Consider the following 144,179-nt stretch of genomic DNA (forward strand, 5'->3'; position numbering starts at 1 on the left):
TACCTATATGAGCTGTAACACTTACCACAAAGGTTTGCAGCTTCATTCCTGAGGGTGGTAAGACCTGGAACCCACCAGGAGAAATGAACAATTCCACGCGCGCCACCTTAAGAGGTGTAATACTCGCTGTGAGGGTTTGCAGCTTTACTCCTGAAATCAGGAGGCCGCGAACCCACATGAAGGAAAAACTCCAGACAATTCTGACGTATGAAGGAACAAACTCCAGACACATCTTCGTTAAGAATTACAGCACTGTGAGGGCCTGCGGCTTTGTTGTTGAAGTTAGGGAAACCAAGAACCCGCCAATTCTGGACACACCATTGCACCAGGCATGGCTATTGTTCGAAGTCACAGTTCTAGAATAATTTTTATGCAGTGTAATTGCAGTAAATAACTGATACAGGCACTCAAGCTTGTTTACACCTTGTGCCTGTCTTTCCAGCTTCTTGTTCCCCCTTCCGTTTGTTTTATTTTAGCGAGACAGGGTTTTGCTCTGTTGCCCAGGCTGGAGTGCAGTGGCACGATTTTGGCTCACTAAGCTCTGCCTCCAGGGTTCAAGCGATTCTCCTGCCTCAGCCTCCTGAGTAGCTGGGATTATAGACACCTGTCATGGCTGGCAATTTTTTGTATTTTTAGTAGTGATGGGTTTTACCATGTTCAGCTGGACTGGAACTCTAGGCCGCAGGTGATCCGCTGGTCTTGGCCTCCCAGTGTAGGGATTATAGGTGTGAGCCGCACTGCGTGGCCCCCATGTACTTTATACTCAAGGCCACTGAGTTACTTGAATTCTTGGAACATGATTTCTCATGCTTTTCCGTATGTGAGGTTTTACTTCTGAAATGTTCTTCACGCCTATCTGTCTGGACAACTGTACTTTCTTAAACTCCGGTGTTGCTCCTCTGGAAAGTCATCCTGACACCCCAGGCTGGGTTCAGTGCCCCTTCCCTGTGCCTCTGTGAGCATCTGTAGCACAGAATGCACACATGGTTACAATTTTTTTTTTCTTTTTTGAGACGGAGTCTTGCTCTTGTCACCCAGGCTGGCTTGCATATGGCATGTATCGGTTTACTACAACCTCCACCTCCTAGGTTCAAGCGATTCTTCTGTTGGAGCTTCCCAAGTAGCTGGGATTACATGTAGCTGCCACCGTGCCTGGCTAATTTTTGTATTTTTGGTGGAGACAGGGTTTCACCATGTTGGCCAGGCTGCTCTCGAACTCCTGATCTCAGGTCATCCACCCGCCTCGGCCTTCCAAAGTGCTGGGATTACGGGCATGAGCCACCGCACCCGACCATAGTTATAATTTAGTATGCTAAGCGTTCCCTATCCCCAAGAAGCAGAAGTTTCCGAAAAACAGGGACTGTGTATTCTCTACATCCTGAATACAAGATTTGGCACAACAGAATCTCCACACACATTTGCAAGTTTGTAAAGACATTTCTTTAGTTTAATGTCACTGAGTTCTATGTCTCATAGATAAAGGAGAAGTTTCTAAGAGAACAGGGAAGTTTTCACAGAAGCGGCAGAATTTGAAATGTTCCTTAGTTTTAATGGATGGAGAGGGTTTCAGAGGTGGAGAAGAACATTTTGGGTAGAAGTAACACCCATAGAGAGTGGCAGCGTGGTACTCTGATAGCTGAAGCATCTAGTGTTATTGCAGTGAAGGATTCATGAGCAGGTGCAATCAGAGGCAGGCCGTTTTGTAGGGGCTTGACTAGCATCTTAAGGTATTGGGGCTTCATTTTGCAGGGCAGTGACACTATAAAGAACCACATTTTCAAGGGTTACTTTGGAAGCAGTGTATAGGGTATATTGGGGGTCAGGAAAGAAGACGACTGGATATGTAGAACCATCTCTTGACTCTTGGAACAATCCACACAGAAGGCAATAGTGAAAGTGAGAACATGTAAAAAGAACATAGAAGCTGGGTGTGGTGGCTCACGCCTGTAATCCCAGCACTCTGGGAGGCTGAGGTGGGCGGATTATGAGGTCACGAGTTCAAGACCAGCCTGGCCAGTATGGTGAAACCCTGTCTCTACTAAAAATACAAAAGTTAGCTGGGAATGGTGGTGCATGCCTGTAGTCCTAGCTACTCAAGAGGCTGAGGGAGGAGAATTGCTTGAACCCAGGAGGCGGAGGTTGCAGTGAACCGAGGTCGTGCCATTGACTCCAGCGTGGGCGACAGAGTGAGACTTCATAAAAACAAAACAAAACAAAACAAAAAAACTTTGGGAGGCTGAGGCGGGCAGATTACCTGAGGTCAGGAGTTTGAGACCAGTCTGGCCAACATGGTGAAACACTGTCACTACTTAAAAAAATACAAAAATTAGCTGGGCATGGTGGTGAGTGCCTGTAATCCCAGCTACTTGGGAGGCTGATGCAGAAGAATTGCCTGAACCCTGGAGGTGGAGGTTGCAGTGAACCAATATCGCGCCATTGCACTCCAGCCTGGGTGATGGAGCGAAACTCTGTCTTAAAACAAACAAACAAACAAAAAAACCAGAAGAACATATAGGGCATTGTAACTAAATGTGGGAAATGAGAAAGAGAAGATAATTGAAGATGATGCCCAGATTTTTTTCCTAGTGTCTGGAAAAGGGGAACGAACAGACATTGAAGGGAAGGTTAAGTGCAGTTTAGACATACTGAGTTTGAGATATATGTAGGTGGAGATCTCTAGCAGGCAGTGAGCAATATGAACCTGGAGTTCAGATCAGAACTGGCACACTTGGGGATCTTTTACCTATGAAGGATCTTCAAAGAATGAGGCCCAGAGAGATGAGAAGCCCAAGAGTAGATCCATATATAATGCTTTAAACCCAGGACAAGAAGAAAAAGTAGAGTCTGCAAGGGAGACAGAGATAGACGAAGAAACCAGAGTTAGAAAAGGGGAAGTGGCAGACAGTGCAAAGAAGGTCCTAAGAATGGGGTGAGGAATCAGTTTCAGCCAGGAACAGAAGCTGATGGGAATGAGGAGTGGGGAAGGGGCCAGTGGATTCGATCATTGAGAGGCCATTGAGAAAATGTTTCGGTCTATAGTTATGGTTTTGAAGCCAACTTTCAAGGATTGAGCTGGGATAAAGAGGAAGTAGAGGCAGAGAGTATAGAGTCCAAGAGATTTCCTAAAGAGAAGAAAGAGAGAGATAAAATAGTAGCCAAGAGTTGAGATAAGACATTTATATGATTTGGGATTTGTGTAGATAAATGGGTGGGGGTGGGGGTGGGGTGGGAATGGGGTTGGGATAAGCCAAGACTGCAAAGCTCTCAGAGGATATGGGAGAAGGTAGGGTTGAGAGTATGTAAGGAGGGGGTTTGCCTTTAGTAGGGGGAACTGCACTTCTTTTCTCTGGGATGGGAAATAGAGGAGGGATATTTATCTTTTGCCATTATGGGGAACAACTATAGCGTCACACAGGCCATGTTTGGGCTGTACTCAGAGACAAAACATCAGACTAGATGATGAGCCACTTGACATGGTATGGCAATTATAATTTTCAAACTGCCTGTTTTAGAAGTCATATTTAAAAGAGGAAATGTGAGTATGTTAGTCTCTTCAATAACCTACTTGTCTGTATGACCAAGACATGTTAAACTGCTAAGTGGTAAAGATCAAATGTTTGTTCATGGTTTTCTAAAGAGTGGGAAATCAAGCAGATGATATTTATCGAATGCTTGCTTATCTATTAATAACCAGTTTTTTAAATGTCTCCAAACATTGGGGGTAGTGAAAATGAATAGTAATTTCAGTGCAATGTAGGCACAACCTCTGTATGCCTTTTATTTTATTTTAGATGGGGGTTTCACTCTGTCACCCAGACTGGAGTTCAGTGGTGTAATCATAGCTCACTGCAGCCTTTACTTCCTGGGCTCAAGCAATCCTCCTGCCTCAGCCTCCAGAGTAGCTGGGACTACAGGTGCATGCCACTATGCCCAGTTAATTTTTAAATTTTTTGTAGAGATGTTGCCCAGGCTGGTCTTGAACTCCTGTCTTCCTGTGATTCTACCACCTTGGCCTCCCAAAGTGCTGGGATCACAGGTGTGAGCCACCAGGCCTGGCTTCTATATGTACTTTTTATTTGGAATAAGTACTTTGTAAAATAGAAGAACATTTCACAAGCAGTTTCAAAAATAGGCCCATAACTGTGTATATAAATATCTACTTGCTCATATAATTAAGCCTGCAGCAAATACATGCCCATGAAAATATTTGTATTAAATTGTTAGAAACTTATAAATAATTAAAAAATTTATTCATCAAAATTCTGCTAAATGCAGTTCATGCTTTTATGACAAAAAAAGAATCTCAAGAATTGATCTTTGAACCAAGTCTCTATATAAGGAGCTGTTGAAATGAGGTTTTTCATTGCTACGCTTGCTTGGTTTAAGGTAGTTTTAATACTCTTGAGTCTGCCCTAGAAAATGTTTTATTAAAATATTTGGGTGACCTATTATATTTTTGACTGAGAATGCCAAGATGTGGATGAAAAAAGTCTAAGGGCAAACAAGGCTGTGGCAGGTGGTTGCGTATTCTTGAGTTGTTTTCATGTCTTGGTGGGAAGTGAACCGCTCTTCCCCACACACCCTTTGCCTCTTTTCCTTCTGCCCCTGTGCAGACTGTTGATGATGTTCTCTAAGGACAGGCTGGGGAGTTGAGGGTGCTTCTCAGAAGGAAGGCTGCTTTGATCTCTGCTAGACGGACAAGTGACCCTGATCTCTTAGGTCATGTCTTTCTTTGAGGATCCCCAGTTCATATTGGTGTTTGGACAAGGAAGAAACGCTGTCCCTGCACTCCCAACTGTGGGGGCCTTGGCTGCATGGCCCAATTCATCAAGATTCCAACACACCCTACTGAAGAGGAAGCCTTACATGTCTGAACTTTGGTTTAGGCAACTAAGAATCAAAGATTTTTTTTTTGAACCATTTGCCTTTTTATAAAACACCTCAAGAAAAGTACTTTTAATCCTGGAGCTCTAATAAACTTAAGAAAATTTATTTTTTTGATGAGGAACTACCTTGATGCCTAAAACAGAGGATACAAGTAACCCTCCCTCCCTAAATATTGTTGTTTAATCTATTTAATAATTTTGAGTTATTTGGAAATAAAGCAAAATGTAAGCAAAAGTAGGAGAGAAAGGAAAAAAATACATATATTTGCTTTATGGTTTACAGACAGTAAGATATGGAAATTATTGCTTGGGCATCTATAATTATTAATAAAAATTCTAGGAAATCTATGTAAAAAAAATAGCATACATGGCTGGGTGTGGTGGCTCATGCCTGTAATCTCAACACTTTGGGAGGCCAAGGTGGGTGGATCACCTGAGGTCAGGAGTTAGAGACCAGCATGGCCAACATTGTGAAACCCTGTCTGTACTAAAAAGACAACAAAATTAGCCAGGCATGGTGGTGCATGCCTGTAATACCAGCTGCTGGGGAGGCTGAGGCAGGAAAATTGCTTGAATCCAGGAGGCGGAGGTTGCAGTGAGCCAAGATTGTGGCACTACACTCCAGCCTGGGTGATAGAGTGAGACTCGTCTCAAAACAAACAAACAACAAACAAACAAAACAAAACAAAAAACCCAGGAAGCTAAGGAGGAGGAGAATTTCACTTCTGAGGAATTCTGAAGAGCAGACATCTTAATGATGTGTCATTTATGTTTCAAAAAGAAAAATGGTGTGTCACTCAAATTTATCCCTCTTGTTTCTATTTTCTATAAGAATTGATACTGAAACTAAGTCAGGAGCAGGGGGCTTACCATTATTTTCTGAAGATCCCCAGACCTGGGCTCTGTTTCCTTTATCTTTTTTTGGCCCTCTGAATCCTGCAGGCAACTCAGACCACTAAGCCCTTTCTCTGCATTCCCGTGTACAGGGAGGTAAGATCTTAATTACAAACCACACATTCATATATTCTGACAGAGTATGGTTGCTAGTAATCTAAATCCTAGTGGTTTATTTCACACTGGAAGTTCTAATGGCTTTGGGGAGTAGATTCTTGGTATTTTGATTTTTTTTTTTTTTTGTTTAACTGTTTATGTATGTGTGTTCCCATGTATCTATTTGACCATATGGTTCCCTTAAATACTTAGTGATTGTTTGTCATCCTCAGATAAAACCCCAGCACTTTAGCATGCCAAGAATCCTGTTTCCCTTATTCTTTGTCTGGCTGACACTTCCTTTCTTTTTTTTTTTTTTTTTTTTTTGAGACGGAGTCTCGCTCTGTCGCCCAGGCTGGAGTCCTGTGGCACAATATCAGCTCACTGCAAGCTCCGCCTTCCGGGTTCACGCCATTCTCCTGCCTCAGCCTCCCGAGTAACTGGGACTATAGGCGCCTGCCACCACCCCCAGCTAATTTTTTTGTATTTTTAGTACAGATGGGGTTTCACCATGTTAGACAGGATGGTCTTGATCTCCTGACCTTGTGATCCGCCTGCCTCGGCCTCCCAAAGTGCTGGGATTACAGGTGTGAGCCACCGCGCCTGGCTGATACTTCCTCTTTTTATAGGTTCAGCTCAGCATTCATCATTTACAGGAAATGTCTGAGGCCCCAGAATGTATACAGGGCTCTCATCTCTCCTCCTGAATCACTTAGCATATTATAATAAAATTATTCACTGATTCATGGGTTCCGCAAATATTTATTGAGCACCTACATTTACTAACCTAGCACTATAAGCTCCACCTGGTCAGGCTTCTCTGCTAAAAAAAGACCTCCATAAATATTTGTTCAACTAAAATAGATATCTATTATTTTTAGTTTTAGGGGAAAGGCTTCATTGGTTGCGATGAATGTAATTGCTGTTAGAGAGGCAGTGTGATGTGAAAGAGAGAGAAAAAAAGACCTTACTGGAGTTACAATCAGAATAACTTGTTATAGGTGCTGGCTAAGAGCCTACCTTTCACAGTCAAAATACCTAGGTTGAAATCCTGGCTCTTCTGTTTGCTGGCTTTGTGGCATCCAGCAAATTATCCACTCTTCTTGTGTCTCATACGTAAGATGGAGGTCATGACAATACCTAATCTACAAGGTTATTGAGAGAATTATATGAGGAAGAGAGTATGCTGTAAATTTTGCAGTGGGGTTTCTGCCATGTTGGCCAGGCTGACTCCTGATCTCAAGTGATCTGCCTGCCTCTGCCTCCCAAAGTGCTGGGATTACAGGCGTGAGCCACCACACCCAGCCTCATGGTTTTCTGTTCCTGTGTTAGTTTACTGAGGATGATGGCTTTCAGCTTCATCCATGTCCCTGCAAAGGACATGATCTCATTCCTTTTTATGGCTGCACAGTTGAGAATTTGCATTTCTAACAAGCTCTCATGTGATGCTAATGCTGCTGATCTAGAAACCTCATCCTTTGAGAACCACTGATCTAGAAAGATTGTTTTACTCGGAGAGTAAATTACTTTGCTATGCTTCAGAAAATAGGAATTGGGACTTAAGACTTGAATTTTGCCTCTTAGATTATAGTTCTGGTGCCTAAGCACATTTAATACTATTTTTTAACAATGATGGGCACTAATGTGTTTCTATGGGCTTTGCATTGTTGAGGTCTGCCACAACTGTAGTAACAATTTAACCCTATCCTGGGACCCCTATAAAGATTACCCTGAGAGCCAATAAGATTTTATTTATTTATTTTTTTGAGACAGAGTCTTGCTCTGTCGGCCAGGCTAGAGTGCAGTGGCACAATCTTGGCTCACTGGAACCTCCATTTCCTGGATTTAAGCAATTCTCTTGCCTCATCCTCCCAAGTAGCTGGGATTACAGGCACATGCCACCACGCCTGGCTAATTTTTCTATTTTTAGTAGAGACGAGGTTTCACCATGTTGGCCAGGCTGGTCTTGAACTCCTGACCTCAGGTAATCCGCCCACCTTGGCCTCCCAAAGTGCTGGGATTACAGGCATGAGCCACTGCACCTGACTGAGCCAATGAGATTTTATTTCTTGACTAGACATCTCCCTTCTCCCTTACGATGAAGGTAGAAAAGAGAGGAAAATATTTTAGTAAGAATCATCAGGCATTGTTTACATAGTGAACCCGTGGCTCATGTATTGGTAGCTTTTGCCATAAGAAATAATATACTAATATAATGGATTCTCTTCACAGACTTAACGGGAAGGTTGGTACAGACACACTTGAAAGATAGGCATGGTTTATATGACTCCTCAAGGGTTTACTTAAAGAAAATCATTACAAAAAAGTGTGTGTGTGGTTCAAAGTTGTCCCTAATTGAAGCAAACATTAGGAAGATGCAATATCAAAATATACTGAACTGGGCCAGGCGCAGTGGCTTACGCCTGTAATCCCAGCACTTTGGGGGGCCGAGGCGGGCAGATCACGAGGTCAGGATCCAGATCACTGGATCTCCCTAGGTGTATTGGTATTCTAGCTCTTTGGAGTGGAGAGATGTTGGCACCACTTTCTGGAAGATCAGTTGTTCTATGTCAGCCTGGTACTCTTAGGCTGAGCAGCCTCTTCAGTTTAAAGGAGAAAAGTAAAATACCATGAAACAAAATCATACTTTCCTGTCTGGGAAGCGGATCAACTCTCTATGTCCAGTTTATGGCCCCTTCTTCACTATAGGATGGTGTACTATATTCTGGAGTAGGTTCAAAAGTGCTTCTTGTCCTCAGGATATTTATCATTTTAAGAGAGATGAGGATTTATGTAAATAATTATACTAAAGGCAGAACAGAAAAATTGACATATCAACCATACTACCAATATGAAGAAGGAATGCAGAGGAAACAATAATACATTCTGCTTGAGGAAGTTGGAGATGGCTTAAGGAGGCTGTGGCATGTGGGCTGAGACTTTAAGAAAATTTCAGGCCAGGCGCCCTGGCTCACGCCTGTAATCCCAGCACTTTGGGAGGCTGAGGTGGGCGGATCACAAGGCCAGGAGATCAAGACCATTCTGGCTAACATGGTGAAACTGTGTCTCTACTAAAAATACAAAAATTTAGCCAGGCATGGTGGCGGGCGCCTGTAGTCCCAGCTACTCGGGAGGCTAAGGCAGGAGAACGGTGTGAACCTGGGAGGCGGAGCTTGCAGTGAGCCGAGATCACGCCACTGCACTCCAGCCTGGGCGATAGAGCGAGACTCCATTTAAAAAAAAGAAAAAGATTTCATAGCTGGGCATGGTGGTGCACACCTGTAATCTCAGTTACTCAGGAGGCTGAAGTGAGAGGATTGCCTGATGCCAGGAATTCAAGACCAGCCTGGGCAGCATCACAAGACTCCCTCCCCTACTTCAACTCTAAAAAAGTTGAAAAAAAATTAGCCAAGCATAGTGGTGTGCACCTGTAGTCCCAGCTACCTGGGAGGCTGAGGCGGAAGAATTGCTTGAGCCCTGAAATTCGAGGCTGCAGTAAGCTATGATCACACCACTGTACTGCAGCTTGGGCAATAGAGTGAGACCTCGTCTCTTAAAAAAAAAAAAAAAAGGATTTCAGTAGATGGAGGCCTGTTAATGAGTTTATAGCGATGTACTTACTATATTGAACCTAAATCTAAAGTTTCCACTTGGTGAACCTCACGTACATTGTAAGGGTTATTTCCCCTGAAGTAAGTGGTATGTAATGCAGAAAAATAGAAATGAACTTTACCAAAGGAAATGTGTGTTACGTTTTGTTACATGAAAGGTCAATGTTTGCTTAGATATTGTTTTAAATTTCTCTGCCCTGATTGCCTCAAGACCCAGTGAGATTTTGGTTGTTGACCAGATGCCTGGTTTTTCTGTTGGCCTTGCCTACACAATTCTAAAATGGAATTCAAGGCTGTCTATAGTTTAAAGACTGATTACTTCAACTTTAGAGAACATTGCTGTGAATTATCTTTTTTACGACTTGCAGAGCCCTATAGATTATTTACAATAAGAAAGTTGGATAAGATACAGAAAAGACCGAATTGCCTTTTAAATCTAAATTTAAATTTGACGGAACCCAAGCTTGCTCCTTTGCTCTGTGTTATCACATCTGCTTTGGGACCCACTAGATTGTCATTTTCTTGACTGTCCCACTTCCTCAACTGTTCTGTTTCCCCACCGTCAGCAGTTTTCTGGCATCATTTCCTTAAAAGCCAGCTTAGACTTGTAACCTATCCCTTGGAGCACTCTCTCACCATTTTATTTTACTTTCCATCCATTACACTCACCCACCAAGTCCTTAACCCTAGATCAACCCAACTTCTGACTAGACAGCTGTGATGGCTAATACCGAGTGGCAACTTGATTGGATTGAAGGATACAAGGTATTGATCCTGGGTGTGTCTGTGAGGGTGCTGCCAAAAAAGATTAACATATGAGTCAGTGGGCTGGGAAAGGCAGACCCACCTGTAATCTGGGTGGGCACAATCTAATCAGCTACCAGCTCTGCTAGAATGTAAACCAAGCAAAAAAATGTGCAAAGAGAGACTGGCCTAGACTCTCGGACTACACCTTTCTCCCCTGCTGGATGCTTTCTGCCCTCTAACATCAGACTCCAAGTTCTTCAGTTTTGGAACTCAGATTGGCTCTCCTTGCTCCTCAGCCTGCAGACGGCCTATTGTGGGACCTTTTGATTGTGTGAGTTAATACTTAATAAACTGCTTTGTAGATACGTATCCATTCCATTAGTTCTGTCCCTCTAGAGAACCCTGACTAATACAACAGCTTTATCCCTTTACTTTATACATGTGTTTCCTTGTTTAGGTGTGTTTCTTGTAAGACATTTATAGCTGCATTTTGCTTTGTTTTTATTCCAATCTGAGAATAACAGCTTCTTAAATTGGTGAGTTTAACTTGTTTATATTTATCGTGATTACTGATTTATTTGGGTATATTTATATCAACATTTGAAAGAAATTTTATGTTTTTTCTTTGTGCTTTTCTTTTACTATTTTAGCATCACTTTTAAAAAAGAAATATTTCTTTTCTTTGTTTTAAAAATTTACGTTTTTTTCTTATTCTTTATTTGTTACCTTAAAAGTTTTAACATGCTGGCCGGGTGCGGTGGCTCACACCTGTAATCCCAGCACTTTGGGAGGCCAAGATGGGCAGATCACCTGAGGTCAGCTGATCAAGACCAGCCTAATCAATATGATGAAACCCTGTCTCTATTAAAAATACAAAAATTAGCTGGGTGTGATGGCATGCTCCTGTAATCCTAGCTACTAAGAAGGCTGAGACAGGAGAATCGCTTGAACTCAGGAAGTGGAGGTTGCAGCGAGCTGAGATAACGCCATTGCACTCCAGCCTGGACAACAAGAGCAAAACTCCATCTCAAAAAAAAAAAAAAAAAAAAAAATTAACATACTTACTTAACATGCCTATTTAACTAACATTAATAAATATTTCTATTCTCCCTCAGAACAATATAAACACTATGGAATAGTTGAGCTCTGACATCCCTATCCTGTATTTCATATTGTTGCTTTCCAGAATTTTAGTTCCATCTTGTTTTTAATCCCTCCAATTACTACTATTTGAACAAAAATTTAATTTTATATATACATATAGAAAAGTACACAAATCATAAGTACACACTTGAAACATTTTCAAAAAGGAAATATAACCCAGGTAACAACCACTCAGATGGAGAAAGAGAATATATTACTAGCACCCCAGAAGCCCCACAAAGCGGTTCTCAGTCACCACCCCTCTCAAAAGTAATCTTGATCCTAACGTCTGTGATCATGGATTAGTTTTGCCTGTTTTGAACTTTATATGGACTCTTTTGTCTGGCTTCTTTCCATTAACACTGTTTTCGAGAGATTAATCTGTGTCTTTAGGTGTAGCAGTAGTTTGTTTATTCCCATTGCCTTAAATTATTCCATTGTATGAATATATATATAATTTATTTATTCATTCTGCTATTGATGGACAGTTAAGTTGGTTTTAGTTTGTCTATTAGGAATAGTCTATTATGAATATCTTGTCTTTTGTACTGTTTCTGGGCACATGCTCTTAGGTACATGTTCGTATGTACCCATTTCTGTTGTGTATATCTAGGAATGGAATTGCTGAGTCATTAGACACACAATTTACATTTTCACCAATAGTGTATGAGAGTTTTGTGAAGTGCCTGTCCAAATTCTTTCTGTGGTTTGTACTTGTTTATCATTAGATCATTTTTAGATAAGATTACTTTTTACTGTGGAATCTTGTGTGTCTGGGGTTGTGAATATATACTCTGGAGTGTTTTGTGGATGTGTATTAAGTTCTGCACTTACTTCTGCTGGGACTCTAAGTGTACAGTTTTTGGCTTGGGATTCTAGCACATAAGGGTGGTACAAATTTGTACCTCACACCTGGAAGGGACACGTGCTTAATGCATCAATTTCTCACTGGGTGAGTTTTCCACCTTTATCCAAAGATTGAGGCAGATAGCACATCTTCTTCTGCTTCTTTGTGATGGTGGCCAGAGATTTTCTAGATTAGTACTGTCCAGTAGAACTTTCTGTGCTGATGGAAGTGTTCTATATGTATGCTGTCCAACATGGTAGCTACTGGTACTCAGTAACCCACATGTGGTTATTGAATACTTGAAATGTGTGACTGAATAATTGAATTTACATTTTGTTGAATTTTATTTTATTTTATTTTATTTTATTTTTTTGGGATAGAGTCTCGCTCTGTTGCCCAGGGAGGAGTGCAGTGGTGTGATCTTGGCTCACTGCAACCTCCACCTCCTGGGTTCAAGCAATTCTCCTGCCTCAGCCTCCTGAGTAGCTGGGACTACAGGTGCTCACCACCATGCCTGGCTAATTTTTTGTATTTTTAGTAGAGACGGGGTTTCACCATATTGGTCAGGCTGATCTCGAACTCCTGACCTCGTGATCTGCCCGCCTCGGCCCCCCAAAGTCCTGGGATTACAGGCGTGAGCCACCGCGCCCGGCCCAGATCTCAGTCTTATTTCTTTTCTCACTCTATATATCTTCCCAGGGTGATTTCATTCCAATTTATGGCTTCAGGTATATTTTATGAGCTGATGACTCCTAAGTTTGTTGTCATTTTTGAAGCATTAACTGTCTTCTCTGTGTTTCCTCTTCCTCATTAGTTTAGCCCTCATCTCTGCAAAAACAAAAAGTAGAAACGAAAAATACAAAGCAGCAAGTTTTTCTAGGCTCATAAGTTTTTTTTCAAGTTTCAGTTATTGATTAATTAAAGTGTAATCTTCAACACATTATATCAACGTGATTTTATATATTTAGAGGAGAAATACTTCCTGGTTAAGTGGAAAATTGTGTGGATGGCTTCTGGAAAACCTTCATTCTAAAGCAGCTTTATAGTGAAACATTTCACTTAGAAATCTGGACCTTCTTTCTTCAGTTTGCTGTAATCCACATGCACTGAGTAGAACTTATATTGATTCTTGGGACCCAGTTTGTTCCAGGGCCCTGGGTTATTCTTTCTGTCCCAACTAACATCTGGATTGAACAATGCCAGACACAAGAGATAACACTGCTGCTCCAGGACCTCCAGCTCCAATAAATACAAAGAGGGGCATCAAGCTTGGCTGCTTCTTGGAATAACTGAGGATCTAGCAGAGCAAGTTTGCGGCAGAGGCCCTCGACTAGAAATGAGAGAACCAACCTAACTACCAGGCCCTGGGCTAAGTAGTATTTGGCTCATAAGTTTTGAGAGCAAGCTCTAAAACTCCAGTGAACAGTTAGCTGCATGCTGTATTTAGGCAGACCCTTGACCCAGTCCTTCCCTAATTTGTCTTCAAAATAATTGTGGGGGCACTGAAGAATTGTGGGACACTGGCATGAAGAAGAATCTTAGAGATATTCTTTGATCTAGTTCAATTAATTAATCAATCAATTAACTGACAAAAATTGTATACATTGATGGTGTATAACACGATGTTTTGATATATGTATACATTGTGGAATGGCAAAAGCAGGATAATTGACATATAAATTACCTCACATACTTATCTTTTTTTTTTTTTTTTATGATGAGAACTTTGGTCTGTTTTTCTGGTGAATAATATGTAGTAGGACTGGTACCAGAACCAGGTCATCCAGAGATGTTCTGTCTGCTGCCATCAACTCAGGGCCTCAGAAGGTGGTACTCCTTCCCTAAAGGTGAATTATTTTAACTAAAAAACACAAAGAGAAATCCTTATTTCTAGATGAAATAAGAACCAACAGGAAATTCCAGGAGATTTCAGTTATATCAGTTGTTACAGTTGCTATATAGTGATATAACATCTGTTACAATGAAAACAGCAAGTATATATTTAATATACTTTTACAAAGTCCCCATATTTTCTTTTCTTTTCTTTCTTTCTTTTTGTTTTTGGAGGGTAGCAAGGTTTATTGTAAAGAGCAAAAGAACAAAGCTTCCACAGCGTGGAAGGGGACCCAAGCGGGTTGCAGCTGCTGGCCGGGGTGACCAGCTTTCATTCCCTTATTGGCCCCTCCCATGTTCTGTTTTTGTCCTATCAGAGTGCCCTTTTTTCAATCCTCCCCGTGATTGGCTACTTTTAGGATCCTGCTGATTGGTGCATTTTACAGACCACTGTTGGTGCATTTTACAGAGCGCTGATTGGTGTGTTTTGCAGAGTGCTGATTGGTGCATTTTACAATCCTCTTACTAGCTACAGAGTACTGATTGGTGCATTTTACAATCCTAGCTACAGATTGCTGATTGGTGTGTTTTACAATCCTCTTGTAAGACAGAAGAGTTCTCCAAGTCCCCACTTGACCAAAGAAGTCCTGCTGGCTTCACGTCTCAATCCCCCCTCTAAACAGGACATCCCAGCTGAAAAGTCCCCATATATTCTTTTAGTAATCATTTTAATGTGTGTGTGAGAAAAGGACACTATTAAAAGAAACTTTTCAACTTTTCTAATTCTGTGTCTACTTTTAGCCAATATTTGTGAGCATCAATCATATCCTTCCTCAGTAATTATATTTTATTGTTTCCTCCCAGGTCATGTGAAAGACTGTGTATAATTCAGAAGAGATATTTCTACGGTGAAAAAAATACCCCATATTTAAATCAATTCAAGTTTCTTCTTGACATCTAGGCTGTATCTAGGACACATCTGGACATCTGGAAACATCCAAATTTGACTGACTTTTCCAGTTTTCAGCAGAACATTTAGTAAATAAAAGAATAAGAATTTTGTACTAATCATATTTTTTTTAAAAATGTCCACAGCACTTCAGTGGGGCTGGTATCCTCATGGCCTGGCCTTTATTTCTTGCCACATGTCAGACTTACCCATGTTGGTGGAGGAGGCTGACATTCAAAGGGTGTGGTTTTTGAGGTTGCCACATGCCTTGCCATGACTTAAAATATCTCTGTCTGACTGCCAGATGGCCTGGGGAAGCACCAAACACAGGATCCACTGACCTCAGAACTTGGTGCTTTAGGAATGGAGCCTCTTTCAAGGTCCTTCTTAAATTTCTGTTTCTAAATATCTGAAGCACATCAAGCCTTAAACTGAGATTTTGAGCTGCTTCTCCTCGCTTTACTGAAAGCAGAGGGTGAGAATTAATTTCGGGCACAGATAGTAAATGCTGACTTTTCATTGTTCCCTTGAGAACACTTTACTCTCCAAGAGAAAGTCTCCCTTCTTCAGCCCAAATCTTGTGGAAACTGTGCACATGAGGTGTGGAGAAATCCCATGGGAAAACTGGGAGTCTACAAACAGGCCTAGTCTTTGAGGATGCTCAGCAGGGGTGGAGGAAGAAGCCTCAGGTATCTCTTCAGGGCCAATTCCCTACTGGATATAGATATACAAAATGTAATTTACTTCCAGTTATTGAATGATAATGTCTTGAAACATTAGAAAAACAGTCATCTTGAAGGAAAAGGCAAAGAAGATTATTTGGAGAGGAGTAGACTTTTTTCTGTTTGTAGAGTGGAAAAGTGAGATAAATTGGTTTGAAAAGAGAAAAGTAAATACATTGCAAGGGAGACTTTATTCATTAAACATTTGTTGAGCATCTATTAAGTGCCAGAGATAGTTCTAGTCTCTGGAGATATAATAGTTAGTGGACTAGACGAACGTGTTCTTTGGCCTTATGGACTTCTCAGTCAAGTGAAAGGACATGGAGGGGCCCTAACCCAGTGAATGTGTGCAGCGAGGGATCAGAGGAGATTTCTCTGAAGGAGTGATATTTAAACCAAGACCTGAATAGGGTTAGATGGACAAAGCCCCCAGTTTAAGTTTGGCTTCATTTTCAATGATCCCATTACAAAGCAGAACAAAACAAAAACTCAGTTCTAAATCCTTTGTTTTTTTCTACTTTAGATTATTGCCTGCCTGAGATACAACTCTGATTTCAACAAGAGACAATTGGATTGCTATTTTTCTCTCTCCTTTGACTTGATATTTATTATTTCTCATCTCTCACTGTATTATGATTTATTGGTTTATGTCTGTCTCTCTCTATAGATTAGGAGTCACTAAAGGCCAGGGACTGTCTTAATAGTCTTTGTTCAGGCACCACATAGCCCTAGGATGAATAAATAAAGAAATTAAGATGATTGAATAAAAATAACAGTTGTTCTCACGGCATCATTCTGCATCGAGAAAAGTGTCATGTCAAACTATTCTTCCCATCCAATCTATTTAATTGCACAACTAACCGAATCTCCCATCCAGTCTATTCAATAACACTAATGCATTGAGCATCTACCATGTACAGGCCACGTGTTTGTCATGGGGATGTAATGGTGAGCAAAATAGACAAGGCATTGGCTCTTGTGGAGTGTACAGTCTGATGGAGGAAGACAAACTTTATATAAATAGTCACTCAAATACTTAATTCCTAATTCTATCAAAAGAAACAATGTAGGTAAAAATATTGAAATAAAAGATTTGAGTTGAAAATGGCAGGAAAATTCAAAGTTTTGCCAAGTTTTTGGATGCCTGTAAGAAATGTGTCTTATATTTGCTTCCTCTTTTCCCTTCTAGCCTCTTGCAGTAATTGAGTTTGTAAAATCAAAAATCCATTTTTTGGGCAAACACCAGCTAATCATTAGTGGTACTTTGATTTTCCCCAAAGTTGTTTTCTCGTCATCCTGATAACTATTAAGCAAGTCAGAATCCAATTTTGCACGGAAGTTTTAAAGCTCTAAAAAATTACCATCGTCTATAATCAGGGATGTTATTCCTGCACATTAAGAGTATGAGAGGATATACCAGGAAAGGGAAATGGAAGAAGAAAACAAACAAACCAAAAAAGCAAATGAGATGACAGATGGATATAGAGATAGAAAATAGGAGTAATAATAATTTGCACTGCTCTCCAAATGTCAGAAAGACTACTCTTTTTTTTTTTTTTTTTTTTTTTAAGAAAGACTACTCTTAGAAGCTTATGAGATAATTATACACAGAACAGGATACACATGTTTTTTTGGCTCCAGATCTAAGAAAATAACTCTTCTGTATTAGAAGATGAACAGTGAAGGAACAAACTGACCTTAATATAGTAGGACAATAAACTACTATTAAGTTGATATTTCATAGTTCTCTTTGAAATTTTTGGATGTAAATCAGGATTCCTCTTCCCCCACCCAGTGTTCTTTCCCTTTCTTTCCACATTTTTCTCATTTTTGATTTTTTTTCTTTTCTTTTTTTCTGAATGCTATCATGTGGATCTCTGAACTGTGCTGCTAACACACATGATATATATGCTACTGACAATAAGCAAGTATGAAGGTGAGAGGGCACATGAAATGGTGTGATGACACTGGATAATAGTATTCACAGATATTTTACTTCTCAGGTAAAAGAAACTGCTAATCATTTAAAAAGGAAAGGCATATTTGTTACTGTTGCTTAATATTATAAAATGTTTGATGAAAATACTGTCTTCTTTATTCCTAGTCTGGTATTGAATTGCTTACCATTTTAATAAAAATATGAGAGCTGAGTTGGTAAGAATAAAGACAGCAAGAGAGATAGAAAGAAAGATAGAATAAAATAAGTGAACTGGGCGCAGTGGCTCACACTTGTAATCCCAGCACTCTGGGAGGCTGAGGTGGGTGGATCACCTGAGGTCAGGAGTTCGAGACCAGCCTGGCCAACATGGAGAAACCCTGGGTTTACTAAAAATATAAAAATTAGCTGGGCATGGTGGTGCATGCCTCTAATCCCACCTATGTGAGAGACTGAGGCAGGAGAATTGCTTGAACCAAGGAGGCAGAGGTTGCAGTGAACCAAGATGGCACCACTGCCCTCCAGCCTGGGTGACAGAGTGAGACTCCATCTCAAAAAAAAAGAAAAGAAAAAAAATAGAAATATGGGACACTACTCACTGCTTCACTATTATAGTAGACTTTCTCCACCTACCCAATGAGCCTCCCATTTGTGTTTACCTTGTCAACCATGGAGGACAACCAAATAAGAACCTTATACAGGGTGCACTTCATATGCCATTAGTCATGCATCCTCAACAGGGGCTATGTCACCCCCAAGGAAGTGAAAATTGGTCATGAGTATATGTAATCTTACTTTTTAATGTATAAAGCCATATATATATATATATATATATATATATATATAAACACAAGATACATAGTTTATATAATATTAAAATTTCATGGGGGCAATTAAGAAAAAATGTCTGAAAATGTTTTTTAGGGGGACAACAATAATGAAAACAAATGATTGAGAGACACTGGCCTTAATTGTATCTTCATGCTTTGTAGAGGAGGTAATTTACTTCTGGGTGAAGCTACTTTATCTTAAAGAGCTTGATATTTATACTGCAACACCAACTAGGAAATGACCATTATTGAATGAAGCCAAAATGGTACCATGACTACCAAATGGTGGAGAAGCTTGAGGCAAATGGATAGGCTTCTCAATAGCCTTACTATAAACCCAACAAATATAGCCCCAAATCGACTATTTGTACTGGAAATAAAGAAGTGATAAGAGGTAAATCAGTTTTTGCTTATTTGCAGATTATTTTTTTCCCCCGAGACGGAGTCTTGCTCTGTTGCCCAGGATGGAGTGCAGTGGCACAATTTTGGCTCACTGCAACCACTGCCTCCCAGGTTTAAGCAATTCTCCTGCTTCAGCCTCCCGTTACAGGCGCACACCACCACGCCCAGCTACTTTTTTTTTTTTTTTTTTGTATTTTTGGTAGAGACGGAGTTTCACCATGTTGGCCAGGCTAGTCTCGACCTCCTGACTTCATGATCTGCCCACCTCGGCCTCCCAAAGTGCTGGGATTACAGGCCATTAGCCACTGTGCCTGGCCTGCAGATTTTAATTTACAGAGTCTATAATTTCAGGGATACATGTACAGTAGACATTTTCACAACTGACTCTCACTTAATTAACTTGCCAGATTAATAGAGGTTCTCCATATCCTCTGTAATACATCCCGCTGAGGTCCATGGCACTCTGCACACTCTATGTTAGTAGGCTACTCACTATTATACCCTAAGCTTCTGTTATCTTCAGTTTTATGCTTACTTAGAGTAAACTTGGTTTATTCCCAAACCCGTTTATACTGGTTGCATTTGTTACTATACTTAGTTATTATTTAATGAAATAAGAGGTAAGTCTATGAATGCAAAAGGAAAGAGGATTATTGTTTCTACAAAATCCAAATTGAATGCTTTAAGAAAGAGTCAGTAAGGAAAGTCACAATTTAAATTAAGAACAGTCAAAGTGATTCTATGCTTCTTCCAAGCCATGTTCAAATACAGGTACAGAATAGGCAGAGCATGAAGGAGGTAGAGAAGGTATAGGGAATTAAAGGTGTACCTAATAGGTTAATGAATATTGTGATAAATATTGGACTTTAAGCTAGTTAAGGAGAAAAACAAGAACACGAAAGTCTTGAGAGGTGATGATAAGATGGTAGGCTTTGTCAACTGGAGGGCATTGGGTTATAGTCAGAGTCATCTGAAATGTTGCAGGTTGTGATTAGAGGATGAAATGCTTGAAATTAAGATTATGAAGGGGGTTCAGTTAATGGTAGTAATGGTAATGACAAGAAGGGATTAGGTGGTGAAGTGCTGTAAAGGACAACTAAATAGGGGTAAATAAAAAGACAGCAGAGGCCAGGTTATTGGAAGGATACTGAAATCACTAAGAATTACCCCAGGAATGTAATTGGAGGGAGATAGTGAAATGATCAAAGAATACAGTGTCATGTAATTCAGTAAGTGATGTTGGTAAGTGCCAGAGATACTCAGAGGAAAGAAAACATTATGTGTTGCCATGGTTGGAAAAGCATTGTGGAGGAATGGGGATTGCATCTGAGGGTTGAAGGCCAAAGAATCAGGTGGGATAGATGGAGAGGACAGGGGAAGGTGTTTCGGGTTATGAGTCATAGAGTGAGCAAAGGCCAAATGGCAGGAAGAAGCATGGTATGTTTTTGATGTCAGTGAGTTTAGGAGGTGTGATGGCTTTGGATTGTAAAAGGTTTGGAATGCTAGACCAAGGTGGTTGGTTTTTTTTTTTTTTCCCCGCTTTTTCTATAGAAGAGTAATTATTGTTTGGCTGCTGCCTTTTAGAATTCTCTCAATGGAGTAATCTTTTGTGTTTGTGTCTTAGAGAGACAGGGTCTTGCACTGTCACCCAGGCTGAGTGCAGTGGCTCCATCATAGCTTACTGTAACCTGGGCTCAAGTGATCTTCTCACCTCAACCTCCCAAGTAGCTAGGACTACAGGTGTGCACCACCATGCTTGGCTAGTTAAAGAAAAATTATTTTTGTCGAGCCAGGGCCTTGCTTTGTTGCCCAAGCTATTCTTGAACTCCTGGCCTCAAGTGATCTTCCTGCCTCAGCCTCCTGAAGTGCTGGAATTACAGGCATGAACCATCATACCCAGCCTCAATGAACTAATCTTTACTGATATTATCTTTTGAGTGAGAATTTATTCTTGTATTAAAATTTTAGGTTGTGAGAAATTGCCTTCATTTGTAAACATAGGTCAATAGTCATGCATGTTAAACTATAAAGGGGCAGATGGAAATAGATCAGAAAGTTAGACTACAAAAATTGAGTCTGAATCCAAGCTCACTTAGTGGCTGTATTCTCAGAAGCTTGTGCCTGTTAAACTTCAGATTCTTTATCTTTGAACCCAGATCTTAGAGCTCTTCAATCTTAGAATGCCACCCCTTCAAATTTCTGATTTTTTTTTTTTTTGAGATGGAATTTTGCTCTTGTTGCTGAGGCTGGAGTGCAATGGCACGATCTCGGCTCACTGCAACCTCTGCTTCCCAGGTTCAAGCGATTCTCCTGCATCAGCCTTCTGAGTACCTGGGATTACAGGCATGCACCACCATGCCTGGCTAATTTTGTATTTTTAGTAGAGACGGAGTTTCTCCATGTTGATCAGGCTGGTCTTGAACTCCCACGGGTCATCTGTCAGCCTTGGCCTCCCAAAGTGCTGGGATTATAGGCATGAGCCACTGCGCCCAGCTGATTTTTTTTTTTTCCTGGAGAACTAAAAGTAAACTGAGTCACAACCACTTCCTTTTGACTTCCCATGTAGTATCTATTGATTTGAGAAGAGATATTAAGCTCTCACAAGACTCTGTATATAGGGACGTTTTGACCAAAGTCTTCTATGTCTTTAGCCAAAACAACATGGAAGGTCAAACTATCAGAAGGCTGCTAAATGAGGTGTAATCAAAATAAGGGTAATTTTTCTGAATGAGACAAATGTGTATTGATATTGGGCTTTGCATGGCCTATGTGTCCATCCCCAAATGGGTCTTCCTGTCCTTCTTCATCAGTTATTTCAATCATGGTCCAGGTGGGAAAGAGATGGCACAGTCAAAGGTTTCCTTTAAGAGAAAGACACTTCAACAAAGGGACTCCTTGTAGGGCTGCAGGTAGGATTAAGGGGACTAACAAAGATGACGAAGCACCTAGGGGACTAGCAACGTTGGGAAGCTGTTACTTCTGCTCCTAGGCCTGCAGGGACAAGAAGAGTGAGTGGTGTTAGAGACCCAGAAAAAACAGTAGCCCTGGGAGAGGGGCATCTAAGAGAAGCTGTGGACATAAGTAGAGGAATGCAACCACTTAGGGAAAGAGTAGGCAGAGCAAATACTCTGGTCTCTCTCTTTTCACCCTTGAATCTCCTGCAATTGGTGGAGCCCAACTGGAAGCCAGAAGGGAAGAAAGCCTAGATGATGCGGTCCAAGGTGGTCCACTCCTGAGAGGCAGCAAAGAAGAGAAGTGCTAAAAATAGATCTGGACAGGCAAAAAGAGAATGACCAGCACCCTGCCTCAACCTCCCAAGTAGCTGGGACTACAGGTCTCGATCTCCTGACATCGTGATCCACCCACTTCGGCCTCCCAAAGTGCTGGGATTATAGGCGTGAGCCACCGTGCCCGGCCAAATAGAGGTGTTTATAGTATTCTCTGATGGTAGTTTGTATTTCTGTGGGATCAGTGGTGATATCCCCTTCGTCATTTTTTATTGTGTCTATTTGATTCTTCTCTCTTTTCTTCTTTATTAGTCTGGCTAGTCATCTATCTATTTTGTTAATCTTTTCAAAACACCAGCTCCTGGATTCATTGAATTTCTGAAGGGTTTTTCATGTCTCTATCTCCTTCAGTTCTGCTCTGATCTTAGTTATTTATTGTCTTCTGCTAGCTTTTGAATTTGTTTGTTCTTGCTTCTCTAGTTACTTTACTTTTGATGTTAGGGTGTCCATTTCAGATCTTTCCCGCTTTCTGATATGGGTATTTGGTGCTATAAATTGCCCTCTTAACACTGCTTAACTATGTCCCAGAGATTCTGGTACTTTGTTCTCATTGATTTCAAAGAACTTCTTTATTTCTGCCTTAATTTTGTCATTCAGGAGCAGGTTGTTCAGTTTCCATGCAGTTGCGCAGTTTTGAGTGTTTCTTAATCCTGAGTTCTAATTTGATTGCACTGTGGTCTGAGGGACTGTTTGCTATGATTTCCGTTCATTTGCGTTTGCTAAGGAGTGTTTTACTTCCAATTATGTGGTCAATTTTAGAATAAGTGCTATGCGGTGCTAAAAAGAATGTATATTCTGTTGATTTCGGGTGGAGAGTTCTGTAGATGTCTATTAGGTCCACTTGGTTCAGAGCTGAATTTAAGTCCTGAATATCCTTGTTAATTTTCTGTCTCGTTGATCTGTCTAATATTGAATGGGGTGTTAAAGTCTCCCACTATTATTGTATGGGAATGTAAGTCTCTTTGTAGGTCTGTAAGAACTTGTTATATGAATCTGGGTGCTCCTGTTTTCAGAGCGTATATATTTAGGATAGTTAACTCTTCTTGTTGCATTGATCTGTTTACCACTATGTAATGCCCTTCTTTGTCTTTTTTGATCTTTGTTGGTTTAAAGTCTGATTTATCAGAGACTACGATTGCAACTCCTGCTTTTTTTGCTTTCCATTTGCTTGGTAAATACCCTTCCATCCCTTTATTTTGAGCCTATGTGTGTCTTTGCATGTGAGATGGGTCTCCTGAATACAGTACACTGATGGGTCTTGACTCTTTATCCAATTTTCCAGTCTGTGTCTTTTAATTGGGGCATTAGCCCATTTATGTTTCAGGTTAATATTTTTATGTGTGAATTTGGTCCTGTTGTCATGATGCTAGCTGGTTATTTTGCATATTAGTTGATGCAGTTTCTTCATGGTGACTTTATATTTTGGTTTTGTTTTGCAGTAGTTGGTACCAGTTTTTCCTTTTCATATTTAGTGCTTCCTTCAGGAGCTCTTGTAAGGCAGGCCTGGTGGTGACAAAATCCCTCAGCATTTGCTTGTTAAACAGACATTTTTCAAAACAAGACATACAAATGGCTAATAAACATATGAAAAAATGTTCAACATCGCTGATCATCAGAGAAATGCAAGTTAAAACCACACTGAGATACCATCTTACACCAGTCAGAATGGCTATTAATAAACAGTCTAAAAACAGCCAATAATGGTGAGGAGAAAAGAGAATGCCTATATACCATTGGTGGGAATGTAAATTAGTACAGCCTTTATGGAAAACAGTATGGAGATTTCTCAAAGAACTAAAAATAGAACTAGCATTTGATCCAGCACTCCCACCACTGGGTATATACCCAAAGGGAAAGAAATCATTATGTCAAAAAGATACCTGCCCTCCCATGTTTAGTGCAGCACTAATCATAGTGGCAAAGATATGGAATCAACACAAGAGTCCATCAACAGAGGATTGAATAAAGAATATAGGATATAGCTACACATGGAAGATATATATATACACACACACACACATATGTACAAAAGGTAGTGTGTATGTGTGTACGTATATATATACACACACACACACACACACACACAGATATACACATACACATCCACAGATACCATGGAATAATACAGAGCCATAAAAAAGAATGAAATCATTTGCAGCCACACGGATGGAACTAGAGGTTATTATTCTCAGTGAAATAACTAATAAACAGAAAGTCAAACACACATGTTCTCACTTAAAAGAGGAAGCTAAACAATGTACACATGGACATACAGAGTGAAATAACAGACATTAGAGACACCAAAAGGTGGGAGGGTGGGAAGTGGGTGAGGGTTGAAAAGTTACCTATGGGGTACAATTCTCAGTATTTGGGTGGTGGGTACACTGAAAGCCCAGACTTCACCACTATGCAATATATGCATGTAAGAAACCTGTATTTGTTCCTCCTAAGTATATATTTTTTTAATTTTAAGAGTTATCAGGACAAAAACATAAGGGTATTCATTACCTTTCAGTTGCAAGACATCTAATATGGTAATAAGCTCTAATATCTCTTTAGAGCTTGAGTGGAGTCACTTAGGAAATGGTGGAGTGGCCCAAATGGCTCTGGGAAGTCATAATTAACTGTGCTTCATAAAAGTGTACCTGTATTTTTCTGGAGAAATTCCAGATTTGTTAAATCCACACAAGCCCTTGATATTCAAGGACATATGCATCATGATGAAACAAACAACATTAATCCATCAGTGAACAGATTGAAGTCCCAACCACATTGCTTGTTAGAGAAAAATATAATACAGGTGACCAAATTCTATAGGTTGTTTGAAACATAACAGGAACTAAGGTTGAAAATAAGATCCTGTGAGGGAGTTGAGTGAGGAATGAATCTCAGGGCCTTCACCACTTACTGCTCTCTGGTCAGGATTTTTCTCTCTAATCTGAGTAAATTGCCCTCATTCTTGCAGGTTCAGAGTAAACAGAACCTCTTCAAAGATACTGTCTCCAGCCACCATAGACTACACACACACACTCTCCACTTCTGACCCATCTAAACCAGGTCTCCCTGCTATAATCTCCACTGCACTCTATACGGCATAGTGGGAATGCCAAGAAGAAAAAGTAACTACAGTTGTGTTCGTGCCATTAAGTGTTTAATGTCTGTGTCCTCCAGTAGACTATAAACATGATGAGGATGAATCCATGTCTCTCTCATTTCCAGCTGTATCCCCTCTGTCTAGCTCATAGTAAGGGCTCAATAAGGCATTTACTGAAGGAATGAAACACTCCACCATTGCTTTGTGACCCCCAATCAATATGCTTGCAATTGTGCATCTTTTTCTCTCTGGTACTCTGGTCATGGTAATCTTCCCATCCCTGGTTTCCCAGGGATATGATAATAGATATATTCTTGCTGAAAATAGCATCTTGCCACTAGCTAGGACATATATATTGCTGTCTGTTCTCTACCCTATATTCCTGTCTGAGCTGTGCTCAATGATGCAGAAGACTCAAAGACCTAATATCTTCACAACTCATTTCTCTTACAGCCAAGGCCAGAGTCATGCCTAGTCACTCAGCATCTCCCTCCTCTTTCTCCTGGGCCTCCTGTGGTTCCCTTCTGGACCTTGAGAGATGAGGAGCTTCCTGCACAGAATGCAAACCCAGACTCAGTTTACCATTTAGAATGCAGAACAGGAAAGGTAACTGACTTGGGAATTCCAGCAGCTAACACACAGACTTGAAGACCCACAGATTTAGGGATCAAATGTAGTTGGACCACTTTCTAGTTATATGATAATCTCAGAAAGTCACAGCCGCAATTCCTCATGTGTCAAATAGGGATGAGAATACCTCACTTGATATATTGTCCATATCTTACACAAAGTGTAAATCTCCCCTGCCTTTAAGACACAAAGAAGGTTTGATGAATCTCCATTTCACACTTACTGTAGGGGCTGAATAAATCTTTGTTGGAGCAACCAGAATGTATCCTTGAATATATGTTCGATATATTTATGTGGATTGATTTTACTCTACAGCATGAATGCCACCAGAAACCTATTTTTAAATTAGCGTAGTATTCCTCCTTGATGTACAATCCTTTAATAATATATACCAGTATAAACAGCAAAGTATCATTGAAGAGTCTTTAAGAATTATTGTGGTCAAGCTGGTCAATGAGAAGCCCCATGGCTCTCTCATACACAGCAAGCCTACCAGGATAGTATCTTCTTTGATCTAAATTCCAGATAGAAACTTGCTTTCATTTCAGTTTCTAATCTTCCTCAAAGCTCTGCCTTACAGAGATTCGAATTATCACATGGTGACTGTGGGGGAAATAATGAAGCCTGGGACTTTGTGTTTGAGCTGTGTGGTATTATTCTAGCTGTTGCTATGAAAAACTTTGTCAAAAAAAATAGACAAAGATGAAGTTAAGAAAATCATGCACATTATCACAAACCAGCAGGACCAAAGCCTGAAAACAAACAAACAAACAAACAAACACTATGCTAAACCTAAGAGAAAGAAAAATCAGAAATAATGGCTATATTGATTGACTAATCCCACTGAATAAACAAATATTACAAAAAGACATATTTGCAGGAACAATTCATGAGGCTTTATCAAGGATTACACGAAAAATAATGTGTTACATGAAAAACGTGGTTAAAAATCGCTTAAAACAATTACCTAAAAACCTTTTGATCACTTAGAGAGACAGGCCTATTACTTCAAGTTATGAAAGCAACAGCTATCATTTATTAGAGGCATCCTGCCCCCAGGTACTGTGCTAAGCATTATGCATGCATTATCTCATTTAATCCTGATAACAACTTAGGGAGTTGGTACTACCATTATCTCCATTTTATAGATAAGCAAATCTAATCTTACAAAACTTAAGTAATTTGTCCACAATGATACAACAAGTAGAAAAGAAGAGATTTGAACTCAACTTTGACTCAAAAAATGAAACTCTAGATTTGAGCATCATGTGAAAGATAGACACAGTCCTGACAAACTAGCAGCTTAATCATATGATTGATTGATAATGCAGAGGTTAAGAGCAAGGTTTTTACAGAGAAATGTACCTTCTGTATAGGCAAATCTGACCTTCAGCCACCAACTTTATAAAGATTCAGCAGAAGTCTATGTGTGACTTGCAAAGTCTTCCTTTACTCTACGATATGATGCGGTTCTTATTACTTCCCTGCTGACTTTATATTCATGTAGATCCAGACAATAGAAGATGCAAAACTTGTGTAGTTCTGACATCATCCTGGAGAAATTAATCCTGACCAGATCATGAATTTGTGTACTGTCAGCAAGAGAGATACATCATGAACCCAGGCAATGCTGATCTGAGCTTCAGGACAGCTCCATGACAAAAGGTCCATTCACTTGATCATCTGAAAAAAAGCAGAGGGGGAGTGACAGAAAAAAAGTCAATTGAGGCCGGCGCAGTGACTCACGCCTGTAATCCCAGCATTTTGGGAGGCCGAGGCAGGCGGATCACGAGGTCAGGAGATAGAGACCATCGTGGCTAACATGGTGAAACCCTGTCTCTGCTAAAAAATACAAACAATTAGTTGGGCATGGTGACGGGTGCCTGTAGTCCCAGCTACTTGGGAGGCTGAGGCAGGAGAATGGTGTGAGCCTGGGAGGCGGAGCTTGCAGTGAGCAGAGATCACGCCATTGCACTCCAGCCTGGGTGACAGAGTGAGACTCTGTCTCAAAAAAAAAAAAAAAAAAAAAGTCAATTGCCATCACTAAAGGCGGGGGAAACTATCACCAATCATATTCCATCTAAATTATTATGACAGTATAAACTTATAAGTCTTAGGACCCAAAGAGATTGTTATTAGAGAAATCTACACTTCTCAAAAATCCTGTTATTCTGAAGATCTAATGGTCTCACTGAGCTGTGCTCTTTTTGGGCTCACTGAGGCCCAGCCACCTGCCTTATTGCTGACATTCCACAAAGGTATCAAGAGCTCTGTGTTTGGCTGATTTTTTTTTATTTTTTTTGAAACCACTAGGACATTTGTATATTTTCTGGAAACAGGAATGTTAATTAAATTTGACTGGAGTTGAGAGGGCAAGGTAAGGAATGCATTTCACTCCACATCTTGTATTGAACCTAATTTGACCCTCTCTGATTCCCTACTGTGCAATCAGTGGAATGGTAAGGAAGCAACCTCTGGCCCCTTCAGGAACTGCAGTCTTGTCCTAGCCTTGGGAAAACTGTCATGCTTGGTTTTCCTCCTTTTGGAACAATGTTAAGGGCCTTCCTCCCCTAACATGTTGTTTAGTACAGCCCCTCCAGGAAATAGAACTGTTAACTTCAACGTTGCTCTCAGTGGTCTCTCATGTTACCAGGCCCCCATGGGAACCTTCTCATCTTCCCCCTCACTGCATCTCCCTTCCCCCTACCCCTTCCCACCAGTTCCCACACTCACTGAATAAGGAAGGTCAATCTGAATACATCTGTCCACATCTCCAGAATGTCACAGAGGAGTAACAGCTGTTGACCTCTGTTCTGAACACATTATCCTGTTTGTCCCAAAAGTAGCTTGGGCGAGTTCCAGCTAATATATGCAATCTCTACTTCCTATGGGGAACTTAGGGCCAGCAGAGTATACTCCCCACACTTGCTTTTTGGCATTGGAATAAAAATACAACCTGTTTTCATGTACCAAATCCTATCATTGCTATTAATAATATTAATAATTATAATAACAATTATGGCCAAAATGTATCAAGCATTTGCTAGCTGCTAGATATAGCACAAAGCTAAAAGCATCCCAAAAAGTTTTTAAGCCTTAATTTTTCCTTTAAGTTTTAGAAAAGGCAGTAATTTTCTTTCTCCCTAAGTGACTATACTTCCACATCTTAATATATACACACACACGAAGCCTTTATTAACCTCTCATAGGTACAGGTAATAAAACTGAAGACTGTGTGCTTTCTCCTAGAAATACTGGAGGAAAAATAAAGGAACTCAGGGAGAAAAAAATACCTGAATCTGAGATGTTGCAAGATACCCAATAGTAAGGTAAAGAGCAAAAGTAAAGAGGCTACAGCCCAAGACAAGGTCCAAACAAATCTAGTATTTGTCTGAGAATCCATCCAGAAACACCCATTAACATCACAGTGCATATGATGTCATGTATACATTGTCTTGAGGAAAATTCCAGGCTAAACTTGTTCTTACAGAATTTAGCTTCCATTATGTTACAGATGGCTCAGATTTGGAATGACTGGTACTTGGCTCATCATTCTCTTCATTGAGGAGCCAGAGTCAATAGTGGAAACACGAGGAAATCTCATCCCTTTCAGGAATCTGATCTAGGTTGACCTCTCATGCTAGGTTGTTCATTGTATGAAATGCACCCAGCTTTGCTATGCCAAATTGTTATAGGACTTCTAGAAAATCGGAATTATGTAACTGGCCTCTAAGCAGAAAAAAGGAGGGTAGGAAGGCTTATAATGACCTTGAAACTGCACTTGCTTACCCCAAACCCTGTGTTCTGTGACTACAACACAGAAGGTGTTGCCCTACACTGTGGGGCCAGGAGAGACTAAGGCAGTCCTCTTGCCTCCAGGGAGCTCAAGTCTGGAAGAAATACTGAGGAAGAAGGCCCTAACTTGCCTGAAAAGGTTTCTCTGGCCAGAGGTGCTATGAGTTGGAGGATAACCAAAACTGGCCAGATCAGCACGGCGAAGAGAGGGCCTTCCCGTCCAAGCAAAGTATACACTACTTGGAAAAGTTTTAAAGTGTATGGCTTACTAAGGGAACCACAAGGAGTTCAGTGTGGCTAGAACAGAAAGGACACTGAGGAAGGGCCCAGGAGGTGACAGGTAGTTGAGGTTGGTGACAAAGGGCCTTTTATGCCTTGCTAAGCAGTTTGCTCTTCGTACTGAGAGCAATGAGGAACCCTCATAGGCACAGGCAATAAAACTGAAGACTGTGTGCTTTCACCTAGAAATATTGGAGGAAAAATAAAGGAACTCGGGGAGAAAGAAACACCTGAATCTGAGATGTTGCAAGATACCCAATAGTAAGGTAAAGAGCAAAAGTAAAGAGGCTACAGCCCAAGACATGATATGGGTCGGCCCACAGGTCTGGGTTGCCGGGACAGATTTAGGAGGTAGCAGCATATGAAAGCCAGGATTTCAAATAAGTTGAATCTCTTGCAGCAGCGCCAACGGATTGAAATCAGCTGTCTGACTCACTGTGTTGTACAGGATTTCTGAAACTTCATATCAGTTCAATGGGAGCATAGGAAGGGGAGGAGGTGCATAGGAAATAGTACTCCTAAGACTCCCAGGTCAGGGTGAGAGTAAAGCCATGAACCCAGATCAGATTGCAGGCTGCTGTTCCCCACCTGTCCCTTAAATCTTGGCATTTTTCCATTGTTGGAGTTTGAGGTGGCTAATAAATTACTCCTCCTACTTGCTAATTCAGTTCTAAATCCTATAAGACAGACCAAGAAAGACAAAGGAGTCAGGCAGACACAGAGGAAAATGTCACTGATAGAGGACTACCCGAGAATGTGGCTGAGCTATGCAGTCACAACAAGCACCCCAGAATTATTAGGCAGACCTACCCACCCATCACAGTTCCTGCCCAGAAACCACAGGTACCACCCCAAGGGAGAGAGTCTTTACCACTAAGCTACCACATGGTCCAGAGCAGGATGCTGGCTTTCTGCAGGGAGGCAGGTCCCCAAGGCGGGAGCAGGTGGCAGCAGGAGGCAGAGGGAGAAAGACTGAAGATATAAGCAGTAGAGGATAATCTGCAGGAGAAAAAAACGAGGCAATGAGAAATGGCCCTAGGATGCCAGCTAATACTTTAGCATTCATTAAACAGGAGCAAGCTTCCTTTGAGACTGTCACATTTGTCTAGGAAAACAAGTTATAGCAGTTACAGATGAACTAGCGCTGATCAGGCATTTTTCAATTCACACATGTTATCTCATAGAAATACTGTATAGGAGTCAGGATTATTCCATTTTATAGATGGAAAGATCTAGTAAGTAGCAGAAAAGGATTCAAACACAATCCTTCCTGTCTAAGATTGTAATCTTGGGAAAGCTGCTGGATTCTTTGACTCTGGCTTCTTGCTCTTTACCATTAAACCATCACTTCAGAATGAGCTTCCACTAGACTGTGTGAATGAGTGAAAGGGGCATTATCAGAAACCATCGTTCGGTTTGTGTGGTGGAGGGTGGGAAGCAGAGGATGGGGGTGAGTGAATGGCCTCATTTTCCAGTAGTGTATGTGTTCCCTTTTCTCTGCCACTTTGCCATTATCTGTTATTTTTTGACTTGTTAATAATAGCCATTCTGACTGATGTGAGATGGCATCTCATAGCGGTTTGATTTGTGTTTCTCTAATGATTAAGGATGTTGAGGATTTTTTATATGCTTGTTTGTTGCATGTATGTCTTCTTTGGAGAAGTCTGTCCTTTGCCCAATTTGTAATGGGGTTGTTTGTTTTTTGCTTGTTGAATTATTTAAGTTCCTTGTAGATTTTGGGCATTAGACCTTTGTCAGATGCAGTTTCTGAGTTTTTCTAGTTTTAAATTGTCTTGTGCTACTACGAAGAATTTTTATTTGATTAACTGGAGACAGACCCTCCTTGCAAGTTCAATTTCTAAAATCTCTGAAGAAATGAACAAACATTTCTTCTTCCCTCTCTCTTTCTTCCCTTCAAGCTGCAGAAATAGAAGCATTTTAATTTCAGCAGAGGGAAGTGAAGGTGAAGTGTTTTCTCTGGGTCCACCCTCAGACATGTGGGAAACCAGGCTAACTTCTCAGGGCTTGCTGTTGATGCTGTGTCTCTATTGAGAAATTCAGACTTCCTATAAATAGCATCGATAAGGTGCTGAGCAATGACGGGTGGCAGACAGGCTAGTGATTTGCATTCTGCTTGCAGATGTTGTCCCTGAGGACTCTGAGGCTACCACCCAAGGGAATAGGGAGGGCTCTGGCTGGCTGAATGGACTTTCTCCAGGTCCTAGGGGTCAGAGTTTCAAGAAAATTATGTCCCTTCTTTTCCCAGATCTCTACTTAGGGAAGGTTTATGGAAATGCACAATATGTACCCAAGATTGTGGGTTTGTTCTCTCAGATCTCTCTCTAAGCTCTCTATATCCATTACTCTCTTTTTATTTCTCAAAATTCAGTCTCTGAATTAGTCTGCAAGCTGGACAAAGTTATGTATGTGTTTCTGTGCAAGCATGAGATTAAGTACTTATTGCCTCTTCCCTTTTTCCACTCAGTCAGAATGCAAAAAAAAGGTCTCATATGAAAGAGGATGTGTGGGCATTTTGTCCCCAACATTCCTCTTATATCCAGCTGGCAAGACTACGCCCAATAAGTCTGATAGCTCTTAACCATTTTTTTGTGTCAGGGACCACTTTGGTGGTCTGGAAACCTGAAGACCCCTTCTCACAATTATGTTTTGAAATGCATAAAATAAAATACATAGGATTGCAAAGAAAACGGAAAGTTTTGAAATGTAGTTTTCAAAAATTTTTTAAAAACAAATGTTCATGATATAGTAATAAATATGCTTCATTAACATATTAAATCTAACTATGGTATGATAACTACCATAATTTTGTTTTTGTTTTTTTTTAGAGTCTCGCTCTGTCTCCCAGGCTGGAGTGCAGTAGCACGATCTTGGCTCACTGCAAGCTCCACCTCCCAGGTTCATGCCATTCTCCTGCCTCAGCCTCCCGAGTAGCTGGGACTACAGGCGCCTGCCACCACGCCCGGCTAATTTTTTTTATTTTTAGTAGAGATGGGGTTTCACCATAGCCAGGATGGTCTCAATCTCCTGACCTCGTGATCCACCCGCCTCGGCCTCCCAAAGTGCTGGGATTACAGGCATGAGCCTCTGCATCCAGTCGATAACTACCATAGTTTTGAAGTGTGGTAAGCATAAGTCATATTTTGAGATACCTACAACAACTATAATGTGACATGAAAATATCTGTGATTCTATTGATGACAAAGTGACAAGTACTGCAAAAAATACTGTAGTTTGTTACTTAAATATATCATTGAAATGTTAAATTTCAGTTAGAGATGATAATGAAAATGAATGTGTAATTTTTTTCTCAACTGAGTTTACATTGGACACCTAGTTAAGAACCCCTGAATATGTCAGTATATCCTGTTCCAGTTAGCATCTCATCTACCCACACGTGGATGACACACACACATATACACTCACAAACACACAAATGCACACCACTGCATTCCCTATGGTCTCAATACTGGAATCTGGCAGCATTTTAATGACAACCATAAAGGACACTTCCCAGATGGTATATGCAGTGAAAGATCAAGGAGCAGAAAGTGCAAATAATACTGTAGACCTCAGTAGCAGAATTCTCTATAGCCTTCAGTTCCAAATACTAGTTGGGTGTGGATGGCTGCTCCCAACCATGGTTTTCTCCTTTCCTCATGATACCTGGACCAGAATGATAAACTCTACAGTTTCACATGTACTTTTTTACTCCCACATTTTAGATAAAGTCCAACATTCCGTTCTACACACTATTACTCAGCAGGGTGGAATATGTAGTATGTGAGATTACACGTGCAGTGGGAGGACCAGACTCAAGCTCAGACCTCTTGCTGTGGGTAATGATGTAAAGCTTCCTGAGCGCTCTGCAAACAGTCAGCATCCACCATTTGGTATCATGTCCTTGACAATAGATCCAAAAATCCTTAGAAGACTTCTGCCAGTGAGGACACACTCACCCCCTCACTCACTCTGCTATAGACTCATGGGCATTGTTTTTTATCCTCCGAAACGCCAATTTACTTTAGGCCTGGGGTCTTTAACATGTGTTTTTTTCCTCTAAAGTGTTCTTCCCCTTTACTCATCTCAGGCCTTTCCCTTCCTCCTGACAGTTATTTCTCACCCCTCTATGTACTTCCATTTCATCCCTACCTCAATATCTAGTTTATTTTTCATAACTGGCCACATAAAACATAATTGTTTTATGTATTTTGTTTGTCTGACTCTTCCACTAAAGGCCGAACTTTTTCTTTTCTTTTTTTTTTTTTTTTGAGACAGAGTCTTACTCTGTTGCCCAGGCTGGAGTGCAGTGGTGTAATCTCAGCTCATTGCAACCTCTGCCTCCTTGGTTCAAGTGATTCTCATGCCTCAGCCTCCTGAGTATCTGGGATTACAGGCGTGTGCCACCATGCCCGGTTAATTTTTGTGTTTTTTAGTAGAGATGTGGTTTTAGTATGTTGACCAGGCTGGTCTCAAGCTCCCGGCCTTATGTGGTCCACCTGCCTTGGCCTCCCAAAGTGCTGGGATAACAGGAATGAGCCATCGCACCCGGCCAAAGGGTGAACTTCTTAAGGGCAAGAACCACATCTTGTTTGTCCACCTGTGTACTCTAGCAGCAGTACAACGCTTGGCACATAGCAGGCACACAACAAAAATTTGGTAAGTGGATTAATCAATAGTGAGTATTCCCTCTTATAATAGGGGAATATTTTCTATAATATACAATGTACGCTCTTTGCTCCTATATGAGAGTGGTCATGGAAGGTAGTGAGTGGGGTGAAGTATCGAATATTCAAAAGCATCCCTCCATTTCATGGACCAGAAGTGATATCCCATTTGGCCTAGTTTGTCTGTCACATGTTGATCCAGCTGCCACAATTCACCCTACTTGTTGTGCCAGAATCTAACAACTGGGGTGGATAATTCTAATTCCAGGAAAGATGGTGATATGAAGCACAGAGCTGTTTAATCTCTGGAACCATGGAGTGTGGCACCTCAAGGATGTTCCAATCCTGGCTGGCTAAGCACTTCTTCTGGCAAACTCTCTCATGTCAGTGTCATGGTACAAGTCAACTTTTGGGTGGTAGTCACCTTCCTGCAATTCACTTCCTCTGCAAGCCATTCATTCATCCAACAAATGATTAATCAGAATTTTACTCAGTGATAGACCCATTAGTATGGCCTGGGAAGACAAAGACAAATAAAGCATGCCCTCAAGTGGTTTGTAACAGACAAGTAAACCAATGACAACTTGCACAAGGTGAGGTTCTACTTTCACATTGAGAGAAGCAGAGCATATTATCGTAGCTCATAAAGAACTACCTTGGGGGGCGGAGCAAGATGGCCGAATAGGAGCAGCTCCAGTCTCCAACTCCCAGCGCCAGCGACACAGAAGACCGGTGATTTCTGCATTTTCAACTGAGGTACTGGGTTCATCTCACTGGGGAGTGCCGGACGATCGGAGCTGGTCAGCTGCTGCAGCCCGACCAGCAAGAGCTGAAGCAGGGCGAGGCATTGCCTCACCTGGGAAGCGCAAGGGGGAAGGGAGTCCCTTTTCCTAGCCAGGGGAACTGAGACACACAACACCTGGAAAATCGGGTAACTCCCACCCCAATACTGCGCTTTAGGAAACAGGCACACCAGGAGATCATATCCCACACCTGGCCGGGAGGGTCCCACACCCACGGAGCCTCCCTCGTTGCTAGCGCAGCAGTCTGTGATCTACCGGCAAGGCAGCAGCAAGGCTGGGGGAGGGGCGCCCGCCATTGCTGAGGCTTAAGTAGGTAAACAAAGCTGCTGGGAAGCTCGAACTGGGTGGAGCTCACAGCAGCTCAAGGAAACCTGCCTGTCTCTGTAGACTCCACCTCTGGGGACAGGGCACAGTAAACTAAGACACACAGACACCTCTGCACAGACGCAAACGACTCTGTCTGACAGCTTTGAAGAGAGCAGTGGATCTCCCAACACGGAGGTTGAGATCTGAGAAGGGACAGACTCCCTCCTCAAGCGGGTCCCTGACCCCTGAGTAGCCTAACTGGGAGACATCCCCCACTAGGGGCAGTCTGACACCCCACACCTCACAGGGAGGAGTACACCCCTGAGAGGAAGCTTCCAAAGCAAGAATCAGACAGGTACACTCGCTGTTCAGAAATATTCTATCTTCTGCAGCCTCTGCTGCTGATACCCAGGCAAACAGGGTCTGGAGTGGACCTCAAGCAATCTCCAACAGACCTACAGCTGAGGGTCCTGACTGTTAGAAGGAAAACTATCAAACAGGAAGGACACCTACACCAAAACCCCATCAGTACATCAACATCATCAAAGACCAGAGGCAGATAAAACCACAAAGATGGGGAAAAAGCAGGGCAGAAAAGCTGGAAATTCAAAAAATAAGAGCGCATCTCCCCCGGCAAAGGAGCGCAGCTCATCGCCAGCAACGGATCAAAGCTGGACGGAGAATGACTTTGATGACATGAGAGAAGAAGGCTTCAGTCCATCAAATTTCTCAGAGCTAAAGGAGGAATTACGTACCCAGCGCAAAGAAACTAAAAATCTTGAAAAAAAAGTGGAAGAATTGATGGCTAGAGTAATTAATGCAGAGAAGGTCCTAAACGAAATGAAAGAGATGAAAACCATGACACGAGAAATACGTGACAAATGCACAAGCTTCAGTAACCGACTCGATCAACTGGAAGAAAGAGTATCAGCGATTGAGGATCAAATGAATGAAATGAAGCGAGAAGAGAAACCAAAAGAAAAAAGAAGAAAAAGAAACGAACAAAGCCTGCAAGAAGTATGGGATTATGTAAAAAGACCAAATCTACGTCTGATTGGGGTGCCTGAAAGTGAGGGGGAAAATGGAACCAAGTTGGAAAACACTCTTCAGGATATCATCCAGGAGAACTTCCCCAACCTAGTAGGGCAGGCCAACATTCAAATCCAGGAAATACAGAGAACGCCACAAAGATACTCCTCGAGAAGAGCAACTCCAAGACACATAATTGCCAGATTCACCAAAGTTGAAATGAAGGAAAAAATCTTAAAGGCAGCCAGAGAGAAAGGTCGGGTTACCCACAAAGGGAAGCCCATCAGACTCACAGCAGATCTCTCAGCAGAAACTCTACAAGCCAGAAGAGAGTGGGGGCCAATATTCAACATTCTTAAAGAAAAGAATTTTAAACCCAGAATTTCATATCCAGCCAAACTAAGTTTCATAAGTGAAGGAGAAATAAAATCCTTTACAGATAAGCAAATGCTTAGAGATTTTGTCACCACTAGGCCTGCCTTACAAGAGATCCTGAAGGAAGCACTAAACATGGAAAGGAACAACCGGTACCAGCCATTGCAAAAACATGCCAAAATGTAAAGACCATTGAGGCTAGGAAGAAACTGCATCAACTAATGAGCAAAATAACCAGTTAATATCATAATGGCAGGATCAAGTTCACACATAACAATATTAACCTTAAATGTAAATGGACTAAATGCTCCAATTAAAAGACACAGACTGGCAAACTGGATAAAGAGTCAAGACCCATCAGTCTGCTGTATTCAGGAGACCCATCTCACACGCAGAGACATACATAGGCTCAAAATAAAGGGATGGAGGAAGATTTACCAAGCAAATGGAGAACAAAAAAAAGCAGGGGTTGCAATACTAGTCTCTGATAAAACAGACTTTAAACCATCAAAGATCAAAAGAGACAAAGAAGGCCATTACATAATGGTCAAGGGATCAATTCAACAGGAAGAGCTAACTATCCTAAATATATATGCACCCAATACAGGAGCACCCAGATTCATCAAGCAAGTCCTTAGAGACTTACAAAGAGACTTAGACTCCCATACAATAATAATGGGAGACTTCAACACTCCACTGTCAACATTAGACAGATCAACGAGACAGAAAGTTAACAAGGATATCCAGGAATTGAACTCATCTCTGCAGCAAGCAGACCTAATAGACATCTATAGAACTCTCCACCCCAAATCAACAGAATATACATTCTTCTCAGCACCACATCATACTTACTCCAAAATTGACCACGTAATTGGAAGTAAAGCACTCCTCAGCAAATGTACAAGAACAGAAATTATAACAAACTGTCTCTCAGACCACAGTGCAATCAAACTAGAACTCAGGACTAAGAAACTCAATCAAAACCGCTCAACTACATGGAAACTGAACAACCTGCTCCTGAATGACTACTGGGTACATAACGAAATGAAGGCAGAAATAAAGATGTTCTTTGAAACCAATGAGAACAAAGATACAACATACCAGAATCTCTGGGACACATTTAAAGCAGTGTGTAGAGGGAAATTTATAGCACTAAATGCCCACAAGAGAAAGCAGGAAAGATGTAAAATTGACACTCTAACATCGCAATTAAAAGAACTAGAGAAGCAAGAGCAAACACATTCGAAAGCTAGCAGAAGGCAAGAAATAACTAAGATCAGAGCAGAACTGAAGGAGATAGAAACACAAAAAACCCTCCAAAAAATCAATGAATCCAGGAGTTGGTTTTTTGAAAAGATCAACAAAATTGACAGACCACTAGCCAGACTAATAAAGAAGAAAAGAGAGAAGAATCAAATCGACGCAATTAAAAATGATCAAGGGGATATCACCACCGACCCCACAGAAATACAAACTACCATCAGAGAATACTATAAACACCTCTACGCAAATAAACTGGAAAATCTAGAAGAAATGGATAATTTCCTGGACACTTACACTCTTCCAAGACTAAACCAGGAAGAAGTTGAATCCCTGAATAGACCAATAGCAGGCTCTGAAATTGAGGCAACAATTAATAGCCTACCAACCAAAAAAAGTCCAGGACCAGATGGATTCACAGCTGAATTCTACCAGAGGTACAAAGAGGAGTTGGTACCATTCCTTCTGAAACTATTCCAATCAATAGAAAAAGAGGGAATCCTCCCTAACTCATTTTATGAGGCCAACATCATCCTGATACCAAAGCCTGGCAGAGACACAACAAAAAAAGAGAATTTTAGACCAATATCCCTGATGAACATCGATGCAAAAATCCTCAATAAAATACTGGCAAACCGGATTCAGCAACACATCAAAAAGCTTATCCACCATGATCAAGTGGGCTTCATCCCTGGGATGCAAGGCTGGTTCAACATTCGCAAATCAATAAACATAATCCAGCATATAAGCAGAACCAAAGACAAGAACCACATGATTATCTCAATTGATGCAGAAAAGGCTTTTGACAAAATTCAACAGCCCTTCATGCTAAAAACGCTCAATAAATTCGGTATTGATGGAACGTATCTCAAAATAATAAGAGCTATTTATGACAAACCCACAGCCAATATCATACTGAATGGGCAAAAACTGGAAAAATTCCCTTTGAAAACTGGCACAAGACAGGGATGCCCTCTCTCACCACTCCTATTCAACATAGTGTTGGAAGTTCTGGCTAGGGCAATCAGGCAAGAGAAAGAAATCAAGGGTATTCAGTTAGGAAAAGAAGAAGTCAAATTGTCCCTGTTTGCAGATGACATGATTGTATATTTAGAAAACCCCATTGTCTCAGCCCAAAATCTCCTTAAGCTGATAAGCAACTTCAGCAAAGTCTCAGGATACAAAATTAATGTGCAAAAATCACAAGCATTCTTATACACCAGTAACAGACAAACAGAGAGCCAAATCAGGAATGAACTTCCATTCACAATTGCTTCAAAGAGAATCAAATACCTAGGAATCCAACTTACAAGGGATGTAAAGGACCTCTTCAAGGAGAACTACAAACCACTGCTCAGTGAAATCAAAGAGGACACAAACAAATGGAAGAACATACCATGCTCATGGATAGGAAGAATCAATATTGTGAAAATGGCCATACTGCCCAAGGTAATTTATAGATTCAATGCCATCCCCATCAAGCTACCAATGAGTTTCTTCACAGAATTGGAAAAAACTGCTTTAAAGTTCATATGGAACCAAAAAAGAGCCCGCATCTCCAAGACAATCCTAAGTCAAAAGAACAAAGCTGGAGGCATCACGCTACCTGACTTCAAACTATACTACAAGGCTACAGTAACCAAAACAGCATGGTACTGGTACCAAAACAGAGATATAGACCAATGGAACAGAACAGAGTCCTCAGAAATAATACCACACATCTACAGCCATTTGATCTTTGACAAACCTGAGAGAAACAAGAAATGGGGAAAGGATTCCCTATTTAATAAATGGTGCTGGGAAAATTGGCTAGCCATAAGTAGAAAGCTGAAACTGGATCCTTTCCTTACTCCTTATACGAAAATTAATTCAAGATGGATTAGAGACTTAAATGTTAGACCTAATACCATAAAAATCCTAGAGGAAAACCTAGGTAGTACCATTCAGGACATAGGCATGGGCAAAGATTTCATGTCTAAAACACCAAAAGCAATGGCAGCAAAAGCCAAAATTGACAAATGGGATCTCATTAAACTAAAGAGCTTCTGCACAGCAAAAGACACTACCATCAGAGTGAACAGGCAACCTACAGAATGGGAGAAAATTTTTGCAATCTACTCATCTGACAAAGGGCTAATATCCAGAACCTACAAAGAACTCAAACAAATTTACAAGAAAAAAACAAACAACCCCATCAAAAAGTGGGCAAAGGACATGAACAGACATTTCTCAAAAGAAGACATTCATACAGCCAACAGACACATGAAAAAATGCTCATCATCACTGGCCATCAGAGAAATGCAAATCAAAACCACCATGAGATACCATCTCACACCAGTTAGAATGGCAATCATTAAAAAGTCAGGAAACAACAGGTGCTGGAGAGGATGTGGAGAAATAGGAACACTTTTACACTGTTGGTGGGATTGTAAACTAGTTCAACCATTATGGAAAACAGTATGGCGATTCCTCAAGGATCTAGAACTAGATGTACCATATGACCCAGCCATCCCATTACTGGGTATATACCCAAAGGATTATAAATTATGCTGCTATGAAGACACATGCACACGTATGTTTATTGCAGCACTATTCACAATAGCAAAGACTTGGAATCAACCCAAATGTCCATCAGTGACAGATTGGATTAAGAAAATGTGGCACATATACACCATGGAATACTATGCAGCCATAAAAAAGGATGAGTTTGAGTCCTTTGTAGGGACTTGGATGCAGCTGGAATCCATCATTCTTAGCAAACTATCACAAGAACAGAAAACCAAACACCGCATGTTCTCACTCATAGGTGGGAACTGAACAATGAGATCACTCGGACTCAGGAAGGGGAACATCACACACCGGGGCCTATCATGGGGAGGGGGGAGGGGGGAGGGATTGCACTGGGAGTTATACCTGATGTAAATGACGAGTTGATGGGTGCAGCACAGCAACATGGCACAAGTATACATATGTAACAAACCTGCACGTTATGCACATGTACCCTACAACTTAAAGTATAATAATAATAAATAAATTAAAAAAAAAAAAAAAAAAAAAAAAAAAAAAAAAAAAAGAACTACCTTTCTTTTTTTTTCTTTTTTTTTCTTTGAGACGGATTCTCGCTCTGTTGCCAGGCTGGAGTGCAGTGGTGAGATCTCGGCTTACTGCAACCTCTGCCTCCTGGGTTCAACGAGTCTCCTGCCTCAGCCTCCCGTGTAGCTGGGATTACAGGCACGTGCCACCACACCTAGCTAATTTTTGTATTTTTAGTAGAGACAGGGTTTCACCATGTTGGCCAGGATGGTCTCGATCTCTTGACCTCATGATCCACCTGCCTCGGCCTCCCAAAGTGCTAGGATTACAGGCGTGAGCCACCGCGCCCAGCCAGAACTATCTTTCTAAAACATCTATAAAACTATTTAAATGAACCAACCTGCTAAGCACATCCACAGATATGTTCATGTGTATATGTATGTATATATTCACATCTGTTGTCTCTGACAAGATCCTCAAAGTATCAGAGAAAAATGAATCTCCCTCCCAGGGGCATATGAACCAGACTTTACCATTCAATGCAATTACTGTTGCTTTAAGAGAATGTCTGGAGCTGCTGCACTGCCCAGCCCAGTAAGCACAATGGAACATTTTCCTTGAGATTACTTCACTCCTACTGACTCACACAGGAAATAATTATTTTGGTAGTCACCAGTAAACAGTGAAACACACTTACTTGAAAAATAAGCTCTTTTTGACCCTGCAAGACAGTGGCTTCACAAGTATGGCTGAACCTAGTTTCCATCCAAATTCAACAATTTTGTACGTAAATGGTGCCTTATTCTTGGATTGTGGGTTCCCAGATCCAGACCACACTTCAGAGTTCTGCCAAAATGCCACAGCAAACAGTGGTTTCCTTGTATTTCTGGCTAAAGAAGAATGTAGCATCAAAGAAATATCAGACTTCTTTCCCGAGATAGAATATGAAAATTCCATAGATGCCCTAGCAACACATTTAAACACTGTAGTCATGTCTGAGAAAGTTCTGCTGCTCTTTCAGACGTCAATCATTGGGTGTGCCAGAGAAATATGGCAATGTTTAAAGGAGTAAGTGTCAGTCTTGGGCAGGATTTTTGAGTTGAAGTGAAAAGTCTAGATCTCTACTCCCTTTTCTGAGGCCTAATATCATAGCCCTTTCTTTCTCTTTGTAAGCATAAGTGATGCCATTTCTGGGTTGTACCCTTAAAGGGAAGAGGCAGGCCATATGGGTTGGCAGATTTACATGATAGAAAACACCTGGGTTCCAGATCCTTGAGCTGCCATACCAGTCCTGTGCTGCTTAGGTCCAGATTTTTAGATGAGACAGGGGAAATCATCTCTATAGTAGTCCCCAAAAGGCTGCATCCTCAATGGAAACTACAGAGTGTCCCAGGAACCTATCTCTGAGAGAAGTAAGGCTACCTGTTGAAAACAGGTAACTTGGGGTAATGAGGCCATGTTCTCAACTAACATTGACTGTATTCTGCTGAAATCCAAAGTCACTGAATTAGGATAAACCTTGACTTCCTTGACAGAGACCTAAAATAATAGCAGTTTAAGCACACTAGATGGTTTCCTTTGTCTCATCTAACAATCTGGAACTAAGCAGTCCAGGACCAGTATGGCAGGCCAAGGGTCTGGAACCCAGGTGCCTTCTATCATGTAACTCTGCTGACCTCAGACCTATATGGCCATGGCTGTTCCCAGCTACATGTTGCGAATTCTGTTACTATAGGAAAAAAAAAAAATTGATGCTGGAGGACAGCTGGTGGTTTGCTACAGTCGTTGATTTTCAGATAACTCCTTTGAATGATGGACAAGACATAGCCTCTTTTGTTGCAAAGCTATTGCAGTGTGCCTCCCTCCAAAACTGCTCCATTTATCAGACTAGCTGCACCATTATGACACACTGGTATGCCTAAGCAAGGAAAGGCTGTGAGGGTAGAGCTACTTGTGTGGTAACCCCTGACCAGTTGGTTAACCCCAACCCCTGAGCAGGGCTATCCCTCCTCCTGCAAAACTCCCTTGATGATGCCTCTGCTGGGTCTAAGAGTGTTACCTTTTTCCTGTAGACCAAAGAATCTGCTTTGATGACCATAAGCCCCAGAGGTTATTCCATGGTGTGAGAATGGCCTTGTCTCACTCTGTCTTCTCTATGGCCCTAATAGGAGAGCAATCTAGTGAGTCAGAGACTCAAAGCTCCCAGGCAGTTTCAGCTTTGGAAAGGAGAGAGGATTTCTCCAACCCTGAAACCCCAAAGGAGTAAAGTAAAAGAAAGGGGCTACATGGCAACTTGGAACTTTTGTGGGATTTCTGAGGTCACTTCAAGAAATAGGTGATGTGGAGAGGAAGCTTGGGGGTAATTGATCCAGTCCTCTTCTTGGGTCGTTTTGGAATGAGACTCACTGGCTGCTAAAGCTATAGAGAATTCCTGAGCAGGGACTTCCCAGAGATTTTCCTTCACTACAGAGGAAAGAATGAGGGGCTCCATGCTGAATGGATTAGAATCCCACCTGCTGTTTACCAAACTGCAGGATATGCTTAATATCCTGGCATGAATAGGCCATCACTTGGTGATGGCAGACAGCACCTGTTTATGGTGTCTAGTCTATTCAAATGAACTCAATGACGCTCTAATATCAAGTAATATAAAAATACCAAAGGTATGGATGTTCAATATCTCAAAGATAAGCTGAGAAATGAATCAGTATAGGGGGCCAAATTGAAACAATTTCTAGTGAGAGAGAATGAAACATAGAAGTGAGTTTGTTTTTGTGTTATTAGCAGAAATTGTGACATATTACTACCAAATTATGATTAAGTCATAGCAAAAAAAGTATTTGAGTTGAGAAATATTAATTCTCCTTTATGAAAAAACAAAGTATCTTTTAAACATAGATCTACAAACTATAGAAAATTTAAGGAATCTCACAGTTGATTTTAGTGACTGTATATAGTACATGTGTGGTGGCTGATATATAATGTACACACACACACACACACACACACACACACACACACTACAGAGTACAGGACAATAAAATCTTAACAATGATTTAAATTACAAAACTATTCCAAATTCCAATTTAGGTCTCTGGTCAGGGAACATTAGGACATCCTTTTCCTGTTTCTGCCTTGTCCAAAAGCTGGGACAAACTCTTGGAGGGGGTCCAGGATGTCAGGAACAAATTATTTTAAGTGTTGTTATGTTTGGGAGGGGCAGCAAGGCAACATGAATCGAGCTCTATATCTGCATCCACGTATAGTAAAACAAAGCATACCCCCAAAAGACTGTGCTTTGTTAATTTCTGGCAGTGGGCAAGGGAAATTGCACAAATGTCCTACACAAAACCTTAGTCACTCCTTCCTTCATTCCCTTAGCGCAGTGTATGTCCCTCCATTAGCACTTACCTCATTCTTTACACTGTAATTATTTGCTCACAGGCCTGTCTCCAGCACTGGCCTGTGACATGGGAAAGAGTTAAGAATACTAGCCCTGGAGCCACATTGCCTGGATTTGAATCCTAGCTCTGCCATTAACTAATTTCTGTAACTTTAAGCAGGTCCCTTAACTTTTCCAAGCTTCAGTGCTCCATCTGTAAAAGTTAGTAATTATCTGTTTAATAGTGTGGCTAACTCCTGAAAGTCTGTAAGTTGAATGAATTACAGAATGAGAAAATGTGGAGAAAAGGCATTCCCCTCCAACGCCCTTAATTCACTCTGCTCCAAAGCAGCAGAAAAGCCTGTTAAGTTTTGAAGAAATAACTAGGTATGAGTGACCCAGCCCCACCTGGCTTCCTCTTGAACATAAGCTGCCTTCATGGGGCCCTTGCCAGACTCTATCCTTCTAGCTTTGCCCTGGAGAGTAATTGCCCACAAAAAGCAAACACTCTAGGCCGGCACAGTGGTTCACGCCTGTAATCCCAGCACTTTGGGAGGCCGAGGCAGGCAGATCACTTGAGGCCAGGAGTTTGAGACCAGCCTGGCCAACATGGCAAAACCCCATCTCTACTAAAAATACAAAAATTAGATGGGCGCTGTGGCAGATGCCTGTAAGCCCAGCTACTTGGGAGGCTGAGGCAGGAGAATCGCTTGAACTCGGGAGCTGCAGGTTTCAGTGAGCCAAGATTGCACCACTGCACTCTAGCCTCGGCAACAGAGCAAGACTCCATCTCAAGAAAAAAAAAAAAGTAAACACTCTCTACTTTCCTCCGGGAATAGACCCTCCCTGACATGGTTTCATGCCATCTGAGACTGGGTAGGAAAGACTGATGAATTCTGGGCTCAGCTAGTAGATTTACAGGTCCTCCCTCACACTAAGCCATTCCTCCAACCTAACCTGACCAATCACAAACATGGTATTTTGGCTTTCATCTGCCAGTCATTTGGATCATTCCCCAGGATGTTCTGTTTATTGGGCCCTCTCCAAAACTCTAACAGTGGCTTAATAACAAGAAGTATTTCTTAAGATTTTTAATTTTTCAGAATTTTAATATAGGGCTGCTCCTGGGAGAAACTGAAAGTACCCAGATTTCTGGAGGACTTAACAGTCAAAAAAATAGGGTACTGGGTAACATGGTGAAACCCTGTCTCTACTAAAAACACAAAAAATTAGCCGGGCATGGTGGCAGGAGAATGATGTGAACCCAGGAGGCAGAGTTTGCAGTGAGCCGAGATCGTGCCACTGCACTCCAGCCTGGGCAACAAAGTGAGACTCTGTCTTAAAAAAAAACACAAAAAAACAAAACAACAACAACAACAAACACCTCTATGCAAATAAACTAGAAAGTCTAGAATAAATGGATAAATTCCTGGACACATACACCCTCCCAAGACTAAACCAGGAAGAAGTCGAATCCCTGAATAGACAAATAACAAGTTCTGAAATAGAGGCAGTAATTAATAGCCTACCAACCAAAAAAAGCCCAGGACCAGACAGAGTCACAGCTGAATTCTACCAGAGGTAAAAAGAGGAGCCGGTACCATTTCTTCTGAAACTATTCCAAACAATAGAAAAGGAGGGATTCCTCCCTAACTCATTTTATGAGGCCAGCATCATCCTGATACCAAAACCTGGCAGAGACACAACAAAAAAAGAAAATTTCAAGCAAATATCTTTGATGAACATTGATGCCAAAATCCTCAATAAAATACTGGCAAACCGAATCCAGCAGCACATCAAAAAGCTTATCCACCATGATCAAGTCGACTTCATCCTTGGGATGCAAGGCTGGTTCAACATACGTAAATCAGTAAATGTAATCCATCACATAAACAGAACCAATGACAGAAACCACATGATTATCTCAATAGATGCAGAAAAAGCCTTTGATAAAATTCAACACCCCTTCATGCTAAAAACTCTCAATAAACTAGGTCTTGATGGAACATATCTCAAAATAATAAGAGCTATTTATGACAAAACTATAGCCAATATCATACTGAATGGGCAAAAGCTGGAAGCATTCCCTTTGAAAATCAGAACAAGACAAGGATGCCCTCTTTCACCACTCCTATTCAACATAGTACTGGAACTTCTGGCCAGGGCGATCAGGCAAGAGAAAGAAACAAAGGGTATTCAAATAGCAAGAGAGGAAGTCAAATTGTCTCTGTTTGCAGATGACATGACCGTATATTTAGAAAACCTATCTGTATACTTAGAAAACTGTATATTTAGACTGTATATTTAGAAAACCATCTCATGCCAGTTAGAATGGTGATTATTAAAAAGTCAGGAAACAACAAATGCTGGCGAGGCTGTGGAGAAATAGGAAGTCTTTTACACTGTTGGTGGGAATGTAAATTAGTTCAACCATTGTAGAAGACTGTGTGCCAATTCCTCAAGGATCTAGAACCAGAAATACCATTTGATCCAGCAAACCCATTACCGGGTATATACCCAAAGGATTATAAATCATTCTACTATAAAGACATGCACATGTATGTTTATTACAGCACTGTTTACAACAGCAAAGACTTGGAACCAACCCAAATGCTCATCAATGATAGACTGGATAAAGAAACTATGGCACGTGTATGGGCTGGGTGTGGTGGCTCATGCCTGTAATCCCAGCACTTTGGGAGGCTGAGGCAGGCAGATCACCTGAGGTTGGGAGTTCGAGACAAGCCAGACCAACATGGAGAAAGCCCATCTCTACTAAAAATACAAAAATTAGCTGGGTGTGGTGGTGCTTGCCTGTAATCCCAGCTGCCTGGGAGGCTGAGGCAGGAGAATTGCTTGAACCCAGGAGGTGGAAGTTGCAGTGAGCTGAGATCGCACATATATACTATAGAATACTATGCAGCCATAAAAAATAATGAGTTCATGTCCATTGTTTCAGCCCAAAAACTCCTTCTGATAAGCAACTTCAACCAAGTCTCAGGATACAAAATCAATAGGCAAAAATCACAAGCATTTCTATACACCACTAATAGACAAGTAGAGAGCCAAATCATGAGTGAACTCCCATTCACAATTGCTACAAAGAGAATAAGATACTTAGGAATACAGCATACAAGGGACGTGAAGGACCTCTTCAAGGAGAACTACAAACTGCTGATCAAGGAAATAAGAGAGGACACAAACAAATGGAAAAACATTCCATGCTCATGAATAGGAAGAATCAGTAGCATGAAAATGGCCCTATGGTCCAAAGTAATTTATAGATTCAATGCTATCACCATCAAGCTACCATTGACTTTCTTTGCAGAATTAGAAAAAACTACTTTAAATTTCATATGGAACCAAAAAAGAGCCTATATAGCCAAGAGGATCCTAAGCAAAAACAACAAAGCTGGAGGCATCCTGCTACCTGACTTCAAACTATTCCATAAGGCTATAGTAACCAAAACAGCATGGTACTGGTACCAAAACATATATATAGAACAATGGAACAAAACAGAAACCTCAGAAACAACACCACACATCTACAACTATCTGATCTTTGACAAACCTGACAAAAACAAGCAATGGGGAAAGGATTCCCTATTTAATAAATGGTGCTGGGAAAACTGGCTAGCCATATGCAGAAAACTGAAACTGGTCCCCTTCCTTACAGCTTATACAAATATTAGCTTAAGGTGGATTAAAGATTTAAATGTAAAATCTAAAACCATAAAAATCCTAGAAGAAAACCAAGGCAGTACCATTCAGGACATAAGCATGGGCAAAGACTTCATGACTAAAACACCAAAAACAATGGCAACAAAAGCCAAAATTGACAAATGGAATCTAATTAAACTGAAGAGCTTCTGCACAGCAAAAGAAACTACCATGAGTGAACAAACAAACTACAAAATGGGAGAAATTTTTGCCATCTATCCATCTGACAAAGGTCTAATATCCAGAATCTACAAGGAAATTAAACAAATTTACAAGAAAAGAACAAACAACCCCATAAAAAGTGGGCAAAGGATATGAACAGACACTTCTCAAAAGAAGACATTTGTGAAGCCAACAAACCTGAAAAAAAGCTCATCATCACTGATCATTAGAGAAATGCAAATCAAAACCACAATGAGATACCATCTCATGCCGGTTAGAATGGAGATTATTAAAATGTCAGGAAACAACAGATGCTGGCGAGGCTGTGGAGAAATAGGAACTCTTCTACACTGTTGGTGGGAATGTCAATTAGTTCAACCATTGTGGAAGACAGTGTGTCGATTCCTCAAGGATCGAGAACCAGAAATACCATTTGACCCAGCAAACTCATTACTGGGTATATACCCAAAGGATTATAAATCATTCTACTATAAAGACATGCACACGTATATTTATTGCAGCACTATTTACAATAGCAAAGACATGGAACCAACCCAAATGTCCATCAATGATAGACTAGATAAAGAAAATATGGCAAATATATACTATGGAATACTATGCAGCCATTAAAAAGAATGAGTTCATGTCCTTTGCAGGGACATGGATGAAGCTGGAAGCCATCATTCTCAGTAAACTAACACAGGAGCAGAAAACCAAACACCGCATGTTCTCACTCATAAGTGGGAGTTGAACAATGAGAACACATGGACACAGGGAGGGGAACATCACACACTGGGACCTGTCAGGGGGTGGGGGGCAAGGGGAGGGAGAGCATTAGCACAAATACTTAATACGTATGGGGCTTAAAACCTAGATGATGGGTTGATAGGTGCAGCAAACCACCATGGCACATATATACCTATGTAACAAACTTGCATGTTCTGCACATGTATCCCAGAACTTGAAGTAAATTTAAAAAAACAAAAAGAAAGGAAAATGTCTGTTCATGTCCTCTTCCTACTTTTAAATGGGGTTGTTTTTTTCTTGTTGAATTGTTTCAGTTCCTTGTAGATTCTGGTTATCAGCCTTTTGTCAGAAAATATAGTTTGCAAATATTTTTCCCATTCTACAGGTTGTCTGCTTACTCTGTTGATTGTTTCTTGTGCTGTGCAGAAGCTTTTTAGTTTATTTAAGTCTCATGTGTCTATTTTGTTGCCTTTGCTTCTGAGGACTTGTTCATAAATTCTTTGCCTTGGCAGATGTAAAGAAGAGTTTTTTCTTGGTTTTCTTCTGGAGTTTTTATAGTTTCAGGTCTTACATTGAGGGCTTTAATGCATATTGAGTCAATTTTTGTATATGGTGAGAGGTATGGGCCCCATTTCATTCTTCTGTATATAGTTAGCCAATTTTCCCAGCACCATTTATTGAATAGGGAGTCCTCTCCCTAGCATATGTTTTTGTTAACTTTGTTGAAGATCAGTTGGTTGTAGGTAAAGTGGCTTTATCTCTGGGTTCTCTATTCTGTTCCATTGTTCTATGTATTTGTTTTTATACTAGTACCACGCTGTTTTGGTTACTATAATCTTATCATATAATTTGAAGTTAGGTAATGTGACACCTCAAAGCTTTGTTCTTTTTGCTTAGGATTGCTTTGGCTATTCAGCTCTTTTTGGATTCCACACGAGTTTTAGGATTGCTTTTGCAAATTCTGTGAAAAATGACATTCTTTTGTTCTGATAATTCTTAACCCCCCTCAGATCAGTTTGCTCATCTGTAAAATGGGGATAATAATAATCTTCCTCACAGGTTGTGTATTAAATGAGATCTGGAATGTAAAGTTCTTGGTATGGAAATGCTATTATTTTTACCGAAAATGTTGTAGGGTCTCAGTGTCCTGTGTATTGCTGGATTTAAGGTCCTTATGTTATTTCTGTAATTTCTACCTCTTGGTATATGTGAATGCCATTGGATTTCAAAAGCAAATGTGAAAGGATTCTAATGAAATGGTTTGCTTCTTTAGTGTCATACATGTTAAAACAAAGGAAGGCAAATGTCAAAGTTTGTGTTTCTTTTTATTCTATGAAATGAAAATCAAATATGGCTGGTCAAATAATAAGGCCAATAATATTTAATTATTGCTTTGTGAATTCGTATAAGTCAGCTGACCTCTGTGGGCTGCAGCTTCCTTCTCTGCAAGATAAAGGAGTTAGACCAGATGAGTGAACTGTTTCTTTTTCAGTGAAGTTTGACCTGATTACTACTATTTACGTAGTATTAACTAGATGCTATGTAGTCATCTTTAACATGCTTGAAGACAGTTATTAACTCACTCCTTAGCCTTTTGTTGTTGATTATGGAAAACTACTGGGTACCTATGTTTCTACTGTATATATTCTTGGTATGTATAACGAGTCTCAGAGCCTCTTGTTCTAAGATCTGGGTAGTTTGGTGGCTCTAGAATAGGGATGACCTTTTAGGAAAGGTCACCTTGCCATCTGTAAATTTTCCCCAGATAGACTTCGGCCCTGGGTAAAGCATGGGTTCCCCTAACTGGATAGAGGATCAGAGCCAGGAAGGCTGAGTCAAATTCCAGAAGTGAATCTTCTCCAGGACTCAGGGCATGGCTTTGTCACTTACCTACAGTTCAGAAGTGTGAATGAATCATTTCCAAGGACAAATTTCTCCAAAGGACCAAAAGATGTGCTAGTAAGGGGGGTTCACAAAGACTGTGTTTGTGGCAAAATTGAAGTGTGAACAAAGAAGGTCTACCAGGAGAGGAAACACTTTTGATCTGTCATTTATCAGATCAGGAGGGAGGGACATGAAGCCTGCCTCCTCTTACAGCTAGGTCATCAAAGAGGTTGACTCTAGCATTTTAAAATAGCAAAGAAAAAAAAGGTAACAACACTAGGGGTTTGTTAAACAATTTATGATATAATTATAGAATGGAATATTATGCATCAGTTACAAATAATGTTTATAAAGATACTTAAATGACGTGGGAAAATGTTCAAGATATAACAAATAATAGTACATATCTGATGAAAACTGTAAGTAAAACATGATATTAAAGATGTAAAAATCTTAATAGACAAACAGATGCAAGGCAGTGGACCAGAATATTAGCAGTGTTTATATTAGGGTGGTAAGATTATGGATGAATCTTGTTTTAATGCTTATAATTTTTCTAAACATTCTCTATGAAATATGTCTTACTTTTATAGTTAGAATAAAAAGCGATACAAGTTATCTTTTAAAACAACCCACAAACACAAAATCCCCAAATAGAATAATTAGACAAAGCTTAAATTATCAAAAAGAAGAAAAAAATTACTGGAAAAGTTTTGAAGAAGTCATTGAGTACAAGATACTGACGTAGGTGCCGGAAGAAGAGAGCATTTGGCTGTGCTGGTGGAATAACCCTCTCTGCAAAGGGCCTGGGAAGAGGGGTGCAGAGGGGTGGTTATGAGTCTCAGAAATCCTGCTACAGAGCCTCCTTTTGTGCCCTATTACTTAACCTTGAGGGACATAGAGAGCATGAGACACAGGGGCTTTTGGTTGTCTTACCATCCCGCTAAGAACAAAGAATGTTGTTTTGACTTTCCCTTTGCTTAGGGAACCTCCCCCAGATATTCAGCTGGCTGGCTGCTTGCAAGTAGAATGGGTTTTGCAAAGTTCTTAGAAGTGAGTTGGAGGAGGCTTGACATAAATCAAGCACTGTGTGCTAAATGCTCCAGAGGGCTACCTTATGTTCCACACAAATGTTACATTTCTAATATTTGTAACTCCTTTAAACATTTATGTGGATGTTTCCCAATTCCTCAATAGAATTTTTACCATTGTCTTTTTGACACAACCTGTCCCCATCCTATGAAAATCTCTCCTCTGCGAGAGACTTTATTCTTTCTCTCTCTCTTTCTCTCTCTCCCTTTCCTTCCTTCCTTCCTTCCTTCCTTCCTTCCTTCCTTCCTTCCTTCCTTCCTTCCTTCCTTCCTTCCTTCCTTCCTCCTTCTTTCCCTCCCTCCCTCCCTCTCTCTCTCGTTCTTTCCATCTTCCTTCCTTCCTTCCTTCCTTCCTCCCTCCCTCCCTCCATCCCTCCCTCTCTTCCTTCCTTTCTTCCTACCTCTTTTCTTTTCTTTTTTTTCTTTCTTTCTGTCTTTCTTTTCTTATTCTGTTGCCCTGGCTATAGTGCAGTGGCATGATCTTGGCTCATAGCAGCCTCCACCTCCTGGGTTCGAGCGATTCTCCTGCCTTAGCCTCCCTGGTAGCTGGGATTACAGGTGCCCGCCACCATGCCTGGCTAATTTTTCGTATTTTCAGTGGAGACGGGGTTTCACCATGTTGGCCAGGCTCGTCTTGACCTCCTGGCCTCAAGTGATCCACCTGCTTTGGCCTCCCAAATTGCTGGGATTACAGGTGTGAGCCACTGCACCCGGCCTGTTCTTTCTTAAGAACACTTTGTCTCCCCTTTAATCTCTGCTGGATTTCAAGCACCCCTTTTCCACAACTCTTGATATCTATCAGTGAAGAATAATTCCCATAAGCCCATCATGTAGTGACCGACTATTTTTCAGTGACAAAAAAGTCTTTAAAAATAGAAGTAAAAGTCTAAAGTCATCAAAACAATGTTATATCCTGTGTGAAATGCTGCAGTCAGGATGCCTTGTGGTTTGAGTGCCTTGATCATGTGCCTTAAGGGGATGGTGGCGGTGGTGGTGGCCGTGGATGACGGAGACTCTCAGGCCTTGGCAGGTGCGTCTTTCAGTTCCCCTCACACTTCGGGTTCCTCGGGGAGGAGGGGCTGGAACCCTAGCCCATCGTCAGGACAAAGATGCTCAGGCTGCTCTTGGCTCTCAACTTACTCCCCTCAATTCAAGTAACAGGTAAACAATTTTAATTTCTTACCTTCTCTAAATATTTTTTGAGGTCTTTCGACTGGCTTAGTTTATTTTAAATTTCTAACAATGTGTGAAATTTGAACATTTGAAGTGTAGTTTTGCTATAATAGGGCAATGTGTTATTTTGAAAATCAATGATTCTTAGACTACAATATAGTATCTTAACAAAAGTCCCTTGGAAACAAGTGATGTTTCTCTAGCTATTAGTTGATAGTGTCTCAAGAATTTATTATTATTATTATTACTATTATTATTATTATTTTTTAATTGAGACGGGGTTTCACTATGTTGCCCAGGCTGGTCTTGAACTCCTGAGCTCAAGCAATCCACCTGCCTCTGCCTCCCAAAGTGCTAGGATTACAGGCATGAGCCACCATGCCCGGCAAGAATTTTTAACTTATATATAGTTTCTTTCTTTTTTTTTTTTTTTTAAATTTAAGAAAGCTGCTGTAAGTAGATTGGTTCTGGAAGCTCTGAATTTAGGCCGCCTGTGTTCCTATCACAGGGCCAATTCTCACTAGCTAAGCTTAGGCTACAATTTAAACTCTCTAAATCTCAGTTTCCTTATCTGTAAAGTGGGAATAATAAGAAACCTCACCTCAAGGTCATTGTGAGGTAAAATGAAATAATCCATGTGAAGGGCTTAGCTCAGTCCGTGCTTGGCTTGCAAGATAAATGTGAATTGTAATTACTCTATCTACCTGAATTGAATGAGTTCCAACATGAATCCTGGAGTAACCACAGAAGCTGCTGCAATACCAATATTAATAAATTAGTTTCCTTTTACAATCGGCCAAAATGCATTTTCTTAGATTTAAAATTCTTTAAGTTCCCAGTGACGATGATGAGGAGGATAATACATCTAGCACTTTGAGCAGCGCACAGTTCTCGTAACTAGAAGGTAGGTATTAGAGTTAACTTCATTTCAGATGAAGAGACTGAGGGGTAGGCACATTAAGGGATTTGCCCAGGGATGTACAGGTGGCAGCTATTGGAGGCAGGGTCTGAACCACCTTAGTCTGACTTCAGAGCCAGTGTTGTTGATTATTATGCTGTTCCATCTAACATGGTGTGATTTGTAATTTCATGGACCCAGGTAAATCCAGGGTTAAATTAACTTTGGAAAATCACAAGCACAATTCCTAACAGAAAGAACTTGTTGCTCGGGTGGACTGGAGTAAGATGCTCATTCAACTTGTTCTCAGAGTTAGAAAAAGGCCCCCGCTTGGTTCAAAAACTGGACTGATAGGGGTCAACAGTCATGCTTAAATAAGGACAGTTATTTCCCCTGAAAGATACATTGAAAAGCCAGTGTCTTCAATTTTCTTTCTTTTTTTGGCAGTACAGAGACTGCATTATTTGTTGTTATTCTTAAACATTAAGTGTATGTAGCCCAAAGAGTATAATTTTCCAATCTTCAGAGGTACAGTAGTTGCATATATACCCGTTTATATTATGGGCTGATGTACCAGTGAGCACAAATTGTGTATATTTATAAAACGTGTTGATATAATGAAAGACATGAGTTGGCAATGAGATCTGGTACCAAGCATTTACAGCTACCAAATATATTCTATAAGAATCCTTAAATTTTATTTTAAAAAGGTCTAAAACTTATTTAAAAGAATATTTAAAATTTCTTAATTTGTTAGTCAAAGGAAGCCTACCCTGACTGAAAACTATTTAAAATTGTTAATTGTACACTAAATACTTTTCTGATGTGCTTTGTGGACACCTATCTGTCATCAACTTATTCACTCTCTTTTGAAGAGTTTTTGGTAAGACTCAAAACTTTGCATGTTTTCTTTAGAACGTTTATTAAAAGGGGGCTAGCTGGATAAGTAGTTGGAGAGTTCACACACGTAGGGCCTTTGTTTTCTGCTTTGAGATATATTTACTTTTCAAATGCCAATTCACTTTTCTAATAATGTTTAGCATTTGATACTGAGTGACTATCTAATGAAGAAGGAAAGGGATGGGAGTGAAGGGGACACTTTTCCAGTCTTTTCCTATAAGAAAACTTAGGAGCAAGAAAAGAATGACAACATAAAAAAATGTATGATTCGGCCGGGTGTGGTGGCTCACACCTGCAATCCCAGCACTCTGGGAGGCTGAAGCGGGTGGGTCACTTGAGGTCAGGGGTTGGAGACCAGCCAGGCTAACATGGTGAAATCCCATCTCTACTAAAAATACAAAAAAATTAGCAGGGTGTGGTGGCGGGCGCCTGTAATCCCAGCTACTTGTGAGGCTGAGGCAGGAGAATTGCTTAAACCTGGGACGCGGAGGTTGCTGTGAGCTGAGATCGCACCCCTGCACTCCAGCCTGGGCAACAGTCTCACACACACACAAAAAAATTATGATGCATTCTAATCAAATAGTGCAAAGCTTCTTGTGTGCTTTCCATTTCTCCGTATACACCTTCCATTAAGAAATTACAGATAAGGAAATTCTCTGGTCAAAGTGTAATTGTCCTAGCTAGGTCTGAGAAACCACTGTTATGCCTGTGTTGAGATGTGTATCTGTGTGCACGCATGTGTGTGTATGTATGTGTATGAAGAATAGTCGTTCTTTCCGTTAATAATGTATGGGTATGTATGTATATGAAGAATAGTTCTTTTTTCTATTAATTTAATAATGTAAATGTAACTTATTTGTTCATAGCATAGCTTAAAATATTTATTCTATAAAGGCTAAGTCCAACCTGATTCCCTATGAGTTGGATGACAGTGTAGAGAGATATTTATGGCTAAGTTAAAGAAGTGTGATTTAGGAAGAGTGAGGAAACCATAACTTAGATAAACCCTTTGCATCTTTTCTACCAGACTTGGATAATTGCGCAACTGAGATCCACAGAGAGGATTTTGCTGGACTTTGGGATAGGAGTCCAGCCCAGAACTACAGAGCCTTAAAAGGGAAATGCTCTGGGATTGATGATAGAAGGATGGTATGCACAAAATACATGACATTGGTCACATGTTTCAGGCCATATTGGCTATTTTTCTTAGGAAGCCTAATCATGCAGTATGAAGAGAAAAATCACCATAATACCGCTTATTTTTCCATGAGGCCATTCCTTTTCACTTCTCCAAAACTTGGGCAAAAAACTGTCAAAATGGCCAGTTTGGACAGAGCTAATTTCTCCAGTGCCTTCCCCTCAGCACTTATTTTTCTGAGAGAGGCACGGAAGGCAGGAAAATAACTGACATTTAATAAAAAGTCATCAGCAAAGCAAAGTAATTAAAAATTTTATTTTTACTCTAATCTTCAGCCAACGACTCTCCTGAGCTAGTTGTTTTTTTTTTTTTTTCTTTCTTTTTTTTTTCTCCCACCCCCCTGAGCTAGTTGTATATGGAAAGAAGTAATTCGTTTCTCACAGTTAAGGGTTGTTCTGAGACTGGGCTTTGGAAAGTAAGGTGAAAAGATGGATGTCGAAAAATCAACAGGTTGCCACATTTACATGACTTCCAAAACGTGGTGGCCAGTTTTTCTGTTAAAAGAAATTGACTGGATATTTTGTCATTTCAAGTAAATTTGATGGATATTTCAAAAGCATAGGCATTGCGTAAGGATTTGTTTTATTCTACTACCATGTCCTAGTTAACACATTGTGTTTTTTTTTTTTTTTTTTTTTTTTTTTTGAGACGGAGTCTCGCTCTGTCGCCCAGGCTGGAGTGCAGTGGCGCGATTTCGGCTCACTGCAAGCTCCGCCTCCCGGGTTTACGCCATTCTCCTGCCTCAGCCTCCCGAGTAGCTGGGACTACAGGCGCCCGCCACCTCGCCCAGCTAGGTTTTTTTTTTGTATTTTTTAGTAGAGACGGGGTTTCACCGTGTTAGCCAGGATGGTCTCAATCTCCTGACCTCGTGATCCGCCTGTCTCGGCCTCCCAAAGTGCTGGGATTACAGGCTTGCGCCACCGGCCCACATTGTGTTTTTTAAGGCGACCATCCAGCAAGGACGTTTACAGCAAGGACTGTAAAATTAATATCAATATATCAATACCAGGAAATGGAATGAGTCATTGCCACAGATAGATTAGAAATAGAAATGAATCTGTGATTGTAACTTCAAAGCTCTCACATTCAAACTTTTACTATGGAAGGGGAGAGGATCTCGCTGCCTCCCCTTCTTTAAGACATAGACCCTCCTCCTTTTTAACGTCTTTATTCTTTTTTTCAAGGGTGGAGAAATGCCATATGATTACCATTTGGCTTTTATCTTGTGTGGATATCTTCCTCCAAGTATTTCCTGCATGCAGTGTGCTGACATTTACAAGATGAAAATTTTTATGCCACCAACATCCCAGAAGAAAATTTTGTTGTGATTTATCATCTCTAACACAAAAGCCCTTTATTAACTAGTGTAGCATTGATAAGGATACACAATTCATTTCAGACTTTGTTGTCTAAAAATCAGAGGACAGACACTCCTTCAAAGCACAATTGTTTCCCAGCAGGTCATGGCAAGGGATAGAATCTTCTCTTTTTCATGTTGGTTAAATTTTTGTTTGCCTTTTTCTTCAAGAAATGTATTATTTATGGAACTTCACAGAGGCTGGAACTTTTCTCCTCAGTAGATAGTTGAGCTGAGCATCTGGAAAAATTACATCTGGGTGGTTTTGTGACTGACTGAACAGGTCTCTGGTTAAGCTGTGTTAAGATATCTGTGTCTCTTTTACGGTGATTTCTTTGGCCGGTTTTGGCCAATGACAGGGTGTTAGCACCAAAAACCCCAAACCAAAAAACCAAGACAATTCACTCAGAGCTTTGAGCCTGATAACTATAGCATGAGAATTGGTGCCTGAAGCTGGGGGGAAGGTAACTCAGGCCCCACAGAGAGGTGGCTGCATGCAAGTATCTAATTTTTTCCTTGTTAATCTCATTTTGATGACTCCAAACACTAGAAGAGAAGTGCCCTGGATAGGATCAAGAACTACTCAGTCATTTGGTAAAGGCTTGGAAAAAAGAGTTTAGACTTCTCACTATTTCAATGTTAATTTCAAAGGCATGTTTATTTAGTCTGGTGTCACCATGCAGGTTACACGTGCTTCTGTTTTCATTGCTGGAAGAGAACCTGCAAGGTGGTGGAGAATTTACTTAACTTTGAGCTGCTCCCTTATCTCTGCATCACCATTGTCGTCATCTTTTTCTTTGTCATCATCTTCATTATCTTGGGTACTCTGGCTGACAGTGTAACCAGGTTAATGGTTCCTGATGCTGTCATTCAGAACTACTCATTCATAGTTCATTTTGGCCTCTGATCTAATTGTGAGCCCCTTTCTGCAACATCTGAATCACCTTATTGGCTCACAGTCCACCATGTAATCTATTTGTCTTTCATGTTAGACTTCTGGTGAAAGATCCACCTCCTTGAAGAAGCTTCTGGGGACTTCAGCCTTTGTTGTGGTCTTGGAAGAGGAGTTCTGATGGAAGTGTAGCTCAACTTAACAAATATTTATTAAACTTCTCATATTTTAATCTCCATTGGAGTCTCAGAGAATATAAAAAGAAATATAGGCTGGGTGTGGTGCCTCACACCTGTAATCCCAGCACTTTGGGAGGCCAAGGCAGGCAGATCACCTGAGGTCAGGAGTTTGAGACCAGCCTGGCCAACATGGTGAAACCCCATCTCTACTAAAAATACAAAAATTAGCCAGGCGTGGTGGTGCACACCTGTAGTCCCAGCTACTGGGGAGGCTGAAGTAGGAGAATTGCTTGAACCCAGGAGGCAGAGGTTGCAGTGAGCAGAGATTGTGTCAATGCACTCCAGCCTGGGTGACAGAGAAAGACGTGTCTCAAAAAAAAAAAAAAAAAAAAGTATATATATATATATGTAAAATCAGTACACAAGTATTGTGTAGTACAAGTAATTAGGTAGTTAACTGAGTTCTCTCTGCTTTTACAGCCTCTATGTTTTAGTTGAGTAGATTATATATAACAGGAGGATATAACATCTGGAAACAGATAAATACCACTTGGCAGTCACTACCTCACCATGCTATTTGATGACTAAAGGACTTTGGTCTGCATACATTATTTTTATAATCTGACATGTCCTCTATACCTCTCACCTGAAGAAGCCTTCTCTGAGACCCCAAACGGCAAAGAGAGGGACTTCTTTCCTTCTCAAGTGTCTCCAAATTATTATTGTGTATTGACACATCTATTTTCTTTTCCACTAGACTATGAACTCCTTGAAGGCAGAATCATGTCTTATTCATCCTTCTGACATCTGTATTAGGCACAATGCTGTAAGCATGTAGTTACTCCATAAATATTTGTTGAGGAAGGAAATGAATGAATTAGTAACAAAATGAGGAAGCATAAAACAAATACTCTGGTAAGATTTATGTAGAAAGGTAAGCCTTTATAGAGAGTTGGGAATTAGACTGGACAGTAGACAAGATTTGAATGAATGTTATTAACAATAATTGCTAGTTAACATTTATTTTTACTTATAATGTGCCAGGTAGCATTCTGCCTGGCTTTCCCCGTATTAAGTCGTTTAACCTTCCCCCAAGTCCTATGAGGTAGTTACTATGATTGCTATGATTATACTATTTCATAGATGGGGAAACTGAAGCACAGAGTGGGTAGAGCATCTTGCTTATGGTCACAAAGCTACTAAGTGTGTAAATCCGGATTGCTTGCTCTGGGGTTCATGTTCTTACCCATGCTGTGTTGTCTCAGGAAGGAGAAGGTGGATTAATAAAGAAATTAAACCAGGAGTACTGTTTCATGTTCTCAGAACAGATGGCAAATCTGAATGTGTGAGGTCATGGAGAAGCAGGGGAGAATCCAGATAGGCAAAGGATTGAATACTGATAACAGAAATTCAAACTTTATTTTCAAGTCATTTTGAAGTAATGGCCTGGGTAAGAAGAAAATATTTCAGAATCCTCATCTTTGGAATGAAGCTGAAGTTATGGGAATGGATGGCTAGTCGAAAGGAGAGGGCATAACTGTAGAAAAGCAGAAAGTGGAGCTGAATTTGGAAACTGGCTCTGATGGGAGTCAGCTGAAAAGGATGGTTAGCTAGTGAAGGAGACAGAGAAAGTGGTGAGAGAGGCAAGGGGACAGTGAGGCTAGTGGAATGCCACTAAAGCCAACGAGGGAAAGAGTTTCAAAAAGATAGTGGTTAATGGCGTTAAACATAGGAGGGAAAGGTGTGAATAATGGTTTGGGATTTGGCTGAAACACCAGCTGGGACTTTTGAGTTTAGGCAGAGACATGGAGAAGGAGGATAAGACTTCACAGGATTAAGAAAAAGTGGAGGGGGACAAAACAGAGACAGTGAAAAGGAGAGGAAATAGATAAGGTAAAGACAGTTAGGAATGTATATCATCTAAAATACCTACCATGGTATTTTGTGCATGTAACAATAAATGTTTGCAAATGGCTTAGTGACTTAAGTATATTTGACATGTGGAAGGAGCCAAGTGCTGGACCTGAGGGGAGGGGGGCAGAGAGAGTGTGTGTATGTGTAGCATTGCAGGGCTGGAAGGTAGAGAAGGCTATTATTAGGAAAGAAAGGAGGAGGAGAGAGAGGAAAAAAAGAGGGTGGGGGCAGTTTTCTCAAGGAGATGGGGAGGGTTGCATAGGAGATGGGTATATTAGAGAGAGGAGGACAAACCTCTAAGAAGATGGGGAGCAAGAGAAGAGACTTACGGGGGTAGAGATAAGTTAGATGATGCTATGGTAGATGAGTGATTCTATACTGGTGAACCTGAGGTTAAAAACAAACAAATCTCTCAGAGTAGGTCATAGTGTTAAACCTACATCAACAAGGGCTACTGGGTAATACACGCCTTCTCTCTGAAGACTTAGCCCATTTATACTTTAAATTCTTGCTTGAGCCCTCAACAATGCACACTATGGCTAGGCTTGACCTCAGCTCATGGCTGAGATCACAGGGTCACAGGGTTCAAACCAACCCTGCCCAACATTATGGGCGGGGCTCCAGTTTCCAGTCAGGGATGTTAATCTTAGCATTTCCCTGTGTGTTTTGGAACAAGGATATGGTTGCTTGACCTTGGCTTAGGGAGGCCAGTCCGCTATTCTTTTGCCCTCTCTTTTTTCAAACTCAAAAGCTAATCCCAAGGATTTCTCAAGGTGGGGGATGTGATTAGGAGTATTAGTCTGTCATGCTGTGACAGAACTTTTCTAGGCCTTGGTTTCTTCATCTGATACATGAAGAGTTTGGGCTGGAGGATATCTCAGGTCTACTTTCTGGCTTAAAAGTGCTTCTGAGGTGGAATTTTTTAAAAAGCTAGCTTTTGTCAGGTCTAACAAGGCAGCTCAACTACCCCACCCCTTGTGGATGCTCTTATGACCTGATAGAGCAAATAGAAGAAATTACAAACCAGCCATCTCTGAAATCTCTTGCAGGGATTGCTAACTGGGATCCTAGATGCTGCTAATGTGCTTAGAAATGACTGCTGGATTTAAGGGGGCAATGCTGCCTTTGCTGTCTCCTATTTTCCTATGCAATGTTGAGGTCCAACACAGTAATTATGTAAACTTCTGGGCCATGATATTTACCTGGGGGTTCTGTATATGACAAGGTGATCCTGAGCAGATTCTTCAGAGGTATGTGATTTAGGCAGAATGGAACAGACAGGAAGAATGTACTGTTGTCTTCATTACAGAGTTGTTTTGAATGAGGGATCAGGATAATCGTGGCTCAGGAGGAAAATATGGCTCTCAAATTTGGTTACTAGATTAAAACATATATTTAGAAAATAATAAATTAATAGAGGAGGTCTCTTTATACCTATGGGTTTTCTTTTGATCTGTTAACTGAATTACTATAATAATATATATGTACAGAAAGCTATAATTCCCTGGTTCCCTTCTATTTGGACTACAGGCAACCTTTTAGGATAGTAAGATTTGATTTTGGGGAGTTGTTTGGTGGCTTTTGGTACGGGTTCCACTTTCATGTAAGTTAAGGTACTCTTGCTACGTTGTCCCCTTAGATTGTCTTTCTAACATTAAGAGATCAGAGGAAAATAGCAGATTTGACCTATGAACGGTAGGGACTGGGTCACACTGCACCTGAGTTTATGTTGCTTTGGGTTTAGGAAGTTTTGGTCCCAGAGCACTCACAACCTGCATTGCTGGGTGGCATCTCTGAGTGATAGGGATGGATTACAGCACAGGTGATGGTTTTTAGCGGTTTTAATATTAACTGTCATCCTAATACATATGAACTTCCTAATGTACATTTCTGTCCCCAACTGGCTTCCTTGAACTCTAGTCCTGTACTTCTAACAACTTCTGGATCTTTCCCCCAGGATGAACAAATTTCCTCTTAACTTACCTGATTTTGTCAATGGTACCTCCACTCACACCCTTACCAAGTGCATGAACTCTGGGTCAGTTTCCATTCCTGTTCACTATCAGTTTGTAAAACTGAGCACCAATGCCTTGTTCGACCCTTTCATACCAGCTGCCACCTCTGCAGCTCAGGCCTGATGAACTCACATCAGTGCTCTTGCATCAGCCTCCTGATTGGTCTCTGCCTCAGCTCTTCCCTTGCTCCAAGCCAAGGGCAGCCAAGATTGCTTGCTGCACTCCTCAAGGTTATGCAAACCTTCCCAAAGCAGCATGTACCACAACATTTTCAACTCAGACATCTTCAGCATCTCCCATGGTCTTTCTGGTAAGATCCATGTGCCTTTTCTTGGCATTTAAGGCTCCCCATGACTGGTACCGGCCATCTTCATCTGTTTCCATCCTACATAAATGGAATGCTCTGCCAGTTCCCAATAAACCTTCACACTAAGGTCATTTCCATGATCTTAGCCTGTCTAAATTTGCCCCAGACCTTATGGCTCAGCTAAATGCGAAGCCTCTGCAAAAGCCTCCAGAATCATCCTGTCTGGAAACAAGGCCTCTTTCACGTGACTATCAATGACGCTTTATAGGGTCCATGTACCACAGATGGCTTCAGAGAGTAGCTGATTGTGTACTTGCCTTAGGATTTCTCCTAGGATGAAACAGCTGTGTCTTTTACATCTTTCCATCTCCTAAGAATCAAGTACATTAGGTACTCGATGAATAAATGAATGAATGACGCTGTCACAGCAGAAGTCAGAATACCAAAGGACAATTCTCTGACACATCAAAATTTCTTCTCAGAAAGTACTCATTGATTGTTTTTGATAACTTTTCCCTCTCAAAAATGAATGTCTTAGGTCTTGGTGCTCAGATGGGACTTTTTGCTACTGAACTATCTGACCTTTGAGTTACTTTCTGACAGTTATATGTAGCACAATAACTTTTTTAAGAGGACAAGAACAAGTGTCCTCTATATTATAGTGTCTGCCTGTGTAGGAACACAAATAAAGGTTAAACGTGGGGCTTGGATTACTGCTGACCAAAAGCAACTTCTTTAGTAAATTATTTATTTATTTGAGATGGGTCTCACTTTGTTGCTCAGGCTGGAGTGCAGTGGTGCGATCACCACTCACTGCAGCCTTGACCTCCTAGGCTCAAGTGATCCTCCCACTTCAGCCTCCCAAGGAGCTGGGACTACAGGCACACGCCACCACAGCCAGGTACCACCACACCCAGCTAATTTTTGTAATTTTTGTAGAAATGGGATCTCACCATGTTGCCTTGGCTGGTTTCCATCTCCTGGGTTCAAGTGATCCACCTGCATCAGCCTCCCAAAATGCTAGGATTACAGGTGTGATAAATTAGTAAATTTATTAATCAGGATTCTATTTCTATTTCTATTGTTACCTATAATCATTTGTCCTTGTTCGAACTAAAACCTCTTTAGATTTTGTTTTAAAACCGTACTTTCTGTCAAGAACAGTTAATGTGCTTGGTGTAACTGATAGTTGTGACATACACAATCTTGGCCAAGGCTGGTTGCTTGGTGTGCTTTTCTTGATGGAAGTCATTGCTTCTGTCATGGTGGCCTCCTCTTCACTACTCTCTTTCCTTCTGGTTCTGGTAACTTTGCTGTCCCCTGGTCTCTTTAGACCTAAGGGTGGTCATAATTCTGTTGCTGCAAGTCACAGGCTCTGGCACTACCCCTTGTGGTTCTGCTGTCGCCACACCTTTGCCAACAGTCCTTTCATAAATAATCCTTCTACTCTTGCCCACTTTTGTGTGTGCCATCTGTTTTCATTTGGGATCTGGAATGAGACAACATATAGTTGGCCCTCCATATCCATGGGTTATGCATCTGTGGATTCAATCAACCATGGATCAAAAACAGTATTTGTGGGATGCAGAAGCTGTGGATACAGAAGACCAACAATTGCACGACTTGAGCTTCCATGGATTTTGGTATCTGCAGGAGTCCTGAAGCCAATCCCCCATGGATCCAGAGGACAACTATATATGCATGGTTATCAAGCTTATTCAAAGTCCCCCCCCCACCTTTTTTTTGTGAAGAGATTTTCCTTAAACCTTCATTTCTTGTGAAAATGGGAAGAGTTCCAAGATAACAGTCAACAGAAAACTAGATGAAATGACCACAGAATTATTTTAAACCATAACCTGCATTATTATTACCATTTTTTCATTTTAACATGAATTTCTGGGAGAAAAAGTGGGTCCATTCAAAGCATGGTGGGTCATGAATAGCTTTGTTTTTATCTTCATTGAAGCTCAGAGAGGATGGGGAAAGGTGCTACAGTCTGGTGAATGTTTTGTACTTCTCTTTCTCTTATCAGAAGGAAGCCAGGCCACCAGCTAAGGTTATCAGAGCCGTAGACTGTTGAGTCCCCCTTTCTTCTCAGGGAGCACAGTTTGTCTCACAGGTTCCTGAGTAACCACCAGGTTGTCTTGTGGGGGAACCTACCCCTTACAGAGCCTGAAAAGGAGCCAGTGGACAGATGGTCACGTGTTGAAGGGCATCCTGGGCCTGAACAGGAAATGTACTCAGAGGAAAGTTACAGTAACTTAACCAGCTCTGTGGTCAGGAGGGAGGTGCTCTTCTATGCCAGGGAAATCAGCGTCACCTTCACAGTATGCTCACAAATATCACAGGGCAAGACGGCTGAAAGTAGAAGCTTTCATTGTTTTTGGTTTCTACCTAACACATGAAATTCTGTTCAGTCCGAATTTTTAAAAGGAAACCAGATAATTAGAATCTTACAACCTGATTTCTCAACTGCAAAAGAAAGTCAGACTATGATGTGTATAAATGGAACCTGATAAAGTTCTTAGATTCTGGAGGAAAATCACATTGCTAATTAATCATGTATTCCAGCTCTCTAACTGCTTCTTTAGCTTCCCAGTACATGTTCCACTCTTGAGTGCTGCTGACTTTACTGTCTGGTTCACCAGTGTCTATGTGTCATTTTATTTCTCTATGGTGCTATGAGAAAGAAAAAGAAAAAAAATGACAAACAAATGTAATTCACAAAAGCCCCGAAGTTAAGGATTTTCCTAGTGAAGTTCAGACTGAAATGTGACTTTATGTGTTGACTCATGTCTATGTTCAATCCCTTTTGTACACTTGGGTAAGCTAGAATGGAAGATCTCAATGGTATAATTATTACTTGTGCATCAGAAATAATTTATAAGATCATTTGATGTGATCATACTGTCTGTAGGCCTTCTGTGTTCCATCTGTGACCTTTAGGAAGGCTTCAAAATTGTAAGCAAAATGTTTTGTATATGTGCATTAGAGGCAAAAAATTTGGAAACAAATTTTTTCTAGATAGGAGCATGAAATAAATTCAGTCTTGCTGAATGAACAAAGTTGTTTTTCTGTCCATTCATGATTTAAAACATTACTTCTAGATGTCTAAATAAATAAATTATATCTTAGCTCTCCCCTTATTTGTGTGACCTTGTTTGAAAAGTCATTTACTTCTTCTTTTTTTGCCCCAATGGCCTCTTTTTTAAAATAAGGGATTGACGTAGATCATCTCCAAGTTTCCTTCCAGTTGAGTGGTTTTTTTTTTTGCAGGATAAGACTCTAATAAAATGATGGGGAAAATGAAATTTATTTTGTTCTGATCCTCTTCCCATTCCATTCACTTCGCTACTTAATGGTAATCTCCTCCCTAACCCTCACTCCAGACATCTAGTACCATCCTCCCTATCAAGTCCAACTTTGAGAGGATCTAGAACCAATCACTGAAATTGTGTTGAAATTGTGATGCAACATGGCAGAGGGAAATGAACAGTAGATTAGAAGTCATGAGGTATGAGCTTAAATTTCAAGGATCACTTATGTTTCCTGTAACCTTGGACAACTCATCTACCTCTTTGACCTCAGTTTCCCTGTCTGTAAGATGGGCATAAAGATGACTGTCCTGCCTATTTACTTCACAGTTCAGATATATATATCTGAGTTCAGATGAGATAATATAGAGTTCAGATGAGATAAAATAAGAAAGAGCATTTTATAGCCCTATGAATGTAAGCCATAGATACTAAATTAAGCCAATGTGTTTCCCATATTGCATTTTAGGCTTCATTTTCTTTGGAAATCTAAACATTAACTGAGCTGGTGGGAGGGTCCTTTTAAGGTCAGAGTTCTTTGATGCTGGGAGCCACACCTTAGAGGTGGTTACCACCCCACCTGTGCAAAGGGTTGACCTCGTTACTAAATATGGTAATTGACCTGTTTATAATAGGTGTAAACGGCAAGTTTTTTGTTTTTTTTTTTTTTGTAACCAAGCTTCCCCACCACCCACTGCCATTCTCATGGAAGTTCAAGCAACTTCAATTTTCCTGAAGTCGACTATATCACAAGATTCACAGATTATCTGTGGGGAATCTTTTAGCTCTCAGTACCTTGCTCACAAGCAGCAGATAAGTACCTTCTCACCTCCAGTCTCACTCTTCATGTTGCCTGTTGTTAAGCAGGAGCTGTGAGGGAAAGAGGTTTGAGGTTAGTGCTTCCTGTCTCCACACCTTTAGCTGGTTTAGCTGCTAGGAAAGGCTTTGAAAAGCAAAGCACTAAATTCATCATCAAAACAACTTGTCAATTCAGTTAGAGAAATGTCAGTCAGGCCAATCTTTTGATAACGTAAGCAAAGAAAATGGATGGGTTGACAATGTTCCTTTTAACCTAGTAGGTTTGACCTAGGTAGACCTTACCTGAACATCCACAAGAAGGAAAATCAAATATTCATAGGGAAAGGGCTGGGTCTGCTAATACCCAAGTAGCCTAAGAAGAATGTCTTCTACTCCTAGCATGAACTGGAAAGCAAAAAGAAATCAAACAGAAGTTAGGACAAGGGAGCTAAATATTTGGGTTACTTCTGAGTCTAGATATGTCCTTACATTTGTAGTATGTTCTTACATTATTTGAAGTACTGTGGATTTTCAGAAACTCAGAGGACCAAAATACATGTCAAAGCCAAATGTCACCTGATATTCTGATTATCAGCTACTTTGATTTCTCCGTGTTTTTACTTCACTGTCATAGAGCAAGGGGTGTGCATTTTTACACATGCCCCATTTTAAAAGAAAATAAGAGAAATCAGAATTACTGTGTTTACTCAAAGTCACAATGATCACACATATTCAATATCACTGAGAGTCACTGGTTATCTTTTTCTAGCACCAAAAGTAAATTTCTTTCATTTTAGTGTCTTGCAAAGCAGATAGAGATTCTGAGGTCTTATGAGATAGTTTCCCATTTAGGCTTCCCTGAATTATTGACATGAACCAAAGTGGGACCAAATGTTATGAGGATATAAATATTGAGAAACAAGAGATTTTATCAGCCAACCTTGAACTCAGCTTGAACTCTAAACTAGGAGGTTGTTCGTCACATATTAACACATAGTAAGCAAACTATTTCAAGTATAGTATCTGTGCTTGAGAGCTAACTAATTTAAAAATGATCTATGTTGACAAAGAAGAGGGAGGAAAGTAAACATGAACAATAAATTGGATGGCTTTTCATCAAATGGCCTTATTCAAAACAAATAGTTTTCAAGCTCTTTTCCAGCAAAATCTTAGCACTTTTCTGCATAAAAGCCTTCAATAGATCTTCATCATCTTCAGAAGAGAGCCCAGGCTCTCTAATGGAGTGAACTATGCTCACTTTGACAATCTTCCCTTTCATAACTCATGGCCCAGCAAAAAGAAGGTAGCTGTAATTCCCCAAGTCTGCCACACTCTTTCTTACCCTCCTCATCTCCCTTGCCCAGACTGCTCTTTTTCTCTCTTTGTCTTATCCTCCCCACAGTCCCCTAACTCACCCCCAGGCCAAACACACTCTCCCACCTCACCCCAGTCCCCAACACAAAGACACATCTTAGCCAGGTTAACTTTTACTTAGTAAAAGTTGGTCAAATCCATGTATGCATAATCCTTCAGGACTCAGGTCAGCAGTCATCTCCGTAGATCCTTAGCTGGTTCCCCAGTTCCCCTCAGAAGTTTTGTGCAGATCACTGTGTCACTATGTTTAAAGTAGGGTCTATTTACATCTTTCTTCCCCATCAGATCATGAGCTGCCCAAGGACAGGAATTGAAAGCCATTCATTTTTGGGAAATCAATTCTTCTCTCCCATGTGCATCTTAGGAACACGTCACACCCTGAGTTAGACAGGACATATTCAGCAAACCACTGGACTCTAGATGCCAGCTCAGAAGTTTTGTGCAGATCACTGTGTCACTATGTTTAAAGTAGGGTCTATTTACATCTTTCTTCCCCATCAGATCATGAGCTGCCCAAGGACAGGAATTGAAAGCCATTCATTTTTGGGAAATCAATTATTCTCTCCCATGTGCATCTTAGGAACACGTCACACCCTGAGTTAGACAGGACATATTCAGCAAACCACTGGACTCTAGATGCCATAGCTTTTGTTCTTTCCTCCCTCTCCCTTCCCTCTCTCCACCTCACTGTGGGTGCTGGGAGAGAGTCAAACTGGGGAGCCATCTGAGGTTTCTTTCCAGCCCACCCGCACTTCCTTTTTTATCCCCACGAAGAAGTCCTATTGTCATTCTCATCTTTTTCTTTAAATCAGCTAACAAAGGCAGATCAGCAAGAATTTGAATGTGCATTAAAACAAAATCCAAATAATTAGCAATAGAAACAAAATTTCCAGGGGGGTGAGCAAGCAGAATACAAATGCCTAAGCTGCATTCTCTGAAAAGGAGGGGAGATGCAGGCATTGCTTGCTGGAGCTGGTTGCTCTTCCAATCAGAACTGACCTAATGTCTCCTTCAAAGTGAAAAAAGGAAACAAACAAAATAAAAAAAAAAAAAAAAATTGGATGTTTGTATTAAGACAGGTTGAACCTTTTAATTCTTCGCATGTTTACTTTTCAGTGCTTTTGCAAAATATTTGTGGAACAAATAATAAGTGAAGTTAAAGTTGTTGACACAGGTTTTGAACAAGGATTTAATGAGATGGTAGTCAAACCTAGCTGCTGATAACAACAGTACAGCAGGATCACCATCTTTCACTCAACAATTTTTTAATGAGAGTCTATTAGTCATACTGTGTTATGTAAAGAAGCATAATATGTGGTCCTTTCTGTCAAGAGACTTGGAAACCAGGGGCCTAGGGGAATTGTACGTGAATCCAAAGCTAAGCAAATTGAAGCATGTGAAACAAGAGTTGTTCAAAAGGTAGAACTCGACCAAATGTCAAGTGAGTGATACAGATAGTAATCATTTTGATACCTGAGAAGGGAGTGGTGCTCCGTTCCAAGGAGTTAGTAGACAAAGCACGGAGGTAGGAATGCTCACAGTGTGTTCCTGGGATGTTGGCTTAAATGGTCTGTCTAATTAGGAGGGTTTCGATTTAAGGAAATGAGGTTGGAAAAGCCTGTGGAGGCCTATCTGAGGATAAGAAATTAGGTTTCCTCTGTTAGGCCACTGGTTCTCAAACTTGACTGCCATCTAGAATTACTAGAGAAACTTAAAAAATATGAATGGATGTCTGGGTCCTATACCTAGAGATTCTGATTTAATTGGCCTTGGAAAACCAAAGGCTTTTAGATTTCTCCAGGTGATTCTAAATATGTTGTCAGGTGAATTCCACTAGGCCATAGTGGCTTTCAACCCGATTGAATATTAGAATTAGGTGGGGGAACTTTTAAGCCAATATGAAAGACAGTCCACAGAATGAGAGAAAACATTTGCAAATCACATATCTGATAGGAAACTTGTATCAAGGCTGAGGCAGGCAGATCACCTGAGGTCAGGAGTTTTAGACCAGCCTGGCCCACATGGAAAAACCCCATCTCTACTGAAAATATAAAAATTAGCTGGGAGTGGTGGTGGTCACCTCCAATGCCAGCTACTCGGGAGGCTGAGGCAGGAGAATTGCTTGATCCCAGGCGGCAGAGGTTGCAGTGAGCCAAGATTGTGCCACTGCACTCCAGCCTGGGTGACAGATTGAGACTGTCAAGAAGAAAAAAAAAAAAAGTGTAAAAAATGTATAAAGAACTCTAATAATTCAATAATAAAAAGAGAAATAACCTAACCAGTTAATAAATGGGCAAATGATCTGAATAGAGAGTTCTCTAAAAAGAATAGACCAATGACTAATAAGCACATGAAAACATGCTTAACATCATTACTTATTAGAGAAATAGCAAATCAAACCATAATGAGATATCACTTCATGCTCACTAGGATGGCTACAATAGAAAAGATGGACAATACCACCTGTCAGCAAGGATGAGGATAAATTGGAGCCCTCATTCACTGCTGGTGAGAATGTACAATGGTGCAGTTGCTTTGGAAACAGTTTGACAATTCCTCAAAAAGTTAAACACAGAGTTACCATATGATTCAGCAATTTTACTGCTGGCAAATACCTAAGAGAGTTGAAAACATATGTCCACATAAAAATCTGGATGCAAATGCTCATAGCAGCATTATTCATATAACCAAAGGGTGATGAATAGAAAAAACAAAAACAAAAACAAAATAATACAATGGAATATTATTTGGTCATAAAGAGTGATGAAGTTCTGATGCACATTACAACATGGATGAACCTTGAAAACATTATGCTAAGTGAAAGAAGTCAGACACAAAAAGCCACATATTGTATGATTCTACTTATAAAAACAGTCCCGAACAGGCAAATTCATAGGGCCAAAGTAGATTCATGGTTTCCAGGGATTTAAGGGAGGGAGGAAGCGGGGTGATGGTAAATGGGTATGGTCTTTCTTTATGGAGTAATGAAAATATTCTGGAGTCAGATAGTGGTGATTCATTCATAACTTTGTGAATATACTAAAAAGTCTCCGAATTTTACACTTTAAAACAGCAAATGTTATAGTACCTGAATTATATCTCAATAAAGTTATTATCTAAAATAAAGAAAAAAACTTAGTATCAATCCTTTCCCCCATCCTAGACCAATTAAATCAGAATTTCTGGAAGCGGGAGGACCTGGGCACAGATATTTTTTCATTTTAAAGTTCTTGATATAAAGCCAGCAACGATTTTTTAAAAAGAATTTTGTAGAGATGGGTTCTTTCTATGTTGCCCAGGCTAGTCTGAACTCCTGGGTTCAAGCAGTCTTCCTGCTTTGGTCTTCCAAATTGCTAGGATCACAAAAGTGAGAGCCACCATGCCTGGCCAGCATTGTTGATTATATAGGAGACAAAAAGTTACTATTAATTTAGTTCTATGCCATTCCCTTGTTACCAAAACCAAAACAAAACACCTGTGTGTATGAATTCAAATTCAGTTAAATTGTAAATTTCATTTAAAAATGAATCTGATTTTGTTTGGTTTTTCAGTGTGAGTATACGGATGTTGCTTCAAATAAACTTAAAAGGAATGCAAGTAGGTAAATAATTATTAACACACCCCAAAACAAGAACAAAAAAATGCTTTTGTTTGCATTGAAATTTGAATCAAAGACACAAAGTGGTTTGTTGTTTTAGAAAAATTCTTGAGGGCTGGGCGCAGCGGCTCACACCTGTAATCCCAGCACTTTGGGAGGCTGAGGCGGGTGGATCACCTGAGGTTAGGAGTTCGAGACCAACCTGACCAACATGGAGAAACCCCATCTCTACTAAAAAAAGAAAATTAGCTGGGCATGGTGGTGCATGACTGTAATTCCAGCTATTCGGGAGGCTGAGGCAGGAGAATCACCTGAACCCAGGAGGTGGAGGTTGCAGTCAGTTGAGATCGTGCCATTGCACTCCAGCCTGGGCAACAAGAGCAAAACTCCTTCTCCAGAAAAAAAAAAAAAAAGAAAAATTTTGGAAGGTCTCTTGGTTGCAAAGTTGATTCTCAGTTTCTCAGTGCTTCAGTGGTCTATTTCTCAGGTGGTTGTAGATAACTTGGGTTTTAGTTCTGGCTTTGTTTACCATTTGTTTGGTGACTTCAGACAAACCAGCTAATGTTTCTAGGCCTTATACAGTCATTAGAAAAGAAGAAAAAAGTAATATTGTCATGTGCCAACGCCGAGGATACCATGGGAAATGAGATCTATGTATTATCTTCTCTTATGGAGTTGATAACCTAATTTCAGTTTCTTTGCTTTTAAAGATTGAACTAAATGGTCTCCAGATTCTTTGATCTTTTATTGGGATAGCAGTAAAGGTAGATGACGGACCAGAGAGGTAACTCCCCTCTGGAGCCTTTCACCCTTTATGATTTAAGGGAATAAATCTATGAATTTCTTGAGGAGGCTATTCTCTGAATTTGGTGTGGAAAACAAATTAAAGCAAACTCTTGGGTATATTTTTTCTTGTTTCTTCATCCCACTCCTGGAATGGTCAATAAACAAAGTAAAAATGTTTCAAAATATTTTAATTCCTTTACAAAAGCCTGTATCACAACTTAAAAACAAATCTATTTGTAGGTTGGGCTTGGTGGCTTATGCTTGTAATCCTCGCACTTTGGGAGGCCAAGGCAGGCAGATCACTTGAGGCCAGGAGTTCGAGACCAGCCTAGCCAACATGGTGAAACCCCATCTATACTAAAAAAAAAAAAACCAAAAATTAGCTGGGCGTGGTGGTGCATGCCTGTAATCCCAGCTACTTAGGAGGCTGAGGCAGGAGAATTGTTTGAACTCAGTGGGTGAAGGTTGCAGTGAGCTGAGATTGCACCACTGCACTTCAGCCTGGGCGACAGAGCAAGCCTCTGTCTCAAAAACAAACAAACAAAGAAACAAATCTATTTGTGTGTCTGTCAGGCAGTAAAGCCACCTCCAAATATATCACTCAATCAGGAAATTGGCCCAACGTATGATTAATATTAATGTCTTAGGAATATAGATTTAAAAATTTTGAGTGTATAGCTGTGGTGCTCAATGCCAACAGAAAGCCATGTACTGCCTTCTAGGTGTAAACATGCTCCATTGCTCCATTCAAAAGGGGATGCAAATAATATCAAAATGTTAACTTTTGAACTCTCAGTATAATTATCCCTCGAAGAGGTCCTACATCTTCTGCCAAGAGAAAACCTTTGCTGGAGATCTGTTCATTTAGTTAATTAATACATTTTTCTTTCAGGAAGAAAAATTATCCTTATATTCTTGTTCTAAGCAAATGATTTTTTTCCCCCCAGGAAACAAGATTTTGGTGAAGCAGTCGCCCATGCTTGTAGCGTACGACAATGCAGTCAACCTTAGCTGCAAGTATTCCTACAATCTCTTCTCAAGGGAGTTCCGGGCATCCCTTCATAAAGGACTGGATAGTGCTGTGGAAGTCTGTGTTGTGTATGGGAATTACTCCCAGCAGCTTCAGGTTTACTCAAAGACGGGATTCAACTGTGATGGGAAATTGGGCAATGAATCAGTGACATTCTATCTCCAGAATTTGTATGTTAACCAAACAGATATTTACTTCTGCAAAATTGAAGTCATGTATCCTCCTCCTTACCTAGACAATGAGAAGAGCAATGGAACCATTATCCATGTGAAAGGTAACATACAACTTTACCAGTGTACCACCCTAAAATAATGGTTTTCAAATGCAGTCCTGAAAACTAAGTCATGGTCAGTGGTGGGGTTGAGTAAGGCCTAAGTGATTTGATACTAACAAAGACAAACAACGTTTTCAGAAAATTTTTTCCTTTTACTGTAGAGGAGATTCAAGGTTATATTTTGAATATCTTTATTTTCCTTTGCTGACATTGAGTGAGAGAGTAAGTGATGAAGTTACGGCATGTGGGAATAGATCATTTTTCTCCATTCGAGTGGATCATGACAGAAAAGAGGTTACCATTAAAATGTAAGCCCAGGTGCCCTCAAGTAACAACTGGGTCTAATGGGTTAAGACTCAGGAAGACTCAGTTCTATTTCTAATTAATTCTTTTTTTTGTGCTCCGTAATCTTCCTTTGTAAAAGTACCTTTCCATTTTCTTTTTCTTTCTTTCTTTCCTTTTTTTTTGTTTTTGTTTTTGTTTTTGTTTTTTTGAGATGGACTCTCACTCTGTCACCCAGGCTGGAGTGCAGTGGCGCGATCTTGGTTCACTGTAAGCTCCGCCTCCCGGGTTTAAGCCATTCTCCTGCCTCAGCCTCCCAGGTAGCTGGGACTACGGGAGCCCGCCACCATGCCCGGCTAATTTTTTGTATTTTTAGTAGAGATGGGGTTTCACCGTGTTAGCAAGGATGGTCTCCATCTCCTGACCTCGTGAGCCGCCTGCCTCGGCCTCCCAAAGTGCTGGGATAAGAGGCGTGAGCCACCGCGCCCAGCCTGTACCTTTCCGTTTTCTAAAATATACAAAGAATGCTGAACTAGAAACTAGGGGACATAAAATTTGCTATTAATCAACTCTGCGATCTTGGATAAGTCACCTAACTTTTTCATAGTCAAAAACTCAGTACAACTATTAAGCGGTATTTGTGAATTAGTGAAAATAAGTCTGCTGAGTTTTTGTTGGTGTTATGTTCTGCCTAAATGTTAGGGGAAAAAAAAATCATGATTCCTCAACTCAGAAGAATACAGTTTATTAGTAGCAACAAGTAAAATTTGATTTTTTGGTATACTTTGTGGATATATCATAGGTTTTCCTTTTTGTGGAATGATAATAAGAAATGTATATGTTCGGTTTTGTATTGAATCCTAGCATGATGCCATTAAATAGTTTTTCTTCTATGCTGGAACAGAACCATGCTGATTAAAAATAGGATACTAAATAAGGAAAGAACCGTTAACTTAATGTGGCAGGTTAGATTTTGTGTTCTGGCAAAATAGAGACAATTAATGTGTGAATATTTTGTTTGCTGAGTCCCATTTAGATTTCTAGTATCTATAATGTCCAAACAGAATATTTCACTTGTATCAAGTCAAAGGTTTAAAAATTATGCTATCTTGCTTGTAGTTAAGAGTGAAATATTTTTTCCTATATGAATGATATACTACTTTAGGATAGTATTTTATATATATGTATACACACATATACACATATCATTTATAGTAGAACTGAGGACACCAATGCTCCTGTACTTAGTAATTTTCAGTCCTGTCTATATATTATAAATCTGAGTAGGTTTTAAAAGAAATACCAATGCCTAGTTCCAGCCCTGAGATTCTGATGTAATTGATATGGGTTGAGGAAGGGGTGTTGAACATCATTATATTTTCAAATTTCCTCAGATAATATGCAGCTAGGATTGAAAATCAATGGACTAGAGGATTTTTGGTATGCTTTCTAGTTCTAATTTTCTCTAATTTTGAATAGAATTCTATAGGTTCCTTCTCATCCCCTTTTGATTCCTAAAGATATAAAGCGACTTGTTCATCATCATATAATCGATTAGGCAGGGTTGGAGCTAGAAATTTATTCTCTGATTAGCAGTCCAGTGTTCTGACTGCCATATTAGGCTGATGATTTTCTTAAGGCTTGAAAACATGTATATTATTTAACTTATTCCAAGGATGCAGTTTAGGGTCTAGATTAACTACCTTCTGATGGGAGAGAGGGGTAAAGTAGGTTAAGGCCATTGGAAGTCACCATTTTGAATCACACAGTAGAATCCACAAAGTCAAGTGAATACAAGTCTACCAGTGTACCATCCTAACGTAATGGCTTTCAACTGTAGTCATGAAAACTGACCAGGTCATGGTCAGTGGTGGGGTTGGGTAAGTCTCAAACAGGAAATCTATTCACTCTAAGCTGGTAATATGTTTAATATTTTTATTTCTTTCACATTTTTCTCTGATGTTCACAAAGAAGGAAATGTACTCAATTGCTATTCCTGTATCATTTAATCCACTCTATTTTGTTTTTCAGGGAAACACCTTTGTCCAAGCCCCCTATTTCCTGGACCTTCTAAGCCCTTTTGGGCACTGGTGGTGGTTGGTGGAGTCCTGGCTTGCTATAGCTTGCTAGTAACAGTGGCCTTTTGTATTTTCTGGGTAAGAGAAGCAGCACTGCTTTTATGTAACTTTTCCACTGCACATGCAATCTGAACACATTCAAGAATTTTGTCTATGTGGTTTATTTTCTGTTTAATATATGATGATGATTTTCTTTTCCCCATGCTTGAGTAGGTTCTCTTTTAGCCCGTTCAACTCTATCTGAGATAAAAATCTGATATGAGTTAGATTTCCCAGAAGGCATTGAGTAGGTGGTGAGACAAAATAAGAAGCTAAATGGGCAAATTAGGGTAGAGGGATTAGGAGCAGTTGCCTTTTTTCTCTCCATTTTGCAATATAATTATGACACATAAAACAGTTTTAATGCATATATATGTATAAACACCTAGGCAACTTGGGAAGCTAGGCAACTGAAGCCAATGGACAATGTTGGCTTGATCAAAAATCATAAGAAACTTGGCTACTGAAATTGTGTATTCAAACCTAGCAAAGAAACTAGATCTGTTTATCTGAGTCATATTTTTTTCTCCTCTGAAGCAGTTGAATTGTGTGAGGCCAAGTATGGTGCTGTCATTATGAAACTATAATGGGAGTTAGAGTTTTCTGAGCTCTCACCACTGAATTGAAGTACCAACTTTTGCAAATGTTTACATAATAAATGTGGTGTATTTTTCTTTACCTTCCTCAACATTGAATTTTTGGCCTGGGTTTGAACATATTTTGATGAACGCATTTACAGTTAAGAACGTACCCCTGAGTGACACTTATTCATACTCAGAAACTTCTTAGGTACACAGTTATGGTACAGAATGTATTGACTCCATGTTGTCTTTGAATTTTTTTCTAGAAGTTACATGCATGGATGAGTCATTTCTTCAATGAGAAATGTATTCTCTTCAAAGATAAAAGACTATTTCTTTTCTTTCTTTTTTTTTTTTTTTTTTTGAGACGGAGTCTCGCTCTGTCGGCCAGGCTGGAGTGCAGTGGCTGGATCTCAGCTCACTGCAAGCTCCGCCTCCCGGGTTTACGCCATTCTCCTGTCTCAGCCTCCCGAGTAGCTGGGACTACAGGCGCCCGCCACCACGCCTGGCTAGTTTCCTGTATTTTTTAGTAGAGATGGGGTTTCACCGTGTTAGCCAGGATGGTCTCGATCTCCTGACCTCGTGATCCGCCCTTCTCGGCCTCCCAAAGTGCTGGGATTACAGGCTTGAGCCACTGCGCCCAGCCGATAAAAGACTATTTTTCTTGATAGTCTCCAAAAGACTATTTATCTTGATATTCTCCATTTGATATTAAGTACATTTGGTGCTTAATGAACGCTTATTGAATTGATGAATTGATAACCTCCAGAGAGGTCAAATTAAGGATTTAAATGAGTCTGCCTGAAGTATGATACTCATCTTTAAGGCATAATCCATATATTTACCTAATTCGTAGATGGGTCAGTGATTTCTGAAAGCCTTATCACGTGAAGTCATTCTGTTTACTATCAGCTTGATGACTGCAGGTACAGACCTGGATCCACAGTCATGCCTTCCTATTATCCAGTCTTAGATTCTTTTAGACTCTTCTTGGCCTATTGCCGAAGCTTACCTTTCAATTGTTTCCCACATGCTCCTTGCAATTCAGAAGACCCTAGGGCTCAGATGGACATTTGTCAGGCTGCCTGTTGCTTACTCTGTACTGCTGCAGGGTAGGAAAGAAAGTGGTCGCTTGTTCCTGGAAATTCTTTATACTAGGTATCATCTTAAGAATTTGCCTGGCTTGCCTTCTGCAAGTTGCCCAACCCTGAAGGTGGGACTTTGGTATTGTAAAATATTGCCTGAATTCTGCCTCTGATGTTAGTTGACTACTTTCATCTTTCCAGATCTTAGTGTCTTCATCCAACTTAACTTCTAGCTTTGATCCTCCGTGGTGTTTGCTGCTAATTTTAGAGTTTTTAGAATTCTTAGTTCTTGTTTCTTCTTAATCTCTGGACATTGGCTTTTATGCCTACCATATGGCTTTTCAATCCTCTCATTGGGAATCTCAACTTTCTAACTTAAAGGCCAGGTGCAGTGGCCCTTTGGGTACCCCTCCAGGAAAGGCATTCCCCTGTGATATGCTGACCTAGGTCAAAGTAATTTACTAGCTCTGCGGAAAGTAGTTTTGAGAACTACTTTAACCTTCAGTGGCAGAGGACACTGCTCATTATTGAAAACTTATTATAAATATGCATTAGAATGTCAGTTACTATAATGAGACATCAATTTGCTGAGTGACTTGAGTCACCCAAAGGGACAAAAACAGCTTCTCACTTTCAATGAATTTAAACTATTCGCTTTCGACTCAGACACATCACAGACACGCTGGGTTTTTCCTTGGCAGCACTACTAATTCCTAGTGAGATTCATCTTGCTTTGTTTTAAAAAAATTTATTTTTGTTTTACTTTGTCTTACAGACTCCCTGTGAATTGGGCAGGCCTGTCATTTGTGGCCTCTTATAGTCAATTCGGTTACCCAATAAAAACTACCACTTATCTGCATCTCAAACCTGTGTCTTTGTACTCTCTTACCAAAAGAGTATAAATACAAGTTTGTCTATATTTCATAGAATAACATAGTATTTTTACTCTGGGCTTATCTTTTCCTGCTGTTGCTGTTTAAGCAACAAGTACCTTGCTGAGCTGGGCATCTAGGCCATTATGGATCCCTGGAGTTTAGCTATTTCCTGGGTAATTTTCTGAGATCCTATTTTTGGCCGGTCTGCAGTGTGCCTTGATGTAAGTTGCTGTTTTCCGGAACTTCCTGAGGGCCTATGATATGCTACTGTAGGCAGTTCTGGGTTGAGTGGGTTTCTAGGCTGAGTGGGTTTCTGGGAGCAGCTGCAGATTCTATCTCAGTTCTTGACCTGATGTTGACATTTGAGTAAATAAAGAGCTCCCTTCGGTCAAGCTGTCACAGGCCAGCACCTGTCACTGTCTTTCAATTCTCCATTCACACAGCTGTGCTGGTAAAGCTGCCCGTTTTCCTAGTCTAAAGAAATCTTTTAAGAAAACATTATGTTCCCCACTGCAGATCACAATGTGAGGAATGTAGATAGTGTGTGTACAGGTAGTGTCTGCTTTGTATAATAATCCAGTAGATTCTTAAAGACCATGTACTTAAGTAGATTACCTTGCGTATGCCCTGTGTGTTGCTGCTGTTCCCAGGAAACAAGGGGGTAAGGCTGGCATGGGGAGAAGGGCAAAGGAGGAATGGTCCAGAAATCACATACCATTAGCTGACATTCACTGTTGAAGGGGTAGAGATGACATAGGCACATAGGGTAGGTACTTCCTGCACACATATCACACATACTTGATACACATGGGTACCGTAGGTTCTTCATGGTATTTGTTCCCAGCCATGCATTTGTCATTTTCATCCCACTGCTGTGTTTAGAGTTAGGGTGATAGTAAGTCAGTCCACCATCGACAATCGCTTGAGGATAAGCATGGGAGTTGACTGCAACAGACCTTTCATTATCTTTACGTGCAATGTGAAGAACCTGAGAATCAAGACATCTTTATTACTATGGCCTCTCTACCAGCTGTGATTTGGTTTGGATGTCCAGAGGCAGAGGCTGACACTTGGAGGTTTGGCAAAGGGAGTCCGCAGGGTTGGAGTAAGTACTAAAAATGCTTCCCAGATTATCAGCTGTTTTCTACACTCATCTGGGGACAGACATTTCCTTGGTCTTACCCCTGCCTTGCTGTGATCCTGTGCTCAAGACAGCTCCAGTCTTTCATTTACAGAAAAGATGTAGAACCAAAACAATTCTTCGTTGCAGAGGGCTACCCTGTGCATTGTAGGATGTTTAGCAGCATCTCTGACCTCTACCTAGTAGATGCCAGTAGCATCCCTCCCCGTTGTGATGATCCAAAATGTTTTTAGACTTCACTAAATGTCCCCTGGGACAGGGATTAAGGGAGCTTGAGGTGTCAAGGATGAGGTTAGGAGGGCTGTCTTGAGCAACTGTATATATGGTAGTGTCATTCACTCAGATGAGAAACACTAGTAAAAAAACCCAGCATTTTGGGGAAATCTTGAATTTATTTTAGACATGTTGAGTTTACAGTGGCTTTGAGGTTTAGTCCAGAGATATAAATTTGGGTGAGTAGGTGGTAATTGAAGCTGTGAATGTGGATGAGATTGCCTAGGGAAAGAGGATACAGTAGAGAAGAAGGCCTAGGACCAAGCAGTGAAAAATTCTAACAGCTGGTTAGAGAAGGATGAGCTTGCAAAGGAGGCAGGGAAGGAGTGACAAGACAGGTAGGATAAAAACTGGGATGTCATAGATGCAAAGAGAAATAGTATCACAAAAAGAAGAGAGTTATCAATAGTATAGAATGCTGCTGAGAGTTGAAGAAGGTGAGGACTTAAAACATGTTAGCTATGTTTAGTAACCTGGAGGTCAGTGTTTTTTCAAACCTTTCTTTAGCAGTTACTCATGCCCCTTTGACGAGGAAGGTGTGAAGTGCTCAGGCAGGAGTGTATGGAAACAAAACCAGGGCTGAAATCATTCACTTATTTATTCATTTAGGTATCATGTCATTTATGTACAGCATATCTACTTAGGTATCGGCCTGTATGCCAGGAACTAGGCACCTTTGTCATAATAGAGAATTCTGAATCCAGAAATCTGATGGCTTTCTGTTTTTAGATGTTTTCTGGGTCATTTGTAAGAAATGTAAAATTTTACTATCACGTTGATCCAGAAATGATGCTCCTAACCCTTAGTCAAAAATTTTGCTAAGATTCATGGTGGGCAAAGTGATTGCCCTTATTTCCCTCACTTCTGGTGGAAATTCATCCTGAGGGAGCCAAGCCTATGAAAGAGAGATGAGTGACAGTATTGTCTTTATAGAAATACATACCCATAAAGAAATAGGAATGTGCTAGTTGTCTAGAACTGTAAATTGCCATTAGTTTGGACTCCATCTTTACAAATTTGTGATTATTCCAGACTCTGCAGGAGCTGAAGGTCCTCTTTGGTTAATTATGGAAAAACAGCTTGTTAAGCAAATGCTAATGTAAGAAGATCCAATGTGGGCAGGCTTAACCTAGTCAAAGGAGAAAGGGCCTTCAAGTGTATTTACATATCAATAGTGGATATGTTGATTAGTATGCATTTTGAATTCAGGTCAAATGACAGCATTGAGAGTAACAGGGACGCATTTCTCTAAAATACTTTCTTTGAGATTTTTTCGAGTTCAATGTGAAGAGTCAGTAGTTGGGTGTGATTAGTCATTACTGAAGTCCAGGGTGCTCAAAAAAGGTTAGTGTTTTAGTGTTTCTGTCATTTGACAGTTAATAATATCAACAGTTGTGTCCAAAGTCTTAGAACTCCTTCCATGATATTGTCCCTCCATACTGACACTTCTCTTTTCTGCAGATGAGGAGTAAGAGGAGCAGGCTCCTGCACAGCGACTACATGAACATGACTCCTCGCCGCCCCGGGCCCACCCGCAAGCATTACCAGCCCTATGCCCCACCACGCGACTTCGCAGCCTATCGCTCCTGACACGGACGCCTATCCAGAAGCCAGCCGGCTGGCAGCCCCCATCTGCTCAATATCACTGCTCTGGATAGGAAATGACCGCCTCATCTCCAGCCGGCCACCTCAGGCCCCCGTTGGGCCACCAATGCCAATTTTTCTCGAGCGACTAGACCAAATATCAAGATCATTTTGAGACTCTGAAATGAAGTAAAAGACATTTCTTGTGGCAGGCCAAGTCTTACAGTGCCATGACCCACATTCCAACTTACCACGTATTTATTGACTTGACTGAGAAGTTAGGGTAGAAAACAAAAAGGGAGTGGATTCTGGGAGCCTCTTTCCTTTCTCACTCATCAGAACATCTCAGTCAAGCAAAGTGTGGTATCCACAGACATTTTAGTTGCAGAAGAAAGGCTAGGAAATCATTCCTTTTGGTTAAATGGGTGTTTAATCTTTTGGTTAGTGAATTAAATGGGGTAAGTTAGAGTAGGGGGAGGGATAGGAAGACATATTTAAAAACCATTAAAACACTGTCTCCCACTCATGAAATGAGCCACTTAGTTCCTATTTAATGCTGTTTTCCTCTTAGTTTAGAAATATATAGACATTGTCTTTTATGAATTCTGATCATATTTAGTCATTTTGACCAAATGAGGGATTTGGTCAAATGAGAGATTCCCTCAAAGCAGTATCAGGTAAACCAACTTACTTTCCTCATTCCCTGCCATGAGACTTCAGTGTTAATGTTCACAATATACTTTCAAAAGAATAAAATAGTTCTCCTACACCAAGAAAGAATATGTCAGGAAATAAGGTCACTTTATGTCGAAATTATTTGAGTACTATGGGACCTGGCGCAGTGGCTCATGTTTGTAATCCCAGCATTTTGGGAGGCCGAGGTGGGCAGATCACTTGAGGTCAGGACCAGCGTGGTCAAGATGGTGAAACCCCATCTGTACTAAAAGTACAAAATTCAGCTGGGCCTGGTGGCAGGCACCTATAATCCCAGCTACCCAGGAGGCTGAGGCATGAGAATCACTTGAACTTGGGAGGTGAAGGTTGCAGTGAGCCAAGATTGTGCCACAGCTCTCCAGCCTGGGTGACAGAGTGAGACTCTGTCTCAAACAACAACAACAACAAAACCACAATTTTTTTTTGAGTACTATGAAGGATTATTTGTTTAACAGTTCATCCCAATCAGACCAGGTAGGAGCTTTCCTGTTTCATATGTTTCAGGGTTGCACAGTTGGTCTCTTTATTGTCGTTGTGGAGATCCAAAGTAGGATGTGGAAAGAGTGTCCATAGGAGAAGTGAGAATACTGTGAAAAAGGGATGTTAGCATTCATTAAAGTATGAGGATGAGTCCCAAGAAGCTTCTTCGGAAGGAAGAGGAATGATGAAATTCTTGCCATGTGCTGAGGAGGTGGCCAGCATTAGGTGACAATCTTGCAGAGGGTGTCAGGCAGAAGGAGCCGTGGTGAGAGCTCCTTTACAGGGACTTTATGTGGTTTAGGGCTCAGAATTCCAAAACTCTGGGCTCAGCTGCTCCTGTAACATGGGAAAGTATTTTGGAATGTGTCTTTTAAGAGAACATCAAAGTTCTTAAGGGACTGGGTAAGGCCTGACTCTGAAATGACTATGGATATTTTTCTGCCTACAGTTTGAGTCAACTAAAATATGCCTGGGGACCTTGAAGAATGGCCCTTCAGCAGCCCTCACCATTTGTTCATGCTTCAGTTAATTCAGGTGTTGAAGGAGCTTAGGTTTTAGAGGCACATAGACTTGGTTCAAGTCTTGTTAGTAGTTGAATAGCCTCAGGCAAGCCACTGTCCACCTAAGATGATGGTTCTTCAACTATAAAATGGAGATAATGGTCACTATATTCCTATAGTATAATCTCCATGAGGGCATGTCCCAAGTCTGTCTTTGTCTCTGCCTACCCCTGACATTTAGTAGTATGCCTGACATATTTAGCTATTGGTATTATTGCCATTTAGATAAATTATGTATAAAAATTAAACTGGGCAATAGCCTAAGAAGGGGGGAATATTGTAACACAAATTTAAACCCACTACGCAGGGATGAGGTGCTATAATATGAGGACCTTTTAACTTCCATCATTTTACTGTTTCTTAAAATAGTTTATCTTGTAATGGAATATAGGGCACCTCCCACTTTTATGTATAGAAAGAGGTATTTTAATTTTTTTTTTAATGTGAGGAGGGGAGGAGTAGGAATCTTGAGATTCCAGATAGAAAATACTGTACTTTGGTTGATTTTAAAATGGGCTTCCATTCCATGAATTTAATCAGTCCCAAGAAGATCAAACTCAGCAGTATTTGGGTGCTGAAGAACTGTTGGATTTGCCCTGCACCTATGCCACTTGCCAGCTTCTTGGGCACACAGTTATCCCACTTATCAGATTGTATTTGAAAATGACAGAGCTGGAGAGTTTTTTGAAATGGCAGTGGCAAATAAATAAATACTTTTTTTTAAATGGAAAGACTTGATCTATGGTAATAAATGATTTTGTTTTCTGACTGGAAAAGTAGGCCTACTAAAGATGAATCACACTTGAGATGTTTCTTACTCACTCTGCACAGAAACAAAGAAGAAATGTTATATAGGGAAGTCCGTTTTCACTATTAGTATGAACCAAGAAATGGTTCAAAAACAGTGGTTGGAGCAATGCTTTTATAGTTTCAGATATGGTAGTTATGAAGAAAACAATGTCATTTGCTGCTATTATTGTAAGAGTCTTATAATTAATGGTACTCCTGTAATTTTTGATTGTGAGCTCACCTATTTGGGTTAAGCATGCCAATTTAAAGAGACCAAGTGTACATTATGTTCTATATATTCAGTGATAAAATTACTAAACTACTATATGTCTGCTTTAAATTTGTACTTTAATATTGTCTTTTAGTATTAAGAAAAATATGCTTTCAGAAGAGATATGCTTCGCTTTGGCAATGAATCTGGAGAGAACTTGCTATTTAAAAGAGGTGTGGGGTAAATCCTTGTGTCAATCTCCAGTTTAGCCTTTTTTGAAAAAGCTAGAGTTTCAAATACTAATTTCACTTCAAGCGGGTTACATTTCTGGTTTGTTTGCTTGACTTCAGTCACAATTTCTTATTAGACCAATGGCTGACCTCTTTGAGCTGTCAGGTTAGGCTTACCTATGTGTTCTGTGTCATATGAGTGCTCAGAAATTTGAGAGAGATCCAACTTCAGCCTTGACCCCATCGGTCCCTCAGGTTAACAAACTGAGCCACCAGTCCTCAGGGCTATTTTAATGAGGATATTGGTGGTTAAATGGATGTCTCATCCCTTATCCCAGCCATTTGCACTGCCAGATGGGAACTATACCCGACCTGGATACTGATCCCAAAGTGCTAAAGTAAACTACATCCTGGAGATTAGAGATGGTGCCAATAATGGACCCAGAACCAGGATCTTGATTGCATAGACTTATTACTAATCCAGGTCAAAGACAGTGACATAGATTCTCTCAGACTCGGGGTGAGGGAGTTTGTGTTATCTGCAAGGCCATTTGAGGCTCAGGAAGTCTCTCTTTCCTATAGATAGATGCATACTTTCTGACATATATGAATGTGTCAGGAATACTCAACCAGCACAGGCATGTTCCTACCTCAGGGCCTTTACATGTCCTATTTACTCTGTCTGGAATGTCCTTCTGTAGATGACTTGGTTTGCCTCGTCACTCTTCAGGTCGTTGCTCAAGTGTCATCTTCTCCCCTAGTTAAACTCCCCCATACGCTGTCTGCTTTCCTTGCTTATTTTTCTCCATAGCATTTTACCATATCTTACATTAGACATTTTTCTTATTTATTTATGGTTTATAAGCTTCATGAGGCAAATAACTTTGCTTTGTTTCTTGCTGTATCTCCAGTGCCCAGAGCAGTGCCTGGTATATAATAAATATTTATTGACTGAGTGAATAAGTTTTACACGGCCTTATGTAACGGTCAGTCTAAATGTTATAATCATACTTTGAGAGGGAGAAAGCCAGTTCTATTTTCTACTTTCCTGTTAAGAAGTCCAAAAATTCATTTTATTAAAAAAAACAGGAGGTAAAATATATACACAGCCAAATCTGGTGAAAGAAAATCTGATGCGTATAAGTTCATTTATGTTTTAGAAATTTTTGTGCAGTGAGGAAAACCAATACTGTTAGAAAATTCATGCCAACTAAGCCACTGTCAGGAGTAAATTGATTTTCCATTGAAGCCCCCAAATTCCCTCTTAATGGAGTATTGGTTATGTCTTAAACATATCTTTAGCTTAAGACTTCTGAAAATGTTGTCTTTGTAGTTAAAATCCCATCCCACTAGTGACCTGCTGCTCTTTTTTCTGGGGTGATTTTACCCCCAACAAATTCTATAAATACCTTCTCTGACTCTGATTCAAAAAGTGCTCACAAATGGAAATGCTGGGGACAGAAAATTTCAACTTCTTCACCTGTCATACTCATATCATAGCTGAACACTCTAATAGCGTGCACACACACACACACACACACACACACACACACACACACACACCCCTATCATCTTGTGGGTAGGGGAAGGGAAAGGTGGTTGAACAACAGACACAAGAGCTGGTCTAATAATTCATGCAGCACCTTCTGTTTCCTTCGTTGAAATTTTGCTCTGAAAGTGACTCAGAGTCAATTAAATCGGTGTGCAATGAGTTCATCTCTAAACTGATTCTTTTCTTTGGTGAAATGAAGCTTATTAAACTTAATAAAGGTAATTAAACTTGAAAAAGATGAGCTTATATGTCTCTTACTACTCCAAGAAAGACTGAACTCAGCTGGTTACTCATGGATAGTTCAATAAGACAAATCAAATCAATTGGAAAGGATCAAGGTGGGTAAAAAAAAAAAAAAAAAAAAGTCAGCTATTAAATGAATCTGCTCAATAAGCACTCCTTTACTGTGCTAGTAAAAATAGTGTAACCCACTTCTGTAAAAAGGTTCTAGTACCTTGAAACTCAAGTTCAAAACAAAATAAAATGCAAACTTTGCTTCATCTAACACCTCCCACCACATTCTAGCTACTCAACTGGGTGAATATTGTAATTGTCCACAACCCTGAATTCACTTTTTCCCTCCAGTATGATAAAACAGATTGATTCCTTTTTTAAAGCAATACCCTTTCTTCTCTCCCATCTTGTCGGGATCAGAGATAATGGATAGGTGAGAAAAAATTAAAGAAACTTCTGGATCCATTGTAATGGGGACTTAACCATCACACTGTGCAGCAGCAAATGGGAAGGTCTGGAAAGCAGACCAGAACCTTCTCTGGTAACTTTGCTTCTAATGTCTGTTTGTGTTTCCTAAACTGAAGCTTAACTCTTGCCTTTTTGACAGTAGTGCTCATAAGAAAGTTTGGGCCTGGGCATGGTCACTCATGCCTGTAATGTCAGCAATTTGGGAGGCTAATGCAGGAGGATCACTTGAGTCTAGGAGTTCAAGACCAGCTTGAGCAACATAGGGAGATCCTGTCTCTATTAAAAAAAAAAAAGAAAAAAAATTAGCCAGACATGATGGTGCAGGCCTGTAGTCCCAGCTACTTAGGAGGCTGAGGCTGCAGTGAACTGGGATCACACCCCTTCAAGAACACATGTGAATGGTGGGGCCTCTCGGCTTTCCCTGATTTGGCATCCCAGAAGAAATATGTGCTTTCTCTTTGAAGATTCACAGGATCCTAGCACTTAGAAACCAAGGCCACTGTCCAGAGCAGAAAGTCACACACTTTCTCAGAGTGACTTTTGTTCATTTCAGGGTGTTGACACTGGGCCCAACACTTGAAAATTGCTTGAGGTGATCAAAGAATATATCAGCTCTTCCAAGCTGACCTCATTCTTGGTGCAACTCTCAGGGACAGAATGTGTGCTTCCCGAAGCTCATTTTCCTAGCTGGTTTGCCTGTTGAAACTCTATGAAAGACCCTTGAATGCTAGGAATTTGAAGGGACAAAAAGTTGAAGAAAGGTGAATGGATTTCAGGGTGGGAGTGGACTGGATTTTACTCTCACTTCATCAGGCAGAGCTATCTCAATGATAGATTGAAACTCTCCTCTGGCTCCAAAGAACAAATCATGAGCTGGGTGGAAATGTCAGTTGAGAAGAAGAGCAGCAAACAGCTTTGTTTTCCTATAGTTGTGGTTTTACATGGTGATGATGACACACGAAGATGAAAATGTGCAGCATGAACTCCAGTTGTTATCTGAGTGAGCATCTCTGCCAACACTGAAGGATATGTGTGGGTGTCACCTGAAAACAAAGAGAGAGAGAGAGAAAAAGAAGAAAAGGAGGCCCTGTTTCGGAAAGAAGAGCCAGTTAATCAAAGATCAACAGTGACAAGTGGTGCTGTTTATTTCATGAGCTTTATATTTGATTTCCTTCCTTGCTCATCTCCATGTCTGAATTTAGTCTCTGTACTAAATATATTTGCATCTGGTGACTGAGGAAGGGGTGGAAAAGGTGACCTTGAATGGGCATCAGGGTAGTTACCATAATTATTTAGTCATTTCTTCAGTCTCTTGGGCACATACTTAGCTTCCCAAGTGGGGGTTCCTGCTAACTTTTGAGAACCTGTGACATATTACATAGGGCAGACAAACTTTAGGTTTTTGTTGGGGACCTTCTTTTATCCCCAACCCTATGCAATGCTTCTTTCATTTGCTTTATGTTTCTCCTTCCTCTCTTCTACTTCATTCATTCTAGAACTAGTTAATGGGCACCTGCCCAGCACTAAGATGTGGGCTAGGTACAGGGATGTGGCATTGAGCAGCACAGATACTACCTCCACACTTCCAAAGTGTAGAATGTCTGCTTTGTATATTACTTCAGGTTTTTTTCTTCTTTTCCTGTCCCATATATCCTGCCTCTCGGGGTAACCACTTAGTCTTGATTTTGGGACTTAGGTCTTAATGTGGCTACTTGATAGCCTTTGTTGGTTTGCCTGAAATTGATTTCTTTGACATGTTCCTATTTAACATCTCTAACTCTTTCAACGTCATAGACCAGGAATTGGCAAATTTTTTTCTGTTAAGGGCCAGATAGTAAATATTTTAGGCTTTGTGACTATACTGTCTCCTATAAATAATCAGTTTTGCCATTATAGTGTGAAAGCAGCCATAAACAATATATAAACAAATCAGCATGGCTGCATTCCAATAAACCTTTATTTATGGATATTGATATGTGAAGTTCGTGTGATTTTCATGTCATGCAATATTACTTTTCTTTTGTTTTTTTCCCCTAACCATTTATACTTGGAAAATCAATTTTTAGCTCATGGGCTGTACAAAGGCAGGTGGTGGGCTGGACATAGCTTATGGGCTACGGTTTGCTGATCCTTGACTTAGATCTAAGCCACAACCTTAGCTATAAGCTTATTTTTGAGTTCTACATTTTTAGGGCCAGAAGGAATCAGTTTGAATGTGTGTAAAGGCTTCTTGGGAGTGATGAGAGTCAAGTATCTCTTTTGAAAGAAGGACACGGATCAATAAAGAAGAAGGAAGAGCTTTCATCTAAGGAAAGCTATTTGAGGTAGAAGAAATGGGAAGTTATAAGCAAAGGGAATGAGAAGCTGTTTCAGGATGACAGAGTCTTCTCTATATTATTATTATTATTATTATTATTAATTTTGACAGCGTCTTGGCTCACTGCATCCTCTGCCTCTCGGGTTCAAGCGATTCTCATGCCTCAGTCTCCCGAGTAGCTGGGACGACAGGCACATGCCACCACTCCCGGCTAATTCTTTTATTTTTTATTTTTATTTTTATTTTTTAGTAGAGATGAGGTTTCACCATGTTGGCCAGGTTGGTCTCAAACTCCTGGCCTCAAGTGATCCGCCCACCTCGGCCCCCCAAAGTGCTGGGATTACAGGCGTGAGCCACTGTGCCCAGCCTATATTATTGATGAAAGCCTAAACGCCTTGGGAACTGTTGTTACTCTTTTCTCAAGTCCTTTCTACTCTTTTCCTTCTTTTCTAGGCATCACATCCTTATAATCTCCAAGGAAACAATTTTTTTTTTCTTTTTCTTTTCTTCTTTTTTTTTTTTTTAGACAAGAGTCTTGCTCTGCTGCCCAGGCTGAAGTGCAGTGGTGCGATCTCGGCTCACTGCAAGCTCTGCCTCTCAGGTTCACGCCATTCTCCTGCCTCAGCCTCCCAAGTAGCTGGGACTACAGGCGCCCACCACCACGCCTGGCGAATTTTCTGTATTTTTAATAGAGACGGGGTTTCACCGTGTTAGCCAGGATGGTCTCAATCTCCTGACCTCGTGATCCGCCTGCCTCGGCCTCCCAAAGTGCTGGGATTACAGGCGTGAGCCACTGTGCCCGGCCAGGAAACAAATTTCTATGCACAGAAGGGAAGGGGCAGGAAATGGTCTGTGTCGGATGTGATGAACCGGCTTGACCTCCCTGCTAATTCTTCCCTACATAGTATACCCAAATCCAACTCGGGGTGGGTAGAGAAGAGATCAGAAGCAGCTCTCTCTGAATTGGCCTCCCACTTTCTACCTATCTCATTTTCTCAATCTGTACTTGGCCACCATTTGTGGGTGGCCAAAAGTAACCCCTCATGAATCTACATTAAGGCTCAGCATTTCACAAGCAGCTGATGAAATCAGTATTACTCAGATCAGAAAGGCACCGACCTAACCCTTACCATCCCTTGCCCCCATTCCTCACTCTGGTCTTGTTATACCCAAGGTACAAATCGTTCCTGGAAGCAGCCCAGCATATGGGGGCACTCTAAGTCATACACCTATTCACACCATCTGGGCAATTTAAAAATAGGGCCAAAGGGAGCATTTAGCCTGGTCTGTCCAGCCGAGATCAGGAAATTGCCTCTAAAAGGTTGGATGATTAAGATTATTGTGCCAACAGTCTAGGATGTCAGTAATGAAAAAAACTTCTGGCAGAATGAATTCTCCTGACTTTACACGTGGTGTTCCAGTTCCGAGTTGGGGTGAACAGCTTCGGGAAATCCCAAGATTTTTCTACTCCAGAAAATAGTACTACTACGTACATTTATGCATTGTGTGCCTTGCACAAAGGCCCCTAGTGAAGGGAATGGAGGGGGCTGAAATCTAGTCAAGCTCCCCTTATCAAGCTCTGCACCTGCTTAATGAAGAGAGGGCGCCTTCTCTAATGCCCTCATGTATAGGCTATTGAGGCCCTGATAGAATGCTAGCCTTTCTGCCATTTGGTTACTGAGCTTTGTAGAAGCTATATCCCCATTCTCAAAGCAGGAATTTTCTAGGATGAGTAATAGTTAAAACAAAATAAAACTACCCCTTTCCCCACAAAATGGAATGGTTCTAAATATCACAAAAATTTATCTCCTCGGTCCCTTCTTTAGTCTTTCCTTCATCTTAGCTCTGCATGCTTTAATTTAGTTGGTTGGTTTTTCTTGACTTACATTGGGTGGGTTTGTCTTTGGGGAGTAATGAGGAGAAGAAACTTCCTAGTTCATGTCCTAGTTAGGCTCTTAGAAGAAAAACAAAAAATGTTTTTGTGACCTGAAGAATACTAGGTGATATAGCTTGGATATTTGTCCTCTCCAAATCTCATTTTGAAATTTGATCCCCAGTGTTGGAGATGGGGTCTAGTGGGAGGTGTTTGGGTCATGGGGGCGGATCCCTCATGAATGACTTGGTGCCATTCTTTTGGGATTCAGTGGGTTCTTGCTGTTAGTTTCCAGGAGATCTGGTTGTCAAAAAGAGTCTGGCATCTTATTCAGTGCCTCCCTTCTCCCCTGACTATTTCTCTCCCTTTCTCACTCTCTCTTTCTCTGTCTCACTTCCTGCCATGTGATCTTTACACACCAGCTCCCCCTCCCCCTTCTGCCATGACTGGAAGCTTCCTGAAGTCCGTGACAGAAGCAGAATAGAGTGCTATACTTCTTGTACAGCCTGCAGAACTATGTTCCAAATAAACCTCTTTTTGTTATAAATTACCCAGTCTCAGGTATTCCTTTATAGCAATGCAAATGGACTAAGACACTGGGCTTGGGGTTAGTTTTGGGGATGTACCTAGAACCCTTCAGTTAATGTAGTCTACTCTTATTTCCTAGTTATCAGTACATGAGGGGGCCAGACTAAAGAACCTCAGCCACTCCAGCCTGGGCGACAGAGCGAGACTCCGTCTCAAAAAAAAAAAAAGAAAAAAAAAATTCAAAGTATACTTATATTTAAAATTTTCTTCTAATGAAATGTTATCATAAGACCAAAGTAGATGTACTGGACCTGGATCTTCATCCTTTCAGTCTCTCCTTGATTTTGGCAGTGGCACCTCAGGCAACAATTGATCTTCTCTGGGGGTCCTGGGATAACACATTAGCTTCTAGAATGGCTTGGGGATTTCCTGCGTGTGTCCTATAAAAAGGACACAAATGGGCCACACATGTGTTCAGTCTAGTGATGGGCACTGAGAAGGACAGAAGGAGATTTGACATAGTTTTGACCTTAGCAATTTACTACGTGGTTGGGGAAATAACTGATCATAAAGGTAGTATATACGAAGATCTAATTAAGTGATGAACAATTCCAGTTCAGAGGTGAAAGACTATTGTGGACTGGAATTCCAATCTGGCCCTGAAAAGCAATACACAGCTTTTCAAACTTGTGGGAAATAGAATAGCTTTGAGAACAAGTACTTGCATTTTTAATTTTTAGAAATACTGCCAATTTGCTTTGCACAGAGGTTACAATGATACACACTCCCACCAGTCACGTATGAGACAGCCTTTTACCCTATTTATTCTCATTAACACAGTGTAATCAACGTGTTTGATCTTTGCCAATTTGATAGTTTGAAATGATATTTTATCATTGAGTTGATTTGCATTTCATTTTTATGAAACAAATTCATCATATTTTCATTTCTCATAAGAGTCATTTTTATTTTTTTCTGTGAACTGTCTACTCATATCCTCTGTCTATTTTTTTCCAGTTGTATTGTCAGCTTTTTAATGTAGAATCACTTCAAAGAAACTATTCCTTTGCTTGTAACTCCTTCATTTTAGAGATGAATAGATGTAAGATGTAAGCTTATTGTTTCTTTGTTTATTCATCAGCATTTATTAAGTATCCATTCCATGCCAGGCACTGCACTTGTCACAGGAGCTAGATATAGATCCTGTCCTCAAGAAGCTAAGCTCCCAGGCTATGGGAGACAAAGCTTTTCACATGGTTTTCAGGTCTATGATAGAGCTCTACATAGTGAATTATTGTGGCTCAAAGGTGGGGCATCATCTAACTGTGCAAGGAGTTGGGGAGGCTCAGGAAAGTATTTGTAGATGAGAGCAGCTGAATCTTAAAGAACAAGGGAGGCTTAGGCAAGTGATGAAGAAGGGAATTACATTTCAGGTAGAGAGACTAACTTGTGCAAAAGCACAAGCACAATGCCTTTGAGGAGTTCAATGTGTGAATTCCGGATGGCTGGACAGTAGGTTAAGTACAAGAGAATATAAGAGATGAGACCACCTGTATTAAGACAAACTCTTTATTCCGAGGAAGTTGGGGCTTATCCCAAGGGCAAGGGGAAGCTAATACAATATATAATTTTAAAAATTTGCTTTACAATTATTATTTGTAATACATAACCAATAATCTTACATTGCAGAAAGCTACAAAATGAAAACTAAATGTCTTCCTCCTCCTTGTCCCCTGTCCCACATTTCTATTTTTCAGAGGTTACCATTTTTAACAGTTTCCATTTACCTCCATAACTCTCAATATGTTTATATCCCTGTTTCTTGATTTGTCAAACCGAACAGTATTTACAGACTCTCCACTATGAAGATGAAGAATTCAGCTCACTTTTACTAACTTCTACCCTTCCAATTTTTTGGAAGGTTTTAAGCACAAGAGGGACCTGATTAAATTTGCATTTTGGAAAGATTATTTTGCTAGCAATGTGAGGAGTGGTTCAACAGCTGTTGCAGTAAATCAAAGAAGAACATGAGTTGAAGGGATGCATTAGTGGAAGGTACTTAGAGGACAGAAAGGTGAGGACCACTGGCAGACTAGAAGATAGGGGGAAGGAGAAGGTCACTCCTTGGTTTTATTTATTTATTTATTTTTTGGAGATGGAGTCTTGCTCTGTCACCCAGGCTGGAGTGCAGTGGCACAATCTCAGCTCACTGCAACCTCCACCTCCTGGGTTAAAGCAATTCTCCTGCCTCAGCCTCCTAAGTAACTGGGATTACAGGTGGATGCCACCATGTCCAGCTAATTTTTGTATTTTTAGTAAAGATGGGTTTCACCATGTTGGCCGGGCTGGTCTTGAACTCCTGACCTCAGGTGATCCACCCGCCTCAGCCTCCCAAAGTGCTGGGATAACATGCGTGAGCCACTGTAGCCAGCCACTCCCTGGTTTTAGACTGGTGCAGGTGGTACTTACACTCTCTAAGCTAGAGATGCAGGAGGAGAAATTAATTTTAGTAGGGGGCATGATGGTGAATTTCACTTTGGACACGTTGAATTTGACATGTTTGTGAGAATCCAGGTGGAGATGCCTTATGATGCAGCTGTACAACTAATAGAGTTGTGGCACTCAGGAGTGAGCAGAGGCTAGAGAGATAGATCTATGAGCCAGTCCTCAATGTATAGTTTATTCATTTTCTCATTCATTTAATAAATATTTATTGAATACCATCTATGAGCTATATGCTGGGTATAAAATGATGAGAGAAGAAATAAATTTCCTCACCTCATGGAGCTTTTAAGCTGGCAGAGGAGACAGACATTAACACAGAAACTCACAAATACATATGCAATTATGGACTGTGGTAGGTGCTACAAAAAAGAATATAGGCTTATGTGATAGAATAACAGCATGCACCGAATTTAGACTGGGGCCTGGGAGGGAAATAGATGGGCAGGCAAAGCTTCTTTATACCTAGATCTGCCAGGTGCAGAAGAGTTAAAGAAGCCATGTGCAGAGGACATTTTGAAGTGGAGGTCATGGTCAGGACCAGCCATAATCTTTGTGGAGCTTAGGATAAAGTCCAATCAACGGAGACCCACTAAATATCTAGACATCATCAATCAAGAGAGCTAAGTGTGATTACATATGTTCTATCCCCCTATTTTGACAAATATGTCTTTTTGATGACAAATAGAAAACTACACGTAAAGTAAAACTGAAAGTTGGCAAAATATCAATGACAATTGAATTTAGTTATTATCACACACGTCCGGGTCTTCTGTTAATGGGTTGAGATGATTGTATGAGCAATAAAATTAAGACAGATACAATATTCAGTTTCTTGAACTGGGTGCTGATTACTATTCACTCTGCAAATTTTCTGAGCTGTATATGTATGACTTGTGTACTTTTCTGTATTTACTATTCCATAGCAGAAGATTTAAAGGATTTATCAAATATTTATGTCATAACATTTACTTATTTATTTATCTATTTTTTTGAGACAGAATTTCTTTCTTTCTTTTTTTTTTTTTTTTTTTTTTTTTTGAGATGGAGTCTCGCTCTGTCGCCCAGCCTGGAGTGCAGTGGCGTGATCTCGGCTCAGTGCAAGCTCCGCCTCCCGGGTTCATGCCATTCTCCTGCCTCAGCCTCCCGAGTAGCTGGGACTACAGGCGCCCGCCACCATGTGTGGCTAATTTTTTTGTATTTTCAGTAGAAATAAGGTTTCACCGTGTTAGCCAGGATGATCTCGATCTCCTGACCTCGTGATCCACCCGCCTCGGCCTCCCAAAGTGCTGGGATTACAAGCGTGAGCCACCACACCCAGCCTTGAGACAGAATTTCACTCTTGTTGACCAGGCTGGAGTGCAGTGGCATGATCTTGGGTCCCTGCAGTCTCTGCCTCTCAGGTTCTAGCAATTATCCTGCCTCAGCCTCCGGAATAGCTAGGATTACAGGCACCTGCCACCATGCCCATCTAGTTTTGTATTTTTTTAGTAAAGACAGGGTTTTGCTGTGTTGACCAGGCTGGTCTTGAACTCCTGACCTCAGGTGATCCACCTGCCCGCCTCGGCCTCCCAAAGTGCTGAGATTACAGGCATGAGCCACTGTGCCTGGCCCATAAAATTTATTTTTCTTGCCTTTATTTCAGTATAAATAACACAGTCTAATCAGGATTTTTCCATATAATTTGTGCATTATTGACTTAATACTATTATAAATTAAACAAGTTTTCTTTGTTCATTGTAGTTGTTAGTCTCAATTGAGATTGTGCCTTTATCTCAAACAACCAGAAAATAGTCTAGAGAAATTAGTTTCAGGATTATTTATAGGTGAATCTTTTCCTTCATATCCTTGCAAATGGTTTTGTGTTTTGTTCTAATTTCTTTATGTTTTGTTGAAATGCTACTTTAGTTTCAGTTTTTAACATGTATTTTTTATGCAGAAAACTCATTCGCTCTAAAATAAAAATTAAATTTCTTTTTAAAATAAAATATTCACATTTAGATTTGTTTCTTTTTGTAATAGTAAATGGTAACAATTCATATCAAATAACTAGAGCTAGAACTAATACAGAAGTCATTTCATTTTCTGACAAAGACTGCAATTTGTTCTTTGAGGATCTTCTGTTGTTTTACTTATCTTTGCTAATGCATTCTATAGCTTATTTAAGTTAAATCTAGTTGCTTTAATAGTGTTTGTTGGCATTCCCATCTATCTTAGTCGGTCTGGACTGCCGTAACAAATTACCATAAGCTAGTTGCTTAAACAACAGAGATTTATTTCTCACAGTTCTGGAGGCTGGGAAGTCCAAGATCCAGTGTCTAGTGAGGGCCTGCTTCCTGGTTTGCAGATGGTCATCTTGTGGTACCTTTATAGGGTATGAAATAGAGAGAGGAAGCAAGCTCTTTTGAGTCTCTTCTTAGAAGAGCACTAATTTCATCATGAGAGCCTCACCCAAATGACCTACCTACCTCCTAAAGTCCTCACCTCCTAATAGCACTCCATTGGGGGTTAGGGTTTCAACATATGAATTCTGTGGGACACAAACATGTGGTCTGTAACAGTCATGTTTTCAAAAGCAATTGTAAGGTCAAATTTGAATCTTTCATCAAGATTTCTATCTGTTGGCAGATTCATAAAATATTGTGTGTAATCTTTGAATTTTTCTAAAGAACATTGTCATTATCAGCATATTTGAAATCATGTCTCCTAGTGCCAAATACAAATGATGAGTCATATGTGCCTTCTGTATTTTTAGGCCAAAATTCTGACATATGTACATTGTTATGTACATTCTTTCCAACCATGGTATTGCCATTCTCATAGGCTTTCCTTTGACAATTAAAAAACAAAACAAAACAACATTAAAAGGCCAGGCATGGTGGCTCATGCCTGTAATCCCAGCACTTTGGGAGACCAATGCGGGTGGATCACCTGAGGTCAGGAGTTCAAGACCAGCCTGGCCAACATGGTGAAACTCCATCTCTACTAAAAATACAAAAATTAGCTGGGTGTGGTGGCACGCGCCTGTATTCCTAGCTACTTGGGAGAGTGATCGAATAGAAAAAAGAGTATCATTTCTCTCAGCTTCAGCCTGAAAAGTCTCGGGGAACTATTTTGACTTGTTCACCTTACATCAAATGCCAATGGGGAGGAGTCTTTTATGGAAGAAGGGGAGAAGCCTACAGACATGATTTCTGGAAAAATAATTGTCTGCTGAGCTGCTGCCCCATTTTTATCTAAGACAGGTCTAAGAAATGTCTAGTTCTTCATAAGAAAATAAGAAAATGGAGGTTTTGGAGTGTCACACTGTTTCATTCACTGGCAAGTTTTCATGAATCCGGCTCCACGTTTTTTTTCCTTGTGCGTATATTCTGGGCTTGTTCCTATTATATATCTGAGTCACCACTAAATTCAATTGTTCATAACCTTTTGATAGAAAATGGACCCTTTCGGGAATATTTTAAAAGTTATGGAACTTCTTCCAGGGAAAAAAACATATAAACATAATTTTTTTCTATTGTTTCATGGTATTTATTTATTATTATTATTTTTTTGAGATGAGTTTTAGTCTTGTTGCCCAGGCTGAAGTGCAATGGTGCGACCTCGGCTCATTGAAACCTCTGCCTCCTGGTTCAAGCAATTCTCCTGCCTCAGCCTCCTGAGTAGCTGGGATTACCGGCCACTATGCCTGGCTAATTTTTGTATTTTCAGTAGAGACAGGGTTTCGCCATGTTAGCCAGGCTGGTCTTGAACTCCTGACCTCAGGTGATCCACCTGCCTTGGCTTCCCAAAGTGCTGGGATTACAGGCATGAGCCACTGCACCTGGCCTGTTTCATGGTATTTATAAAAATTCTTAAACTCATGGAGTATTCCTGAACAAGCTCATGCATAGGTCACCTTTTTTTTTTTTTTTTCCTGAGATGGAGTCTCACTCACTCTGTCACCCAGGCTGGAGTGCAGTGGTGCGATCTCAGCTCACTGCAACCTCCAACTCTGGGTTCAAACTATTCTCCTGCCTCAGCCTGAGTGGCTGGGATTACAGGCATGAGCCACCGTGCCCAGGGATGGTCATATTTTAAGAAGGAAAATTGTGTGTCATTATGATGTTGTGAATTTGGACATCTTAACAGATATCAAGAGATTTACCTTTGGTTGCTCTAGGAATGTGTATTTTTAAAAATAATTTTATTTATTTATTTTTATGGGTACATAGGTGTATACATTTATGGGGTACATGAGGTATTTTAATATAGACATGCAATGTGTAATGATCACATCAGGGTAAATTGGGTATCTATCACCTTAAGCATTTATCCTTTCTCTGCATTTTAAACATTTCAATTATACTCTTTCAGTTATTATAAAATGTACAATAAGTTATTGTCGACTGTAGTCATCTTGTGCTATTGAACACTTGCTCTTATTCATTCTATCTAATTATATTTTTATTTCCATTAACCATCTCCAATTCATCCCTCTACCCCATACCCTTCCCAGCATCGTTCTATTCTCTACCTCCATGAGTTCAACTGTTTTAATTTTTAGCTCCTACAAATGAGTGAGAAGGTGTGAGGTTTGTCTTTCTGTGCCTGGCTTATTTCACTTAACATGATGTTTTCCAGTTCCATCCATGTTGTTGCAAATGACTGGATCTTACTCTTTTGTATGGTTGAATAGTACTCCATTGTGTATATGTACCACATTTTCTTTATATATTTATCTGTTGATGGACACTTAGGTTGCTTCCAAATCTTGGCTATTGTGAATAGTGCTACAACAAACATGGGAGTGCAGATATCTCTTTGATATATTGATTTCCTTTCTTTTAGGTATATATCTAACAGTGGGATTGCTGAATCATATGGTAATTCAATTTTTAGTTTTTTTGAGGAACCTCCAGATTGTTCTACATAGTGGTTGTACTAATTTATATTCCCACCAACAGCATATGAGAGTTCCCTTTTCTCCATATTTTCACCAGCATTTGTTATTGCCTGTCTTTTGGATAAAAGCATTTTAACTAGGGTGAGATGATATCTTATTGTATTTTGATTTGCTTTTCTCTGATGATGTTATGTTGACCACCTTTTCCTATACCTGTTTGCCATTTGTAGGTCTTGTTTTTTTTTTTTTTTTTTTTTTTTGAGATGGAGTCTCACTCTGTCACCCAGGCTGGAGTGCAGTGGTACGATCTTGGCTCACTGCAACCTCTGCCTCCCAAGTTCAAGTGATTCTCCTGCCTCAGCCTCCTGAGTAGCTGGGATTACAGGTGAGCACCACCACACCAGGTTAATTTTTGTATTTTTGTTAGAGACAGGGTTTCGCTATGTTGGTCAGGCTAGTCTTGAACTCCTGACCTCGTGATCCACCCATCTTGGCCTCCCAAAGTGTAGGTCTTCTTTTGAGAAATGTCTATTCAGATCTTTGCCCTTTTTAAAATTGGATTATTGTATTTTTTCCTATTGAGTTTTTTGAGCTCCTTATATAGTCTTGTTATTAATCTCTTGTCCGATGGATAGTTTGCACATATTTTCTCTCATTCTGTGGGGTGTCTCTTTGCTTTGTTGATTGTTCCCTTTGCTGTGCAGAGCTTTTTAACTTGATGTGATCCCATTTGTTCATTTTTGCCTTGGTTGCCTGTACTTTTGGGGTATCACTCAATAAATCTTTGCCCAGACCAATGTCCTGGAGATTTTCCCCAATGTTTTCTTTTAGTAGTATCATAGTTTGAGTCTTAGATTTAAGTCTTTAATCCATTTTAATTTGATTTTTGTATATGGTGAGAGACAGGAGTCTAATTTCATTCTTCTGCATATAGTATCCAGTTTTCCCAGCACCATTTATCGAGACGGCTGTCTTTTCCCCCATGTATATTCTTGGCATCTTTGTTGAAAATGAGTTCACTATAGATGTATGGATCTATTTCTGGGTTCCCTATTCTGTTCCATTGGTCTACGTGTCTGTTTTTATGCTAGTACCATGCTATTTGGGTGCTATGACTCTGTAGTATAATTTGAAGTCAAGTAATGTTATTCCTCCAGGTTTGTTCTTTTTGCTCAGGATGGCTTTGGCTATTCTGGGTCTTCTGTGGTCCCAAATAGATTTTATAATTTATTTTTCTATTTCTGTGAAGAATGCAATTGATATTTCAATAGGGATTGCATTTGGTCTGTAGATTGCTTGGGTAGTATGGACATTTTAACAAGATTGGTTCTTCCAACTCATGAACATGGAATATCTGTTCATTTTTTCCTGTTCTCTTCAATTTCTTGCATCAATGTTTTATTGTTTTTATTGTAGAGATTTTTCACTATAAGTTTACTCATAGGTATCTTATTTTATTAATATTTGTAGCTATTATAAATGGAATTTTTAAAAATTTCTTTTACAGATTGCTTTCTCTTGGTATATAGAAATACTGAGTTTTGTGTGCTGATTTTGTATCCTGCAACTTTACTGAATTTTGTTTATCAATTCAAATAGTTTTTTTGGTAGAGTCTTTAGGTTTTTCCAAATATAAAATCATATCATCTGCAAACAAGAATAATTGGACTTTTTCCTCTTTAATTTGGGTCCCCTTTCTTTCTTTTGTTCGTCTGTTTGCTCTAGCTAGAAGTTCCAGTATTGTGGTGAATAACAGTGGTGAAAGTGGGCATCCTTGTTGTGTTCCAGGTCTTAGAGGAAAGGCTTTCAGTTTTTCCCCATTCAGTATGATACTAGTTGTATGCCACACATGGCTTTTATTGTGTGAAGATATATTCCTACTATCCTCAGTTTTTTGAGTTTTTATCATAAAGGGATATTGAATCTAATCAAATGTTTTTTTCAGCATCAGGTGAAATTATCATCTGGTTTTCATTCTTCATTCTGTTGATACAATGTATCACATTGATTGATTTGCATATGCTGAACCATCCTTGCATTCCTGGAAGAAATCCCACTTGGTCATGATGAATGATTTCTTTAATGTGTTGTTGAATTTGGTTTGCTAGTATTTTGTTGAGGATTTTTTACATTAACGTTTATCAGGGATATTGGTCTGTAGTTTTCTTTTTTTGATGTGTCTTTGTCTGGTTTTGGTATCACAGTAATACTGGCCTGGTAGAATGAGTTTGGAAGTGTTTCCTTGTCTTCTATTTTTTGGAATAGTTTAAGTAGGATTGGTATTAGTTCTTGTTTAAATGTTTGATAAAATTTAGCAATGAAGCCATTAGGTCCTGGGCTTTTCTTTGCTGAGAGACTTTTTATTATGATTTCAATCTCATTACTTCTTATGGTCTATTCAGGTTTTGGATTTCTTCATGGTTCAATCTTGGTAGGTTGTACAGGTCTAGGAATGTATTCATTTATTCTAGCTTTCCCAATTTATTGGCATATAGTTGCTCATAGTAGTCTGTAACGATCCTCTGAATTTCTGCAGTATCAGTTGTAATGTATCATTTTCATCTCTTATTATATTTATTTGGGTCTTCTCTCTTTTCTTCTTAGTTAGTATCACTAAAGCTTTGTCAATTTTATCTTTTCAAAAAACCAACTATTCATTTCAGTTATCTTTTATATTTTATTTTTGTTTTAACTACATTTGTGTCTGCTCTGATCTTTATTATTTCTTTTTTTCAACTAATTTTGGGTTTGGTGTGCTCTTACTTTTCTAGTTCTTTAACATGTATTATTAGGTTCTTTATTTGAAGTTTGTCTACTTTTTTGATATAGATGCTTATTGTTATAAACTTTCTTCTTAGTACTGCTTTGGCTGTGTCCCATAGATTTTGGTATGTTGTGTTTCCATTTTTATTTGTTTCAATAAATTTTTAAATTTTCTTCTTAATTTCTTCATTGATTCACTGGTCATTCAGGAGCATGTTGTTTAATTTCCATGTGTTTATATAGTTCTCAAAGTTCCTCTTGTTATTGATTTTTAGTTTGATTCAACTGTGGTCAGAGAAGATACTTGATATGATTTTAATGTTTCAGATTTTTAAAGATTTGTTTTGTGGCCTAACATATGGTCTATCCTTGAGAATGAGCCATGTACTGGGGAGAAAAATGTGTATTCTGCAGCCATTGTATGAAATGTTCTGTAATTATCTATTAGGACCATTTGGTCTATAGAGCAGATTAAGCCTGATGTTTCTTTGTTGATTTTCTGTTTGGAGGATCTGTCCAATGCTGAAAGTGGAGTGTTGAAGTCTCCATCTCTTATTGTATTGGGGTCTATCTCTCTCTTTAGTTTTAATAATATTTACTTTATATATCTGAATGCTCCAGTATTGGGTGCACGTATACTTACAATTGTTATATCTTCTTGCTGAATTGACTCTTTTATCATTTTATAATGACCTTCTTTGTTTCTTTTTATAGTTTTTGTCTTGAAATTTATTTTGTCCAATATAAATATAGCTACTCTTGTTCTTTTTTGGTTTCCATTGGCATGGAATATCTTTTTCCATCCCTTTATTTTCAGCCTCTGTGTGTCTTTATAGGAGAAGTGTGTTTCCTTTACCTAGCAGATCACTGGGTCTTATTTTTCAAACCATTCAGCCACTCTGCCTTTTTATTGGAGAAGTTAGTCCATTTACGTTTAATGTTATTATTGATTATATTACTATTGATGTTATTGAATGTTATTATTATTATTGATAACTAAGAACTTACTCCTGCCATTTCATTATTTGTTTTCTGGTTGTTTTGTGGTCTTCTCTTCCTTCTTTCTTTCCTCCTTGTCTTCCTGTTACTGAAGGTGATTTTCCCTGGTGGTATGTTTTAATTTCTTGCTTTCTATTTTTATGTATCTGTTGTATATGTTTTGATTTGAGGTTACCATGAGGCTTGCAAATAATAAAACCCCTTATTTTAAACTGACAAGTTAAAACTGATTGCAGAAACAAACTAACGAACAAGCAAAGCAAAATCTAATAAAAGCTCTACACTTTAACTTCATTCCCCTGCTTTTTAACTTTTTGTTGTTTCTATTTATTTCTTATCATATTGTCTATGTCTTCAGAAGTTTTTGTGGTTAATATGTGTATATAAAAAATAATATAATACATTATATAATATATGATAAATAATATATATAAACACACACACGTGTGTATTTTTTTTTTTTTTGAAACAGGGTCTTGCTGTGTTACCCAGGCCAGACTGCAGAGGCTTGACCAAGGCTCACTGAAGCCTCAACCTCCTGGCTCAAGTGATGATCCTCCCATCCCAGCCTCCTGAGTAGCTGGGACTATAGACATGTACCACCATATCCATCAAACTTTTTTATTTTGTAATTGTTTGTAGAGAGGGGGTTTCACCATGTTTCCTAGGCTGGTCTTGAACTCTTGGAGCTCAAGTGGTCTGCCTGCCTTGGCCCCCTGAAGTGCTGAGATTACAGGCATGAGCTACCACACCTAGCCTATAGTTATTATATTTAGTAGGTTTATCTTTTAGTCTTTCTACTCAAAATATGAGTAGTTTATACATCACAATTACAATGTTGTAATATTCTGTGTACTTACTATTACCAGTGAGTTTTGTACCTTCAGATGATTTTTTATTGCACATTAATATTCTTTTCTTTCAGATTAAAAACTCCCTTTAGCATTTCTTGTAGGACAATTCTGGTGTTGATGAAGTCCCTCAGTTTTTGTTTCTCTGGGAAAGTCTTTATTTCTCCACCATGTTTGAAGGATATTTCCAACAGATATACTATTCTAGGATAAAAGTTTTTTCCTTCATCATTTTAAATATGTCATGCCACTCTATCCCGGCCTGTATGTTTTACACTGAAGAGTCTGCTCCCAGACATATTGAAGCTCCATTATATGCTATTTATTTCTTTTGCTGCTTTTAGGATCCTTTCTTTATCTTTGACCTTTGAGAATTTGATTATTAAATGCTTTAAAATAGTCTTATTTGGGTTAAATCTGCTTGGTGTTCTATACTTCTCTTGTGCTTGAATATATTTCTCTAGGTTTGGAAAATTCCCTTTTTTTATCCCTTTGAATAAACTTTTCACTCCAATCTCTCTCTCTATCTCTTCGCTAAGGCCAATAACTCTTAGATTTGCCCTTCCAAAGCTATTTTCTGGATCTTGTAGGCGTGCTTCATTCTTTTTTCTCCTCTCACTGTGTATTTTCAAATAGCCTATCTTCAAGATTATGAATTCTTTCTTCTGCTTGATCAATTCTGCTGTTGAGAGACTGATGCATTCCTTAATATGTCAACTGTATTTTTCAGCTCCAGAATTTCTGCTGGGTTTTAAAAAATTATTTCAATCTCCTTGTTAAATTTATCTGATGGGATTTTGAATTCCTTCTTTATGTTATCATGAATTTCACTGAGCTTTCCCAAAACACATATTTTGAATTATCTATCTGAAAGATCACATATTTCTGTCACTCCGGGATTGGTCACTGGTGCCTGATTTAGTTGATTTGGAGTGGTCATGTTTTCTTGGATGATCTTGATGCTTGTGGAAATTTATCATTGTTTGGGCATTGAGGAGTTTGGTATTTATTGTAGTTTTCACTGTCTGGGCTTGTTTGTACCTGTCCTTTTTGGGAAGGCTTTCCAAGTATTCAAAGAAAATTGAGTGTTGTGATTTAAATCCTTGATCGCTATAACCAGACCTGCATTAGCAGGCACCTTAAGCCCAGCAATGCCGTGTCTCTTGCAGACTTATAGACTTATATACCATCTTGGTGGTCTTGGATAAGATCCAGGAGAATCCCTAGATTACCAGACAGAGACCCTTGTTCTCTTCCCTTACTTTCCCCTAAACAAATGAAATCATGAAGTCCCATTCTCCATGCTGAGCTGCCTGGAATTGGGGGAGGGGTGGCACAAGCACCGTTGTGGCCATCAGCACTGGGACTACACTGAGTCAGACTTAAAGCTCGCACAGCACACTGAGTCTTACACAAGGCCTATAGTGACTACTGCCTGGCTACTGCAAATGTCCACTCAAGGCCAAGGGCTCTTCAGTCAGCAGGTGGTGAATCCATCCAGGCTTGTGTTTTTTTCTTCAGAGTGGTGAGCTCCCCCTGGCCCAGGGAAGGTCCAGAAATGCCATTGGCAGTCAAGGCCTGGAGTCAGGAACCTGACGAATCTACTTGGTGCTCTACCCTACTGCAGCTGAGCTGACACAATATAAAGTCTTTTCCACTCTTCCTTTTCCTTTCCTTATGCAAAAGGAGTTTCTTTCCCTGTCCAACACTGCCCCAGGCCCATGACAAATACTGTCAGGCTATGGCTGACGTTCACTTTCAGTCAGCTTGTGGTGAGTGCTGCCATGCTTGGGTCTCTCCTTTCAGGGCATTGGGCTCCCCTCTAGCCTAGAGCAGGTCTAGAAATGCCTTCCAGGAACGAAGGCCTGGAATCTGGGACCCCAAGAGCCTGCTCAGTGCTCTACCCTACTGTAGCTGAGCTGGTCCCTAAGCTGCAAGACAAAGTTCCCTTTAATTTTCCCTCTGCTTTCCTCAAGCAGAAGGAGTCTCTCCCTGAGGCCAGCACAGCTTGGAATGCACTGAGTCACAGCAGAAGCCAGCATGGCTCTGAGTCTCACCCAAGGCCTGTGGTAAGTACTGCCTGGCTACCACTGACGTTTACTCAAGGCCAAAGGGTTCTTTAGTCAGCAGGTGATTAATCCTGCCAGGACTGGGTCCTTTCCTTCAAGGCAGCAGTCTCCGTTCTGGACCTAAATGTATCTAGAAATGTTTTTCAGGAGCTAGAGCCTGGAATGGGGGCCTCAGGACTCTGCCTGGTGCCCTAGCCTGCTGTGAGTGAGTTGGTATCCAAGTTGCAAGAAAAGGTCCTCTTTATCTCCCCATGCCTCTCCTCAAACAGAAGGAAGGAGCCTCTCCTGGAGCTGCGAGCTGTGCTGCCTTGGGCTGGGAAGGGGTGATGCAAACACTCTCTTGGCTGCTTTGTCTCACTAGGTGTCTCACTAGATCGCATGCCCCAGAAGTCCACTGGCTTCAAGCCACATGGCATCAGTACTTGCTTAGGAATTGCAGTCCTTGTGGCTTAGACTACCTTTCAAGTTTATTTAGGACCCCAGAGTACTTTAGCCTGAAGTGGTGGGGCTTGCTGGAACTCAGGTTCTGACCACTGGGATGTGCAATTCTCCTCTGGCTAGGGTTGGTCTAAATGCTCCCTCTGTGGGTTCTGGTTGAATTCTGCCCTGTGTTGCTTTCTGCTGTGGCAGGACAGCACTGAGTTCCAACGTGAAGTCCCACAATCACTGCACTCTTTCTCCTCCAAGCACACACATTTTGTCTCTGCTGCTGCCAGGCTATGGGGAAGGGGTGGTGTCAGTGATTCAAGACTGTCTTTATTACCTTCCTCAGTGTCCCTTTCCTTGATATGATGTTAAAACCAGGCACTGTGAAGGAATGTGTATTTTTGAATCCATTCTCATGTTGAATCAACCCACAGAAAGATACACAAATCTAACATCATTTCTGTTCAGACAAACAACAAAATTCAGTTAGTTGTTGTGCATTTGTGATGTTAAACATCACAAATTAGTATGTCAAACACGTGATGACATCCAACGAGACACTTGGATATAATGTTTGTTAATTTGTTTTCAGTCTTGAAAGCTTTCTGGGTAGAAGAGAGATAAATGAGTTTCATTTTATGAGGCCCAGAGGTATAGAATAAGGACCAATTACTTGAATTCTCAGAAGAACCAATTTAAGACAGTTGAAGCCCCTCTCTCTTTCATTCCAAAATGGCAAGAGATGTATGTTGAAAGCAAGAATAAAGGGCTTTGGTTGGGCTCAAGAGGCGTCATCTGTTTAAAATACGGCAATGGGGTGTATTGTCCTCAAATTCCTCACCCCAGGTCAAAGTGTTAGGGAGAGAGGCCTGGTCTACTAATGGGTACATGGTATTCCCCTATCTAACATCAGGGCCTTGGTTAACAACTCATTGCTTATAAAAGGGGCAGAAGCTTCTTCTTAACTCCACTTCCAGACTTCCTAAGAGAGCAGTGTGGGGAAATGATGATTCCTTGGTTTAATTTATACTGCCTATTTCCCTTCCACCTACACAGGAAAGGCAGGAGAGTCAACTTCCAGTAGAAGTGGCACTTTCTTCTTACATAGTAGGATGAAGTAATTATCTTTGTCATGTTATAAGACTCTAATTGACATCAGAGTTGACTCTATGCCTTGGACATCTCTTATGTATCACTGCAAATCTCAACCTTGCCTGTCTTTTTTCTCCTTCTGTTGAGGCAAGCAGTTTGCAGTTTCAACCTGACAGTACCTCATCTCAGATGCCCTCCGAATGCTGCTCACCTGCTCTGGGGCTTCTGAGCTGATATCTTTGTGTATATTCCTCAGAAACACAGTTGGTGCCCATATATGCTTGACAGATTAGATTATGACTTTCAATCTTCACTCCCTCCCTGTAATAGAATTATACATTGAAACTTATTGTCAAGTGTTTTTATTTTTAGTACCTCCCAGTAGAAGAGATAGAGATTTTATCTCTGCCTCCTCGACTTTGGGTTTGGCTGTATGACTTACTTTGGCTTATGGAATGTGAGTGCATGGGATGCAAGCAGAAGCTGTAAATGTCTGTGTTGTTTGACTTGGTCTCATGTTTCTGCCATTCACCGTGAGAAAGCATGGACCAGGAAGTTTCTGGTCCAAGGAGAAGATACACATGGAGTAGAATTGAACCCAACCCACTCACAGACTGGAGTGGAGCATGGTCAGCTGACCTACAGACCCAGGAGTGAAAAACTGACATTTGTTTTGTAAGCTTTTAAAATTTGGGGTTGTTTGTTATATAGTATTGTTGCAGTAATAGTTGGTGATACCGTTTGGATCTGTGTCCCTGCCCAAATCTCATGTCAAATTGTAATCCCCAGTGTTGGAGGAGGGGCCTGGTGGGAGGTGATTGGATCGTGGGGCCAATTTCCCCTTTGCTGTTCTTGTGATAGTGAGTTCTCACAAGCTCTGCCTGTGTAAAAATGTGTAGCCCCTCCCCTTCATTCTCTTCCTTCTACTCTGGCCATCTAAGATGTACCTGCTTCATCTTCACCTTTTGCCATTATTGAAAGTTCCTGAGGCCTCCCCAGCCATGTTACCTGTATATCTTGCAGAATCATGAGTCAATGAAACCTCTTTTCTTTATAAATTACCCAGTTTCAGGTATTTACCCTTGACTTGGCTTTCCATTCTCCCAGGTTTTGTGTCACCTTGCTATGACTACTGCCTCCTGGATTCACTCCCCAGTAAAGTATTCATATAGACATCTTTGTTTCCCACTTTGCTTTTTGAGGAACCCAAGCTAAGACACTCTATGTTTGCTTCTAATTTTCATTAATTACAGGTCTATATACATTGTTCAGATATTGGAGGCTCCAAAGTGTTCACCACCCCAACCTCCCACACTTTTGCCAGCAATTAGACAGTCACATTCTTTAGGTCTTCTCTGAACAAGCCTAGGGGGCTTCAGGGGATGTATCGGAGGGCTAATGAGAAGATGTTGACCTGATTTGAGACTAAATTTTATTTTATCTTCCGGTCTATCTCAATCCAAAGCCTCCTCTGTCAGTTATCAACAGAGCCCTTGCTATCGCCTACCCCAAGCCTCTTTCTTCTTAGACAGCTAGCAATCCCAGCAATAAGAATGTACTCTGTAACTCTTGGAGAATTTTCCAAAGATGGAATGGACTAACTAGGGAAGCAAGGAGTTCCTCATCACTGAAGAGGTGTTAAGGAAGCTGAGTGATCATTTGTGAACTATGTAGGAATTAAGTAAGTAAATAAAAATCATAGCTATCATTTATTTAGTGCTAAGCACATTGTTAAATATCTTAAATATACTAGCTCAAGTCTTCACAATAACCCTTCACACTACTTTCTTCATTTCTTTATCTGAGGGAATTGAGACTCTGGGAGGTTAAGTAACTTGTTTAAGGTCTGTGACCAGGAAATGACAAGGCCAACCCAGTTTGTCCTGCTTCCAAGCCTATTCTCTTCTCGCAAGTACAGATGACATTTTAATTATGGGCTAGGGGCTTAAATCAACTTGATCTTAAGATCTCTTCTATTTCAGACTCTACAAGTCTACTAACTTCTGCATCAAAGCACAGTAGCAAAAGGAGATGATATAATACTGTATGAGGTTTCCTTCCCACCTGTTTTCCTTCCTTTAAAATTGAAAAGATTGACACATCATAACTTTTTTAACCAACAAGTGAGTATAGTGGTTTTCACACTCAAATCACACCCAAGGTTGTTTTCTGATTCCAGACAGGTTTTTGCAGAATGTAGTCATTTATAAATTAGGTGAGGCTTCTGCTTGACTGTTCTGGCTGGAGTGGAGAAAATGAGCCATGAAGGTCTGTGGGAGTGTGGGGGTCATGCTGGGGGAGGTATAGGTGATGTTTACAAGGACAACTACCACAGTCAGAGATGTCTTACACCTGGGTGGCCTCTGGCTGTTTGGGAAGGATTATAAGTACTAAATATAATACAAAAGGAAAAAAGAGGGGCAACGGAGTTGGGTTTGGCCTAAAAGCTTATGATCTGACTCATAGACACCTGAAAACATTCGAGAGAAGGGGAGGAAGGTGTGTGCTTTGGGAGGATATGAGTGCACGCACGTAGGACAGTACATCTGTCACTTTGAGAGTGTACTTGAACATTTTCATGCCCTAAATAACGACGTGTTACTTGGGCTCTTCTAAGGACTAAAATGTGCTAAGTGCAAACACCGACTATGTGCTTTTTTTTTCTTGACCTCTGAACTTTTTATTGCCCTCCTGTTCCCCAAAGGGCACCCTGCTTCTGGGGCTTAGTGTCTCAGAACTTCGATTTCATCGGTCTCAGACATCACTTTGCCATCCACTATCAGGCAAGTGGGGGTCTTTTGGATGGTTTGCATGGAGCTGCTGCTGTCCAGGGCATCACCAAAATTGAAGTCCTCGCCATTTTCCAGCAGGCAGCAGTAGCTGGCAATCTCAGCCTCCAGCTTGACCTTGATGTTCAGCACGGCCTGGTACTCCTGGGCCTGGCCCTGTCCCTCTGCCCAGGTCTGTGCCAGCTCTGACTCCAGGTGCAGCAAGATCCCATTGAACTGTTCCATCTGCAGAGTGTAGCAGGCCTCCACCTGCTTCAGGCTGTTCTCCAAGCTGGCCTTCAGATTTTTCATCCAGTCCAGGTTGATACCCAAGGACTGGACTGTATGTGTCAGCTCCGTGAGCATCATCGCAGCAGCTCCAACCTCAGCGGACTGCGTGGTGACCACTGTGGTGCTCTCCACAATCTTCTGAGACCAGTACTTGTCTAGCTCCTCTGAGTTATCTGAGTCGCCTCATTGTATTGGGCCCGGATGTCCACCATGACCTTGGCGAGGGCCTGAGATTTGGGGTTATCTAGTGTCACAGTCAACAGAGCTGGCAATCTGGGCTTGTAGGCCTTTTCCTTCCTCTTCATGGTTCTTCAGGAAGAGCAGCTCCTCCTTGAGAGCCTTGATCTCTGTCTCCAGATGCAGCTGAGTGACACTGATGTGATCAATGACCTTGTGGAGCCCATGGATGTCATTCTTCACAGACTGGCACATGGCCAGCTCTGTCTCATACTTGACTCTAACGTCAGCAGCAAGACACGCATTGTCGATCTGCAGAATGATGTGGGCATTGTCAACAGTATTTGTGAAGATCTGAGTCCTCAGGTCCTCGATGGTCTTGAAGTAGTGGTCCCAGTCTCTGACCTACGGTAGCTTCTCCTCCAGGTGCTCCCAGATTTTGCTCTCCAGCTTCCAGTTTTCTGTCTCCAGGTTCCTCACTCTGTCCAGGTAGAGAAACGCCAGGTGGTCATTTAAGCTTGGCATGGTCTCTTCATTCTGGATGCCTCCCATTCCTGCCAGACTCCCGACCATCCCTGCAGCCACATCCTTGTGTGTCTGGAATTGGTGGGTTCTTGATCTCGTTGACTTCAAAAATGAAGCCACAGACCCTCGTGGTGAGTGTTACAGTTCTTAAAGATGGTATGTCTGGAGTTTGTTCCTTCAGAGGTGTCTGGAACTTCTTCCTTCTGGTGGGTTTGTGGTCTCGCTGACGGGTGATGTTGCAGACCTTCACAGTAAGTGTTACAGCTCGCAAAGGCAGGGTGGACCCAAAGAGTGAGCAACACCAACATTTATTGCAAAGAGTGAAAGAACAAACCTTCCACAGCTTGGAAAGCAATGCAAGAGGCTAGTCAGGGCAGCCTGCTTTTATTCCCTTATCTGGCCCCACCCACATCCTGCTGATTGGTCCATTTTATAGAGAACTGATTGGTCCATTTTATAGAGAGCTGATTGGTCCATTTTTACAGTGAGCTGATTGGTCTGTTTTGACAGAGTGCTGATTGGTGCATTTACAATCCTCTAGCTAGACATAAAAGTTCTCCGAGTCCCCACTAGGTTAGCTAGATACAGAGTACTCATTGGTGTATTTACAAACTTTGAGCTAGACACAGAGTGCTGATTGGTGCATTTACAATCCTCTAGCTAGACATAAAAGTTCTCCAAGTCCCCACTAGGTTAGCTAGATACAGAGTACTCATTGGTGTATTTACAAACCTTGAGCTAGACACAGAGTGCTGATTGGTGTATTTGCAAACCCTGAGCTAGACACAGAGTGCTGATTGTTGTATTTACAATCCCTTAGCTAGACATAAAAGTTCTCCAAGTCCCCGCTAGACTCAGGAGCCCAGCTGGCTTCACCTAGTGGATCGCGCACCGGGTGGTGGGTGGAGCTGCCTGCCAGTCTTGCACCATGCACCCATACACCTCAGCCCCTGGGTGGTTGATGGGACCCAGCGTGGCGGAGCAGGGGGCGGAGCTCGTCAGGGAGGCTCGGGTGGTGGGAGAGCCCACCTTGGGGTGGGGGGTTCAGGCATGGCAGGCTGCAGGCCCTGAGCCCTGCCCCGTGGGGAGGCAGCTGAGGCCCGGCGAGAACTCTAACACAGGGCTGTCCTGGGGGACCCGATGCACCCACTGCAGCTGCTGGCCTGGGTGCTAAGCCCCTTACTGCCCTGGGTCAGCAGTTCTGGCTGTCTGCTCTGAGTGCTGGGCCCACGGAGCCACGCCCGCACCTGCTGGAACTCATGTTGGCCTGTGAGCACTGGGCGCAGCCCTGGTTCCCGCCCGCGCCTCTCCCTCCACACCTCCCCACAAGCAAAGGGAGCCTGGGCCAGCCTCGGCCTCTCCAACCTCGGCCCTCTCCAGTCTCGGCCAGCCCAGAGAGGGGCTCCCACAGTGCCGTGGCAGCCTTAAGGGCTCTTCAAGCACCACCAGAGTGGACGCCAAGGCAGAGGAGGCGCCAAGAGCGAGGGCTGCTAGCATGTTGTCACTTCCCACCTGGACCCCAAGCCACCCCGGAAGCTGGTGGAGTGGGACATAGAGATCCGGGAACCAGAGCCTCCAGTGCCTGCATAGACGCTGGCCGCACTTCTGACTGGTGGGTGCGGTAGCTAGGCGCCTGGACAGAACCAAGGGACCCATAGTTGGTGGGGAAGCAAGTGGTGAGGTTCATACTGTCTGGGCCGGGGGTAGAGTGAGAGGACAGATCAGGCTTGGCTGAAGGCTTTGTTGTTGTTGTTGTTGTTGTTGTTGAGATGGAGTTTCGCTCTTGTCACCCAGGCTGGAGTGCAATGGCGCAATCTCGGCTCACTGCAACCTGTGCCTCCCTGGTTCAAGCGATTCTCTTGCCTTAGCCTCCCAAGTAGCTGGGACTACAGGCATGTGCCACCACGCCTGGCTAATTTTGTATTTTTATTAGAGACTGGGTTTCTCCATGTTGGTCAGGCTGGTCTCGAACTCCCGACCTCTGGTGATTCACCTGCCTCGGCCTCCGAAAGTGCTGGGATTACAGGCATAAGCCACTGCTCCCGGCCTGCTCTGTTTTTAATTAGCACATAAACCAATGACTATAGTTATATAGACTACAGGCACCAAAAACTATATGTAATCTGCAAATATGTAACTGAGACATTAGGTTTTAAAAACATATAGAAAAGACACTTGTGATTAAGACTTCATATTATAGTATTACATCATAAACAAATTGTGATTAATTACCTTTAAGAAAATCTGCTCTATAGACTGAGAAGGGGGAAGTGTTGCTTCAGTACAAACCATCTTTTTGTTGCTTTGGGTTTATGTTAATGTTTTGTTTCCTTGAGTTCCTATATACTACATCATATTATATAGGGTGGGAATAGTTGTGTAGTTTTTGCTTAATAAAACATTGTTTTGGGACATTTGTTATTCCTTACCTGGGAACAGAACTCCAACATAACAAAAATTAGAGAAGATATTCTGAGAATTAGGTAACAGGAAGTAGGAATGCAGAAACAAAAGAGGAAGGGGCAAAATATAAAGTTTTATTTGCTAGAAACAGTATTTTGCAAAAGGAAAGAGAATGGAGGGGGTCAAAAATTTGGAGAAACACTATAGATGATGTTGTCCTCAGTTGTCACTGTGTACATTAACATGTTAAAGGTTCTGAAAAGTCCCATAATAAAAAAGCTGATGTAACTTGGATAAACAAATGTTTTCCAACTCATTTTGATCATCTTACTTTTTAAACATTTTAATTTTTTACATAATATGTATTAATAATTTATGGAACTATTGTTCTGTACCACATTTTGGGAAGTTGGTCCAGAACTCATATTGGTTCAACCCTTGTCCTCTAATGAAGGTACTTGTCTTCATCCAGTTTGAAGCTGATAATTAAAATAATAATAAAAACACCTTAATTGTATAGCACTGTTCAGTTAATGAAATGCTATCACATCTACTTTCTCTGTTGGTCTTTATGACAGCAGTCTGAGGTAGACAATATTGTTCTCATTTCACAGATAAGGGAACTGAGACACAGAGCGTTTAAGTGGTTGTTATGGCAACATGTAGAGAAGAGAAGGGAGTTGAACCTTAGTCTTCTGCATTTAAATGGCAGGCTTATATTTATTATGCTGTTGAAAGTGTTTTTATGTAAATGTATGTACTTGATGAAATGTATATAACTGGCTGGGAGGGGGAAGAGAGAGGGAGAGAGACTGAGAAAGAGAGAGACAGATATTGCAATGTGATGATTAGACTGCAGGTTACAGAACCTAATCATCTTCTATATCGCCAATTGAAATTGGAGAAAAAGTTTATTGGATTTCATAATGACTCTATGTTTATGATCATTTAAATTATTCAGTTAAAGTTTTTTTTTTTTTTTTTTTAAGTAGAAATACTATTTATTTATTTAAGATGGAGTTGTCCAGGCTGGAGTGCAATGGCACGATCTTGGCCCCCTGCAACCTCTGCCTCCCGGGTTCAGGCAATTCTCTTGCCTCAGCCTCCCAAGTAGCTGGGATTACAGGTGCCTACTACCATGCTAGGCTAATTTTTGTATTTTTTAGTAGAGACGAGGTTTCACCATGTTGGCCAGGCTAGTCTCGAACTCTTGACCTCAGGTGATCTGGTTGCCGCGGCCTCCCAAAATGCTGGGATTACAGGCATAAGCCACCGCGCCCAGTCAGAAATAATACTTTAATCATTGGGAAGAAAGAACACAAAAAGCTCAACTACTGACATGTGAAGTATCTTATCTCTGTATAGATAAAACAAGATAAAACCATAGACAAAACAAGGGCAATACAGTTTGTTAAATCCCAGAAGGATTTCTAAATAGTCATAGGGAAAAGTTTTAAACAAGAATTCTTAAAGGTTCTGGCATGTGAAATTAAAAATTCCACAATAATGTTCTCAAGAACAAAAGGTTTAATCTCGTGTGTGTGTGTGTGTGTGTTGTGTGTTTGTATAGCCACATGAAGCATGATATCGTTAGACTACAAGACTTTGATGGGTCAAGAAACGTAATTATTTGGTCAAGCTATTGAATTCAAGCAGATATTTTCATAGTGTGAGTCTTAAAGAAAAACAATCATAAAAAGGAAAAAGCTTATGAATAATGAAGACGAGAAATTCAGGTCACACTATGCCCAGAAGCTATACTTTTTTTCTACCTCAAGTAAGGAGCTCTCTAAACATATATTCTTCATAGATACAGAAAACATTTCTTTCTTTCCTTTTTTTTTTTCTTTCTTTTGAGACAGAGTCTCTCTCTGTTGCCCAGGCTGGAGTGCAGTGGCACAATCCCGACTCACTGCAACCTCCACCTCCCAGGTTCAAGCAATTGTTGTGCCTCAGCCTCTCCAGTAGCTGGGATCACAGGCATGCACCATCATGCCCAGCTAATTTTTGTATTTTTAGTGAAGACAGGATTTCACCATGTTTGCCAAGCTGGTGTTAAACTTCTGGCCTCCTGTGATCCACCTGCCTCGCTCTCCCTAAGTGCTGGGATTACAGGTGCGAGCCACTGTGCCCAGCCACAAAACATTTCTTGTAATGGTCTTTTATAGGAGACATTTGCAGATAATGTTCCAGAACATATTTCTCCATAGGAGCTTTGCATTTCCTGATATTTCAGAATTTGCATGGATCTATGTAGTAATGATTTAGCAGCACAATGAGCTACACCAATAGATGTATATAGTTAATGAAGCATGTGGTTGAAATAGAAAGTGTAATTTAAAATGGAACTACTAGCACCAGAGAAATGTGAATGCTTTGTTGTTGGTCTGTTGCTGTTAGGCCTGATTCAAGAATCAACATATCACCAGGTGTGGTGACTCGAGGCTGTAATCCCAGCACTTTGGGAGGCCAAGGCTGGTGGATCCCTTGAGTCCAGGAGTTTGAGATTAGCATGGGCAACATGGTGAAACCCTGTCTCCACAAAAAATACAAAAATTGTGTGGTGCATGCCTGTAGTTCCAGCTACTTGGGAGGCTGAGGCAGGAGTATCATCTGAGCCCGGGAGGTGGAGATTGGAGTGAGCTAGTGAGCTGAGATTGCACCCTTGCACTCTAGCCTGGGCAACAGTGTGAGACTCTGTCTCAAAAACAAAACAAACAAACAAAAAACACCCCAAGAAACAAAAACGTGTCATTGACGAGAATGTCATCAGAAGATCATGAGAGAAAACTATAGTTGGGACTAGAATCCTAAGAATTTCATTAATACTTTGTTCTTAACGATTTCATTCAGATGAGTATAAAATACAGCTCTACTTTAGTAACAAATTGCTCACATAGAGATTGACCCAATAGTCCCATAGACAGGTTTTTTTTTTTGTTTTTTTTTTTGGTAAACATAGCAATTAACCCTTCTGGTCTTAAAGCTTGAAACTTACGTTTGTTTTATGTGAGTTCCTAACTTAGAAAACAACCCTCAGGCCTCCCAAAAAGTATCAAATCACTGAAACTCACCAGATCATCCATCCAGACAATGAGAAGCCAGGCCCCTCACTTGTCATAATTGCTCCCTTACCTCTCAGTAGTTCCTGTTTTCCCACACAAAGTTACATTTCTTCCCTGCTATGTAAACCCCTAATTTCAGTTGGTCAAGGAAATGGATTTGAGACTGCTCTTCCACCTTCTCAGCTGCAGCACCTGATTAAAGCCTTCTTCCCCAGCAGTAATTGGCATCTCAGCAAGTGGCTTTCTGTGCAGCAAGCAGGACATAAACCAAATCCTTGGGGTTTTGGTAACAGCATCACAAGAAGTTTGGTAGGTTGTCCATGGCTGGTACAGGAGCTGAATCACATGATCAAAGCCCAGGCTTTTTCTGTCTTTGGATGCCACCATTTTAGGATTTGGCTATTGTCCTCAAACTTGCAAGGTATCTGCGTCATTTCAGGAATCATATCTATGTATCATTCGGGAAGAAACGTAAAGGGTCAAAAGCCTTCATGAGCTTGTCTTGTTTTCTTCTCAAAAGTGTTATTATGTTTTGGCAAAATACACCATCCACATAAAAAGAGTTCAAATAATAAATGTATAATATGTGTGCACACGTATATATGTGGTTCAATGTATGATAATATAATGAAAACCTGTATATGCCTGTCCTAGAATAAGAAATAGAAAATAACTATTTTCTATTGCATGGAAGATTGTCTACATGGGAAGTTCCTTGCATCCCTTCTCTATTCTATCTTCCTTTCTCCTTATCAGAGATAAACATTGATTTGTGTTTTTATCATTTTCTTTTCTTTAATTTTAACATATATGTATGCATTTTTAAGAAGTATGTTTTTCAGTTTTGCATATTTTGACCTTTATGTAGAATCATATTCTATGTTTTCTTCTGCAACTTGCTTTTTTGCTCAATATTAGATTTGAGATAGTTATCTATACTGATGCTATTCATTTCCATTGTTACAGTTTTTCCATTGTTTCAATATATCCTTCCGGTCTCCAATTTTAGTTATTTTCTTTTCTTTCTATTTTAAGGAATCAGGCTATTACATGTCTCCTTGTGCATGAGTGGAATATTTTCTTTAAAAAATATATATCTAGGAGCGGAATTGCTGTATTTTAGGTTGTGTTAAATTTCAACTTTTCTAGATAATGGCAAATTGTTTTCCAGTTATTGTGTCAATCCTCTTTACCATTAGCAATGTTTAGGATTACCTGAAACTGTAAAACTCCTAGAAGAACACATAAAAAAACAGCTTGTTGACATTGGTCTTGGTTTTGATTTCTTGGATATGACTGCAAAAGCATAGGCAACAAATGCAAAAAATAGACAAGTGGGACCACATCAAGTTACAAATCTTCACAGCAAAGGAAACAACAGAATGAAAAGGTAACAAAAAGAATGAGAGAAAATATTTTTAAACCATATATATCTGCCAAGAAGTTAATTTCCAAGATATATATGAAACTCTTTTTTTTTTTTTTTTTTTTTTTTGAGACAGAGTGTCGCTCTTTTGCCCCGGCTGGAGTGCAGTGGCGTGATCTCGGCTCACTGCAACCTCCACCTCCTGGGTTCATGCCATTCTCCTGCCTCAGCTTCCCTAGTAGCTGGGACTACAGGCGCCCGCCACCGCACCCAGCTAATTTTTTGTATTTTTAGTAGAGACAGGGTTTTGACATGTTAGCCAGGATGGTCTCCATCTCCTGACCTCGTGACCACCTGCCTCAGCCTCCCAAAGTGCTGGGATTACAGGCGTGAGCCACCACACCCAGCCAGAAACTCTTACAATTCAACAACAACAACAAAAAGGCAAAAGATTTGAGCAGACATTTCTTTAAAGAAGACATGCAAATTGCCAACAAGTATATGAAAAGATGCTCAACATCATTAATTATGAGGGAAATACAAATCAAAATTACAATGAGATATCACTTCACACCTGTAAGAATGGTTATTATTTTTAAAAAGTGTTGATGGGAATATGAAATGGTGCAGACACCATAGAAAACAGTATGGAGAACACTTCAAACATTAAAAATAGAACCAGATGATCCAGCAATCCTACTTCTGGGTTTACAACCAAAATAATTGAAATCAAGATCTTGAGGTGATCATAGCACTCCCACTTTCATTGCAGTTTTTTTTTTTCCACCATAACCAAGATACAGAAACAACACAAATATCCATGAACAGATGAACGGATAAAGGAAATGTGGTATATACATACAATAGAATACAATTCAGCCTTAAAAAAAGAAGGAAATCCTGTCATTTGTGACATGGTTGAACCTGGAGGACAGTATGCTAAGTGAAATAAACCAGTCACAGAAGGACAAATCCTGCATGATTCTAGCTGTATAAGGTATTTGTAATAGTCAAACTCATAGAAGCAGAGAATACAATAGTGGTTTAGGGAGTAGGGCATGGGAGAAGTGGGGAGGTGTTGTCAAAGAGTATAAAGTTTTAGTTATGCTAGAGAAGTAAAATCTAGAGATCTGCACAATATTGTGAGTAAACAGTACAGTCTTGTGCACTTAAAAATTGGTTAAGAGTGGCCAGGTGTGGTGACTCACGCCTATAATCCCAGCACTTTGGGAGGCTGAGGCGGGCAGATCATGAGGTCAGGAGATGGAGACCATCCTGGCTAACACAGTGAAACCCCATCTCTACTAAAAATACAAAAATTAGCTGGGCATGGTGACGGGTTCCTGTAGTCCCAGTGAGAGGTGACAACGTGCTAGCAGCCCTCACTCTCGGTGCCTCCTTGGCCTCGGTGTCCACTCTGGTGGTGCTTGAGGAGCCCTTCAGCCCACCACGGCAACTGTGGCAGCCCCTCTCTGGCCTGGCCGAGGCCAGAGCCGCCTCCCTCTGCTTCTGGGGAGGTGTGGAGGGAGAGGTGCTGGCAGGAACCGGGGCTGCGTGCAGCGCTCACAGGCCAGTGCGAGTTCTGGCGGGTGCGGGCTTGGCGGGTCCCACACTCAGAGTGGCCAGCCGGCACCGCCGGCCCAGGGCATTGAGGGGCTTAGCACCCAGGCCAGCAGCTGTGGTGGGTGCGCCAGGTCCCCCAGCAGTGCCGGCCTTCCGGCGCTGGGCTCGAATTCTTGCCGGGCTTCAGCTGCCTCCCCACGGGGCAGGGCTTGGGACCTGCAGCCAGCCATGCCTGAGCCCCCACCCCCGCGGTGGGTTCTCGCACAGCCCAAGCCTCCCTGGGTGCCACCCCCTGCTCCGTGGCACCTGGTCCCATCAACCACCCAAGGGCTGAGGAGTGCAGGCGTGGCTCGAGACTGGCGGGCAACTCTGCCTGCAGCCCTGGTGCAGGATCCACTAGGTGAAGCCAGCTGGGCTCCTGAGTCTAGTGGGGACTTGGAGAACCTTTATGTCTAGCTAAGGGATTGTAAATACACCAATGAACACTCTGTATCTAGCTCAGGGTTTGTAAATGCACCAATCAGCACTGTGTGTCTAGCTCAGGGTTTGTGAATACACCAATCAGTACTCTGTGTCTAACTCAAGGTTTGTAAATACACCAATCGGTACACTGTATCTAGCTAACCTAGTGGGGACTTGGAGAACTTTTCTGTCTAGCACTCTGTGTCTAGCTAAAGGATTGTAAACGCACCAATCAGCACTCTGTGTCTAACTCAGGGATTGTAAACGCACCAATCAGCTCTCTGTAAAATGGACGAATCAGCAGGATGTGGGTGGGATCAGATAAGGGAATAAAAGCAGGCTGCTGAGCCAACCACTGGCAACTGGCTCGGTTCCCCTTCCACACTGTGGAAGCTGTATTTTTTCGCTCTGTACAATAAATCTTGCTGCTTCGCTCTTTACAAAAAATCTTACTGCTCCTCACTGTTTGGGTCAACGCTGCCTTTAAGAGCTGTAATACTCACTGCGAAGTCTGCAACCTCACTCCTGAAGCCAGCGAGACTGCGAACCCACCAGAAGGAAAAAATGGCGGACACACCATCTTTAAGAACTGTAACACTCCCCGCAAGGGTCCATGGCTTCATTCTTGAAGTCAGTGAGAACAAAAACCCACCAATTTCAGATACACCAGCTACTTGGGAGGCTGAGGCAGGAGAATGCTGTGAACCTGGGAGGCAGAGCTTGCACAGTGAGCCAAGATTGCACCACTGCACTCCAGCCTGGGAGACAGAGAGACTCCGTCTCAAAAATAAAAAGAAAAAAATTGGTTAAGTGGATAGATCTCGTGTGTGTGTTCTGCCAAAACCAAAACAAAACAAAATCAATAAAAACAAAACAAAGGGACACAAGAAAACTTTGGGCAGTGTTGGATGTGTCTATTATCTTAATTGTGATGATATCACAGGTGTTTGCATTTCAAGCTCATCAACTTGCCTGCATTAAATGTGTCTAGTTCTTTGTATATCAATTATACCACAATATAGTTGTTAAAGATTTCCCCACATCATTGCCAGCAGGACTCATTTAATTTTTATTAGTCTGATGGGTATAAAAGAGTATCTCTCCCAGTGCTTTGGAAGGCCGAGGCAGGCAGATCACCTGAGGTCAGGAGTTTGAGACCAGACTGGCCAACCTGGCAAAACCCCATCTCTACTAAAAGTGCAAAAATTAGCTGGGCGTGGTGGTGGGCACCTGTAATCACAGCTACTCAGGAGGCTGAAGCAGAATTGTTTGAACCTGAGAGGCGAAGGTTGCAGTGAGCCAAGGCTGGGCCACTGCACTCCAGCCTGGGCCACAAGAGTAAGACTCTTGTCTCAAAAAAAAAAAAAAAAAAAAAGATGTTTTTTACTTCCTATTTTTCAGGTTACAAATGAACTTAAGTACATTTTATGTTTTTTGGCTTTATATGTTTTCTCTTATGTAAATTCCAGTATAAGCCTTCTATCCATTTTTTTCTGTGTTTTTTTTTTCTCCCTATTTCTCTTTTACTTTAAGGAGTTCTTCATATTTTCTGAATTCTGGTTCTTTGTTATTTATGTGTTACAAGCACATACTTCCATTTTGTGACTTATCTTTACATGACGTTTATGATGTCTTCTTGGCTGAGATAAAATTGATAATTTCTGCTCAAAGTCTTTTCCTTTTAAGTTTGTGTGTTTGGGTTCCATTTAAAAAATCTCTTACCTGAGATCATAAACGTTTTCTTTTAAAGGTTTTTAAGTTTGTCTTTCACATGTAAGTCCACAATCTATTTGACACTGATTATTTTGAAGACAGTATGAAGTTGGGATACACTTTTATTTTTTCCGTGATCTTCATTCCACCATTTTACCGATGTGTAATGTCACCCACATATGGATGTGGATCTATTTATGGACTCTCTATTTTGTTTCAGCTAATTCTATTTTGTTGACCTAAAATTGACTTCCCCTAATAACTATGGCTTTATAATACATCTTGCTTTCTGATGCTCCTCTTTAGGAGTACCTTGGGTATTTGTTTTATGTAAATTTTAGAGTTAACTTACCAAGTTCTATGAAAAATCTTGTTGGTATTAGGATTGGAATTTCATTAACTTTAAAGGTCAATTTGGGGAGAAAGTATTTATATACTTATATATATTTATACGCTAAGTTTTCACATCTAAATACACAGCATACCTCTGCATATATTTAGTGTTCTAAAACTATACCACTTTAAAAAGAATTAAAATAAGGTATATAGAAGTAAATTCGGAAAATATATGCAATAACTTCAAGAAGAAAGTTAAAAAACTTTACTGAAGATACATTTCTTAATATTTTGTTTCTGTTGTATAGTAACACAATTGACTTTTATGTATTGATTTTATATCTAACATTCTTGCCAAACCCTCTTTTTAATTATGATAGTTTTTCCGCATACTTTTTTGGATTTTTTTTTTTTTTTGGTAGATGTGCTTTTCCACTGAAGTATGTTCACTTCGGGTCCTACTTGCTAAGTATTTTTTTTTTAAATACTGAGTTTTATTTCACATGTATATTTTTGTCTCCCCACCATTTCCATGTCTGACCACTGCTGCTACTATGTCCTGTCATAGCATTCCATACATACTTAAAACCAAGCAAAGGGTGGAGTTCCATCTTTAAAAACTAAATAGGCATTTTGGACAACACATTCTTGGCAACATTTATCAAACACGGTAGGGAAAGTTCTTACTCTGCATTATAAAAAGGACAGCCAAATATCATTGTTACAGGAATGAAATAAGACTGAAAATTTTAACAAATTGTTTAAACTATTTTCTTAAAGAGATTTCCTCCACTGCCAGAGATCTTGAATAGCCTCCTGCTCAGTCGTACGGAAGCAGTTCTTCACATAATTGATGAACTTGGCTTCCACTCTGGGAAGAGAACCACCTTTTTCTATACTTGCTTGCATTTTTGCTTTAATGTCTTCTACAGAACTAGGTCCTTTCGGTGTTTTAGGATTTTTTTCCTGTTTTTTGAAGGATTCTTGTCCTTTTGATCTTGGTGTTGATGATGGTTTTGAGTTTATTCCATTCCGATTTGACTTTTGTCCATCTTTGGCTGGAGTATCTCAAATAGATTTCTTTACTGGTTCTTTTCTTCAGCTTCCTCTTAAAAATCATCATCTTCATCATCATCATCTTCATCAGCAGCAAGTTTTACTTTTTTCTGTGGAACCTTGCTACCACCTCCAGGGGCAGACCACTTTCCTGATATACTTAAGAGTTTCACATCCTCCTCCTCTTCGTCTTCTGACTCTGCATCTTCCTCCACAGCTACTAAGTGCTGTCCATTAATATGCACTGGCCCTGAACCACACTTCAACCTTAAGACCACTGGTGGTGGGATTTCAAAGCCCCCAAGGGAAACCGCTGGCTGTACAGACATTTTCAAAGCTGCTAGTGTTACTTTAATTAGACTGCCTTCCGTAATTCATTGCCTCTGCTTCAACAATGTGCAATTCATCCTTTGCACCAGCCCCTAAAGATAACTGGTGCTCATTTTCATCATTATCCACCTTAAAGTGATCATCTTTGTTGGGCTTTAGTTCACAACTGAAAAGATAGTTCCAGGGCCTCAGGAGGCTCATGTCCATGTCCATTGAATCTTCCATCAGGTGGCAGCATGCACTTAGGTGGGAGAAAAGGCAGACGGAGACAAACGACCACTACTCAAGAGAGGAGCCGCTCAGGACGGAATCACATCAGTTTGCTAAGTAGTTTTTAAAAATAACAAATGAACACTGAGCTAAAACAAGTATTTTTTCATCTTTTCATTTTAAAAGCTAATCTTACGGCTTTTCTAATTTTGATCTATTAACATGGTTGTGATGGCCATGCAAACACGTTAATCAGACATCCTGATGCAGGGAACACAATTGCCTGATGACCCCAGCTGCTACCCTACTGGAAAGCACTTTGTTCACACCGAAGCCAAACTTCCTGTGGGCTGCTCCCAGCCATTGGCTAACCAGGGTGAAAGTACTAATGCAGGACTATTTCCACAAGACACAGGAGTCCCTCGTGGGCAACTTTGGCTTGTGAACGCCACATTGGTATGTTTAATGTGCTATTATTTATTGTCAGGTATATAGTTGTTTGTTCTTATGCACCGAATAGTACCACTGGACTTTTGTTGGAAGTCTCAATCTCCTAAAATAAACAATTTATATGTGTTTTCTCTTTTAAAAAACAGAGTTATTGATGATCCAATCCTCCAGGATACTGAGGATAGAAAGAGAAGAACCATGTCTCTGAAACAATTGATCAGTAATGAATATATAGTTGCTGTGAAAGTTAAGCCAACATTGGGGGAAAAAGTGATTATACCCATTTTACAGGCCATAGAATAGTCACTGAGGCCAACATTGGGTTTGTCCTACATATGAAAACTGATTTCAAAATGCTTTTTGGGGTTTTCTCATGGCCGGAGACTCCAAAAGGATAGATGATACAAAGTGGATGGGCATTTCTTAAAATGAAATCTTGAGAATGTGTTGAAAATGATTACAGTGAGGAAAAGTGGAAACAACTAACAGAGACAGCGAAGTGGTCGAGGAGCTTACTGGCGAACTCAGAGTTTAAAAGGACACATCCGAGCAATGGAAGATGAGAAAGCAGCCAAATGTCACTGAGTCATCAGTTCTTACATTTTTTCTCATGGTGTTTTCTCTTTTTCCACTATCTCTGTTTGAGAAAGAAAGCGACCCTAAGCTTCCTTGTCTCAGAAGAGATTTGTAGTGTGGTAAAATATCCAAGACTTTCTAGCTTTTGTTTCCAAGAATTTGAGCCTTTAGGAGTCCTTAAACAAAAAGGAAGACAGCTTTCTTGGATAGGGGCAGAGTGTCTAGGCAGCACGGGACTTTCCCAGGTTAGAAAGAGATTGTCCATAGGACGGTCGGAGGAAGAGTGGTCTGTAGGGCCCTTGAGTCGAGGTCACCTGTGCACTGAACTCTGGCTATGCTTGTTCAAAATCATATCCTGTGATTTTCTAGCGCAGAGTTTACTACTTGGCAAAAGCTTATAAATATTTTTTAAATGTGTGAGCATCTGAAACTTTGAATGCAGTGACTCGTGAGGAATTCTAAGGATAACACAAAGAACTTTTGAAGAGCTTCCTAATAGGAGAAAAAGGAAGGAGAGCCTACTATTTGGCCAGGTTGGTATATCAGATGACACTAAAAAGAGAAAGTCACTCAATTCTGATTTTATTTCCTTGTTTTTTTAGAACTGGGGCATGTGAAATAAACTAACCTCTCAACTGAGGCATGTGAAGTAAAAATGGCTAAGGGGATTCCTCAGGCTAAGGGTGCTGGTTCATCTTCATCTCTACCCTTCTCTGTGCCACATGTGCTCTGTTGCTAGTTGGCTTCTTGTTGGGTTTGGCCAGTGGGGAGTACTGGTGGGCAGTCCAGAGCTGTGTGAGAGAGAGGCTGAGGTGTTTCTTCCCAGCATCCTCCCTGACTTTGGTGTCTCATTCCTTCACACCAATGGACCCTCCTCCTGTTCCAGTTTCAGTTTGCAGACAGTTCTAGCAACTACACTTCCTTCTCTTACCCTTTGGGCTTAAGGGGCTGTGCTGGCTATTCTTTGCTCTTCTGAATCCACTCACCCCGATCCTCCACCTTGCTCTGTGCTCAGGTGGCTCCCCTGTATAGACTTCACTAAAAACTTCCCTTTCCTCTGGCATCCAAGTGGGCTCGGCCAATAAGAGGCATCAGCAGGATTTCAGAATGAGGAGGGTGAGATTGGGGCATTCATTCCCCTGTCTTCATATACCTCCCATACCCCTCCCCAACAGTGCTGGGTTGGCTGTGGGCTGTGGGCCTCTACCAAAGGCCACACAGCGCTGCTGTCAGAGCTGTCCTATACTACAATCTCTGTGGAGTCTAACAATAGTTTCTTCCACTTATTCATTCAGACCCAGGGATATGCACTTCCCCTGTCCTTACTAGCCCCCAAGATATTGAACCATCACTTCTTGTATATCGTAAACACTGCCCACTGCTTTGTAAGTGTTCCCTTCCCTCAATTACCTAGTTTAAGTGGGTCATCTAGTTCTTTCTGCCACCCTGACTCATTCAGAGTCTTAACCAGCTTTCCATTATCTCTGGTTGCTGCACTATCCCTGTCTATTTCCTTAACTCTGCCCTCATCCCTGTAAGTTGTCCTTCTATTAAAGTCTCTTCATGTTATCCCTCTGGGGTGAGGAGGGGATTCTATGTCCTACCCGGACCGTGACCGATACATTAAATGAGGACATGATTAGACATTTACTTGCTGCATTAAGGGAATTTACATTCTCAACCACAGACAGATTATAACTCATAGAACTGAAGTCACTTGCATTATTAGCACTCTCAAATCATTATTAATAATTTCTTAAAAGCTGTGGAGGCTAGGAAACATGATAGGAAACTAGAGATAAGCAGCTGTGGTACATGAAGTCCTTCCAAAGGAGAGAAAAGTGGCTTCCAGCAAATTCATATCCATGAAAACACAGGTTCCTAGTAAAATGCCAGAACAAATTCTCAAGCAGATATTTTATGGTTACTTAGAAAAAGAAGTAGTCGGCCGGGCGCGGTGGCTCAAGCCTGTAATCCCAGCACTTTGGGAGGCCGAGATGGGCGGATCACGAGGTCAGGAGATCGAGACCATCCTGGGTAACACAGTGAAACCCCATCTCTACTAAAAATACAAAAACTTAGCCGGGCGAGGTGGCAGGCGCCTGTAGTCCCAGCTACTCGGGAGGCTGAGGCAGGAGAATGGCGTGAACCCGGGAGGCGGAGCTTGCAGTGAGCTGAGATCCGGCCACTGCACTCCAGCCTGGGTGACAGAGCGAGACTCCGTCTCAAAAAAAAAAAAAAAAAAGAAAAAAGAAAAAGAAGTAGTCGTCACCAAGCATAGTTATTAAGAGAGGAGTAAATAAACATTTTACATCTTTCATAAGATCTTCAGTCTAAAGAGATAGAGAATTGTCAGTCCATAATATACATTGATTTCAAGTAAAATGTGATGAAATACCTCATGATATTTTAGAGAAGAAATGGATACTGACTGAGACACATTTAGATGGATCAAGTGATAGTTTGAATACTTGCATCCAAAGAGAACTAACTGATTAGTTTCAACCTGGAAATAAATCTCCTGGGGTCTTCTCCATGGCTTTGTTTTCAGCCTTATTTAAACATTTTTACTGGACACTGATTTGAATGAGCACACAGCATGCACCTTTGTTACCCACAAATTTGACAAATTGTGGGGAAGCAGACAATATTCTGGGCTGTAAAATCATGATTTGAAACTACCTCAACCAGTTGGAATTTTAGACTTAAAATGAAAGATAAAATGCACTAGAGAGAGGCGTAAGGATTGGAAGGGAGGAAACAAAGTGTCATCATTCACAGATAACATGATTGCATATGTAGAAAGTCTAAAAGAATCTACAGACAAATTATATTGATGTATGAATTTGGCAAGGTCTCTGGATACAAGACATACATACAAAAATCATTATATTTTTATATACCAGCAACAAACAAATAGAAAATAAAATGTCATTTGCAACAGCACAAAAACTATGTTTTTTTTTTTTTTTTTTTTGTAGAGTCGGAGTCTCTTTCTGTCACCCAGCCTGGAGTGCAGTGGCTGATCTTGGCTTACTGCTAGCTCCGCCTTCCGGGCTTACGCCATTCTCCTGCCTCAGCCTCCCGAGTAGCTAGCTGGAACTACAGGCGCCCGCCACCATGCCTGGCTAATTTTTTGTATTTTCAGTGGAGACGGGGTTTCACTGTGTTAGCCAGGATGGTCTCGACCTCCTGACCTTGTGATCTGCCCGCCTCAGCCTCCCAAAGTGCTGGGATTACAGGCGTGAGCCACTGTGCCCAGCCACACAAAAACTATTAACTATCTAGATATATATGTAACAAAAGACACATGCAAGACTCTTACCCTAAACATTACAAAACATTGGGAGAAATTAAAGAATGTCTAAACAAGCAGAGGAAGAGACCGGACTAATGGGTTGGAAGACTCAGTATTATAAAAAAGTGAGTTCTGGCCAGGTGCGGTGGTTCAAGCCTATAATCCCAGCACTTTGGGAGGCCGAGGCGGGTGGATCACCTGAGGTCAGGAGTTCAAGACCAGCCTAGCCAACATGGTGAAACCCCATCTCTACTAAAAAATACACAAATCAGCCAGGCGTGATGGCAGGTGCCTGTAATCCCAGCTACTCGGGAGGCTGAGGCAGGGAGAATTGCTTGAACCCAGGAGGTGGAAGTTGCAGCAAGCTGAGATCATGCCACTGCACTCCAGCCTGGGCGACACAGCAAGACTCAGTCTCGGGGGGCGGGGGGGTGGGAAGAAGTGAGTTCTACGGAAATAAATGTATAGATTCAACAGAATTCTAGTCAAAATACCACAGATTATTTTGCAGAGATTGTCCAGATAGTTCAAAAATACGTGTGGAAATACAAAGACCCTAGAATGGTAAAAGCATTTTAGAAGCAGAACAAAATTAAAGGATATATGTCATCAGATTATCAAGGCTGATTAAAACATGTAGTATTGGCAAAGGAGAGGCAAAATGACCAAAAGAAACAGAATAGAAAGTCTAGAAACAGAATCCACACATGCATGTTGCCTGACTCACGATTTTTAAAAAGTCTTTCAATGGATCCTTTAACAGAAAGGATAGTCTTGTCAATAAAAGGTGTTGGGTCAGCCGGATATCCAAACGAAAAAAGTGTATTTTGATTTCTGCCTCATACCATGCCCCCAAATTTTATTCCAGATGAGTTGTCAATCTAAATTTTAAAAGTAAAACAATAAAGTTTTTAAAAGGAAATGTAGTAGAAGGATTCCATGATTCTGGAGTAGGCAAGGATAGCTTAAACAGGACATAAAATGTGCTAATTATAAAGAAAAAAATTGGTTAATTAGGCTATACTAAAATTAGGAAATTTTGTTTTATCAAATATACCATTAAGAGAATGAAGAGGCAGTATAATTACATAATGGAGCATTTTCTAACAACAAAAATGAACCAGCAATAGCCATATAAGACATTGTGGATGAAACTTACAAATGTAATACTGGGCAAGAGAGTACACACAGTATGATTCCATGTATATAAAACGCAAAAACACAAAAATTAATCTGTGCTGCTAGAAGGCAGGGGAGTGGTTACTGCTGGGCAGACAGTAGATGCCAGAAGGCGTGAAGGGGCTTCTGAGGTGTTGGTATTTTTTTTTTGTTAGTTACACATGTGCATTCAGTGGGTGTGTGAAAATTTATTGAATTAATTCACTTATGGCACTTTTCTGTAGGTATGTAATTCATGAGTAAAAAATTTAAAAGTTAACAAAAATAAATACAAAGTTTTGAATTGAAGTGCAAAAGTGCAAAAATTAAAGTTCACAAGCAGCAGCCTGGTGTGTCTGGAGTTGGTTCCTTCTGGTGGGTTCGTGGTCTTGCGAATGAAGACACCAAGAATGAAGAATGAAGCCCCGGACCTTCGCAGTGAGTGTTATAGCTCTTAAAGGTGGCAGGGACACAAAGAGTGCACAGCAGCAAGATTTATTGTGAAAACCGAAAAATGAAGGATCCACAGCGTGGAAGGGGACCTGAGTGGGTTGCCGCTGTGGCTGAATCGGCCAGCTTTTATTGCCTTATTTGTCCCCACCCATGTCCTCCTGAATGGTCCATTTTACAGAGTGCTGATTGGTCCATTTTACAGAGTGCTGATTGGTTCATTTTATAGAGCACTCATTGGTGCATTTTACAAACCTTTTGTAAGAAAAGTTTTCCAAGTCCCCACTCGACCCAGGAAGTCCAGCTGGCTTCACCTCTCACTGAGAAGTCAGGTTAACTAATGTTAGATGCGACAACGAACAGACTCTGAAATTTCAGTATTTTAAAGAGCAAACATTGCTTTCTCGTTGATGCAAAGTCTGATGGGAAGCCTACCTTCATGTGGAATGTGTCCTCCAAGGTCTCTGCAGCAGGGGAAGAGAGGAATGGAAGAGACATAATGACTTTTAACTGCCTTGGCCCAGGAGTGACATGGTATTTCTCCTCCTGAAACTATAAACATGGCTCCTACCAAACTGTGAGGAGGCTGGGAATTGCAGGAAAGCAAATGGGATATTTGGTGAACACTGACTGTGCCACACTTAGCTTGATGGCAGTTGGCTTGAAAAATACTGCAGTGTTTTTAGTTAACTACAAATGTAGCTTGTGCCACCTGTGTATGTGTAATGTGGTTGCTAAGCATAAGGCAACTTTGGAAAGCACTGAAAAAAAATAAATATGGTGCTCAGGAAAAAAAACAACAACAACAAAAGAAGGAAGTAGTTTTCCAGTTTTATTCCATCAGGGTTAGGTCACATTTGAAAAATTGTGTTCGTTTCTGGATATCATCTTTTAAAAGTGACATTGACAGGCTAGTGCGTGTCCAGAGAATGGTAACTACAAAGATATATTAGCCATGGCAGGCTAGGATATATTGCAGTGATAAATAAACCCTCAAGCCTTTTTGTTGTTGTTGTTGTTGCCGTTGTTTTTGAGACAAGGTCTTGCTCTTTCACCCAGGCTGGAGTGCAGTGGCGTGATCATGGCTCACTGCAGCCTCGACCTCCTGGGCTCAACCTATCCTCCCACCTCAGTCTCCCAAGTAACTGGGACTACAAGAGAGCCACCACGCCCAACTAATTTTTAAATTTTCTGTAGAGATGGGGGTCTTGCTATGTTGCCCAGGCTGGTCTCAAACGCCTGGACTCAAGCAGTCCCCCCACCTTAGCCTCTCAAAGTGCTGGGATTACAGGTGTGGGCCACTGCACCTGGCCCAACCCTCAAGTCTTAATGGTTTAATACAACACTCATGCCACAGTCTGACAGGTGCATGAGAGGTAGCCTTCTATGTGCTGACGCAGGGATTCAGGCTTCTTCCATCTCACAGATTCCATGCCTCTTATGTGTCCTGAGAATTTTCCACCGGATCCTCTGCACTAAGCAAGCCAATGAGTGAAAGAGATCAAGGAAGATCTCATAAGACACATGGCCTAGCATAGAAGTAGCACACATATGTTCAACCTTGTTTTATTGGCCAAAACCCAGTCACATGCCCCAACCTAATGGCTACGGTATTCTTGTATGCCCAAGAAGAGGAAATGGGATTGGGGAGCATCTAGCTAGCTCTGCCACAGATGATGACAGATCCAAAGTCATGTGGGACACAGTTGAAGGAACTAGATAAAGTCAAACTGGAAAAAAATGATACCTGTTCTCAAATATATGAAAGGAGGCACACAATAGCTCCCTCAAATATTTAAAGTGCTGTTGTGTGGAAGAAGGAATATACTTACTCTGGATAGCTTCTGAAGGCAGAAAGAGTTAGACAAATGGGACAAATTTTTATCTGTTTAGTATAAGAAAGAACTTGCTATCAATAGAGCTGTTCATCTCAGAGCAGATTGCTCTGAGTACTAATAAACACTGTTTTATTAAGTGCTTACTATGTGCTAAAATCTTAAATCATTTAGTTGTAATAACTACTCTTGAAATACTACTACTAATATCCATACTTTGAAGATGAAGAAACTGGTCTTAGAGAGATTGTGTAACTTGCCCAATGACACACATATAGTAAGAGGCAGGACCAGGATTTGAATCCTGGTCTTTTTGAACCCAAAGTGTGTGCACTTAAACCCTAGGCTATACTGCCCTTAAGGAATTTTGTGATTAGGTGGTGTGGATAATAACAGTTCAGCAGGGATATTTCAAAGAGGATTTCTTCATTGTGTTTGAGTTGGACTGAAATGGAAGCTGTCTCATGATAGGTATGTATAAAGAAACTTCTGGGTGCTCACTTCAGCAGCACATACATTAACATTGGAATGACACAGAGAAGATTAGCATGGTCCCTGTGCAAGGATGACATGCAAATTCTTGAAGTGTTCCATATTTTTACCCCCTGAATTTTGTAAAAATAAAAATGAAATAAATAAAATAATTTAAAAAGAAACTTCTGGGGACCTTGAAAGGCTCTGTTAAGTAACTAGTGCTTTGGTGTTGGGTGCTGAGGGAAGCACAGGACTCACACAGGGAAGCAAAGTTAAGCAAAATTCATTGCTGTTCCAACTAAAACTTTGCCATGAGTGTGTGGTTACCATAAGTGATTAATAAACAGTAGGAGGTTTGGGGGTGAAAATGACTCATGGGGCTACGTCCTATGCATGAGGGTTTGGCTACCACCAAAGCAAATCTTGATACAGCCACTGCCAGGAATATTGCTGGGCTTCAGTTGGATGCTCAACATCTCCCCCTATAGGAGTTGGAGATGCAAATCGTCTTCTTCTGTTGGCTGTAGTAATTTGTTTAGTTCACACGCATAGAAGCAGGCGCTGGCAGCCTTAGTGATTTTGTCAGGTAGCCATGGAGACGCTATGTTGCTTCAGAAATTCATAGTCTACAAAGGGCGAGTGGATTCTGAAAGCATTGGAAGTGCATCATAATTCCTTGTCTCTGGCTTGCATTTATAAAAGCAGATAAGCAAAACAAATATAACTGGACCCAAGTATCCAAACCGATGAAGAGACTCAATGGACAGAACACAGTATTACTAGTCCTGCATCCTACAACAAGCAAGTTCTTATCTGGACTCACGTGGCTATTTAGGAATTGCTGCATGCCAAGAATACAACACTGCAAGAAAATGCTCTCTAGTTTGTAAAAATTTATACCCTGTCTAAAGTGGTTCAGAAGTCACTGCCTATGCCATTAAAATGTGAAACGAAACAGAGTTCGCCCCAAAGGCGAAGAAAGAGTAAATATATTTGGAGCACAGAATTGAACAGATTGCCACACTTGGGCAAGAAAATTGCTACAAGATTTCCAGTAGACAAAGCTGTAAGAGAAACACAGTTATATATTTTTCATTTTCTGACAACAGGAACCAAATAAATCCATCAGCAGATAGATTTTTTTTCTCCCTGCAAATAAATGAAATCACCAATGAATGGTGTGGGTTCTTGTATAAAATTCAGAGATTTATGGAGTGAACAGAATCTTAACTTCAGTATAAAAGATACTGAAATGAGCCCTCAGATGGCTCTTGAATCAGACATCCATAAAGACAGAGAGAGCATAACTTTAAGTAACAATGAAGTTATTTTTGTAACAGGCTCTGTTGACATTGTGCAGAAATTCTTTTTCCAAGGTTTAAGTTAATAGAGGGATAGAACTGTGAAGCTCTACATCAGGGATTCTCAAGCTTTAGTGAATGACTTTGGGAGCTTGATAAAAAGGTGCATCAAAGCTTAGGCCCCTTTCCCAGAGCTTTGGGTTCTGTATGCCTGGAGAAGGGCCCAGAAATCTGCATTTTTAACTCTCATCCCACCAAGTGTTTGAGATGGAGGTGGTCTGTAGATCTGAGTTAGAAATACAGATGGGATGACATAAGTGGACTTTGAGCAGGTGTTAGGCCAAGATCTGTTTGCAATGGGTGGGAAACTAGCTGGAGGCATTTCACAGCCTCTGTGGAGCTGAGCCTCATTTGGAAGAAGGACTCAAGGTCTAATGTGAGCCAGGAACTACACTAGATGCTTGCATATACTGACTCATTTAAAGAACCAGGGAGCCACAGGCAGCATTTCTCTTCACAACACATTCGATTCAATGCCTATTTAAATTATCTGCCATGAATTGCTTAGAGCAAAAAGCTTACGATAACATTCCAGTTACAGAATTATGTGAGCATTTTGGTATGTCCAGAGTCCCAGGAATGTTAAGTGTATCCCTAGATGGTCCCATTTTTTCTATTGCTCACAGTTATGAAACATAGTTTAAAACTTGTGTCCCCATGAAAGGAATTTGTGCTTTGAAGTTCTTCCTACATCTGAGAAATCTAAACATGCCAGTGGTCATCACAAAGTAACCCTGTGGGCCTGAGGGGGATGTGGGTGTGCATGAGTGATGGGCAGGGAAGCTGCGGACAAGATTAGAGAGCTCCTTCCATTTTTCTCATTGCTGGTTGCCACAGGTCATGCCTGATTTGAAAACAGAAACAAAACAAACAAGCAAAAACCCACCTAGCTTTTTGGGTTAAAGAATGGTTAACTTTGGGGCCGGGCGCGGTGGCTCACGCCTGTAATCCCAGCACTTTGGGAGGCCGAGGCGGGCGGATCATGAGGTCAGGAGATCGAGACCATCCTGTGAATGGTGAAATCCCGTCTCTACTAAAAATACAAAAAATTAGCTGGGCGTGGTGGTGGGCGCCTGTAGTCCCAGTTATTCGGGAGGCCTGAGGCAGGAGAGTGGTGTGAACCCGGGAGGCGGAGCTTGCAGTGAGCTGAGATAGCACCGTTGCACTCCGGCCTGGGTGACAGAGCGAGACTCCGTCTAAAAAAACAAAAACAAAAAACCAAAAAAACGGTTAGCTTTTTGGGTTTGGTGTTGGTGCACATCTCTAGTCATGATAGGATGCAGGTCAGAGGGCAGGGGTAAGAGGGAAAAACCCATGATTGCTTCTAAGAGTCTAAACCAAGGACACATCCCACCAATGGTGGTGTACCATGAAGCCTTTGAAGGTCCACGTAAGACATTTCGAAGCCATGAATCTTGTTTGTTTATTAAAAAAATTTTTTTGTTAAACTGGAGCATAGAGATCTATCTTGGGGCAAAGTTTCAGAAAATAAGTAAAAGTCCAGTTTTCTAGATTCAGAACAATCAAAGGCTAGACAATGGCAATCAATAATAATGCTCCCCTCCATACCAATTTGAAAAGTTATAAATGTTATCAGATGCTCAGATGTCTTCACATCATGAAACAACTGGAACATTTTTTTCTCCTTCATTAAATGGCCGATTTGACAGCTATTTCAGCTCAACACTCTTATTTTGATTATTTGTTATTCAACATTTGGCCCTGATAATATTATCGATTCTAAAGTGCCCAAGACTATATTTAAATCTACTGAAATATTTTGGTTATGTTTTATTTATGGGACTTTTCTCTGCTTGTCTTTTAACCTCCTTTAGTAGCAGGAAACCAAATTATTAGCTCATCTATTTTGGCGGAATAAAACAATTCATGGTTTAAAGAGTTTGGAAAAGGTAAAACTTCAGAGAAGTCATAACAACGGCCAGCTTATAATGCTGTTTGTGTACTTTCTATAGGATGTGTAGCTTCATCCTGTGGGAGGATTTCCTTCGTTTGAATCCCCAAGGCCTCTGAATGATTTCCCTCTTCCTTTGGTGCTGTTTGTGTTTAAAAAGTAATGCCTAAGGGAAAGATAACCATCGTTCTGTTGCTTTGTGGACACATGCGTTCTCATACAATTTCTGTTCCCTCTTCCTTGTCAGTGATGAGATGAAGAATTGAGTGTAAGCACATCAAAATTGCACAGTAAGTGGTCAGGAGTCTTTCAAATAGCACTAAAAGAGGCTGAATTGCCAGTGAGGAAGGCACAGCTGGAAGCTAGATATTGCATCATCTGGCCTTCCTCTGCTGAACAAAGAAAATTATTTTGTGAAATATGTACAGATGCCCTTATTTCAAGTGACATAATGCATTTGTTTCAATGGACGTTTTCAATCTGCAACTTTGAAACTTTTCTCGGTATGGAAAACCCGATGACAATTCATTGTGCCCTGGGGTACATCTGAAAGAAAATTGTTGGATCTTAAAGCCAAACCAGCAATTTGGACAAACTTGGAGGATTATTTTTCTGGGATGTTTCCATTTAATATTACAACACAGAGGTTCTGCCTTTATGTCCAAAGGGAAGAACTAGAAAAAGGCTTTCTGTAGGCCATGAAACTAGTTAAGCTTTGTGATTGTAAATCCATATTGACCACTATAATTCAAGTGTTTAAGTTGCGTATTTTTAGAATTTGTGAATTTTTCAGAAAAGCAAGCATCAATATAGGCTTCTAAAAATCAAAGCTAATTTAGTCATTTACTTATGACTACCAGGATGACGCTTCCTTTGAAAATTCTATTTCATTCAGAGCAACAAAAGCAGATGACAAAATCTAAATATTTTCATGTTTATTCTAAAGATTGGTGGTAAATATATTTCTGGATATTTTATCACCATGAATTAATTGCTCAAGAAATAACCTTCAGATTTAATAAAAGAAAAGAAGTTCTTCATGAGCCAGTTAAAATCATGGATAGGCCCCATAACCCACCTCTGTCAGATAGCAAGGTTGCTTATGGAAAGGAGAGCCACAGAAATTGTTTAAGCAGGCCAAGGAATTGAAAAAGTGGAAAAGGAGAAGGTTGTCTCAACAGAAGTCACTAGTACCTTTCTAACTCAGAATCTTGGAGGAATTTCTCTGCACATCTCTTGTCCTTTACTTGACAGACCAAAATAAACTAAGATACCAGAAGAGTTTGTTCAGATTTTTTAGTTTAGTTTCAGTTCCCCAGTTTTTCAGAATTGAAGGCCAATAATATTCCCTCCACATGATGATTCACCTCTCTACCCCTTCATGTCTCTTTAGCTTCATTGCCTACTATAGTATACACGAAACTTGGAGTCAGGTGGACTTAAGTAATGAACCAGAATATATTTATGACCTACTCCTCGAATTCCTGTGCTAGGTACTGTAGGGGTCATATGGAAGTACCTGGATTTTTATATTCCTTAATAGGCTCCTTTTGCTTTAGCCCAGCCAGTTCACTTGCTGTGCATGCCCAGGACTTAAATCCCTCCCTCTGGAAACTGCTTACACTTTCTACCTGGAATACCTTCCCCACACCACTCCGGGAGTTCCTAGCCTTCAAGTATAGCTCAAAATTAACTTCTTTCAGCCGGACGCGGTGGCTCACGCCTGTAATCCCAACACTTTGGGAGGCTGAGGCAGGCGGATCACGAGGTCAGGAGATCACGAGGTCAGGAGATCGAGACCATCCTGGCTAACACGGTGAAACCCCGTCTCTACTAAAAACACAAAAAAATTAGCCAGGCGTGGTGGCAGGCGTCTGTAGTCCCAGCTACTTGGGAGGCTGAGGCAAGAGAATGGCATGAAGCCGGGAGGCAGAGGTTACAGTGAGCCGAGATCGTGCCACTGCACTCCAGCCTGGGTGACAGAGCAAGACTCCGTCTCAAAAAAAAACAAACCAAAAAAACCCAAAAAATAAAAAATAAAAAATTTACTTCTTTCACTCACCCCACTTTGATTTTTCTGTGTCACCTCTGAAATTATGTATGAAAACTCCTACTTTGAAGAGTTCCTATGAACTCCTTGAACGTGGGGATCACAATTTATTCATGCTTGTGTGCCTTGTGCCAAGAATAGCCCAGGAAGAAAGTCCATAAAATGATAGATACATACCTTCATTTATTTTCAGGGAAAGGATTGGTCTGAAAAACTGGCCTGCCATTATTGGAAATAGAAAACCGTTAATCTCTTTGAAGAACATCGTGTTGTACATTGACCAAAGGGTTGGGAAAAATAAAAATAAAAGAATAAGAACACCATGTGCCCTAATTTCCTTATCACTTTTCCACATAATAGTGTTTTGCTTGGGGAGATAATGATAAGAAGCCTCTAAGAATTTGGTTAATTTTTACAAATTTGTTTTTTGTTGATCCTGACATACAAATATATCTGTATCTATGGATTTGTTCACTCCTTGACATAATCCTCTAAACTCTTTAGGAGTTTTCTACCCTCTGATTAGGAAGTATTTATTTAAAATATCATTTTTTTTAAATGAACTTAGTGGACTTAATGTAGTACAATTTTAGACTAACTTGTAACAAGACAGAATGCCAGACCTTAAAAGATAATTTTTTAATCTTAAATTTAGGGTCTAGACTTTATTTCCTTGTCTCCTTCCTCATTTTCCCTTCCCGTGGCTGGCTGGAGGACTTGACTATTTACATAATATATTAAGGCCAGTTTATTTTGACTGATACTAAAGGTAGACTTGAACTTTGTAATTGATAATAATAATTACTTACACAGTGTTTACCATGTGCTAGGCAGAGGCTTTGCTTATATTACCTCATTTAGCCCTCACAACTCTAGGAAGTAGGTTCTGTTATTATTTATTATTGTTATCCCCTTTCTCCTTTTATATGTCAGTCTGAATGCAGATTCTCCTGTTTTCATTCATTGACCTTCAGACTGCAGGTTTAGCAGTTGCTAAAAAGCAAAAATCAATCCATCTCCTATTTCTGCCCCAAGCTGCCAACAACAAGTGTTGGGGAAAACTTTTCCAGGGTGACAATTATTGTTAAAAGCAGTGTTTCCTATAGGCTGTCTGGCAGTAGCAGGAAGGCAGGCTGGGTCTCCCATGATTGCCAAAGCAAGGGGGGAGGGCTTCTGGTGGAAATGGACTTCATTGATGTATTTTTCTCCTGGGCTGATCTGCTTTCCTGTTTCTCCTCTTTCACTGGTGTGTGTGTATGTGTGTGTGTGTATGTGTGTGTGTCTGTGTGTGTCTGTGTTTATTTCAGGTAAACACACTTGGAGATCCTTCCACAGAGGTAAATTCAAAGTTTAGCAGTTGTGTTCTGGGTTTTATCTTACAAGCAAAGGCTGTGATTTCCAAACATCTGTTCTCTAGGCAGTGTTAAAATTCATTATCCTGACAATTGCCCTTTGGCCTATGTGCCAGGGCAGCAGAAGCCAACCCACCCTGGATTCCACCTACTACTCTTTATGATGAGACAATAGTAATTTTTTTTTATGAATCACAGGGCAAGTCAGTGAATAATGTCCTTGACATCATCTTTACTGCAGGTACAATAACAAGTTTCAAAGGGCCATTCTTTACAATACACTTTAATATCTATGACGCAATGTCAAAACTCACATCCGTGAAATTAACTCTACAAGGCACACAATACAAGTGTGCAAATTTCTGATGGTTTGGTTTGAGGATAAACTTTTAGTGTGCCCAATGCAATCAAGATGTCCTTTACAACTGTTACTTCTAGTGAGCTCCAGGTTATACTCCTGGACAAGCCTTTAAGGCTGTGAGGAACCTGAGAAATCCACTGAAAATTTACATCTAAATACAGTCACCCCCCCTTCTCTAATCATGTGCTGTGGGAGAATCCCAGTAAGCAGACAGCACTTCTAGATGTTCTTATAAAACAACTGGAGTTGACCCTGGCACAGAAGAATGGATGACTGTAGACCTAAAAAAAATAAGCCCCAAATTCATTAATTCAGCCATGATTAAAATTGAGCTGAAGTCATAAATTAAAATCTTTAGTAATAGGAATCTTGAGATAATAAAAAGCTGTTGATACATGTACTTTGGGAATACAAAACTCTGAGCTGGCTTCTTGACATCTTGTTGTGAGAGATAAGAAAGCAAGTTAGAAAATGTTTGCCTACCAGGGACCATACCGATTTGGGTTAATTTAGTTTCTATTCCCTTTCTTATTATTATATTGAGTTTCTGTCTACTGCTCTTTGATAAAAAGAGCAAAGATTTTTTTCTGAAATAATGGAATTTTAATAGTTTCAAAATCCGCTGACTGATAATCTTGGGACTTTGAATGTTTGTTACAAAAGATTACATTTGTAGAATGATCAATGAGGAAAGCTGTTAAAGTAGAAAATTGTTTTCCATAGAAAGCTAATTTTATTCATCAACTGTGAAGAGCCTTCCGTTGTACCAGTATTTATTCACTCCTTCCATAGCGACAAGATTTGTAGCTGTGTACAAAGGTACCTAGGATATAAGCAGTGAGCTATGGCCATGTGACTAAATAATGGCCAATCGTATGTGAGCATTGGTTAATTTGTAACTTTGTGAAAATGTTCTCAAAGGGAAAAGAGTGCTCCACTGGGGTCCTCTTTCCTGGGGTCTGGAGTGTGGATGGAATGGCAAGTCACCTTGGAAAATACAGACAAGGACAGAACTGCAGTGCTGCAGAGCAAAGATAGAAGCATCTGGGTTTCTGACTCCATAGAGGGACTCATACCTGCCTACAACCTCTAACCTCCGGACTTTATTCATATGAGTAAGAAATAAAGAGCTGTTTTTTAAAGTTACTATTATTTTGGGACTATTTGCTAAACCAAATCCTAACAAATAAACCAACTTTGTGCTAACTGATCTGCTGACGATGACTTCATTGATTAAATTCAAATGAACCTAATCAAGTAGAAGACTCTCCAGATCATCTGGAGACACATACAGTTTCTCAGCCATCCCTCGATCTTTGTGTCACCACCACAAGAGTCAAAGTGTCTGATGAAAGCATCTGATTGGCGAAACCAATCTCCTTTATGTGTTAAGGATGAGGCAAATTATTGGGTCTTTCTGGCTTCTACTTCAAGATACAGACAGTGGGGAATTAACCCCTAGAGAAAAGGTGTTCAAATAAAAGAAGATAAATGCCCCCAGTGCTTTCTGAACCAGGTCCCTTAGAGTTGGATTTACTGGTGCATCAAGTAAGCAGGAAGCTCTTCAAGGAGATGGAGTTGGGTCAGGTGGTGTTGGGTAAGGTGAGGGGGCTGCTTGAAGGAGGAGTACATCTTACATCAGTGAAGGACAACACTAAATCGTTGTGGATATTTACATAACCAAGGTATATATTAAACATGGAACAGGGCATGCTGGAAAGATGATGGCTCAGCAAGTCTCACCTTCCCTTCTCTTTAATTACTGAAGACTCCAACCTCCAACCTCTTCCCAGCTAACTAGGAGTTGGGACTGGGAGGTAGGTGCAACCTGGAGGGCATGAGCCCTGTAGCTGAACTTCCAACCCTGCTACTACCCTAAAGCCAAATAAAATCCAGGCAAAGCCTTGGAGAAGATTTGAAAGCAGCAGTTCCTGGGGAAGGCTTGGACCATGGACATCCCTGAGCACTTAGGGAGAAGGTTGACATTGGTTAGCATGAGTGTGCCTGTCTTTTTGGTCCCCAGGAGGCTGAGGGGGAAGGCTGGGTTCTCTCTACTTCTGAGGTTGAGTGAGCATGAGAGGCCCATGGAGAAGAGAAACATCCTCCCAATTCCTCAGCAGAGGCTTAGAAACCTTTTCACTGATGCAATGGGTCAGAGGATCAGAGCTTGCTGCACTTCTACTGCTCTCAAGACTGCTACTGCTAAAGTATCTTCAAGAACAGACCAAAGAAAATAACACTTCACCACTGGGGCCAGCAGCCATACAGAGAAAAAGAGTAAATAAAATAATCAAAGAGGACCTTAACAAAATCGGAGTAATTTACTTGCGGAAAGATTTTAAGCAAACAACAAATAAATCCAAAGACCTCAAGATAGAAGAAGATACTTTGGGGAGAAATTAGTGGTATGAAATGAATCTTCCAATATGTATAGTTAAACGGAAATGGATAACTATATCCATTTAACTATGTATAGTTAAATCAAACTGGATAATGCACTATACTATTTGAGTGTGTATAACCTAAGCGAAAACTAATGTAGAAAGTAGCTAAAATTGGCTGGGCACTGTGACTCACACCTGTAATTCCAGCACTTTGGGAGGCTAAGGGGGATGGGTCACCTGAGGTCAGGAGTTCGAGACCAACCTGATCAACATGGTGAAATCTCTACTAAAAATACAGAAATTAGCGGACAGTGGTTTTGCACGCCTGTAATCCCTGTAATCCCAGCTACTTGGGAGGGGTACGAGACACCCACTCTTGATGGAGATAGGGAAATGCAAATTCTTATATATTTATGTTGTTAAGTTCTTATAGACTGTGAAGAAAGCAATTTGGTTACATCTTTTAAAACTAAAAATTCATATATCCTTTAATGCAGCAATCCCAATTGTGGAGAACCTATGTCATAGAAATATAAGCAGCAGGCTGGGTGTGGTGGCTCACACCCATAATCCCAGCACTTTTGGAAGCTGAGGCGGGCGGATCACGAGGTGAGGAGATTGAGACCATCCTGGTTAACATGGTGAAACTCCATCTCTACTAAAAATAAAAAAAATTAGCTGGGCGTGGTGGCACGCACCTGTAGTTCCAGCTACTTGGGAGGCTGCGGCAGGAGAATCGTTTGAACTCAGGAGGCAGAGGTTGCAGTGAGCAAAGATCATGCCACTGCACTCCAGCCTGGGCAACACAATGAGACTCCATCTCAAAAAAAAAAAAAAAAAAAAAAAAGAAAGAAATATAAGCAGCAGTAGGTAAGAACACTAATATGAGATGTTTATTTGGCATTGCTCTAGTGAGAAAAGACTGGAAATAGTGTAAATGCCTAAAGATAAGGAAATAGATAAATAAGAGTACATTTACATCATAGAATAACACGAAATCATTAAAAAGAATGAAAACAATTGACTTACAGTGATTGCCACAAAGTATTGTTGAAGAAGAAAAATCAGATACAGAAAGAGATAAGCATACTAGGACCCCATGCTTATAAAATAACCGGTGTCAAAATCCTGCCATATATCTGATGATTTATGAATATCTATGTGTATATGTATATGGGTAAATATGCTTATATGTGGCTATGTGTATATAAAAGTACAGAAGGGCACACACTGGTTGTTAACATGAGGTATGAGGGTGGAGAGTAGGGCAGGATGACTGGAAGGACATGGATGTAAGAGATCGAAACATGTTAGAAAAACAGAGGCTGTTTTAAAAGGGCCCACCATGTAAAATATAATCCTATTTATGTAAAAGGATGTATGTGTGTGTATATTTACATATTAATAAATTTTCAAGCAAATTAAGCAAATAAACAATTTTAAGCAAATCGCAAATACTGTGTAGTTTCATCTGGAACTATCTTAGTAAGAACCTCTAACATGTATCTTTATGCATGCTTGCAGTGGTGTTATGAACCAGGAAGAAGGAAAAAGGAGGAAGCATGTCCACTGGATTGGTAGTATGGGTCTCCTCCGAGGGTGGAAGTGAAGTGGGGGTAGGAGGGGTATAATTAGCCTTGCCTGTCTATGTTTTTGAACTGTATTGTTTCACTTGCTGCAATAAGCAGGGACAAACTGGCAATTTGGTCCTTTGGCAGGCCTGAGACTTGGAAGAGCCTTTAGGAATATCTACCATCTTTTCTCGCATATTCAAGGCAGCACATTTAAGCAACTGTGGACATCAAATAGATAAATAGCAAACTATTAGCGAGGAAACTAAGGGATGGCTTTTACCAAACCTGGTGAAGTTAATATTTAATAGTCAGAGACACCACAAAGCAAGATGGGGCAGAGCTCATAAATTTTGGGGTGAAGAATTATATGTATCTCCAACTTCTAAGGAAATAAATGTAAATTTAGAAAATACTTCGTACTAGATGCATTCAGGTAGATAGACTTAACTATTCTGCAATTGTTGGACATAGATATTGTCACCCAGATAATAATGCAATACGTATCTTTCTTGGCTGTCATTAGAAATGATGTTTAAAAAGACTATAGGATGATAAACTCCTTTTCAAGACTAAAGGTTAAGAGAAACAAGGAATGATAGGTATAAAAATATCTCCTGCCCTTGCAGAAAAAAAATCTTATGCATAGAAAGAAGACCAAAAGGAAATAGAGTGCACCAGAATACTAACACTGGTTGTTTTTCAAAAGTGATATTATGTGTATTTATAAATAGTT

The 144,179-nt window shown here is 40.6% G+C and overlaps 1 protein-coding gene, 1 non-coding gene and 3 pseudogenes across 3 annotated transcripts; 2 read left to right on the forward strand and 3 right to left on the reverse strand.

Moving 5' to 3' along the window:
• Positions 1-12,660: 12,660 nt before the first annotated feature.
• LOC123568025 (cytochrome c oxidase subunit NDUFA4 pseudogene) lies at positions 12,661-14,032 on the reverse strand (annotated as a pseudogene).
• Positions 14,033-53,352: 39,320 nt separating this feature from the next.
• On the forward strand, positions 53,353-85,269 carry CD28 (CD28 molecule). 2 transcript variants are annotated; one of them, XM_015432133.4, is made up of 4 exons: positions 53,353-53,488; positions 74,109-74,465; positions 76,779-76,903; positions 82,281-85,269. In XM_015432133.4, exons 1-4 carry the CDS (start codon positions 53,395-53,397, stop codon positions 82,407-82,409), a joined length of 705 nt encoding a protein of 234 aa, XP_015287619.3. In that variant the 5' UTR covers positions 53,353-53,394; the 3' UTR covers positions 82,410-85,269. The 2 variants fall into 2 exon arrangements, with proteins under 2 accessions (XP_015287619.3, XP_045223485.2); XM_045367550.3 differs by having other exon boundaries at positions 53,458-53,619.
• Positions 85,270-111,245: 25,976 nt separating this feature from the next.
• On the reverse strand, positions 111,246-117,562 carry LOC102147293 (keratin, type I cytoskeletal 18 pseudogene; annotated as a pseudogene).
• A 5,783-nt stretch (positions 117,563-123,345) lies between these two features.
• LOC102123410 (nucleophosmin-like) lies at positions 123,346-124,226 on the reverse strand (annotated as a pseudogene).
• Positions 124,227-132,471: 8,245 nt separating this feature from the next.
• Positions 132,472-132,578, forward strand: LOC123568231 (U6 spliceosomal RNA). The gene has a single exon (XR_006691434.2). It is a non-coding gene; the product is annotated as a U6 spliceosomal RNA (small nuclear RNA).
• Positions 132,579-144,179: the final 11,601 nt, after the last annotated feature.

This window comes from Macaca fascicularis, chromosome 12, assembly GCF_037993035.2.
Source record: "Macaca fascicularis isolate 582-1 chromosome 12, T2T-MFA8v1.1".
Classification (NCBI taxonomy): Eukaryota; Metazoa; Chordata; class Mammalia; order Primates; family Cercopithecidae; genus Macaca; species Macaca fascicularis.

What these genes read in the sequence shown, in the direction of transcription:
- CD28 (XM_015432133.4), top strand. Translation starts at nt 53,395, where the DNA reads ATGCCTTGTGGTTTGAGTGCCTTGATCATGTGCCTTAAGGGGATGGTG. An exon ending in AGACTCTCAGGCCTTGGCAG is followed by an intron (nt 53,489 to 74,108) that starts GTGCGTCTTTCA and finishes TTTTCCCCCCAG; the next exon opens with GAAACAAGATTTTGGTGAAG. An exon ending in AACCATTATCCATGTGAAAG is followed by an intron (nt 74,466 to 76,778) that starts GTAACATACAAC and finishes TTTGTTTTTCAG; the next exon opens with GGAAACACCTTTGTCCAAGC.